Source organism: Eucyclogobius newberryi, unplaced genomic scaffold, assembly GCF_026437365.1.
Source record: "Eucyclogobius newberryi isolate DKJ021-1_F unplaced genomic scaffold, fEucNew1.0.hap1 SCAF_2, whole genome shotgun sequence".
In the NCBI taxonomy this organism is placed as follows: domain Eukaryota; kingdom Metazoa; phylum Chordata; class Actinopteri; order Gobiiformes; family Gobiidae; genus Eucyclogobius; species Eucyclogobius newberryi.
In genome coordinates, this window is record NW_027315834.1 from 43,896,189 (window position 1) to 44,019,870 (window position 123,682).

Below are 123,682 nucleotides of genomic sequence, written 5' to 3' on the forward strand. Positions count from 1 at the left end.
CATACACCAAAGTAACCTTCAATAATGACAAACCCTGATTCATGAATTAATGAGGCAGTTAAGGCAGCAGAAGGAGGCAGTGCACAGAGGGCGCAACAAAGATGTAAAGTATGGATGTAGCAGGGAGGTGTCGAGAGCTAGATCACAGTACAATATCCGTCTGAAGCAGCAGTTCTCTGTCAACAACCCCTGTGTGAAATGTGCTCCGGGTTCTCACCAATTACAAGCCCAGAGCCCCCCACGCTGCAGACGATCACAAACTGGCTGAAGAACTCAACATAATATAACCATAATATTACTCAAGGTTTGAGTGAGCTTAGAGCTTTTAATGCACAGAAAGTTGATGATAAACTGCACAGGAAGGGAGTTTACTGTGTAATCTGCTGCTGCTTCAGCGACTCTTCCAGCGTAGATTATAAACAAACTCAAGTGAAGATTACATTTGCTTAATGGCAGATGCAGCGCAGCAGCCAATCAGAGATTATGCTACAGTGACGTGCTACGTACTACCCGGAAGAAGACCCAAAACAAACCCTGCAACAATAAAAAAAAAAAAACTCAAGACACAGTCAATAATGATATTGACTAAACTCTGCTCACCTCTGAAGTATCTGCAGGTCCCACACAAGCCCCGGAGCCCACCAGTACCATCGCACAACTACACAGGGAAACACAACAACCCCTCCTCTGCACATGTGCACTGGACGCCCGGGGCGTCTGGGGCGTCCGGGGCGTCCGGGGCGTCCGGGGCGTCCGGGGCGTCCGGGACGCGCATCATAGGTGTCTGCCTTCAAATTTACTGGCGTCCAACTCCTGCGTCAGGCGCGAACTGGATGCTGCGGTGTATGCGGCATAAGTCTCCAGGGCTCCGGGACCAACATGTCAGACCACAGCCGACCCTTCTCACCCTGGACATGGACTGAGCCAATTCAAACCAATAACCATTCTTTGCACTGCAGATTTTTTTGCACTATTTTGTGCATATATTCAGACCCCATCTATTTCATTTTACTTGTAAATTCTACATATTATTTGTAAATTCAAAATGTTTTGTATTTTATGCATCTTGCACCTTCATGCCAAAGCAAGTTCCTAGTTTGCAAATTCTGTTCACTGACAATACATCTTTTTCTGATTCGTTCTGATTCCTAATTTAATTATGTTCAATCAATTAATCAATCAATCAATCAATCAATCAACCAATCAATCAATCAATCAACCTGTATTTATAGAGCCCTTTACAGCACTCAAAATGCTTCACAATAAAAATCAAGGCAATACAAAACATAAAAAGAAATAAAAACAGATTCTACAAAATAAAGTGTCACTACATTACAGAGTGTTAAAAGCCAGTCTGAATAAGTTATTTTTAAGCCTAGATTTAAAAATGCTAAAGTCTGTGATGCTGTGCATGTCGGGGGCAGTTTGTTCCAGAGTTTGGAACCAGCGACAGAGAAGGCTCGATCACCCCAGTGTTTAAGTCTGGCTCTGGGGACGTACAGCAGAAGCTGATTTATCGACCTCAAAGCTCTGCTTGGGTTTCGGGCAGACACAAGCTCGGGCAGGTAAGGAGGTGCCAGGCCATTTAGAGCTTTAAAAACAAAAAGTAATTTTTTTAAATGAATTCTAAAAGAAAGGGGAAGCCAATGGAGAGCAAAAGAACTGGGGTGATATGATGACGTCTGGGTGTGTTGGTTAGAAAATGCGCCGCAGCGTTCTTTTCTGCTAAGGGCAGACTGGGAGATACCGACATAAAGTGCATTGCAAAAGGCTTTACTTTAGCTAAAAGATATAATTGATAAAAACTTGCTTTAATCACATTGTCAATTTGTTTGTTGAATTTAAAATTGTTGTCAATAACAACCCCAAGATTCTTTACGGTCAGTTTTCAGTGATCAAAATTAGAAAGCACAGTATCACCAAATAAAATGTGTCATCTTATAATTCAAATAAAGGAAATTCTGCCCTAACCACGTCTTATACAATACAATTCAGCAAACACAGGTAAGTAAATCTGCAGATCGTCTGCATAGCAGTGAAAAGCTAAACTGTGCCTGGCTATAATTGACCCCAGTGGCAACATATACAGAGAAAAGAACATGGGGCCCAAAATAGAGCCCTGGGGAACTCCACAGACCAGTGAGGCGGCAGAGCAGGACAGGTCCCCAATCATGACAGAAAAGCTTCTGTTGATCAAATAAGACTCAAACCATGCAAGTGCAATGCCACAGATGCCAACTTCATTTTACAGGCGAGACGACAAAATTGAATGGTCAACTGTATCAAAAGCCACCGTTTAGTCTAACAGAACTAGGACAACGGGGGCGCTTGGCCTCCACAGACCGGGCAATATCATTGTGCACTTTCAGCAGGGCAGATTCTGTGCTGTGTCGTGATCTGAACCCAGACTGGAATTTTTAATAAAGTTGTTTTCTAAAAACTAATGCAGTTGCATTAGTGAATGAAAACACTTTCTCAAGAACTTTAGAAATAAAAGACAAGTTAGAAACAGGTCTAACATTAGAATCCAGTGGAGAAGGGGTCTCACCACAGCAAGTTTAGGGGAATCAGAGACAAGTGTCAATAAAAACCATGTTTGATGGACCTACAGTGGTGAACACTCCCTTTGAACACTCACTTTGATGGGAAAGTGTCTAAAGGACAGTTTGTAACTCTCATTTGTGTAACTATTTCTCTGAGGGAGGAGAGTGAGACTGGTTCAAATTGCAGCAGTAGTAGGCAAGACTGGACACATGCTGAAACTGCTCAGTTGTCTCACAGAGAGCACTTTGTCACCAAAAAGTGCAAAAAGCCCTCACAGGTGGAAACAGAAGCATCAATCATTGATGTGTATGGATTCACAACTAAATCTATAGTATCGGTCAACACACGGGGGCAGTGACCATTACCACAAATAGTAGAGAGCAAAGCTGTCCCTCAGTATGTCCTTTTTCCACCGCCGCTCCGCTTGTCTGAGGGCCCGGGTAGAATCATTTATCCAGGGATCGGGCCTAGGCTTGGAGGACCTGGGCCTAAAAGGAGCAATGGTGTCAAGGATCCCAGAGCAGGTGAAAAAAAGGCAGACAGAAAAGTTGAATGTTTTACATAGATGTTTGTGGACTTTATGTTCAGTGCATTTTTTCGTTTTTTTTACATTTTGATAGATGACATTGTTTTTTCATAATATATTAAGAATGCCTTTGATAGCTTTATTCTAAAGGTATTAATCAATTAGGGGTGCACAGTGGTAGAGCAGTTAACGTTCTCTCTCCTTAAATTACCTTAAAGGAATAATAGAGGATTTTTCGCCGCTTTGAGAACTCAAGTGACTGACACGCAACAGCCTCGCTGCCACACGTGCTTTTGTTTATTAGCGCAACAGATCGCATTGCATCTCTCGTCTCTGCAAATTTCCATCTCTTTTGAGCCAGCTCGAACACAGTCTTTCTCTGCCGTCCTTCAGCCTGTACCCTGATGGATCTCGCTAAACACACACCGGCATATCAACCACGCATACGTAGCCAGGGAAACGTGCTGCAATACTGGGGACGAGCCAGAACGAGGCTGCAGTTAAGCAGTAGGATAAAAGGATGATTGATATGTGGGAGGACTAATCGGCTGTCCACGCCACGAGGAATGAGACTCAGATCCAAAAAATCCTTCATAATTCCTTTAAGGCCCAAATCAATTAAATGTATATTGTAATATTAGGAGATTTAATGGTTGAATAATCCTCCACTGCATTTGTACACAGTGTCATAGATCATCCTATCATTGATTGGCAGCATGATTGGTTGGTTCTGGCTGTTCATGCACAGGAAGAGGCACATATTAGAAGCTAAATTTGGTGGCAGATGGTGAAACTGTGCCGTCTCTTGAGAGGGGGCAGCCAGCTGGCCTCTCTGTGCCACCACAACGGGCTGTGGAAAAAAGTTGCTTCTCAATGAATGTAACATATTCTTTACACTGCAATGCATAGAAGTATGTATTTGTGTTCTTTTTGAATGTACGAGCAATATGAACACTGTTTGTAATAACTCACTGTAAAAATCCCTTTAAGCCATTAGGTGGGCAGCTCAGTTGAATTGAGAACACGGGAGTTCAAAGTGATAATACTGCAACAGTATTGTTCGGGGAGTTGGTAGACTAAACGTCTTGATTTAGCAACATATTTTTTATTTTTTTTGTGTTTCCTCCCCACAAAACCTTTCCTCAGGTCATTGTCCTCTAAAAAAGAAGAAGAAGAAAATACTGTGCTAAGCCAATAATCACACTATATGACTGCAAGGAACAATTGACCCCTGTACCCATCTCACTGCCCGTTAAGATACTTCTCCATAGCATGCACAATAAGTTTGAAATTCCATTGATTAGAGCCGCCTGAACTCAGCACATTTAAACAATGAGGTGGCCAAACAGTCCTATTAACTTAATGAATTACCTTTTCCCATTTGGGAATAATCCAAACTTGTGAAATGTGTCCTAAGCTAGTCAAGGTTAATTGGGCATTTGGCTCTCTGGGTGGCCCTTTGCACCCAGGAGGAGCGTGGCCCAAAACAGAAAGAGGTCCTGCTGTTAAAAGTAGCTCAGTGACCCCAGTATCACACACCGCTTGATACATGCCTTTCCCCTCACCCAAACTGCTAAACATAAATACCGGTATATCGAATTACATCTTTTTTGGACCAGTTCTACTTCCAATCTGTGATCCTTTGAAAGTGTAGGAGAAGTGTTTTCAAAGCCATTTTGTTGTGTGTGTGTCCCCTTCTTGACAGAGACAGATGGAGTGGGAGCCCCCAGATTTACCAGAGGAAGCAGTTTATAGAATATCGTCAAGGGAGAGAAAGCTGTTTCTGAAATACAACTTTCAACTCACAGCCATCAATCTCACCAGTGGCTGTCGAGATCAAGCAGCCAACACAGCTAGTTTGTTAGAGTTCACAGAAGAAATGTGTTATTGTCTGCTATTCTCAAAGCGCTGAGACAAACACCCACAAGAGGATCTCAGGGTACGAGAACTGAGGAGGAGGTAAAGGTAATGCTGTCGGTGATTACTATGCAAATAAACTGCCCCATTCTGTCAATCAGATGGGAAAAGTAGGCCAGGGTAACTGAAGGGTTCTGTGTTAATGAAGAAACTAGAGCTGCCGAATGCACTCCGATAAACAGGACCAAACATGCCAAAAGTGTCATAATATTTCCCAGGTGTAACATTAATGGCCTGCAGTATTTGTAACTATTTTGCTTTTTATTAGGTGGATAAAAAACAGATTTTAAGTAAATGTAATAGATAAAAAGTAGCACAAGAAACCGTGAGACAGTTTCAAAGTCACAAAAAAAGACCTTTAAAAGTCTGAATTAGCACAGTCTTAGAACAACACATAGTACAACAGACATTTATGATATGTTTATATAAGCAAGTGTTTGGGAGAGTCAGTAATTTGTAGATAGAACCTACCGTACTTTTCGGGCTATACAGCGCTCCTGAATAAAAGATGTGCACACAATAGTCACGAAGAAAATAGAACTTGTCCATATACAAGTTCTGACAATAAACCGCAGGTGCCCACGTTGTAACATGAGATATTTAAACATAAATAAACGCGGTAACGATGCGTCTTTTGAACCGGGGGTTTCACAGCGCACCTGAGGTCCGCTGCGTTTCTACGGTAATTAGACTAATTTCTCATTGAATATGAGCTGGATTGTATAAAACACACAGCATTTTGAAGTTGATCATACAAAGAACACATCACAGCTGTTCCTACTGTCCCCTCTGTCCTTGATTACTCTGTGTGAGCGTATTTGTGCCTTCACATCTGGTTCATCTGATCCTGAACTTGTTTTAGCATCAGACTACACTGTGTTAAAAAGATAAAAAACAACAATAAAAAATTGGACCGGGACCCAAACAGAAAGGTTCGATCCGGCCGTACTTCTTGCTGTGAGGCAGAAGTGCTAGCCACTCTGCCATTGTGCAAGCGTTGTTATGATATTAATTGGCCTTTTCAATGCTCTTCTACTGTATACCTGTTTTTTGATGTACTTGCAACATTTATGGGAAAAACTGGTTCGAAGAAATCTAATTCCTAATGTTAAATATTGGCCTCTATTTGCTCTTATTGGCTAATATTAATCTGTGGTGGCTTTATGGATACAAAATATGATATTTTTGTTTAAGGGTAAATGTTGATCAGGCTTTATTGCTTTGTTCTGTCAGTCCTCGTCATGCCCTGGCGTGAGTGCACACTGTGGATCAAAGTATAGGGGCATTTCAGTATCTGAGCCACTCTGAGAGAGTCTAAAGCTGGACTCTGCAGTGTAGCAAACTTGATCCGTCTATGTCTTATTCTGGTGACTTTCTGCTCACTCTATGCTGCAAATAAAGGACATTTATGTTGTTTTGGAGTAAACTCAGCATCTTGTACACAGGGCATATCCTCAGTGTAATTACGCATGGCGCACCACCGTGAAGTGTGATTATAAAAAATAAATGTGCTATTTGCTTTATACATTGTAACATGAAGACACTGGTCAAGCATCAGCACTAAACATTTGCCCATGTAGTACGTGACACTGCCACGCCATGGCCAGCCAGTGCAAACACTGTAAAAAAGCAATGACTCTTGCAATTTACGTGTCTGTAAACCAGGACTAAACCCGGATGCTTGACTTGCTATGTGTCTTTATGTGTTGCTCAATGTTGCTCAACAGACAAGGCTTCAGCCGTCAGCATGTTCTGCTTGAGATACAACAACAGCAGTGGCCCCTCTGTAGAGAAATGGACTCAACCAAAGCAGCTGAAGTCCCCCCTTCTGAGTTTAATGAGTGAGTCTGGCAGATTATTTTAAGGGTTGCACCAACACCGGCGAATCATGAATTGATTAAATAGATAATTTTCCTGTTAAGCTTTAAATATTTATTTCAATTTTCTTAAACTTTTAATTAATTGATACAAATTTAACTTAATACTGCCCTATCCATCCATCCATCCATCTTCTTCCACTTATCCGGGGCCGAGTCGCAAAGGCAACAGTCTAAACAGGGACTCCCAGACTTCCTCCTCCCCAGACACGTCCTTCGAACTCCTACGGGGGGATCTCCAGGCGTTCCCAGGCCAGCCGAGAGACATAGTCCATCCAGGTCATAGATAGTCCGGGTCTTCCGGTGGGACATGCCTGAAACACCTCCCCAGGGAGGCGCCCAGGAGGAATCCGGAACAGATGCTCAAGCCACCTCAGCTGGCTCCTCTCGACGTGGAGATCTACTCTCCACGTCGAGAGGAGCCAGCTGAGGTGGCTTGAGCATCATCTCTACTCCGAGCTCCTCCCGTGTGACTCAGCTCCCCAAAGCTCATGACCATAGGTGAGGGTAAGAACGTAGACCGACCGGTAAATCGAGAGCTTTGTCTTTCGGCTCAGCTCCTTCTTTACCACAACAGTCCGATGCAGCGACTGCATCACTGCAGCCGCTCCACCGATTCTCCCTCACTCGTGAACAAGACCCCGAGATACTTGAACTCCTCCACTTGGGGCAAGGACTCCCCACCCACCCGGAGAGGGCAAGCCACCTTTACTGGTCGAGAACCAAGGCCTCGGTTTTGGAGGTGCTGATTCTCATCCCAGCCGCTTCACACTCGGCTGCAAACCGTCCCAGTGCATGTTGCAGGTCCGGGTTTGATGGAGCCATCAGGACAACATCGTCTGCAAACAGCAGAGATGAGATCCTGTGGTCCCCAAACCGGACACCCTCCGACCCCTGACTGCGCCTAGAAATTCTGTCCATAAAAAATGACCAGAACCGGTGACAAAGGGCAGCCCTGGTGGAGTCCAACATGCACAAAGGGTTGATACAGCGGTATGTGGTGACGTGTTTTAAATGGCGGTGACAACAAATAAGTCACATGACCCATGGATACCAACAAAATTCTGTTTTCTGTAACAGAACAATGAAACAATTGGATGTGATTAGTCAATTTAAATTTATTCTAGATTGAACCTTATAACACTTGGCTTTTGACACTCATTTATTTTCAATCCATATCAGAACTCTTTTAAATGTTTTTCCCCTTCATAATTACTTTCTAAAGCTAAAACCGAGCCACAAGTTTCAGTGCTCTGTTCAAAAGTATTCAGTAGTTAGATAAACAATAAATGCAAAACATCAAAAATACTCAAGTTAATTCTTTTTGCAGATGGAACAAATATAATTGGAACAGTTCCAACAGAGCAACTCATACATAAGTTCAACACAGAGCTTAAGTTATCAATAAATCTAAATGAGACCAATTATGATAGTTGTAAATAAACAAATAAATCATCATAAAAGTCATCAAAGACTGCTGCTCTTTAAAACATGACTCGTAGCGCAACATATTTTGATATGCCTTTCATTAAAGTTTGGATTCTATGGGCTTTGTCTTTTTTAAACTTTATTTCATATTAGTAGGGTATAAGCTTTTTACTTCGCCGTCTATTGAATTTAACATGTGTTTATATTGTTTTCATCTTAACTCAACAGTCTTTCTGATGATCCTCTCACTGGATAAGCTTCACTCTTTTCTCAATTCACTTCATGCTAAATTCACTGTCTTCATTCTGAACAATAAGCTCTGTTTAGTCAGAGGGAATATACATTTACACACACGCACACACACACACACACACACACACACACACAGGTGGTGCTTTTTTTCTCAGAACTCAGAAGAGATGAGACACAAACTGCGATCACTGCACACCCACTCAAAAGGACAACTAATTATGTTTCTACCTTGTTGACCTGTTTCGGCTGCTTAACTGCATCTTCAGATCTGTCACTGGTGTTAGTGACATGTCACTTGCTGATGTTACTAGGCGTGGTCAGCCTGACGGACATGACAGGTCATCCAGGCTGGCCACGCCTCCTGTTGCCCGGTGGTCTCTGGAATACAATATCCCATGTGTGGAATAAAAGGAAGGCCCGTTGTCGTCTGATTTTAATGACCTCTTTGATCCACGTTTGAACTTTCCACGTTTTTTAGTCCGGTGACCCATCCCAGTCCAAACTGTAGTTATTTCTCTTGCAATGGCAAAAAACAATGGCAAAACATTGTTGGAGTAATAAGACTGTTTGCTGGACTCTTTGCTGGACTCTTCCCGAAAATATTGGCGAGGCAGAGAGCTGCAGCCGTTGTACTGTCCTGCATGTCTCCAAAATCTTCGGAATAACTCGCAACTTTACAGAATAAACTACATTAAGCCTCCTCCAAGATGCAATTTGTGGCTCTATTTAAGTGAATAAAAACTCGCAAAATCAGGGCTAGGCTTTAGTTGGTCCTTTTTTTGAAAATAGTCACGAGAGAAAGATGTGAAAAGAGGCTAAAGTTGTCTTCTCCGTGAGCATGGCTGAACACGCAATCGATTTCACGATTTAGACATTTTTTGCATCGTCAATTATCAAAGACAATTAATCCGATTAATTCTATCCATAGTCCCAGCCCTTGTAGAAACTGTAATACCTTGTATAAAAATACAATGTTAAACTTTCTCTTATCTATTATGGAGCCTCTGTTGACTCCCTGTCACCCCATAAAACACACCAATCTATTTTGTGCTATAGATGCAAGGCTATATATATATATATATATATATATATATAAAGATCAAGCTGTTAAAATGGGTGCCACGTGTCAGATATGTGCCTGCTTTATTCATCTTATTCCAGGAGCCCGTCTGGGCACCGCCATACGACGTAATCCTTCTTCTAGTTGTATTTGTTAACATAGGCTGCCGACCTTGAGAGAAAACAAGTTCAACACAGACTAAAAAGTCCTTTTCGGGCCTCCTAAGGGAATCGGTGCATTGTCGACTTGCTGATCACATGAACACTGGACATTTTACACAAATCAACCTACTTTATAGTAGATTTTAGCGGAGAGACTTTTCCCTCGTTTAAAGCAAGGGAATGGGTCTGTGCCCCCAACACATCTGCCCCGGGTTTAGAATGAGTCACGGCTTTGGCTTCTATATGAGCAATATGCACTCCGTCCCTCTGCACGCCTCTGTCCCTCCCATGTCCCTCTGCGGGCACCTATGTCCCTCCTCTGTCCCTCCTCTGTCCCTCCGCGCACACCTTTGTCCGTCCTCTGTCCCTCTGCGCACACCTCTGTCCCTCTGCACGCCTATGCCCCTCCTATGTCCCTCTAAGCGCACCTCTGTCCCTCCTCTGTCCCTCTGTGCACACCCCTGTCCCTCCTCTGTCCATCCTCTGTCCCTCTGTGCACACCTCTGTCCCTCTGCACGCCTATGTCCCTCCTATGTCCCTCTGCGCGCACCTCTGTCCCTACTCTTTCCGTCCTGTCCCTCCTCTGTCCCTCTGCGCACACCTCTGTCCCTCCTCTTTCCGTCCTGTCCCTCCTCTGTCCCTCTGCGAACACCTCTGTCTCTCCTCTGTCCCTCTACGCACACCTCTGTCCCTCCTCTGTCTGTCCTCTGTCCCTCCTCTGTCCCTCCTCTGTCCGTCCTCAGTCCCTCCACACTCGCTTCTGTCCCGGTTCCTTTCTAAGTCTAACTTTTAAACTTGCTCCGCTCCTGATTGCTCATTTGGCAATATAAACATGTATTATTATTATTCATTTATGATATTTATGCTGGCATCCATTTTCCATCACAATCTAAAAGAGAGTTATCTTTCCCTTTCTTATAAAACCGTAAAACCAAAATGTAAGATGGTTTTACATACATATTACATGCAATATTTCAATAGTTGAATCAGTTATTATTATTTTTTCATTATTCAATTCATGATTTGATTGTTCTTGTTGCTTTAAATAGTTTAAAAATATGTAAACATTAGTTGATGTTTTTGAATTATATCTGGAAAATATAAAAAGATGTGTGTGCATTTGCTTCCTCCAAAATATTTAAAATTATAACTGTAATTTCAGGCTAATAGGTGATTATATAGTTGCGATTTATATAGTTGTATTTTATCATGCGTGGATACATTTTTATCTCCCAAGAGGGGTGCGCCAGAAAAAGTTCGAGAAGCTCTGGCCTAGAGTGAAACCAACACTTGACACATGACTCCATTGCGTTGCGACAATGTGCCTATACTTGCCTTATTTTCAGTATATTTTGGATGATTTGTATTTAATCTTTTTTAACAAATTGAGACACAGAGAGCCCAACTGAAATGTTTGGGATTCGCTTTGATGGATGATGTTGGGTTGAGGACAGTAAGTTAAATTGAGCAGTTGGTAGAACAGTGCTGTTAAAAACAATGATTAATATGTAAAAACAACACTTGCTCCTTGTATTAAATATAGCTTTTTTAATGAGAAATAGAATATATGAAACATTCATTTGAAATAAGCTGATAATTATCTCAACAGAACAGCAAAAAGTACATAGGCAATGCATTATGTGTAAAAATCTTCAGTCAGACATATCCATGGACACATGTAAGCAACACTGTGATAAGCATAACACCATATGAAGAGATGTGCTTGTTTAATGGACATTGCAGTCAATCCAATTTAGAAAGTACCTTATGAAAAGAGGGAATAATTAATGGGATTAGTGCCCAGTATCTTGTGTCAATTCATTGCAAATGGGGTGTATTTTATGAAAACTTTGTAGTATTCCCTTTGATTTTATGTTTTATAATATCATAATGTATTAATGTATTGAATTGTTTCATATATACAGACATATTGTACAACAGCGGATTGAACAGTCACCACTGTTAAAGTCGCCCTTCATAATTTGAACGGTAGATCTCCCGACATGCACAAACCAAAATGAAAAGTGTGTTTTGGACAAACAATGATTGGATGCTAAAGGAATTTCAGCGTCACTTGGTGTAACAGCTAAAACGTTCCTCCAGTCTAAAACATGTTAAAGGGATAGATAACAGGCACTTAATAAGAACAAGAATAACAATGGAAATATATTGGTTGGTTGGTGGCCAAGTTATTTTAAAGAACAAACGCCTAGGTTAAACATACTTAATACTTGTGTTTTTTCATGTTTACACTTGGAAAGCTAAGCTATTGGCAGCAATTCATATGTCTGGGCTTCAGATGTAAGGCTTTCTTGTTTGAATAGTAACTTTACACTAATCCAACACCGTCTGGGTTTTTCTTCATGTACTCCATCAAGTGCAGTGTTACTATCACATGCAACTCATACAGTATATTGAAGCTTGGAGTAAACAATGCTTCATGGCAAAAGATACATTGCGGCTTACTAAATGTTTTTGCACAACATGGGAATTTATTTGTTGCATTTAATGTTTTAAAGTTTACCCAAATCAAATTGTTATGCTTTTGTTGTGCTCTTTTTATGTTTTTGTTGTGCTGAAATAAAAAAAGTAAATAATACCAAAAGAAAATACAGCTAATAGAACCCAACATGAAGCCAACATGATGGACATTTTAAGCATGTAGTGGAATACTGTGGTTTGCCTCTCTCAAAGGAGTGTATGGCTTTCAGTCTTCTTGTGATGTGCCTGAATGATGATGTTTACATTTTGCTCTTGGTGCGGGAAAGCTCCACAAATCAGCAGTCACAACATTACATTTTGCAAAGCTGTTCAAAATAGCATTGATTGTTAAATTCTTCAGACCACAATATTGCACTCGCGCACCAGGAGGTACTGTCTTGTGAAAAACACAGCTTGTATCTCAAACACGAGAAGAAGCGCTCCAAACTGAAAAAATGCAACTCAGACTGTGTCAATCCTGAAAGGACACATTCAATTAGGAACAGCAAGAAGCGTCAAGCCAAAAGAAACTGTCTGCACAAACACACCCACACTCGCACACATATATATGTGGATATAAACAGCTGGCTTTGATATTCAACATGACTATGCATTACTGCCTTTTTGTGTGCCTCGTGGTAACATACAAAGGGCAACGCAGACTCCCATTTCAACTGAAGTAGAGTTTCTATTGTGATTATTTGGGCTATGTGATCCTTACATTATATAAACATCTTTAATATTAAACAGTCCATCAGTTGGGAAACAGCTGAGTTGAAATAAAGGATATCTGCTCTGCCCCCGTTTTTTTTTTTTTTTTCTTTAAAAATGTTTGTATTTCATAAGAATGGCAGTTTCAGATAAAACCTTTGATCCCTCAGAGTAAAATCAAGGCCTCTTTTAACCATTAAATGGATTCATATTTTTTGTTCTCTTTTAGTTTCTTTAGGGGAATGACAGACATGCTTGGACAAATATGGTACAGTCTTTAAAGTGGATCCATGATCTTCTTTGTCAAACTCAACTGCTTTCATCACTGCATGTTCCTTTTTGTTTTAAGAATCATTCTTATAAAGTTAATATTACATCAAAAGGCAGAAAAAGTCCAAAATTGAAACAAAATTCTGATTATTATTCCCTTAGATTCATTTGTTCAGTCTAGTTTGCTGCTAAAGTTTAACAGAGTTTAGTTGTTAGGTGATCAGACTGTTTGAGTATCTCTGTACTGTACATGTCCAAGGCATGGTTCACACGGATCATCTCACTGTTGTTGAGCTTGAGCCGATGTTTGAGCATACAAGAGAAAAGGTCCAACTGGGGTTTCCCAGGCGCAGATGGCGGGGCAAGGCGGTTAATCCGATCTCTGATGTCCAGTAACAGGAGCATGACAGAGGAGGAGGAGTAGAACTGAGTTCCTTGTGTGTATGATTGGTTCACCTGCTGCACAGCACTACGAAGCAGATCTCCGTTAAAGCGCAGACTGTAGCCAAACACTTGGATATCGGATATTTTAATGTAAATCTGGCGTTTGTTTGGATCTGCAAGGTCCACCGGGCCCTGGCCTGTGTCATTGCGAAGACCAGTGGGGATCTTGGCTCGACTACGCAGGTAAATGTGAACTGTCTCAAAGAAAGTCTTCCAGCGGTTTCCCAACAGCAGAGTCCAGTTGAAACACTGTGAGTTCTGCAGACGCACTTTCTCCCATCTGGGATATCCATGCTCACCAAACGGCATGCTCCAGCCCTCGGAGTGGCTGCCGCTGAAGGGGTTGACATACACAAAGAACATTGGGTCAATGCTGCTGTTTCGCATCTGGCAGATCTTCATTGATAGGCCAATAATCATATGGAGGTAGTCCATGCGGTTCTTGTTACTTTTAAGAGTGAGGGACATGCGCTTACGCCACCGAGGGTCAAAGAAGGTCTCAAGGCGAATCTCATTGCTGATAAAGGTAGTGTGTATGTAGAGGCGGGAGTCCATCTTTTGTAGCAGGTACTTGAGCTCCAGGTCCTGGAAATCCAGGTCTGTCTCAAAGCTGATGAACTGCTCACTTCGTTCAGAGTCTACATTCTGAGGCTCACAGCGGCCGCGGTACAGCTTATAGCCCTTGTTACAGGAGCCGCACTGTGAGATGTTGGCCAGGCTACACATGGCACAGCTGTTGTTGCCTCCGATGACACAAGGAATGGGCCGCTGGCACAGAGTGACACCTGTATGGCACACACATGTCCTCTGACTCTCCAGGAAGGTCCCCCAAAAACCATTCTCATTACAGTAGAGAAACGACTGCACACGGTTGAGCCACTGCATCACAGACCTGGACAGAAAGAATAATATGGTTTATTCATAATACATTGTGTAAAGTACACAACAATCTACAAGGACAATAATCAATCATAATAAAGCAGGTGTAGCCAGATACTGAGAAAAGCCTGATCAAACATCTATATACACATTGGTGCTTCCTGTTACATATATGGAACAATTATTGCATTAATTAAAGATGCTTTTCGTGGAAGGGCTGTTTTATTTCTGTGAAGCTCAGGGAGAAGTTGGGCAGTTTCCCTGAAGCAGTAAAGTGTTCGTTATTATTCTGCTCTGGTCTCTTCTGTTACCCCCAGGCCTGCCTCTTCCTTGTCATCTTGACAGTATTGGAACTTCCTTTTGTGACTGTGAAGGGGAGTTTTGAATCAGTATTTCAGTGAGGTAGACTGGTCAAGGTTAGACTGACATGTTAATTGAACCTCAGAGTTAACTATGATGGATGGCATGGCAATGGCCAAGTACAGATCATCTTTAAAGGAACAACAGACCTTTGTTAAAAACATTACAATTCTTTATCAGTGGTTCTCAAAAACGTTATTCTAACCATAACTATACTATATTATAACTAAATACTATGTAAGTATCCATATTTCATGTGAGAAGTAAAATCATAATCAAGATCGTTGTGCTGAAAATGGATCATGGTCAATTGGAAGATTTTATGTAGTTCAAGTTTGACATGTTTAATTTATACAAAATAAACACATTACACCATATACAGTAAAAGGCATACATGTGGGATGAAATTATACAGTGCGTCTGAAAATGTGTGCCAACAGAAACAATGTGGTTTTTCATGTGTATTTTGGTTTAAATAATGTTGGAAATGTGAACAGATTTACATGTTATAAAAATAATAAGAAGAATAAGTATATATATATACATATATATATACATATATATAAAGTGCAGTGTTGCACTACATGTATTTAGAGTTGGTAGATGATGTGAAGTTTGCATACAAAGTCCAGAACTCCACTGTTCAGTCTCTGCTTTATTTAAGGTTGTCATATCTATAAATTTGCAGTGCAAAAATAGTTTGTCAAAATCAATACAAATTAGAGAGCTGTAATTAATCATACGGTGCCAACAGTCCTATTTGTAAATATGCCTGAGTGGGACATGAATAATTAAGGCAACGCATAGACACTATGGAAATGAACTGGCTGTGAGTGGTGTTGTTTCATATCTGTCGCTATTAATCATTTAAACTCAAGACAAAATGCTGTGTTCACTCCACTTAAAGCGAGCTGCTTGAGCCATTACAGAAAATGCAATAGCAAATCCAATACATTGGAGCCATAAAGTTTCCCAAGTCCTTAAAGCATGTGTCTACGGCATTAAATTACAGTGGTTGTAATAAACAAATGCCTCGAACTGAAGTGAATGATGAGGTGATGACAAGGTCCCGCAATCTCACCCCCCATAGCACTGCGGACAAACATTATGCTTCACATGGAAACGGCCTATGAAGCCTTTCTAGAGACATTTTGTGGTCTGCTTGACATTTGAGCTTTACATATATTAAAAAAAAAAAAAAAAACAGACAGAAGGCTTCACATTAGATATTGTTAATTCTATGACAGAAATGACAGTGTTGATATAAATGGCTATCATAGTTGTGCAGTCTGTTTGACAAAAACCCTACTTCGTTCACCAGGCTTTGACCAATCAACAGTTGTTTACTTTCAATTTTTGTTGTTGTCAGAATGTTGTGCTTGTTATGAACTACAGAAGAGATGACTAAATGTGTAAGTAGTATACCTGCAGGTTGCAAATGAGAGTAGATTTACTGTGGGTGTTTGACACATTCTTGGAAAACAAATATAAAGAGTTGCTAACACTATGCACCGATATAGCTAAGACATACACACTTCCAGTATGGGATCACCCCTACAGAATGCAAATATTAAGTTCCTTAAAGTATAACAATTGTCTTAGTTTATTAAACACAAATGCATAACTTTAGTCATTAGTCCGTATTTTACAGCAACCCCGGGCAATAATTTAGCCCCTTTTAATCTATATTGATATGAAATGTTGGAATGTTTCCTGGGCAGCCTTTTAATATGTAGATAAATTCCCTAACAAAATGTTAGGGACTGGCTGGCTAAAGATTTGAGTCCATAAAAAGTATCATGTCTGAAAATGAACGGTCCTCTAATTATCATGAGGAGCATTTTGTCCAGGTCTGTTAAGACAGATCTACTCCTTCAGGGAACTTTTCCAGAAAGCCAGATCGCAATATTTGTTCAACTGTGAGCAAAAGGTTAATGAGAAAGTGAGACAGTGCAGTCCCCAAAGGATTGTGGTAGTTCCCTTGTTCTTCAGAAGTAGAAGGCTATAATGTCAAAACATTTTGTGGATAAAACCTGCTATATTCCCCAGATTTCAAAGTAAAATGTAAGCCTGTTCTTTGTCTTTTGCTCCTCTGTTTGTATTCATCTTCTTCAGTGTATGTCAATTATCTGCTGCCACATAATAAAACAAGCCCAGCCATTTGAGGCACATGTCAAAAATAAACACATGGAAGTAGAATTGTGTCGTACAATAAACTTTGTTCACGCTGCAACCCACTTGAGACATTGTATTCCACGGTCTATGGAAACCTTAGAAATGAATCCAAAAATCCCTCCTCCTGAGATTGGCTCAGGTGCCATGCTGAACCTGTGTGCCTCCTGGCCGTGGGGACTCTTCTCATCATTAGCCTTGTGCAGTCTCAGTACCAGGCTGGAGATGTGCTGCCAGGCCTCCCCCAGGGACCTCACAACAGGAATATGGCCAAAGACATTGATAGTGAATGGCCTCCTCCAACCAGCAGGCTTGGATGTCAAAAGAACTGAAGGATTGGATTGGAGTGCTACAGCCAACGTCTGGGCAGATCATTTGTTGTTTCTATAATCTTTACTAAATAGAGAAATAAAAAGGCCCTATGTAACAATAACACCTGTTGTGCCTGTTTAAATGAGGGATGTGTCGGAAAATACTACATAAACTGTTCTACTATCAAGTTCTTTACCTGTTTTTACATTGCTATTGGTAGGGCTGGGTGATATGAACAAAAAGTATGAAGAAAATATATGGATATATATTGATCAATCTTGAGTTTCAATTTGATTTTATTTGGTCTTTCCAAAAATAAAGTAAAAATTGCTTTTAGTAATGATTTCATTAAAACAAATGTATAGAAACATTTAATGACTCCAAAGTCTGACCTCTGCTCCAAACCACATGTTTTTATTGACAGAGGATTGACTGTGGACTCTGGATTAAAAAAAAAAACACCCAAATAATTCTCGATCGGTCGATCTTTTGATTAATTGATTAATGTTACTCCATCTTCACTGAGGACCTGATTAGAATGCCCCGGGCATCTCCCAGACTGGATTCGCAGATTAAAAAATGACTCTTGGATTATAGTCAAAACGTTTAGTTGAGTCCAGATGATACAACTGAATTTTTCTACAACGCTACAATTAATACTCCTGGATGATTGAGAGATTACACAGAATTGGTAGTCCATAGTCTACACTTTCTGGTCTAATAAAGCCTTTAGGTGAAAAAAAAAAAACTAAAAAATTCCATTCATAGTGTTTTTTCCCGTTTTTAACATTGCTTGGTAACAAGGTTAGACAAAGTTTTTTATTTTTATCTTTATTACGTACCAACTTTTGGAGTCTTTTTCTGTATGTAAAAAAATGAATAACAAAAATTTGAATAGCTGAGTATAAGGTTGTTGCCTCAAGCTCCTTAACCATGAATGAAAACAAATAAGTCCTCCATTGAATGTGCTTCAGTGAGTCAAACAAACAGAGCACTATTATTTCCAGAGCCATCAGACGCCCTTGATGCATACTTGTTGGAAGAGCAGGCACATACTGCAGCTCTTTGATAACACTTCAGTATAAACCTTTGCCAGCTCACACACAAACACACCTCTCTTTTCTCACCTAGACAGATGACAACTTCTCATTTTTAGAGCTTTGAGATGAATACTACATGGATTTATGTCTCCATCTATACAGTGGCAGCTTCGAAAAAGATTTAAAACTCTGTCAAGTGGCAGGTGGGAACTTTGCATATTTTCTTTTCACTTTCCAGGTAAGGCCGACATCGCGACACACGTTGGCAGCGAGGCTCTTAAGCTGCCTTTCCAGTAGGTGGTGACAAGACATGTGCACTGACCTATCAAGAGGACTCCCGCCGCTTCACCCCCCTTTCAGACTTCAGAATGGAATATGGGAGTGAGCCAGAGTGCTTTGGGCATGTGCAACACTCAGCACTAAGTCGACATGATGGACACAAACAATGCACTCATAAGTAGAAACTATATAATGGATGAATTTGTTTTAGTTCATGCTCCAGGTGGTGATAAAGTGGTGAGCAATGGCACATTGCTTAGCACACAAGGCAAGCAGATATAATATTGAGTATTAAAACACATTTTTATGACTTTATGGTCTACTCATGTTATTTCCTATGAGGTTTTGTGAAAGTTAAAGAAATTAGGAATTTTGTGGTAAACCCTATCCTAGAACTGTAATTGTAAACAATCTGTGTGTGCTTTAACAAGCTTTAACACCTAAATGATTGCAATCCAAAATCATGTGATTGTGTTGAGGCATTCAAACACAGCAAATCTGGCCCCTTGTCTAAATAAGGTTTAAGGCAACTAAGACTAGGGCTATGGTGTGATTCAGGACCATGGAGAGCTCCCCTGTGATCACACTTTGATGGTTACTTCGTGGCATATGGACATTGATATGAAACTAAAACTTGAAACTTCTATATATTGAATAATTGAGTTCTGTAAATTATTTTGTGTTATCCGAGCAGTGTTCAGATAATGCTTTAGCGATTGAGATGGATTTTTCAATACATTTTGACTGCACCAGTTTTATTTCAAAATAATTACTGACTTCACTTTTGTTTCCTTAACCATTTTCCATGTCAAGGGTGCAGTTAGATGTCCCACTCACCTCTCCCTAGGCATCTGGTGGTTGGGGTTGTGGTGACAGCGGATGCTCAGGCTAAACAGCTTGCGGGCAGTTCGGTGAAATTTGAGTCGCTGGATCTCGAGGGAGCTCTGAAGTAGCCTGTAGCGAGCCTGTAGGTCCCAGTCACTGCCCCAGAGCAGATGCACGCTGCTGATAGGCAAGAAGTGAGTGGAGGGCATCCTCTTCAGAAAGGACTTGAACTCATCTGTGTCACATGTGACAGGGAGAGGGAGTAAAAAAAGACCATAAAACACTTCCCATAACATGCAAAATCGACTTTTCAGAGCTTTTAACCTTCTTACATTGCTATTTGTGCTTCATATATGTACCCAGAGTGTTTTTTGATTGATTCCTGCAGTGATTAGCTATATTACAGACTATCTCCTTTCCTCGAATCTCCAAACTGACGGGGGGTGGCTACAAGACCGCGTCATAATCACAGGCACGCGTCACCATCCCCCCTCCCCCCTCTCCACCCCCCTCCCCCCTCCCGCCTGCCGCCTCCCGCCTCCTTCCCCCGGCTCCACGCTGCTGTCTCCATACAAGCCCCGAAGTTTTTCTGCTTCGATTTACGACGAAACACGGCTCAAAGAGGCCCAAAACGTCATTAATGATATCGCACTCTTTACTATTATCATAATGGTGAAGGTTTATGTGGCAGTTGATGCAGCAACCGGGAAAATAAACGGAGAGAAGTTCTATCTGATACCGAAAAAACAGGAAATAAGAGCGCGATGGACATAAGACTTTTATATATATGCAAACAGCTGTGGGGGACACACTACGTCACGGGTGGGCGGGGCACACACGCTCTCGCTGAGACTAGGTCACGGGTTGGGCGGGGGAGCCAGATCGCTCTTCGCAAGGGTGGGGGCGAATATCAAACCAAGCCGTCTGCATTTCCGGGTTGATGAGGGGGTCCAAGGTCTGGGTGATATTTCTTAACTATTATGTTAAGGGTGTTGCACAACACTTATTATTATCAATTATACACTTAGGATAGACTACGAAACGTGAAAAAAAGCATGTTATGGCACCTTTAACTTCCAAGGAGCTAAATAATTTCAATATATGGTAGTTAAATTCAATTTGTGCTTTACAAATTTTAGTTTGTATTTACTGTTATTCTTCAGCAGTTTATGTTCAAATACCAATTCATCAAAAAATCATATAGAAAATGAAAGTAGCCATTTGGATTCAACTAAGAAAATACAGTAGTTCCTGCTGCAGGTGATGATCTTTCTGCAACCCAGTATTTAAACCTGACTGATGTAGTGAGTGGCTTCTTATTTCTGAAACAACCATGTGGAAAGACAAATCCTGTGGTCATGGAAGATATGTCAGTGTATTTGAGAAAACATCTAAGGAGAAACTAACGTACTACAGATCTGAACCTCAGTGAGAGTGTTTGAGCTGGAGAAGGCTTTGTGCTGTGGTCACTCTCTCACATCATCAAGACAAGATCAACTGGTGAAAAACTATGCAACACTGGATGAAAATAAATATTTTAATATTTCAGAAGCTTCTTGAAATTATGCCACAGCAAATGGGTGCTCTAATCAAATCTTAAAGCGGACCTATGAAATATTAGAGCCTTTTTTGGGGGACAGGAGTGTATGTATACATCCCCATTTTGCATGCCTTAAACACAAAGACTCTGAGGTCAAAACAGATATTGGCTGTAAAATATTCTGTGCCCAACCACTTACAGGGACCATGATGAAGTGATTATGTGTACCGGTATTCACTGTATTCATTTTCAGTGGTCAAATAATGAACTGTTATCACATGAACAATATTAAGATACTGTTCATGCTCCAGGTATGCAGTTTTATTCATAATGGGTCAAGGTAATTATTGTTCCATAAACTTTTATTTTCAATCATTTTTGATGGAATAAAGCTGTGTTATGAAGGCTTGAGTGACCTTGTACAAAACAAGAGTATGAGCCACAGCAAAGAGTTCTTTTCCAGCCATAGCAAAGAAATGTCAGAAATGTTTCCATCTCCACCACAACATGTCAGACCCTTCCCCCTTTTATTCTGCTTCAAAGGAGCCAGTTTCTATATCCTCGTGATCAGAATTTAAGAGATTCTCCCACCCCAGTTTTCACAGATGGCAGTTTAAACCATCCTGCTGTTTATTCACAGCACCCTTTTCTAAAATTTGTTCCTCATTGATCATTGTGGTGCATTTAAAAGTTATTTTTCTTATGTGGCTTAAAGTCCAACTAGTCCTTTAAATAAGCCTTAGCTATTTTTACCTGAACACTTTATGTGACTTTATGTGTCTTTTTACTATGGACTTGTGCAATAGAGAGAAACTTTATTTTCTTTATAAGCCACTTGTATACGTCAGCATTTTAACATCTTATGCCAACAAAAATAAGTAATGTAGAGGCAGCAGTCTCGTTTTTGTAGTTAATGTCCGAAGACACGAGACCAATGTGATATTTGAGTTTGTGTAGCTGCGCGTCACGAATGGACCCAGTGAGTACATCTGAACAGCACCACAAAGAGGAACAGAATCCAACACATCCAACAGTCTAAAAAGGCATTTGTTGTATTTACATTGTGCACTATTAGACTGTACATGCTCCTGAATGAGGCTAAAATTCTCAAATGACCCTTTAATGTGTTAATTCATTGTCATGCTGTATTATTCAAATCATGTATTAAACATGTATGATCAAAACTCACCAGAGTTTTCAAAGTCTTTGTATGAGGAGGCCCAGGTCTCAGACATGGTTACCAGGGTGTTCTCCATGATCTTGATGTCGGTTATGGGACAGTTGCATTGTGGGTACTCATCGGTACACTGGCAGATGCACTGGCTGCTCTGGCACAGGTACTCGCCCTCACCATTGCACATGATGTAGCTCAGAGCGGACTGGACAAACTTCTCTTGTAGGTAGTCTGGGAATATCACCTGGAGCCCTGAAAAAAATATTCAAAGATAAGTAATAAACTCCACACACACATAACTGTCCAAATGCAATCTACTAACTTCAAGGCCTATGTCATCGAACAATGAATTCTTGTGGCTTTATTACTTTATGACTTGTTCAATAGAAACCTTATTAAGATGCAATAACATACAGGCTGTCAGTTTATTTAATTTTTTTAAACATTAGTTTTAAAACATATTTTCTTTGTATTAGAATAAAAGCCCATCCATCCATCTTCTTCCGCTCATCCAGGGGCCGGGTCCTGGGGGCAGCAGTCGAAGCAGGGACTCACAGACGGCCCTTTCATTTCAACCTCACAGCAACATTTGCGCAGTTTGCCATTCACCAAAGAATGTTTGTGATCCAATGGCGCTCTTGATTGTGGCACAGCAATTAGTTTAAGTTTCTTATAAAGAATAAATATTCTACTCTATCTATAGTAGCTGTATTGTTAATTTACTTGTTAAAGTCACAGACAAAAAATGTATTATAGACTGCACTATAAGTAGCTGGTTGGTAGAAAAAAATATACTTTGGAGAAGAATTTATTACTTTTGGCTTATCAGCCAATCCATATCACACATGGGGGGGATTGCATGGAATTGAAAATTGGATGGCTAACATTAAGGCCCTTTTTTCAGTTCAGGCCCGCAGCATAAACCAGAGCACCACGAGCCAGTGGATTGGAAAAGAACTAAATAGATTTTTCCTTTTTGTATGAAACAGTGTCTTGGTGAGGTAATATTTTTTAATAGCTTTTACTGGAGTGCAAATGGTGCTTTAGCAGAAAATATGCAGCCACAAACCAGAACAGAACATGTTATTGAATGATGAACGATAGCATAATTTTTCTACTTATTCTTTTCAACCAAAGGTGAAAACAGGAATCCATTTAGTCAAAATCAGCATAATATGGCCAAAGCAAAAAACTTAACAAGGCATATCATTTTGCATATAAATTAGCAGTAGAGCAAATTTTGAAGCACTACGCACATTAATTTTGAGGGGCTGTACTGTTGCATGTTATACAGTTAAATTTGTTGAGCCCCAGTACAGATTTATTGTAAAAGCATCTTTTGGGGTGAAAATGAGACCACGGCTCTTTCTCTGTGTATATTTATCCTCCGAGAGGCAGGGGAAGTGCGCATTAAGCATGCTAATGTTTGTTAGCTTTACCCGGGACCACAAAACTTGCTCTGGGCTAAAAGACTCGTGAAACGGGCTTATAAATTGATTGTGGTGACATGATGACTGCTGTAAAGAGTTTAATAGTTCTAGTTCTGATTTTCATATTTCAAAACTTTAAAAACAGGTAGAGCCCCTTTTAAGCAAGCTTACATTTTTAGACAATATTGCAGCAGTGTTTAATGGACATTAGGATTGTCTTTATGGCATTAAGCATAAACTCAAACCACATACTCATCATAGTTTGCAAATGTTAACATTGATTATAAAATAAATCATGCAAAGTGTAATAAATTAGTAATATTCCCTGCTGTTATTGACATCAAAATGTAAAGGTTTGTGCTCCCCAAATCATTCTCTTGGACATTGACATTTTAAAAGACCAACTGTCCGTCACATTAATGAGTGGTTTCAGATCGATGGCTCTCACACTACTTGTCAGTAGAATTTGAAAACATATTTTTGCCTAACAGTCCAAAAAGGAGTGGAAGGTCCTAAATGTTTTTCTTAATTGGTCTATAAGTACCTTGAAACTTGACTTTTGTCTGCAGACTTTTCCTCTGCTTTTAATCAAATTCAGCCCCACATTTTCCAGACAAACTTCTATTATTGATTTTTTAAAAAGCTCACACCATCTCAAAACTCTACTTCCCCAATGCTTTGTTCTTTGTCTCTGGTCCTAATACAATGCAGCATATTTGGAGTGATGCAAGTGTCAGTTAGATGGGCACCATACCACAGTTGCACTCTTGCAGTCCAATACCCTAGAACCAAAGTCTAAATAATGATGCCATTCTGTGCATTGACATTCACACCCATAGCTCATCGATGGCACGGCCAGTGTGACAGTGTAGCAGAGTCCAGGCCGAAGGAGGCTGTGGAGGGTTTCTATGGATCATATCTGCACACAGACACGGGGGCTCTTTCTCCATCAGGCCTGTCTGCGACCCCAGGATACAATATTCATTTAGCCTGATGTATTTCTGGGACTGAAACTTTAATGTGATTTGTGGGAGAATCCAGATGGCAAGTTCACGGATCAACGCTGCTTACAGAGTCTGTGCCAGTGGCCGCGTGCACAATAACAGCTCTCCCTCCTGCACTGGATAACTCATATATAATAACACAGCATTTTGACATAACACGCACAAAACAAAAAAACAAGAAATAATTAAAGCCGCAAGCGGCATCCAACGGCCCTCGCGGGCCGCCGGCCTTCCGACTCTGCTCTCTGCATTTTACAGAGATGGCGCTAACGTAATTGTCTAAGAACTAAGACAGCGACACATTTTACATGTTCAATGCTGTGCTTAACCAGTGCAAATGAACACAAATGTGGGTCGAATGTGCGGCTCCAGCGCACAGAGACCGTGACACTTGGAATAAAAATATGGATAACTTTTGATGCTCCGCTTGTGTAGATGATTTTCCCAAAATATGAGCTTGATTGAGCTATTGCCCACAGAGGAGTTCATTAAAGTGTGAAGCATAAATGTGAACATTTCAAGGATTTGGCGTTTTTCCCATTTGTGACATATATTTGCGGCTCTACCGCACAGAGACCCTAGTACTTAAAATCAAAATATGGATAACTTTTGATGCCCCGCTTGTGTAGATGATTCTCCCCAAATATGAACTTGATCGGGTATTCGCCCTAGGAGGAGTTTGTTAAAGTGTGAAGCGTAAAAATGTGGTCATTTTAGAGATTTTGCGGTTTTCCCATAGGGATAACATGGGATGTTTCTGTCATCGCTACGGCTACGCTTTACCAAATATGACTTTGGCTCCCATACTTTTAATTTGGGGATGGCAAATGAGAATTGTGTGCAAAATATCATGTCATTTGGAAAAACTCTTGTTTATAGGCCACTCTGAAGGCCAAATAGTCCAAATTCTGCGAAAAGTTTGCGGCTCAGCTGCACAGAGACCGTAAATGTTATCCATAAAATTTGAATAACTTTAGATGCCCCACTTGTCTAGAGGACGTACACCGATTTTGAGATTGGTGGGCCAAACGCACTAGGAGGAGTTTGTTAAAGTGTGAAGCGTAAATGTGAACATTTCAAGGATTTGGCGTTTTTCCCATTTGTGACAGTATATTTGCAGCTCCACGGCACAGAGACCGTACCACTTAAAATCAAAATATGGATAACTTTTGATGCCCCGTTTGTGTAGATGATTTTCCCCAAATATGAGTTTGATCGGACAATCGCCCTAGGAGGAGTTTGTCAAAGTGTGAAGCGTAAAAATGTGGTGATTTGAGCGATTTTGCGATTTTCCCATAAGGATAACATGGGATGTTTCTGTCATCGCTACGGTTACGCCGTACAAAATATGACTTTGGCTCTCATACTTGTATGATCAGGATGGCAAATTAGAATTTAGTGCAAAATGTCATGTCATTTGGAAAAACTCTATTGTTTATAGGCCACTCTGAAGGCCAAATAGTCAGAATTCTGGGAAAAGTTTGCGGCTCCGTCGCACAGAGACCGTAAAAGTTATCCTTAAAATTTGGATAACTTTAGATGCACCACTTGTCTAGAGGACGTACACCGATTTTGAGGTTGGTGGGCAAAACGCACTAGGAGGGGTTCGTTAAAGTGTAAAACATAAAAATGTGGTAATTTGAGAGATTTTGTGGTTTTCCCATAGGGATAACATAGGAGGTTTCTGTCATCGCTACGACTACGCCGTAAAAATTTAGGCATTTTTGTGATTGGCTTTTGTGATCGGGACGGCAAAATAGAATTTTGGGTAAAGTTTAGACAATTTTGGTAAAACTAATTTTTGACCTTCAATGTTAATTTAAAGGTCACTCTGTAGGGGGCGCTATCGCGGCCATTTCAATTTTGTCAGCCTAAACTGGTCCAAACTAGAAAGTTTAACAACTGATTCAAATTTGGTTCTCATCGGACTGGTTTTGATCAAATGGGAGCATTTTTTAGATCTGCAATATTCCAAAATAAGTTGTCCAACTTTGCGGCTGCGCCGCACACAGACCGTAAAAGGTATCTCAAAAAATTGGATAACTGTAGATGCCCCACTTGTCCAGAGGACGTACGCCGATTTTGAAGTCGGTGGGCAAAACGCCCTAGGAGGAGTTCGTCAAAGTTTGACGTAAACAAAATGGCTAACTCAGCTTGTTTTCATTTTCAAAGGAAGATGGCGGCCATAGGGTAAGTCTGGGGGCGTGACCACAATAATATTTTTTTTTTGTCCTCACGAGAGGAATGCGTGTCCCGAATTTCGTAGCTTTACGCCAAAGTTGACCTCGGGGCGTCTCCCATAGGCGCAATGTATTTTGACTTTTGTCGGTGGCGCTGTTGCGCCATTTTTTTACAAAAAAAAAATGGCCAAGAAAAATCAAATTTTTCGCCGATTCTGAATTTTGGGCAAAGTTTGGTGAGTTTTTGAGCATGTTCAGGGGGTCAAATTAGAGTTCAAAGCGCTGAAGAAGAACAAGAAAAATAAAAAAAATTAAAGCCGCAAGCGGCATCCAACGGCCCTCGCGGGCCGCCGGCCTTCCGACTCTGCGCTTTCGACTTGATAAAGATGGCGCCCTTATTGTGTTGAATTAAAAAAGAACTTGACAGACGGAGACACATTGGACATGGCCAATCCAGTGCAAATCAGCACAAGTGTCAGTCAAATTTGCTGCTCCGCTGCACAGAGACCGTAGCACTTAGAATATAAATATGGATAACTTTTGATGCCCCGCTTGTGTAGATGATATTTCCCAAAGTAAAGCTTGATCGAGCTATTGCCCACGGAGGAGTTTGTTAAAGTGTGAAGCATAAATTTGAACATTTCATAGATTTAGCGTTTTTCCCATTTGTGACAGTATATTTGCAGCTCCACGGCACAGAGACCGTAGCACTTAGAATCCAAATATGACTAACTTTTGATGCTTCCCTTGTGTAGATGACTTCCCCCAAATATGAGTTTGATCGGGCAATCGCACTAGGAGGAGTTTGTTAAAGTGTGAAGCGTAAAAATGTGGTCATTTTAGAGATTTCGCTGTTTTCCCATTTCTGACATATATTTGCGGGTCCGCCACACAGAGACCGTAGCACTTAGAATAAAAATATGGATAGCTTTTGATGCCCCGCTTGTGTAGATGATTTTCCCTAAATATGAGTTTGATCGGACAATCGCCCTAGGAGGAGTTTGTTAAAGTGTGAAGCGTAAAAATGTGGTGATTTGAGGGATTTCGTGATTTTCCCATAAGGATAACATGGGATATTTCTGTCATGGCTACGGTTACGCTGTACAAAATATGACTTTGTCTCTCATACTTTTATGATCAGGATGGCAAATTAGAATTTTGTGCAAAATATCATGTCATTTGGAAAAACTCTATTGTTTATAGGCCACTCTGAAGGCCAAATAGTCAGAATTCTGGGAAACGTTTGAGGCTCCGTCGCACAGAGACCTTAAAAGCTATCCTTAAAATTTGGATAACTTTAGATGCCCCACTTGTCTAGAGGACGTACACCGATTTTGAGGTCGGTGGGCAAAACGCACTAGGAGGAGTTCGTCAAAGTTTGAAACAGAAAAATGTGGATATTCGAGAGATTTAGCGGTTTTCCCATAGGGATAACATGGGAGATTTATGTCATCGCTACGACTACGCCGTAAAAATTAAGGCATTTGTCTGATTGGCTTTTTTGATCGGGACGCCAAAATAGAATTTTGGGTAAAGTTTAGAAAATTTTGGTAAAACTAATTTTTGACCTTCAATGTTAATTTAAAGGTCACTCTGTAGGGGGCGCTATCGCGCCCATTTCAATTTCGTCAGCCTAAACTGGTCCAAACTAGAAAGTTTAACAACTGATTCAAATTTGGTCCTAATTGGACTGGTTTTGATCAAATGGGAGCAATTTTTAGATCTGCAATATTCCAAAATAAGTTGTCCAACTTTGCGGCTGCGCCGCACACAGACCGTAAAAGGTATCTCAAAAAATTGGATAACTTTAGATGACCCACTTGTCCAGAGAACGTACGCCGATTTTGAAGTTGGTGGGCAAAACGCCCTAGGAGGAGTTCGTCAAAGTTTGACGTGAACAAAATGGCTAACACAGCGTGTTTTCATTTTCAAAGGAAGATGGCGGCCATAGGGTAAGTCTGGGGGCGTGGCCACAATGATTTTTTTTGTTTGTCCTCACGAGAGGAATGCGTGTCCCGAATTTCGTAGCTTTACGTCAAAGTTGACCTCGGGGCGTCTCCCATAGGCGCAATGTATTTTGACTTTTGTCGGTGGCGCTGTCGCGGCATTTTTTAACGAAAAAAAAAATGGCCCAGAAAAAATTAAATTTTTCGCCGATTCTGAATTTTGGGCAAAGTTTGGTGAGTTTTTGAGCATGTTCAGGGGGTCAAATTAGAGTTCAAAGCGATGAAGAACAAGAAAAATTAAAGCCGCAAGCGGCATCCAACGGCCCTCGCGGGCCGCCGGCCTTCCGACTCTGCGCTTTCGACTTGATAAAGATGGCGCCCTTATTGTGTGTTGAATAAAAAAAGAACTTGATAGACGGCGACACATTGGACATGGCCAATCCAGTGCAAATGAACACAAGTGTCAGTCAAATTTGCTGCGCCGCCGCACAGAGACCGTAGCACTTGGAATAAAAATATGGATAACTTTTGATGCCGCGCTTGTGTAGATAATTTTTCCCAAAGTAAAGCTTGATCGAGCTATTGCCCACGGAGGAGTTTGTTAAAGTGTGAAGCGTAAATGTGAACATTTCAAGGATTTGGCGTTTTTCCCATTTGTGACAGTATATTTGCAGCTCCACGGCACAGAGACCGTACCACTTAAAATCAAAATATGGATAACTTTTGATGCCCCGTTTGTGTAGATGATTTTCCCCAAATATGAGCTTGATCGGGCAATCGGCCTAGGAGGAGTTCGTTAAAGTGTGAAGCGTAAAAATGTGGTGATTTTAGAGATTTCGCTGTTTTCCCATTTCTGACATATATTTGCGGGTCCGCCACACAGAGACCGTAGCACTTAGAATCAAAATATGGGTAAGTTTTGATGCCCCGCTTGTGTAGATGATATTCTCCAAATATGAACTTGATCGGACAATCGCCCTAGGAGGAGTTTGTTAAAGTGTGAAGCGTAAAAATGTGGTGATTTGAGCGATTCTACGATTTTCCCATAAGGATAACATGGGATGTTTCTGTCAACGCTACGGTTACGCCGTACAAAATATGACTTTGGCTCTCATACTTGTATGATCAGGATGGCAAATTAGAATTTCGTTCAAAATATCATGTCATTTGGAAAAACTCTATTGTTTATAGGCCACTCTGAAGGCCAAATAGTCAGAATTCTGGGAAACGTTTGCGGCTCCGTCGCACAAAGACCGTAAAAGTTATCCTTAAAATTTGGATAACTTTAGATACACCACTTGTCTAGAGGACGTACACCGATTTTGAGGTTGGTGGGCAAAACGCACTAGGAGGACTTCGTTAAAGTGTAAAACATAAAAATGTGGTAATTTGAGAGATTTTGTGGTTTTCCCATAGGGATAACATGGGAGGTTTCTGTCATCGCTACGACTACGGCGTAAAAATTTAGGCATTTTTGTGATTGGCTTTTGTGATCGGGACGGCAAAATAGAATTTTGGGTAAAGTTTAGACAATTTTGGTAAAACTAATTTTTGACCTTCAATGTTAATTTAAAGGTCACTCTGTAGGGGGCGCTATCACTGCCATTTCAATTTTGTCAGCCTAAACTGGTCCAAACTAGAAAGTTTAACAACTGATTCAAATTTGGTCCTAATCGGACTGGTTTTGATCAAATGGGAGCAATTTTTAGACCTGCAATATTCCAAAATAAGTTGTCCAACTTTGCGGCTGCGCCGCACACAGACCGTAAAAGGTATCTCAAAAAATTGGATAACTTTAGATGCCCCACTTGTCCAGAGGACGTACGCCGATTTTGAAGTCGGTGGGCAAAACGCCCTAGGAGGAGTTCGTCAAAGTTTGACGTAAACAAAATGGCTAACTCAGCTTGTTTTCATTTTCAAAGGAAGATGGCGGCCATAGGGTAAGTTTGGGGGCGCGGCCACAATGATTTTTTTTGTTTATCCTCACGAGAGGAATGCGTGTCCCGAATTTCGTAGCTTTACGCCAAAGTTGACCTCGGGGCGTCTCCCATAGGCGCAATGTATTTTGACTTTTGTCGGTGGCGCTGTCGCGCCATGTTTTAACGAAAAAAAAAATGGCCCAGAAAAAATAAAATTTTTCGCCGATTCTGAATTTTGGGCAAAGTTTGGTGAGTTTTTGAGCATGTTCAGGGGGTCAAATTAGAGATCAAAGCGCTGAAGAAGAACAAGAAAAATAATAATAATAATAATAATAATAATATTTTTAGCAAAAACAATATAGCCGTTTTTACTATAACAACAAATGATACATCGTTTGAAAGCTCTAAGCCTTCCCGATGCCGCCATGGGGTGGAATCATCATTACGAGCGCTTACGCGCTCGTCACTCCCTATTCCGTCGGGATGCCCCGCCCACTCCCCATAGACTTCCATTGATTTGAGCAGATACAAGCATGGCCCATGCCTGCGGCATGGATTCTCGCGTACGGGACGATGCCAGGAGGGTTTTTGGAGGAATGCAGCGCTTCGCGCTGCTGTTGTCAACAATTAGTGAATGGGCTACGCCCATTCACTAATTGTTGACTATTTCTGTCATAGCAGGAGTAAGTATGCATGATCCATGCCTTCGGCATGGGCTAGTTCACTGTACTTGCTAGGGGCGACGGGGTACCAAACATGCGGGCTGCGCCCGCATGTTTGGTCAGACAGTTGCAACGCTGCCTTCGGCAGCGTTGCGGGAGCAATAGGCCCTCCCCCTGCTGGGGCTCGGGCCTAATAATAATAATATTTTTAGCAAAAACAATATAGCCGTTTCCACTATAACAACAAATTATACATCGTTTGAAAGCTCTAAGCCTTCCCGATGCCGCCATGGGGTGGAATCATCATTACGAGCGCTTACGCGCTCGTCACTCCCTATTCCGTCGGGATGCCCCGCCCACTCCCCATAGACTTCCATTGATTTGAGCAGATACAAGCATGGCCCATGCCTGCGGCTACGCCCTTCACTAATTGTTGACTATTTCTGTCATAGCAGGAGTAAGTATGCATGATCCATGCCTTCGGCATGGGCTAGTTCACTGTACTTGCCAGGGGCGACGGGGCACCAAACATGCGGGCTGCGCCCGCATGTTTGGTCAGACAGTTGCAACGCTGCCGAAGGCAGCGTTGCGGGAGCAATAGGCCCTCCGCCCTGCTGGGGCTCGGGCCTAATAATAATATTTTTAGCAAAAACAATATAGCCGTTTCCACTATAACAACAAATTATACATCGTTTGAAAGCTCTAAGCCTTCCCGATGCCGCCATGGGGTGGAATCATCATTACGAGCGCTTACGCGCTCGTCACTCCCTATTCCGTCGGGATGCCCCGCCCACTCCCCATAGACTTCCATTGATTTGAGCAGATACAAGCATGGCCCATGCCTGCGGCATGGATTCTCGCGTACGGGACGATGCCAGGAGTGATTTTGGAGGAATGCAGCGCTTCGCGCTGCTGTTGTCAACAATGAGTGAATGGGCTACGCCCATTCACTCATTGTTGACTATTTCTGTCATAGCAGGAGTAAGTATGCATGATCCATGCCTTCGGCATGGGCTAGTTCACTGTACTTGCCAGGGGCGACGGGGTACCAAACATGCGGGCTGTGCCCGCATGTTTGGTCAGACAGTTGCAACGCTGCCTTCGGCAGCGTTGCGGGAGCAATAGGCCCTCCGCCCTGCTGGAGCTCGGGCCTAATGAAACAAACACACTACTTGGCATATCGAGTTTTAGAAAACAAAGGACATTTGAATTGCCAGATTTGGCTATGTTTGTATCCTTTGTTACACAATCCTACACTTCCACCTCGCTCAAATTTAAGCAACCCTATCATAGCTCTTATTCACTCTATCAATCACACTCTTTATTTTGTTTATGGAAGTGGTTCGGATCGGTTGAGAGAGGAAACTATGATGACAATAATTAGTACAGAAGCACTAGTCTATTTTGTGGGGAGGGCGGCAGATGTTGGGAACAGGACTGGAATTGGAAAGGGGAGGTAACATGTGATCATTAAGGAGTTCTGATGAAAATAGAGCATATTGGAATTCCTGTGCAGCTGTTTAGATACCCTCCAACTTCATGCTCTGTCAGTGCGCATAATTCCTTGCAACCCCATATTCTGGGCCTGCTCTAAATAAATAACTCAAAAAGGCACTTAATCTCATTGCACACATCAGTTGCAAATATATTTCATACACTTGCGCTAAGGAACACAGGCATTTAAACATAGAGTGAATACTAAAAGATGGAAACTGTTGCTGTTACTTTGGCCTTTTTATGAGGTCCTTTCCAGAAGTGCTGTTTTTACGTTGTGATAGATGGTGGGTAGAGACCACCACTGAGGCTTGTAAATACTTTGGCAAGTGCTTGCCTGCTTATTGCAATGTGATGCTCCGCCTCATAAGTTGCACTTTCATTAAAGATTAATTGACCATTGTGTGGCCACAATTTCGCAAAATAATCATTACTTAAGCCATTGGTGCAATAAAGTGTGATACTTGAATGGGGGCATTAAATTACCAATGAAGACCTTTGAACTGGAAGATTACTTCATTCTCTTTAGACCAAACCTGCCTGACCTAATCGCAGTATATGTTTAAACCTGATGAGGCAGACAATGTCAGCATCTACTGCAGCTGGCGTAAGGGCTCTTTGTCCACAACACAGTGGAAACACTGTAGCTAAATTACCTATTCAATCGTTATTCCCTTATTTTATTTTGTATACGTATCAATCAAGATGTATTTGTATAGAACTACTCATACAAAATGTAACTCAGAGTGCTTTACAACTATAAAAACAGATAATGTAGAGTACATAGTTTTGTTTCTATAACAATAGAGTGGGTTGATTCTTGAGGGGAAATGTGTGAACAAAATAGTAATGATACGCATCAAGGTGTGTATTACACATTTCTAATACTGTGTTAATGCATCATTGACACTGTGTTGGTGCACTCTATTGCGCCATCTGGTGATCTTAAAAAGGTAGGCCTACTGCTTCTCCTACTGCTTCTCATGGACTCACTTTAACACAACACTGGGCTTGTTCATTCTAATACAAACAATGAATCAGAATGCGTTCTGATGATCAACAATAAGAGATAACTTAGTCAGAAGGTAACTCAATCTCAGCAATTAAAGCAAATAATAGCCTATTGTACAATAAAGTAGGCTGTAATGTAAGAAATACAGTGATTCAAATTGAATTATAGTCAAATAGCGCTTGCAGAGGTTATTCTTGTGAAAGACCTCAATTATCCATCAGAGGAACTGGCAAACCTTTATCACCAATAAACCACAAAACAGAGACACAGCGACAGACTTGAGCCTCAGTGGCACTTCTGACACGAGGAACACCCATGGATGTATTATATTATCGGGAACACCACAGACACAGCAGTGTTAGTCATGTGACTTTTCTTAAAGTGACACAGCTCGACACACTTTCGTTTAGCCCATCACTACAAAATAGTTTAAAATTGTTATCCAACAGACCAGTGCATTGCATTATAAATTACATGTTATAACACAATCTAATTACTATCAAATAATTAGTGATGCATCTGTAATGTTGTTGCGAGATGATGCATCTGTAAAAGTGATTTCACCTGAACAAAGGCAATAACATAACATATCATAACATGCATCAGCGATAGTGCAAAAGAACACAGATTTGGCAAAAACCTTTTACCGTGTAATGGAGGTGTTTGCATAAGCAGATCACACCTTCTGAAGAGAAAAGTTTGTACTTCACACATTTGATTACTTCAGAGGAGATTTTTTTATGTGAAAGTATCTAAAAAGCTTGTTCCGTGCAGGTGCTGTAAGGTTCCATATAAAGTATAAATTACATATGAAAATTATCCTGGCATGTGATGCTGGTGCTACAAATTTCTGAGAAAAGGAAGTGCTGAAATTGCATGTTGAGCAATTGTTGGATTGAGCGGGCCAGGCAGATTGGAGCAGAACAAGTAGATGCAGTTGAGTTATTGCCAGTCGTGCTCCGTGAATAGGACATAGACAGAAGTTGAGTCAGGCTAAAAGAAAGTTTGTGATTACTTCTTTCTTTTTCCCTGGTACACGCTGACAGTAGGATTAATGCACTTTTCAGTCTGAAGCAGAGTCTCGACAGTACAAGCTGCATTCTTCCTTGGAAAATACAAACAAAAAGGCTGCTTCAGCATGTAATTAGAGGCATGGTAACCATTGGCTACAGCAGTACTTGAGTTGCACTCTTCAAGCTGTTCTGTCATGTGCTGCCATGTGTCCCTGCACCGCAGTGGCACGGAGCCTCAGCTGGTGATATACATGCACACACACACACACACACACACACACACTGACACACACACACACACACACACACACACACTGTTTACAGAAATCACATGTTTTACAAGAACCCTGGAGAGGGGGAGGAGACATATATGACAAGCCCTGACATTTCCATTTGAGCTTTAAGAGATGCAGCTACCCTCAAAGTGTCACGATGAACTACAAACTGGCATCAGATCAAAAGACTGGAATTATCTCTGAAACTACATCAAACATTCCTAAATGCAAAAGTCGGTAGCACACATTTGATTATTTCTACATATGAAAGTCACAACTGGAAACCAAGAGATATTTTTGGATTGTCGTTGTCCAGTCTTTCCACAAGAAGCGGATGATTTTTAAATCATATGTAATCTGTATGCACACGCCAGTGCACTTGGGGGTAATCATGCTGTGTCTTGGCCCACCTCTTTCATCTGCACCAAAGCCCATCTACAGTACAGCACTTGCACTAAGCAAATGTAACAGGCTTTAGATGTGAAATGCAGTTGGTCACAGATATCTATGGAGAAATAGCATGGTTTCATAATGATAATTTTAAATGGATATAGCACAATGAAGACATATTATGGTTTATTTATGGTAATTAGTTTTAAAAAAGAAAGAAAAAAAATATGTAGATCATGATTTTACCTTTTGTTCATTGCAAATAAAAATGAAATGAATAAAATGTATCTAAAATGGACTGACATTTCACCACAACAAGCAAAGTATTTTCATGAAAACTTATCTGAGTACTTCAAATGTAATAAAATACAGAATCACTCAAACATACATGAATCAATCTGAATATCTTAGCAGGCTAATTGTGAGGGAAATCATTATAAAATGATTAAAAGCTCATAAAAGTTTGCACATGTCTATTTTAAAATAGATCAAAGTGTAATATGACATTCCATTTATTGGTACAGCTGAAAACTGCTTTTTTGCAGTAGATTGTTGCTCATCACATGTGCAGCTACGGCAAGTGCACTATATTCTGTTTCCATGGTTTCAAATCTGTGCTCTATCAACGTATTCTTCATTCTTTTCCGTTCCCAAATACAAATTGATTAATACTGCAGAACCTTAATTTGTTAAGATCCCACAACACCAACATCATCAATAAGACAAATGTGTGTGAATACATGGCAGGTGCAGAAATGATGAGTGCATGGGATGGCCAGCTTTATGGTCACACCCGCACAAAATAGAAACCGCCTTTGATTAAGGATTTCCCATTCCAAAATGATCTACGAGTCAACATGAAAAATAAAAACATCAGGTTGCACGATGTCAGTGTGGTTGAGAGGGTGGGGGATAAAAGATCATGCACTCTATCTTTAAAATAATCTAGCTTCAGGACGGTTCTGAACCAAGTGTAAAATGTAAAATCTTGTTCTTTTTATGTTTAAACTTTTTTTTAAATTAAAGATTGCACAGTCCGTATTGTTTGTCGCAGAGCTTTTTATTAAACAGCAGTCGTTTCATGTGAAAATGTGTCATTTGTGCAGAGCTGAGACTGACCCTCTCCTCTATGCCTGCTCTGAGCACTGATTGGCTGCCCGTCTGAAATGCTCTTCTCCTTCTCTGATTGAATAATGGATATCTTCACCTGCTGTCTCATTGGTTAGTTTTGTTGAACTGGTGTATGATTGGCCGCATGTAGAAAGTGGGCCGGAGTGTAGCAAGTGTGCAATGTTTACAGCAAACGGAGCACATCTGACCATGGATCTAACAAAAAGGCCTTTTCTACATCATTAAGCCGACAACGTTTAGTAAAAAGGATAGGGCATAAATAAAGGGAAGATGGGCTGGAAAAAAGAGGCATTTAGAACATGTGCTGAGAAACAAATGAAGTAAAGTTTCTCTCTCACAGTGTAACGGTGACAGAGGAGAGGTTTTATTCATCTACGAGGCTAAAGCGGAGCAACTACAGGACAAGCCGGAGCTCATTGAGGCAAGAGTCTGCTAAAAGTAAGACTTCTACTTTGTGCAAAAATATATACAAAGTTACTCCAAGAAGTGCAATTTCTTGAAAAAGTATCTCTAGTAAATGTAAGTAAATATTACCACCTCTGATGTTCTGGTCAAAGTGTTCAATGTCTAACTCCGCCTCAGGTTCTAACCTTAGCAAAAATACTTCAAAGTGAAAGGGATATGCAGAGGAAAAACAAGCATATGCCTTTATAATCACACAGTCACTAAAGATATTTCCAGGCAATGCACAGTGCCCGAGGACACAACTGCAGATTTGCATTATCAGTTGCATGGGCATAATGGCATAATACTCTTGAGTGAATTTATAATGTAATCTCTACATACAATTGAGTTGTAATTCCATGTATTTCAAGTGCAAGACTAAGATATTTTTTAAACAAAAAATGTTTTTTCCTCATGTTTAGCAATGGAAAATAAAAGATGATCTTCTTCTAAATGATCTAGTATAGTGCAATAAATAGCTAAAAGGTGCTTGAATATTGCAGTCCACTGCCGCTGCTATGTGGGCACCTCGTGATAAAAACATGAACATCCAAGCATGTCACTTCATAAGATTGAGACATATTTAGTGCTGCCTTTTTGGGGCTAGGAGGATGCATTAAGTGCAATTTATTTTTTCCAGGAGGGAAACAAAAAATAATAGGAGTGAATGTTTTTGGAAAACTGTTCATGCTAAAATAATTCAACCCAGGCTATGACCCGTCCTCGATATAGAAGAAAACAACAAAGGAGTCAGTGTATAGTAGGGAATGAGGAAGATATATTTTACAGATAGTTTATGCTTATTTGAGTTAGTTTCTATATAGTTAATAAATAATTCAGTTCAGGTTTGTATCAAATAGATCCAGTATATCCCAATAGAGAGAGGAGAGTAATTTTAAAAGGTTATGAAATAATGAAACCAGGCAGGTCCTATAGAATTAATTAACAATCTATTGGGGCTACCACATACAATTATAAAAAATGACCTTATCTGAAATTCCATAATGCAGCCTGCATACTTGCACATAATAACTAGGCTTTTTTCCATTGCTGTACCTCTTTTGTGCTTGTGCTGAATGATTTAAATTATTCCTATCCACTTTATCATGTGTTTCCAGGTAAGAAGCTTTTTGGCACTTCACAACGATTTACAATGCAAACTCAAACTTTGTTTCTGATTTAAAAAATACAGCAATATTATAAAGAATAACTTTGTGGATGAAACACAATCATTTTAGCGTAGCATTCAGTAAACAATCCATAAAAAGATATATGCGCATAAACAAGAACAAATAAATATTATTCAAGCAGTACATTTTAATATCACTTGTTCCTGTTATGGGCCGCGGGTGACTGGCGCCTATCCCAGTGGGGATAGAATTTGGGCCTTAGGCGGGGTACACCCTGGACAGGGGCCAGCTCGTCCCAGGGTTAACCTAGAGGCAACCATTAACTTTTGCATTAATTTATTAGGGCCAATTTAGAGTTGCCATATGCACGTGTTTGGACGGTGAGAAGAAGCCGGAGAATGCCGAGAGAACCCACGGTTACACAGGGAGGACATGCAGACCCAGAGAGATCATGTGATGTTGGTCTAACTCTGGAATCAAACCCATGATTTCCTTATTGGGAGATGAGAGCTCTCGCCGCTCTGCAACTGTGCACCCCAAATATCACTCTGCAATTTTCCTTAAAGGTTGAATGGATGATTTTTTGGGCCCGAATCTGAGTCTTATTTCCTCGTGGTGTGGACTGCTGATTAGTCCTGCCACGTATCAATCATAAAACGCAGCTACCGCTCACCTGCAGCCGCGTGCAGCTCGTCCCCACGTTTCCGCGTGCCTAAGCGCATTGATCTATCATAATATAGTTCCCTCAGTGTACGGGACAAAATGAAGACGGAGAAAGACAGTTCGAGCTGACTCATAAGAGACGAAAATCTACGGGAGACGAGAGATGCGATGCGATCCGTCGCGCTAATAAACAAACGCACGTGTGTGTTGTATCAGTCCGCACGGGGGAGTGCGCATGCGCACTTCAGCCTGCATTCTCAAATCGCCGAAAAATTGTCCATTGCGCCTTTAACTTATAAAGAATTTCCCCTAATCCTAACCAGTTACCAGTGCTATGACTAATTCATAGTAGTGCACATGCACTTGGCTTCACCTTGAAAGTAGTGATGGCATGTTAACAACTGGTGTCTTTATATTTGTTTAAATTTGTGTTTTGTAGACGCAAGAATAATGGGTGAGCAAAAAGATCTGATCAAGTTTTATATGTGACATAAAAATACAAGATGCCACAGCCTTTTTAAATTGTGGTCAGTGAGTAAACATGGTAAACAGGTAATCCAAACATAAGAAGCTACCAATGTAAGTAAGTAACACTCTGGACAAGAACAAGTCTTTTCTTACCTTCTCTTAAATGTGCACTATGTAAGTTTAGCACTTGAGGGTCCACCACCTGTTTGACTAAAGGAGATGTTTTATTCTTAAAAAACAAGGTGTTTGAGTTCTTGAAGGGCTGGTTGTGACCTACCTTGCTCATTCAGACTGTCTACTGTGGAGAAAGGACAAGTGCCTTATTTGAGCAGGCCTATGTTCAGAGTAATAAGTATACTAGACTGGTGAGACGTGACTTATTCTGAACATGTGGAGGGAGCCCATTATGCCCGAATATTGCATGTGAGAGGATGTTGGGGCAGGTAAAGGCAAAGCAGTCAGTTTTTGTTTGTACTTGTGTAAATGCAATGTTCATCTGTTTTAATATATTTGTCTTGGATGTTCCACCTCACAGTTTTTTTTTGTCATTGTTCTTTTTACTATCACTAATTAAAAATAAATAAAAACTGAAGTTATAGCTATAAAAGCCTATTTGTGTCATCTGCTTGTCTCCATGGCGATATATACATTTTACACCATTACAGGCAGGCATTACAGTAGAACATTATTTGCAAAACATTAAAGGCAAAACAATGATTAAAACTAACCTTTAAGGAATCTCAACCACATTTAGAAACCAAATGTATCATCCGGAACAAAAGAAACTCCTTATGCGGCCTGTGTCCTCACCTGGCTGTAGATTTGGCTGTTGTTTTGTGGAATAAATATGGTCCAATTTGAACACAATCAGAAAGAGAGAGGAAGAACATAAAGACATAAGAACATTCACTGCTTGTTCCAACGTGGCCTCTCCGTCCTTCTGCTTATAGACTATTAGCTATGCACCAGGTAAAAACACTCAGCAAACCCATCTATAATTTAGGTGTGGCTTAGAGGTCATGTGTGAATAACAAGTGAAAAATCCCCTGTGTTCTTAGTGCACCTGAAGAGGCAGAAATACATGCAACTATTCAGCATCTGCAGCTGTTAGGCAACAAAACAATTCAGACTCCCACAGATATAACTACTGTAATGTGTGTGCTGTGTGTGTGTGTGCGCGTGTAGGTGTGTGTGTGTGCGCGTTTGTGTGTGTGTGTGTGTGTGTGCGTGTGTGTGTAGGTGTGTGTATGCGTGTGTGTGTGTGTGTGTGTGTGTGTAGGTGTGTGCGTGTGTGTGTGCGCGTGTGTGTGTGTGTGTGCGTGTGTGTAGGTGCGTGTGTGTAGGTGTGTGTGTGTGTGTGTGTGTAGGTGTGTGTATGCGTGTGTGTGTGTAGGTGTGTGCGTGTGTGTGAGTGTGTGAGTGTGTGTGTGTGTGTGCGTGTAGGTGTGTGCGTGTGTGTAGGTGTGTGTATGTGTGTGTGTTTGTGTGTGTGTGTGCGTGTAGGTGTGTGTGTGTGTGAGTGTGCGTGTGTGTGTGTGTGTGTGTGTGTGTAGGTGCGTGTATGTGTGTGTGTGTGTGTGTGTGTGTGTGTGCGTGCGTGTGTGCGTGCGTGCGCGTGCGTGTGCGCGTGCGTGCGTGTGTGTGTGTGTGTGCGTGCATGCATGTGTGCGTGTGTGTGTGTGTGCGTGTGCGTGTAGGTGTGTGTGTGTGTGAGTGTGTGTGTGCGTGTGCGTGTAGGTGTGTGTGTGTGTGCGTGCGTGTGTGCGTGCGTGCGTGCGCGTGCGTGTGCGTGCGCGTGCGCGCGTGTGTGTGTGTGTGTGCGTGCATGCATGTGTGCGTGTGTGTGTGTGCGTGTGTGTGTGACAATGCAGTCATAGTTAATGCGATACATACAATGTTTATAGCAAGTGCAAATTTTCAGCTCCTGTCTCTTGTTGGGCGTTTCCCTCACTTACACACGTTTATAACACTTACAGGTGGGTCTAGTTTAGATTTTCTTTCAGCCTTTTCTTTTTTTTACAACAGAAATGCGTTTGATTTGAATGGCTAGTGAGTTCCACAGTTTATAGCTCTTATAGGGACATCTTGATTGTCCAGGAGACGTCCTGCACTGCTAGATTTGGTCTGAGGTTCCTTTGTCCCTCTCCTGCTGTTTAATCTGTGTTTAAATGTATCAAGTGGTTCAGGGTTATTAGTTATTAAGTTATTAACACATTTGAGAAAACGAGAAACATAATTCTTAAAGATGTGGCAGTGATGAAAGTGGATTGGTTTTCTATCCATAATTTTGATTGCTTGATGAACCAATTTACTTTGTGGCTGAGGGAGCTGCCGGGGCCCATGCTGCCACGCAGTATGAAATATGAGAGATGATCATAGCGTGCATGCACCGCAGGGCCGCCTGGTTCACAATATACTATGGGATTAGTTTAAAGCAATTTAGATGTATTTGTATTGTTTTGGATAGTGTTTATCAAACTTTAGTTGGGAGTCTAGGACCAACCCAAGATATTAGACAAGACAGAATTTTTTTTTTAAAAAAGTAGAACATTTTTGGTGGAAGTTTGACATCTTCTTGTCTTTGTGGATGTTTTTGTTTCATCTATCTTCCGTTTATGTCATTTTTGGTTTTAATTTCTCAAAAATACCTTTAAAAACATGGATTCTTACACTGAGCGGTCTCATCTCTCAACAGATCCAACCTGGCGTCACCATGGAGATATATAACTATAATGCCATACTGCGAAAGTATGGCAAAGCAAGGACATCTCCATGGAGACAAGCAGAAAAGTTACATAGTGCACCTTTAGGAATAATAAAAAAATACTTCTCACTTAAGAGATTCTCTGTTCAGCTCTTGAGAATTAGTTCTTCAGACTGAGATGTGAAGAGTTTAATAATCAAAGGTCAGTAGAATCTATGAAGATCATATGATGCTCTTCATCTAGTTTGATCCAGTAACATTTCAACATGCATGTCAAATGAATGCATGTAGTTTTGGGTGAACATAAACAAAGTCTGCAAATGGGACCATTGCAACCTCCAAAGTCGCAAACTATACCTTAAAATGTGTACATTGACTCATGCACTGATAGAAGCTCATTTGTTTGCTCAGCGCTTTCACATAAATCTTCTAAGGTTCAGCAGTGATGCACATCCTCCACCAATGAGAATCATTTATTCTGACGCAGATCAATACACTCATATCATATGTCCACAAATAGTAGCTTATATTAATGGTGCCAGTAAAGCACCACTTATCGTATGTACTCACTAACATCCCGCAAATGTAAGAAAATAAAAACACTTTTCTGTTATATTAAGTTTAAGCAATGGAAGGTTTTTTGTTGCCAGATCAAAGGCTGTGCAAAGCCATGCGTGAAATCTAATGCGAAAAAACGTTCCAGTGTCATCTCTCATTTTAGTGACTGTTGGGAGGGAAAAGGGGAGGAAAATGCTCAAGGTTTGCCAAACATTAACCAAGCCCTGCAGAGAGAAAGGCAGAAGGGTTTGATAGCTTGTGCGGTGTCAGATTGTGCTTCACTTTTTGAATCTAATTCTAAGTGAAAGCAGAGGGAATATCCAGACACTGTCATAGTGGCATTGTGTTATCTGTCACTCAGAGACACAAACTTCAAACAGTGCCACCACACCTCAAATATTTTAGGATGAAGATGTGAAATGTGTCAGCAAATTTGGTAACGCTTTAAAATTAGGTTTCTTAGTAAACTAAGTAGTAAGTTATAGTTATTTGTTTAAAAGCAATTACACAATTAAGGCATTTGGCTTATACCATATACATGTTTTCAATAACCAAGAGATTAATGTATATGTTTTAGTTTGAGTTAAATAACTAGATAAATAGTTTACTAAGAAATAAAACGTTTCCCATATTTTAATCCAACATAATAAGAAAATGAGAGAGGCAAATTGGGGAATACATCACGCCAGGAACAAATCAGCAAAGCTTCATGAAATGAAATTCACCCCACACACCTAAGCACGAGTAAATAATTATGAAGGAAAATACAGCAGAAAGATAAGCCTAATTAAAGCAAGTAAACTGAATTGCTTTTCAAATTGTTGTCACTCACTTGCATACCAATATTCTAAGCAACAAAATAACTTTTTAGGTAAACTTGTGAGCGCTCAAATTAGAATTTTATGAAGGTTCAAACTGGACGACTCACTGCTGTTTCCCCTGTGCAACGTTCTCCTCGGCCCTGCTCAGCTCGGCCCTGCTCTGCTCTGCCCTGCTCAGCTCTGCCCTGCTCAGCTCGGCCCTGCTCAGCTCTGCCCTGCTCAGCTCGGCCCTGCTCTGCTCTGCCCTGCTCTGCTCTGCCCTGCTCAGCTCGGCCCTGCTCAGCTCTGCCCTGCTCAGCTCGGCCCTGCTCTGCTCTGCCCTGCTCTGCTCTGCCCTGCTCAGCTCGGCCCTGCTCAGCTCTGCCCTGCTCAGCTCTGCCCTGCTCAGCTCGGCCCTGCTCTGCTCTGCCCTGCTCAGCTCTGCCCTGCTCAGCTCGGCCCTGCTCTGCTCTGCCCTGCTCAGCTCGGCCCTGCTCAGCTCTGCCCTGCTCAGCTCGGCCCTGCTCAGCTCTGCCCTGCTCAGCTCTGCCCTGCTCAGCTCTGCCCTGCTCAGCTCGGCCCTGCTCAGCTCGGCCCTGCTCCATCTCATATGCAGCTCTGCACCTCCTGCGCATCGCTTATTATTATTTCCTGCTCGGGTCTAAGCGCCAAACGTATTATATTATATATGATTATATTTATATATGATTGCATACCATCTACACTATTCCGTTATATATATACCTTGCCTTTTTCATGTCCTTCCAGTTGTTCATGAGCTCCCTTCGGTCTGTAAAGGTTTGTATTTAAGCTAATTGTCCCGTAAAAGGTCACTTGGCATTTGAAAATGAGACACATGCAGAGGAGCTGCTCATGCCCATTACTGTCACCTATAGCAACGGAACAGGCTTGATTTGCACACTTTAAACTGTTGCTGTGCATTTGCAACTGTATAGAGTGAAAAAAGTGTTTTATTTTGTTACCATCTTCTACAGCTCGTCGATTTTATCAAGGTGGGATTGGATCATATTTTGGTTGCAGTGAAATACATTGGCTTTTGAAAACCGTGCTATGCAAAGAACAAACTGCAAGCCACTTAAAATGGCACTTTATTGTTTTTGCAAATGAACCCTTCACCTACCATTTTTTATATGATGGCAAGTACAGAATATCAGCCAAACCTCAACATATTGTTCTACCAGTATTTAAACGTGTTTTCCACAATTACTCTTCATCACCATAGCAACTGGCAAGCACACAGGCATTCACATGTGATCAAGAAGGACAGAGATTTTTTTTCTTAGAAAAATCACTAACGACGAATCCATTCACCCTATAATACGTTTAGGATAAAAGACTGCTACATGTCTCTTACTTGGGCGACTCATTTTTGCACTATTTTCTGACCAACTGTACATGTCGCGTATATACTATTATACTATTTTGCAATTATTATTATTATTATTATTATTATTATTATTATTATTATTATTCATTGTTGCCAAAGAAAAGTTTCTTAAATTAGAGTAAATTCTAGAAGTGTAAAGGCATAGGGCATTTCAATAATCAAGGCCATGCTTTTCACAACATTCTATCAAACCACATTTTACAGTATAGACCAATGTTAATCCTGGGAACAAGAGCGCTACGGGAGGTTAAGCTGGTCATTAAATAGCTGGGGGATGTTTCTGCTCTAACATTTTGCATTGCGTCATTGAATGATATTTCACCCACAATATCAGTGATTCGCTCAGTATGTCTGCTCTGATGAGACTATAGACCTCATTGTATATATCCAAGCATGCATAATGTTCTAATTCATACACTTCCACCGATGCTCATGGTGGATCAAAACAGTGATTGATTCAAGTGATTGGCCCGCACCGCTCTCCAAAGCTCCAAGTTTCTCCTTGGGCTGTGTGAAGTATCATCACTTTGAAGAGCACTATAATTGTTCCGAATTTCACCATCAGCTGTCTTTCTAATTAAAGGGGGAGATGATAATTGCTCTTATGTCTATAAACCCACCCTCATCCCACATAATGCACCAGACACATGACAACACACACACGCACACACACGCACACACACACACACACACACGCACACACACACACACACACACACTCACACGCACGCACTTTGACACATTTACATAAAAGGCACAATTTTTAAACCAGAAACCACTCAGAAGAGATTTTCTGTTCTCCGGGGGTTATTATAACTCAGGGAGAAAGAGTCTTTTCCAAGCCTGTCATTTATCAATTGGGTGACAAAACAGTCTGAAAAGCTCAGCGCTAATACATTTTGTGCATGACAATAAAGAGTTCCCCCTAAAACCTAAAAAGCTGTCCAGATAAGTGGACTTAAAAAGTTTTCCTTTGGCAAAGCTCCTTGTTCTCTCAATACAGACGGCACACGTGTTCTGCTCAGAGGAAAGGTGCGCCGCAGGGTTTTGTTTAGGAAATGAGTCTCCAACTCATTTTGATAACTGAGGTGAAACAAAAATCAAGAAAGCAATCATTTTATTTGGACACTACAATTACACAGGCTTTTATCTTTGTGATTGTGAAAGTAACTGCAACTAAATGCAATTTCTTCACACTGGGTACATATTGCTTATGTCACTCTTTGTGTTGAATCTAATTTTGTTGAACAATTAGTTATACTCTCTTCATGTGGTATGCCCCAATCGCATTAGATATTTCATTTACTTATTTTTACCACTAAACCTTTGTCTATTTTTAATTAAGCACAGTGTTGTTGTGATACCAAGATTTCTAACTTATTTTTGATATTAAGGAAAAGGCCTGACATTCAATACCAATTTTGATAACTTAATGAAAAAAAAAGAAGAAGCTGATTTTAAACACAAAATAATAGCTCTTTCTTCAGGAAAGGTCAAGTTTTATATTGTTAATGTGATTTTATTTGTATTATTACTTCATCAAATAAGAATCCCATTTCAATACAGTTTTAGTATCAATTAGTATTTGATTTTGTGTTAACTCTGTGACAAGCTGGCCCCGCCTAAGGCCCAAAGTCACTGGGATTAGCTCCAGTCACCCGCGACTCCGAATGAGTGTTTTGAAAAGTATGAATACATTGTATTTGATATTAAATGCACATGTTACTTAAAGGTATGCCACAATATAAAAAATAGTGTTAGAAAGGTCAAGACAAGTAAGTATTCATTGAGTGATTAGGAAAGTTAATAGGAAAAATGACATAACAGCCAGATAAAAAGCCCTTTACATTTGTGTCCATTTAGCCTCCAAAGTTGTTACAAATATTATCACTTATTTAGTTCTTAAATTTCTATATTTTGACCTGATAAATCACAATAATTGAATAATCTTGACATCCTTTTTAACTCATTCAGAGACGCCATGTGTGCTAACTACAACATTGTTTGTGCCCATCCTACAGAAAGTGCTGGAAACTTCCATGCCTTTTTGTGTTAGAACGCAGAGGCAAACAGCTCTAACCATGGAGAATCCTATCACAATCCCCTGGAGCTTTGAGGAGCAAATCTATCCCTGCCTCAGACCCAATTAAAAAACACATTGACACTCACTTCCACGGAGGCACAAATCATTTTAGCTGGTGCACCGTGCTACTTGAGGATATTCATGTTGTGATACCGCGGGGCTAAAATATAGTTTGACCCCTTTACCCGCTGATGTTGGCCTTGGCGGGGGCGGCGTTGGTAGAAAAATGGATTGGCAGCCGTTGTTTACCTTGCAGATGAAGCTTGCTCTCAGGGCTCTGCAGGAGGATGGAGCTGACGGAGTCCAGATTATCATAGCTGCTGCAGCCCAGTGGTCCAGTCCGTGTTTCTGTCACCTGCAGGAGAATTAGACAGGCAAGAAGGGAAATGGTTTAAGGAGTTGTACTAGGTGTTTGAACAAGGGCATTTGCATATTAATATCCACATTTGCATATGCTGTGCAATGTAAATGTTCACAATTACATTTGTTTTAAGTGTATCTTCAGGGGACAAAAAAAATAATTTTGATTCATCTTGTGCCCCAACATTTTTTATTAAACTAATAAATACAAACAGTGCGTATCTAGTGATCATATTAACACATTATTGAGACCCAGTTTTTCACTAACATGTCCACAGTATAGGAACTGTATTTTTAGCTTTACAACTATAGTTTTTAAACCTAATGATTCCGGGGGCAAGCCAGACTTTCCAAATACACTTGTTGCTTGTTGCAAGGAGTTGACTTGAATCTGTGGTCTTTGTGGTACTGGTATGAAAGATATGCTAGTGGAGGCACCTCTAGCCTTTTCCTTTTGAACCTAAAATGCTTTAACAAGTAGAAAAAAATGTGTTATGGTGTCCTTGGTATTGGTATTTATCATAAAATAAAGGTTGTGGACCACAGTGCTCCTCTATAACCACTGAAGAAAAGATAAAAACACACACATTTAAAGTAATTATAGCCGCCTCATCTAAGACCTTTAAAGGCAAAACATTTTCGCATTTGCTTAAACACACTTCACCAGTTCCATCATTCACAAAATACTTGAGGCAAATGTGCACTTTTGGTTAAATTAGACGTGGCAAAGCTCTGACTTTTGATGTGGTTTAGAAACAAATAAATAAGTGAGACTGGCTGTAATTCTGAAAAACTCTGGTGCAATTTTATCAAGTGCAATTAACTACAAAAGCCTCGTACTGCATATTTCACAGTTGATAGTTCCTTTATGGACATTATGACAACTGATTTGCCACTATGACCACTTGAGTGCCTCTGATTAGGGATTAAACCATATTGTAAGAGTAAACCTTGGGCAGATATAATTAATAGCCAGATAATATTAGATGTCCCCTACTTATTGTATGACAGAAGCACTTTGAGACCAAGTTAGTGATGTGTGCGTGAGTGACTGACAGACAGAGTGATGACTTTGTGTATTGTGTGAAGTGAGACTCCAGCAGATGGGAAGATGACAAGCACGAAATTAGGCAGATGTTACTCTTTACTTCTGGCATCAGTCTGTTGGGGGAAATTTTAAATACAGTGGAAGAAGACAGGGATGAATGCCTGCAGAAAAGTCTTAAAGTCTCAGGAATGATAAAGCATATATCCATAATAAGAGGTTTTACTCAGTTTAGTCATCTATTGTACAAAAAAAAAAGGATTTTATTTGGAAGACAAAGCAGAGTATTTTTGACTACCTTCAAAATATCCTGTTGCAATTTGGTGTTTGACAAAAAAGACTATTTTGGGCAATTAAACATAATGAACAATGGACTAATAAAATGTTTTATTACCCATAAGATTAAAGAGTTTATCGTCACTGACATTTTTATATTCTACAGCTTTTTAAAGGATATAGAACACTAAGAGAGCTCTACAACATATAGCAATGATGAAATAAAATGACTAACTTTATACCATATTTACAGCAGTATAGAATGTATCATTATGTATTATTCTTAATTATAATTGAATTGAATAACTGATGTTAATCATTTGTTAATTGAGAACCAATCATGTTATTTTTGTTCCAAATCATAGTTTTTGTAAGCATGCAATTACAGACTTATCTCTAAATGCCCTTGAAAGGTGTCAAGCAGCTCAGGGTCAGAGCATAAAGTGCGAGTGCAGGATGATTACAAAGCCAGACCTCACTATCACGCTCTGCCATCTTGATGGCTGCTGACAGCGCTCTTTCTCCCTGTCGTTTTGTTGTGCTTATCACCCAAAGATTTACTTCCCCCAAAGGTTGTCTTGCATGATCCATGGTGACTGGGCAAAATGAATATCTGTCCTCTGTCACTCTCGGACATCCTCCCTCAGTGGCCCTATACAAACGCTTGGAGTCAAATGCATTGGCTTTGCTCGCATACAGTACTTTGTGCTCCTTTTTGCATTAAGTTGTTACAGGTGTCCAGTAATGCATTGCTCTCAAAGTGACCCACAATTCATCATGAAAAGGTGTCTATATGAGAGTGGGGTAATGCCATTCACACTTTCATTGGTGAGCATCAGAGTATATGTTCCTCTTGTTAAGCCACCAATCTTGAAAACACAGTTAGAACAGTTAAGATGAAAAGCCGCTAGGGTCGAGGGGAACTTAAAAGATTTGGATTATTAAGCAGAACACAACAGTGCAGTCCCCAGGGACCACTGGCATCATTATGGTCCACTAGAACTACATTCTGGAACATTGCCACTAATTGTCAGCTGTCACGGCATTGCAATCTGAGCACGTAAACATAATGCTCTAGAGATTAGACGTGGTGCAGTTCACATGGCTGTGAAACAAATCTGTCTTCATTTACTGCTAAAATATATATACATCAGAATGCAAAGGTTCTTTAACTCTAAAGTGAATGTTGTCATTTTTTGGCAATAAACTGAAACCCACTGAGAGCAGCAAATGTGCATTTTGCTTCTATTAATGGTAAAATGTATGCCCTCAAGTTTGACCTAAACACGGCAATGGAAAGAAAGACGCATTAAAAATTTAAGTGCAAGAGCCTAGCATTTTTTTTTATCATGCAATCTAAAACATTTTACAGTCAGTGAATATGCCCCCCTTTGTTATGAGAGAAAAATACCAAATAGGGCTAAAACCCAATGCCGCAGCTGCCCTGAGGCACATTGATGAACACCATTTTGTGCTTGTGGCCTTTTACACCGGCACAGTTACACATACAGGCAACCAACTGAGCACTAAGAAGTCAAACACTTAAATTACGGGCTTGTGAACTTGGTCATTTAAAGCCAATGTGACACGTATGCCTGTTTGAATCAAAAACATAAGATAAATGTTCTGTGATATATCTCCTTCTTTCGGTTGGGCTTTTCATCTTATCAGGCTGGACCAGTATTTCTGAAGTTAATTAGAAATAAAATATTTACGACATTTGGTTTGAGAGAAAAAATTATCTCAATCAAAATAGGAAAAGTGTATTTCAATCAAACATTGCACTGGCTCTCACTTTCATTGCACCCAGACGGTATTTGAAGCTTGAACTGGACAGTGAAGAATATGGAGAAGTTGCACTGTCTTCATTACACTTGTCTCTACAGAGCCCTTCTAATCTGCCCATCACCTGCTATTCTCTTAATGACTTGCTATTTCTGTCCACATAGAAATGAAGAGACATGTAATTCTCTAAACCCAGATCCCCGTCAGATCTCAGAGGGCTCTTTCTCCTTCTTGCTCATATTATTGCCGCATATGCCTCGTGTATTACAGTAAGGCCTTGTTAAAGAGCAGCCATTTGTATTTCAACAAGCTTATAATAGATGCCAGAATATATATTAGTACATTTTATGTCAAATTGGGTTATTAAATTCAACTGATTAGTTCATTTGAAGCAGTTGTACCTGTTTCTAAGCGTGTTGCTGCAATGCTCCACAGATATTTGTCTTGCTTATAGGGAGTGGAAAGTTACCTCGTACCAGATTGTTGCATGTTTTGAATTGAGTTCTACACAAGGGATCAATCTGGACAGAATCTCACCGAAAGCAGTTGGGAAAAGGCGTAACATTATGACAGATATTTGAATCTGACTGGTCAAAGCGACTCAACAGCGGAACAAGCTGAGAAATCCAGTCAGAGAAAAGCCCAGACTTTTTCCTCAAATAATAAAAAAAACAAAATAGTCTGTAAATCTGGCCAAAGAATGTCTGTCGGCATCGCCATGTTTGTTTCGGTTTGTCCTTTTGACTTCCGCCCGTACTACAATCCTGCGCTGTGATTGGTCCACCACACAGCGTGAACCAGATTAAGTGGAAAGTGGGGGAAAAAATGTATTAGTGAATGTTCAAATTCAGAAATGATCTTTAAAAGTACAATTGCTTAGTATTCTTAATACTGAAATATCTGCTCCACCCATTAAACTTAATATAATAAGAGAGAAATAATCTAGTGAGCATTTTATTAAGTGAAGGCCTTCTTCTGAAAGGTCAAAGAATCATGGTCAGATACAGTAGGTTTAGATGAAATACAGTAACTAACCACTTATTTCAGACAAATTATGAAACAGTTTGCTATTTTGAGTTAGGTTTGGCATCAGGGAGGTGACCTTGCAGACTAGAGGATATAGGAAGCTGTCTCCCCTGCACACTTTATGGTTGAATAAACACACAAATTGTTTATACATTCTTCTGTAGCAGTAACGCCCTACATATCCACACCTAAGGGTTTTACAGGAAAAACACACTCATAAAAGTGACATTTCCTTTCCATTAAGACACTCCACTGGGTAACTTATTTTCATCTCTAAATGACTTTCTCTGCGCAATTGCATAGCCATCACGTTCAACAATTTATTTTAAAAAAGGTCCTCAACTGCTCTCAGTGAGAAGCTAGCGCTGTGATCCAGCCGTAGGCCTACTGTGGTATGTGGCTCAGGCTGTTTTTATATCTATGTGATGTCCCTAACCCTTTGAGAGTTACGATTATTGTGAGAAAAACATCATGATTTAATCATTCAGGGTTAATGAGGACGTGAACAAACAACAGCGAAATCTTGAATCTTCTTTCATTCCCGTTACTATTCCTCAGTTTGGAACCAGCTTTAGGAAATCAACTTTCTGAATAACAAAATACAGTCAACATTGACCTTATTCTATTTTATATTAAGATGTATTTTTGGACTATGGATTAAATTGAAATACTTAATCTTGCTTCTAAAATGGTCGCAATTATTATTTTTCAGTTGTTACAATTATATTGTGATCAGACAAAAAAAAAATCACAATTGTTGATTGACCAAATAATCTTGACATCCCCAATCTACATATATTAAGAATGCTCCATTAGCAAGGACCATGCAACCACAAGGTATGAGAATATATTTATCAATGTGAGATGGACGTGACGATCCATGGCAGCTCGAACTGCTGGGACGAGAGACTCAGGGGGCAATCTGCCCAGCCGCTTACAGATCCCCCTCTTAGAAGACTGGACGCTAAAGAAAGCATATTACAAAGAGAGGGAGGGCGGGCTGAGAGAACAGAGTCAAGCGGTGACTGAGGCATTAGATTGGTATAAGCAGGGAAATAGAGGCGTGGTCTTCAAGACCCTCAGTTGACATATTAACGCCATATGTTAATTGATTAGTCTAGGAATTATTCTTTTGATTAACTGAATAAGTTGTTCTTTAGAACGCAAAAGTCATGTGATGAAAAGATTTTTACTAAATTTGACTCAGATGAAGTTGAAGTGATGCTATTTGTGGATTTATTTGAGTATTTTCACCAAATACACTAAATGTACACATTTTCCTCATCATTTTCATGGAATTACGGCTCAATTTCAGTCATAAAACATATTTTCTCAGCATGTTTTGGAATCTATGTATATACAAGTTAATGCTTATTTGATTACTAAATTAGTTACTAATAATCAATTAGTTGCAATTAAATGATTAACTTCTTGCGTGTTACTTCAGCAAAAGTATTGAAGAGCAAACATTTTTTTAATAAAAGTAAAAACATTACATAAAAATAAAAAAAGAAGTTGCCTAGATTTTGATAACTATTAAAGAGAGAAATGTGGTGATTTAATAAAGATTGTCTTGTCAATACGGATTTAAATGCTTGTAGAGTGTTTTCTCAAAGTCAGGACTTAAAATCAAAACCTTTAGGTAGAATGTACAAAAATATCACTAAAAACATGGAGAAAGAAAAGATTCCTGGTTTCATCCACTTTCAAATTTACTTCAAGCATAGATACCTAAAAAATAAAGTACTTTCACTTTGTATTTCCTTACTTTCCACCACTTTATACTAAACACAGGACAGAAAAACTACTGCAGTGTCTGGAAAATAGTGAGACAGCATGAATTCATTTGAATGCCTTTTGGATTTTTTATGGGACACATCCTTATTGTTGATATGTCATTTAAGAATAATACACAAAGTCAGTTTATAATACCACAAAAATTGCATCCAACTAAATCCAACTTTACATTATAGATTTATCATTTCAGACCTGTTAAATTTCCGTCTGAACACTACATCCCTCTTTATGCACCTTTAAGCAGTACAAAGTCCATGGAGACAGCTAGCTTAAGGATGCTCAAACGAATATCCTGTGCATACACCTGAACACACTATTCTACATCAGCCCTGTCAATACGCAATTCATTTCTCATTATAATAAATGTAGTGCTCCTCAGGGACACACTTTACATAACTTCAAAGGGCACTCTGTAATGGCCTTTCAATATTCTGATGATTCCAACTTGCACAGCGTGTACAACCTGTGGGAGGCCAATAACAATCAAATAATTGTTTGCATTTCTCACTGACAGAAATAAAAGTGTTTTAATGAGAGCAAGTTGCATTAGAGCCTGCGCAGATGTCTGGAGTCGGCAGAGATTGATTGTTCTGTGTCCTGCTGACTGTCCCGGCGTGCACACACCATTCTTCTGCCTCATTAGTAGTCGGATAACAACATATTTGACAACTAATGAGTCAAATATGTTGTTATCAGACTACTGTAGTCTGATAACAACATACTTGACCCTGCACCGAGCTGGCCCCTGTCCATGGTGTACCCCGCTTAAGGCCCAAAGTCACTGGGATAGGCTGCAGTCCCCCGCGACCTCTAACGGGAACAAGCAGTGGAAAATGCATGAATGAATAGCAACATATTTCATCTCATAGTTGGAAATTCGGTTATAAAAAGGCCTTTGCCCATGTTATATTTGATATGTAGATGCTATTTTACATTTGGTTTGTTACATGGTGTTTATAGTGCTAAATAGCCTGAAAGAACAAACTACAATATGTCTGGACTGGCAGGCGGTTCGCCATACAGTGTGTCATTTACATACATACATAATTCACTGGATGTTCAAGGCAGCAGCTTGATGAAACACATGGTGGTTGTCAGACAGAAAAAATGGCACATTTGTTTTATTCTGTTGCAGTTGTGCGATCACTGCGATCCATCACTGTAAACACTTCCATGATCTGAGGCGACGGGCCAAATGGAAGCAGGCTGTGAACAACTGGAGATGATGTAAGGATGCACATGACACTTTTCACACTTTTGGAAAGAATTTTCAACATTTTAAATTGATTCTTGAGAGTAAATGACTATTATTTCAAGCTGTGACATGATTAGTGTATTCCTTTGAGAAAAAACTACTATTGCTTAGAAATATTACAAGGAATTCAACATTATACTCACTTTTTAACAATACAAAACACCACTAGTTACACTCAAATTCCCACTATGTATGCTATTGTTATCTCAATTCTTCAACAGTGCCTCTCAGTATATTTACCCTTTCTTTTCTTGCTACATCTATAACCACAACTACTACTGCTGTTACTAATAGCAACATTGTGTTGAATAGTACCTCTTTCTGCATTTTTTTATATGAAGGAAAGGTACAAACGGTGAAAGTGTGAAACCATTTATCTGTGCTCCCATGCAATTTCCATTCCAGAGTTTGCTCTACAGAACAGGTCAAGCAGCCACAGCGAATCAATATGAAACGCAGCACTCTTGTTTTGCGAATTTATAGAGCAGGTCTTTGTTGTGGACTTTGGCTTCTTTCACATTCTGGTCGCCGTCTGCTCTGGACGTGACTGTAATTTCACCTGCGGTTGTCCTTTAATTTATACTTACTAATTGGGCTACCCCTGACTGAAAAGGCTTATTTTCAACTCATACATCTGAATACTCAAACATAATTATGTACTCAAACAAACAAACAAACAAACAAACAAACAAAAGAACAACCAAAAAAACAACCAAAAAAGCAAGGATTGTCACAACACACTAGGCTAGGATCCACCATGGTTCTTTCTGAATATTCTAATATATTCAGTGGTCTCCGTCTGGTTACAACTCCCTCTACTCAATAGTAAATCCAACAACAAAACCCAACATTGCCACTAAAGGGCCAAAAATGCACAAATCTGAAGATATTTACATGCAACAAAAGCATATTTTCTGACCCATCTCCAGACACCCTGTAGTCCTTGTTTTAAATATTCAACACATATTTTCTAGCATGTGTCTCATTCTGTGAAAACACATTTCTGATGCCAGACATTAAGCTGCCTTGTCCTTCTAAACTTAATCAAGCTATACAAACCGAGCTTCACCTTAACATATGTGTGAGCTCCATGCATCTGCAGTGTGTGCGTGTGAGTGTATGTGAGTGTGTGTGAGTGTGCGTGTGTGTGTGTGTGTGTGTGTGTGCGCGTGTGTGTGTGTGTGTCTTTGCCTCTCCATGCAAACCCTTCACCCCCACCTCCACCATCTTGTCTTGGAAAGAACTGACTCAGCAGCCTCTGTCAGCTCTGCTTAATTTTGTCATGCTTGACTTCCTGCTACCTAGAGTCTCATCTGCCAGGAGCCCTTAATCCACTTGTCAGTCAGGACAACAAAACGCTGGGGAAGGGGCGGGTGAATGGAGACAGGGCAGTGCAGTATTGTGGGAGCAGCGGAGAGTGGTGCTGATTGTGGGCGCATGCGGAGGTAACAGTGCATGTCAGCACCTCGGAACTTTGGAGAGGATGTAGGAGTGATCAAACTGAGAAAAAAGTCAAGGAAAAGTCCAAGTCCAGTTACTTATTTGTCAGCCAGAAAACATTGAAATAGAACCATAGGAAATACTGGCAAAGTTGTGTTGGCATTGGCAGGTTAAGAAGTTAACAATGAAAAGTATGTTCTTGTGTCAAGGTAAGATAGGAGAAGCTTTAATTGTCCCATCGTCTTTGGCCCACAGAAACAAAGAGAAAGTGTTAGCGGTCACCTCCAGAGTCTCGCTCTAAAACCTACAAATCAAGTTAGAGATCTGAGGGTAATAATGGACTCAGACTTGAACTTTAACAGACAAGTCAAATCAATAACATCAGCAGCTTTTTACCGTCTAAAAAACATTGCTAAAATCAAAAATATAGTGTCTAACTCAGATTTGGAGAGACTTATCCATGCGTTTGTCTCCAGTAGATTAGACTATTGTAACGGCCTCTCCAAACGAGCTGTAAAACAGCTGCAGTACATCCAGAACGCTGCTGCTCGGGTCCTGACTAGAACCAGGAAGTACCATCACATTAGTCCTGACTAGAACCAGGAAGTACCATCACATTAGTCCTGACTAGAACCAGGAAGTACCATCACATTAGTCCTGACTAGAACCAGGAAGTACCATCACATTAGTCCTGACTAGAACCAGGAAGTACCATGTCCTGTTCTCAGGTCTCTTCACTGGCTCCTGTGGCTCAGAGAATAGACTTTAAAGCAGCTCTGCTTGTGTACAAGTCTCTCCATGGCCTAGCACCAAAGTACATCTCGGACATGTTAGTGCCATATGAACCATCTCAGACTCTGAGGACCTCAGGGACCGGCCTCCTGCTGGTGCCAGAGTCAGGACTAAACATGGACCGGCCTCCTGCTGGTGCCAGAGTCAGGACTAAACATGGACCGGCCTCCTGCTGGTGCCAGAGTCAGGACTAAACATGCACCGGCCTCCTGCTGGTGCCAGAGTCAGGACTAAACATGGACCGGCCTCCTGCTGGTGCCAGAGTCAGGACTAAACATGGACCGGCCTCCTGCTGGTGCCAGAGTCAGGACTAAACAAGGACCGGCCTCCTGCTGGTGCCAGAGTCAGGACTAAACATGGACCGGCCTCCTGCTGGTGCCAGAGTCAGGACTAAACATGGACCGGCCTCCTGCTGGTGCCAGAGTCAGGACTAAACATGGACCGGCCTCGTGCTGGTGCCAGAGTCAGGACTAAACATGGACCGGCCTCCTGCTGGTGCCAGAGTCAGGACTAAACATGGGCCGGCCTCCTGCTGGTGCCAGAGTCAGGACTAAACATGGACCGGCCTTCTGCTGGTGCCAGAGTCAGGACTAAACATGGACCGGCCTCCTGCTGGTGCCAGAGTCAGGACTAAACATGGACCTGCCTCCTGCTGGTGCCAGAGTCAGGACTAAACATGGACCGGCCTCCTGCTGGTGCCAGAGTCAGGACTAAACATGGACCGGCCTCCTGCTGGTGCCAGAGTCAGGACTAAACATGGACCGGCCTCCTGCTGGTGCCAGAGTCAGGACTAAACATGGACCTGCCTCCTGCTGGTGCCAGAGTCAGGACTAAACATGGACCGGCCTCCTGCTGGTGCCAGAGTCAGGACTAAACATGGACCGGCCTCCTGCTGGTGCCAGAGTCAGGACTAAACATGGACCGGCCTCGTGCTGGTGCCAGAGTCAGGACTAAACATGGAGAATCTGTGTTTCAATTTTATGCAGCTAAATTCTGGAACAGTCTTCCTGAAGATGTGAGACAGGATTCTACTCTGACAATGTTCAAGCAAACACATTTCTTGTTTGGCTGTGCATATGACTGAAATGTTTTTCTCTGCACTCTTCTCTTTTATGTCTTAGATTTGTGATTTCTGTCATGTCTTTGAGATTTTAATGCATTTTTTCCTGTTGTGTGAAGCACTTTGAATTGCCTTGTGTACAAATTGTGCTCTACAAATAAACCTGCCTTGCTTAAATAGTTTGTTCTTTATCAGTTTGATACCAAAGTAATGCAGCTTTAGTGGGAACAAAGAAAACTTTGTATACTACATGAATACCCCCATGTGAAACATATTTAAGGTATATAAAAAGTGCTAATCTTAAATCTGTTTTGGGAGATAAAAACCAGCTTTGAGAGATGGCTCGTCTGCTCCTTTGTTCTGCAAAAAGGAGACACATTTGCCCGAGAGAGACATTCAAAATCGATTCAAGATTCAGTTTTGAGAAGTATTTAAATTTAATTTTATAGAATTTTCTTTATAGAATTCTATCATTTGACATTTACAGTCTCCATGGAAAACTGTTTTTATATCTGCAATCTGCTCTCTGCTTAGAACTGAAGACTTGCAGGACATGCCTAATCAAATAATCTAATTATTTAGACTACTGGGCCTTGAAATTAACAGCAGCCATCTCTTGAGTGAAAAGGTTAAAGTGCCACAGGTAAAATTGCTGCTTCACAGCATTTCCTTCCAGAACAAATACATCCATAAATGTTCACTTTTTAACACAGACAAATTAGAAACAGCTTGGACATAACGTGGCATCATCCCCAATGTTTGTTTGCCTTAGAGTTTACAAGATTTATTTGTCCTTCCTGCTTTTTTACCACTTGTTCCACAACAAGGCTCAACACATTTAACACATGCTAAAACTACAGCTGAACTTAGCTGTGTCACAGCCTCTTGAGGAGTGTCCTGATTCCCAGGCTGTGCATCTGGAGAGCCAGTTTGGGCAAGACATGTTTATTCATAGACCACAATTTGTACAGATAGTAAGTCCTATTTATTTTAGTTCATGTTGTTTGCATGCTCTCCCTTGTTACACCACATGATGGGGAAAGCACACTCACTCAAAAGTGAATCTCTGCCACAGACAGAGCTTTTTTCACAGACGGCTGCAAATTGAAACATATCTAAAGTGGATGACCACAAATGATCAACACAATGAGTCATTAAAATGGAAGCATTTTACAGCTTTGATAGAGCCAGAGCACTTTAATAAGGTTTAAACATGAATTTGACCACAATGGCAATGTGGTGTTGTTGAGGTTTTAGCAGAAATACTTAAATCTACAGAGAAATGCTTCCTAGGATTTTAACTAGTTCAACAGGAGGACCAACAAAATGTCTTAGGGCCTAGTTTGAACACTCCTTATAATAACAGTGAATAATCTTGATTTTATTTTTATTTTGAGGAGTTGTATTGTTATTCTGTGCTTTTCTGTTAAACTGTTCTGTTAAACCTGGGGCATTTATATGTCATTTTGTAAGCATGCTACACCATCAAAATGTGAATATTGTCACTTTGAGTAATCAGTCATTTTGAGCACATATTTATCTAATAGAAATGTATTTGTTTATTCCTTTTCTACCAAACCACACATACACACACATATAAGATATGAAAGGAAAAGTAACCATTATTATATTACAGTCCTCATTACAAGCAGGGTTATCATTTACTTACTTATACCCTTCTAAAGTGAGATTTGTTTTATTTATTCTTTATGGAAGATATGGACTGCATATGACCATATTGTTTCCTTTGCATCTTATTACTGTCCTGTAAAGTGAGACCTACTACCTTCTTTCTGTAGATGCATGTAGTATAGCTGAATATTCTTGTCATCTATCGCTTACCTTGATGGCATCTGTTGAAATCTGTATCTCGTGCAGCTTCCTCATGGTGCCGTCCCGGTCGATGAAATACGATGAGGCCAGCTGATGGAGGGCCTCCACGTTCTGCGAGGCGTTGACAAGCTTCCGATCCAGCTTGTTCTTAGCCAGGTACATAGTGAGAGCCTCCTCACCTACAGAAACAGAGAAACACAAATAAGAATATTTCTAAAAATTAATTGTAGAAAAAACTAATCTTAATAGTGACCAGATGTTTTGCTACAATTTCAAGTCCTACTGCATAACAAGAGTGTAATGTGTTACGGTAACACATTTTGGAGTGCAAAGATAGACAGTTAAGCATAATATAAAAAACAAATATTATAACTCTAACACAAAAACACACAGCCAGATTATCCCAAAAAATTAAACTATAAAAAACATATGAAAAATGTACTATATTTTTAATGGAAAAAAATTAATACAACTTGAGCTGCTATAAATAAATAACAGAATACAATACTTGTGTTTAGTTTGCCATCTTTCATTGAAGTTATTTATTCAACCGTCTACAGCTCAAATCTAATTATAACAAAAAGTACCCAAAATAAATAATGATCGCCAAAAAATGTGTATCCTCTCAATTATTGAACAATGCGTCAGTATGATGGCAGACCTATATTACTGTACATGTTTTTAATGCTGAAGGACTTTGAAAAGCATACTGTGAGCAGGCTTTTTGAGCAATAAAACAACAGTTACCGGTATGCAAGATTTAAGAGCATTTATTACATATCAAATTAGCTTTAAATTAAAAAAAGGTTTATAGACATAGGTGAGGGACAGTGATATTGAGAGATTTTAGCTGTATAAGTATCTGCAATTGCAATAGTTGTAAAAGTTAAATGTGCATTGTGTTTCCTAAATTATGTATCTATTTATTTGCATTCATCCTGTCTTGCCTCAATATAGACTGCACATTCTCTCTTTGTGAATGGATTATTCGGCCTACACATCATTGTCACTTTGCTCACTGCACCACAGAATAAATTAAGAAATCCATTGATGGCAAATGAAGTATCCTGTATTGCTGTAATTTAATCATACAGAAGATTGGAACAGACTGCCTGGATGCTCTTAACACATGTGAGACAGGCAGTTTTTAGCTGGAGAAACCGGATGCCCCAGTTTTCCAGGAACACACTCTATACTTGCAGCTTTATTCTGCACCAGCTTTGTCCCTAGAAATGTCCCTTGATTTACCCTCAACATAATGACATACCAACCGCTGTATCATAAGAATGTGTCACACAGAACCATTCTGTATTTGCTGCAAATGCCACATCAAGAGACAAAGATGAAATGGGGCAAGAAACGACTTTTAGGAATGATCTGCATCTGTATGGCACGCTGAATGGTCCATTGAATACCATAATAGTAGAGATCTATAGATGGCCACTTTCAAAAACGTACTTTGTTGTCATACGACTGATTCCAGGAGTGAGATTTGAATCGTCTCTTTGTCACTGTCTGCGGTGATTTACATATAAATTGCAGCATTTTGTAGCTGCTTCCAGTTCAGTGTAAAAATCCTCACCACTCGTAAGCTGCTTAAGTCTGTGAACCAACTTAATTTGCAAACTTTAAAAGCACAGTGAATCCTGCATTTTGAGAATATAAATCCACTTAGCAAAGACCGCAGAGTTTGACTTTATGAAAATAAATAGACCACTGGAAATCATTTTAACTCTATTGGTATAGATCAGTGGTTCCCAAAGTGGGGGGGTCGCAAAGCGTGTACTGGGGGTCGCGAGATGATTTCAAGATGTAATGTTAAAATGATGACACTGTATTTATCTATATATTCTATTGAAAACTGTCAGTGTTAGTGAAATTGGATTAGACAACTCAATAAACTACTGAAATAAAATTGAATTCATCCTAATTTTAAACGGTTTGGAAGTTGAAATTATAGACTGTATTGCTGTAGGGGTCCTGACTCAGTTTCACAGTTATTTTGGGGGTCCAGGCCTTAAAAGTTTGAGAACCCCTGATGTACAGTAGATCACAGTGAATGATCATACGTGGTTGTAACATTTAAATCATAAAGTTCAATTCAAATCACATGCACATCTGTCCACTTTATGTCCATTTTGGTCACACAAAGAAGTCGCCTCAATGAAAACTCTCACATATACATGATTTGTTTCTCCTTATGCCAATGGAGTGGCACAGGACACAGTTCCTCTGAAACAAGACACAAGATTGAGTCCTCAAAACAAGACGAGACAAGAAGATTTTGACTCATGATTTTATTTGCCCCTGAACTCCTCCCCCCTCTGTCGCTTTCACGTCCATCGCAGTTACACTTTTCCCCACCCACTCCTCCTATATTGGTCAGCCAATCTTTGAATGAGATACAGCAAAATTCAACCAATCACACTGTGAACGCTCTGAAACACAAGATGCTTTAGATATTAACCTCATCCCCCCAAATATGGTGATAATATTTACTTTTTTTATGGTCCTTGTCAACATTGGTCTATATATATATGACAAATATCTTGAAATTGTAAATCCCAATAAAGAACATATCTTTCATTGGCCTTTCTCCAATTTGACTGTCTTCATTTCCCTGCATATGTACCTCAACTAACCTCCATGCGATTAGATGTGGGAAAGTTGCAAACAATGAGATACTCCTGAATGTCCAATCCTTCTCCTGATTCAAGCAATAAGATTAGTTTACACCAGTTTTCACCAATTTGAATTTGAATTGAACCCAGAAGCCATTGAGTATCTTTACCCTGATGCTATAGTTTGATGACATTTAAACTGGTACATATTAGCTCCAGAAAAGATGACATCCTTTCTTTGAAAATATGATGGTGACAAAAAAAAAGTAAAAAACAGTCAAGAACAAAACGACTAAAGCAGAAATCTAAGTCTTGTCTCTCAAATGGTTTCACAATGCAAAATATGTTGTGAAAATCCAAATAACACTCAAATTGAACCAGTAACCTTTCCCTTGCTCTGCTTAACACAGTCGGGAGGAATGCAGGCGCTCAGAGCACAAACAGTCAAATATTTACACAGAGCCAAGCTGTCATTATGATTTGAATGTCTTGTGTTTGCTTTTGACACACAATAAAAGCTTTGGCTGCTCGCTGCTGTACATGGAAAACATGGAACGTCATTTTCTTTCTCAGAAACAGATGTCCCCAGATCAAACACTAGTGATTCATTTTTGTAACTTCACACCAAAATATCTGTAGAGATTATAGAGAAGTGAACTCATGCTTTTCCTGGAATATTTCAAAGTTTGACATTTGTTATTTATCTCCATGGAGACAAGCATGTGACATCACCAGGTCAGGTCTGTGCTCTCCCCTGTGCGGCCCTGACCACAGTGAAAATGCATGTTTTGCTGGCTTTTTCTGACCAGTAAAGTAAACACAGTTAAATAAAAGCAAGATAAGTATCAGTACATTTACATAATGCACCTTTGAGTTTAACTGTTAAACAAAAGAGAAAGAAAATATGCAATATTAATGATGGCTGTGGACAAAAAATATATGTTTATATAAATGCAAAATGTAAACTCTGGGTCGATTCTAGTGAACCATCTAATGCATGCAGGTGATCTTATTGTATTCAGTTCAAGAAGAGCAGGTCTCCAGGAACGTCTCAACATTTTCTCTAACTACGGTGTGGATTTTGATATAAAATATAATGCCAGTGAAAGTGTCTGTTGAACTAAAGATTATAAATGTGTCAAGTTTGCTCCATTTGTCTTATGCAGGAATAATCAGACTGTATGTAACAAATACTTGGAATATTGTATTATTAATGATCTGTCAGATGATGAACGATGTTGCACAGGCGAACATGCTCATGCACATGTTTGGTGTCTGTACAGTTGAAGCCAAATGCAAAACACTTTTTAACCCTACTGTACTGCGTTATATGCAGCACACCTCTGCTCAGACTACAAAATAGCTAGCATACAGAAACTCAATGTGGCTCACAGTAACTGCTCAAGGATTTTATTGAAAAGGCCAAGATGGGAAAGAACAAGTCACCTGGGATCAAGACTTCCAGGCAGCTTTGTGCAGTTTGATGTACAGATTCATCTGTCGACTTAGTGACTGTGCCAAACATTGTTATCATGAGTGTGCCACACGGTACCAGTCTGAACTGTGGAGTGGTGTTAGTTAGTTGTGGTGCATGGTGTCGGAGGAGTGAGTTTTCTTGTGTTGTGTGTCTTACAATATTGTAATACAGGTTTGATGATGATAAACTTGTATTATTGTCTGCTATGCCACTCAAATAATCATAAACTTTTTCATGATACAACTTTACACAATCATGTCTCTAAAATTTCCATTGAAAATAATATCTTTGGACAAAGTGGAATAAATTCCATGGACAGGACATGCCGTAATTGTTATAGACTGTTTACTCTCTGTGTCCAGTTTCATATTTGTGTTTTATATGTTCTTATTTTTAAACATTTAAGATGGGGAAAAAAGACAGCGTTTGCTGTTCCACATGCAAGGGATCCATGTGCTCTGAGTGGACATTCCCCCCTATGGTGGTGCATTTGAATTGGTCAGTTAACTTGTGGTGACTGTGACCAGAGGTTGTATAGCAGCCAGGGCTGATGTTTCATGGCCGATTAGAGCACAGGCAGTGAAAGGCCGGGCTTCTTCTCTGTGACGCTCCCCTGTCTGTCCCTGAGGCCGGGGGGAACTCACTGACACACAGTTGACTTTCACTGCAGCTCACGGATAATGGGTCTGTGCTAAATCCTTCATCTGCCCTTTTATCTCCAGCAGAGTGTGATACAATAAAGTGCTCTGTTGGATAAATATTTTCAGGGGGTTACTCCTGGTGTGGCAATCTGTAATGCTTACGGAATACAGTGGTGCAATAGTTGCCATAGTTGATGGTGCAAATATAATTGTAATTCTTTATAATTATTCTCTAGTAATAATTAAATCACTTAATGAGAACAAACCAAATCTGATCAAAAGGCCTTGTCATCCATCAGTCCATAGAAGTGTGCAATTGATGAATGGTCATCTGTATTAAAATATTTATACAGAGTTCGTTCAATTAAAACTATTAAAACTCGCTGTAATCGATTCACAGATTGAGAATGACTCTCGGATAAGTGTCGAGTTCCGATGACTACAACTGAAATACTATTTTATTCCGACTACTGTCAACAGAAAATGTGCATGAACTGTAATCAAAGAAACAAATCTGAGGTAAGTATTTTTTGTATGGAGTCAAGATATGATGGCAGTTTTCAATGGTTAGCCCGAATGGCCAGAGACAGACAGACTGTGTTGTGCCCTCGGGCCTCAGTGACTTGAAGTCATTTCAATAAAGCTCTTCTCCTCTTCACTGTGAGCTCAGGCGACTGTTGCTCTGAAAGGGCCTGATCCAGTCAGAGGTTATACAGCACTGAGCCGTCAGACTTGAGAGTGGTCCCTCCCTTAGATCATTATTTTGCAGCACAGAGGAAGTCCTTTTGACAACTATATAGCCAATTCAGAGTCCCTTTTCCTGAAGACAACACCATTGTTACTGGCTTTAACTATTGCATCAATGTAAGCCAGTAACTGCAGCATTTCTGGCAAATAAAAAAACAGGGCGTTTCTGAATGTGAGTGACATTAACTTAAATGTGATGAAACTGATTGATAATTATGTTTATTTCCAGGTCTTTGTGGATATTTATGTTTTTCTAGGTCAAGTCAATTTCAGCATTTTAAAAACAATATTAACACATCAGTGGCTTGTGCTTATTTTGTTTCATTGGCACAGGTATTTATGTATAATGACCAATAGCACAATTAACCTTAATTTTTGAATAACTCAATTATAATTATAATTATCAATTAAATTAAGGAATATTTTTTTCAATTGCATTCGTGTTATTACTGTGAAGAATGGGCTCGCGCTCATGTTGTATCACCTCAGTGCTTCACACATCTAAGTGTTTTCTGTAATGGCCTATTCCAGGATTCTCATAAAAGCTCACTGACCCATAACTGGAAACAAAAATGGCTTAGAGCTTAAGGTTAATGCAGTAAGGAGAGATAGAAGTAGAACGGATGACGGCAAGTGCAGAGAAACACAATCAGATGAGGACGGATGCTGTGGTTGAAAATGATACAATGATTATTTCAGGGGTAGTATTTTCTTCTTCTCCTTTTTGTCACTTGAAGCTACAATGCAATGTATATTTTAGACTTCTCTGATCATCTATAATTTCCATTTGACTTCCAAAATAAAAATCGTTGATGACACATCCAGACTTATGGACTTATTACTATCTAGTATAGAATATCTAGTTGCTGTTTTATTTTTATTTTTTTAAATCACCATTGCGATGCTGATTTGGAACAGAGCACACATTCTAAACACATCTTGTAGTATCAACATGTGGAAGAAGACTATGTATGTGCTAAACATTTTGTATTTCTGTAGTTTTTTTTCATCAAGTAACCAGACCCGTTTTAAGTAGCTTGTTGGTGCTTGCCCTTATTCTTTGAATTAACAAATGTCAAAGGCTTGTGATTAAAAGTGGTTGCATAAATATAATTGCAAATACATTTTATAAAACATACCATAGCCAACATTCACTCTTCTCACCCAACTGTTGCGCCTCAGTTCTTGGCAGCATTGGACACCAGTAATTAGACATGTCCGTTGAATAAAACACACACATTATCAAACTAATTATATCTTTAAAATGCAATTGGCAAAGTGATCACAGTTAGTCATGTTCATGTGTCCCTCAGAACTGAGAGATGAGATAAAAGCATTTATATTTAGCCTGGGACAGCAGGGGTGTCGCTTATTTTAGGAAGTCGAATGACTGATGAATTCCTTCTTCTTCACTGTCATGCTCCATTAAACATGATACGCATTTGGTGAAACTGTTACAACCATTTTAATAGATGTCTAATATTCTCAATCAACAAGCAATTTAACAGATAACAGTAACAATTATTTTTGTCAGATAGTTTCAGCTACTTTCAGCAGCTTCCTTCGGACGCATCACATGAGAGTTGGGCTGCACAATTGACTGCAATTGAATTAAAACCGCAATCTGAATAGATGCCATTACCAAATCACAAAGATTGCACTTTTTGAAGAACCATCATTTCAGAATCAGAATCAGAAAAGGTTTATTGCCCTTGTCAATGAACTTGCTTTGGTGATTGGGTGCAACATACAACAATGAACAATAATAAAAAACACGATATCGTGAATAAAAAAGGGCATGCATTGAAGAAAAACAATTTAAATATAATATAAGATAGAAATAAACATAGGCTTACTATTTACACAAAATGTACAGTTAAATGTACAGATGTAGTGCAGAAGCTGAACAGGGCAGTGAGTGATTGATTCAATTGTAGTTAAAGTGGCAGGTGTTTAGAAGTGTTCATGAGCCCAACAGCAGAGGGAAAGAAACGGTAGGTTGTGGTCCGGATGGACCGTGGCCTCCTGCCTGAGGGGCGTGGCAGCCAATCACCTTCTGCTTCTTTGTATGCGTTCTGTGAGCCACTTGACTTATGATAAAGTTACTGTTGCGAGGCCAAAATGAACAGAACACTCTTCATGTCTTTCTTAAATGACCCAATATGTAGCTGTGGCACAGTTTAATTGTCCTTGTAACATGGTAATGTTTTAAGCCGATATCAACCATGTGAAGCTAAACCAAATTAATAAACAAAGGCACTGGAAAAACAAACAGTAGTTTAAACTGCCTCAAAAAAGTGCAAAAAGAGTACTTGTGGGTTGTAGCTGCAATAAATCGGCTAATTAAACAATTGCACCCCAAAATATCTAAAACATCAAGACGGGAAGGTAAAGAATTGAATCAAGGGGAAAGTTAAAGAAACCCTAAGTCTCTGTGCAATTTAAATCCTGTAGCCATGGAATATGATAAAGACTATCATTTTAAAGACATTATAAACTAGTGTAGCAAAAGCTAAGCTAAAAAACTCAGCTATTCAAGGTCCCTGCATACATCCTGCTTCTATGAACAGAACTCTAAATTAAAGTATTTACGCTAAGGAAACTTTGGCAGCATGACGAAACCTGTTGGTTCATTACAAGCTGCCATAACAAGCTCATTTCACAACATTACGTAGTGATGGAAGCAGCATTCTGCATATCATCCTTCATTTTGACAAATAGATGCTATATAATCTTGTGGACATAGCTGAATATATTGCATTTCTAATAACAATTACCTGGACTTGCTCATTAGTCTGGCTAGGTGCTGCTTGTAATAAATGGAACAGAAGGTGTAGTTAAAAAGCACCTGTTAGAGATTGAGTGCTGACATTTGATTCACGAGATGAAATGGCTGTTTCATTATGAGTTTATATTTGGAGTATTTAACTTCAGAGTGGAAATGGAAATGATCTAAAATCACATCTTCATTACCACAGGTGCAACTAGACACTATAGGAATAAAGACAAGCTGTTTGTGAGTGAGTCAGCGAACGGAATGTGTATATTATACGCATGCACGCACACACAAACACACACACACACACACACGCACACACGCACACACGCACACACAAACACACACACACACACACACACACGCACACACGCACGCACACACGCACGCACGCACGCACACACAAACACACACGCACACACGCACACACGCACACACAAACACACACGCACACACGCACACACGCACACACAAACACACACACACACACACGCACACACACACACGCACACACAAACACACACACGCACGCACACACGCACGCACGCACACACACACACACGCACGCACACACGCACGCACACACACACGCACACACACACACACACACACGCACACACGCACACACGCACGCACACACACACGCACACACGCACGCACGCACGCACACACACTCACACACACACACACGCACGCACACACACATACACACACACGCACACACACGCACACACACATACACACACATACACACACACGCACGCACACACACATACACACACGCACACACACGCACACACACACATACACACACTCACACACACACACACACACATACACACATACGCACACACACATACACACACACACGCACACACACACACACACACACACGCACACACACACACACACCTACACACACACACACCACACACACACATACACACACACACACACACACACACATACACACACACACACACACACCTACACACACACACACACACACACACCTACACACACACACGCACACGCACACGCACACACACACACACACACACACCTACACACACACACACACACACACACCTACACACGCACACGCACACGCACACGCACACGCACACACACACACACACACACACACACACACTGTATATAACACTACTTGAATATTAGATAATAATCCATGTCTTTTACGCTGACTTTGTTTTGAGAGTATTTACAGCGTTGTGTAGTGGTGGACCTAATACTTTAATTATTCTTTCTAAATAAGAGATTTTTTTTCAATAATTTCTAACCAGTTTGCAGTGTGCAGTGTCACTTGTAAGATAAGCGTGTTGCTATTGATCTCACTGGCCACGGAAAAGTGCTGAAAATACAATTTTTTATGTAGTAAAACTGAATCTAAACTATCTAAAATGGTTAATCAGGTGTGAACGAGTGGCAAAATGGAAGCAGTGGGGCTCTCTTACCTCCCAATGTGGCCGAGATGAGAATGTGGGTCCCATATTTTTTAATGATAGTGTCAATGAACTGCTGAGTGGTGGGTCTGCGGCCCAGCAAACGCACACTGCGCTGGAACTCCGGCATCAACGGCACAGGGTTCTGGATCAGATCCCTCCTCTCGATGGCCGTGTTCCTCACCTTCCAACGTGCAAATTCCCTGATAAGAGAGACAGAAAACACAGTTTGTCATGTCACCTTCTATTTGACTGCATTTACCAAATGCAAATGTGCTGAGAACAAGTGAAGATATTTTAATTAAAAATTCACAATACAGCTCCATTTTTATCTCTTGAAGTACATGCTTTGTTTCAGTTGAAAGAAGAGCTTGTGATATTCATCTGAAGGTACACAGTGCATTATTTAAAGCACTATTCTTCTGCCTGTGTGAACCACAAAACTAAAATGGGAAGTAAAAGACAAAACGATTTTACATAAAATAGAAGTCATCACAAGTAGAGAAGAAAGAGTTATTGTTCATATGTGTCAGAGATCTGGGACCACAAACAGATTCAGTACAGTGAAAATATAGGTTTTGAGAGTATTTAAGAGTAAATAAAGATACAAACTTCCCTCAATCCCTTTACTGCAATGCAAACAGTGCATTGATTTGAAAATGTATATTTCTTTGAACAAACTCCTCAAAGTCAAAGGAACAACAAACCTCTCTGCCACAAATGGGTGGATATTTGAAAATTGATTGGTTCTCGGTTTGACACAGAGTCAGCAATATGTCAGTCTGCCGGGGCACTGGTTGACTACAGCACTTTTTAATGCCCCATTCAGCACAATATATTAGCTTTTCAATTCCACTCTTACGCAGCAACAAGACTAAACGTACAATTCCAATAATTTTATTTTTAAAAAACATACTTCTCTATTCCCTCTCCTGATGGAGACCTTTCCATACACACCTAGCACCTTACGTGCAGACTCAGCTCTTCCAAAAAACTACAGTTATTTCTTTAAGTGGAGAAAATGTCAGAAAAAAAGCCAACTTTCAATTCCTTCTACACCCCGTACTCTCTTGTTGATATCAGATCACTTTTACTCAGCCCTCTCTCGTCGCTAGTACTGCCAATTATGATATAAACTTATATGGGAGTGCAGTGCTGTTGGAGAGCCCTCTGCCCCAGATTACGGGTGCCAGCAGATGGAAGTTGCACCTTGATTCAGTGCTTTACTTTGCAGCTCCAAGACCGGTTTAATGACCTATCAGTGAAGTTAAGAGGAGATAGATGGCACTGCAGCAGCCTAGCAGGGAAATTGGGAGCCGGGATGATTGCTGCTTTATGGTGTCCGAGTCAGGCAGGCGTGGGAGAATACAGGTGCAATATTTGTAAGGGTGCCCTGTATTTGACCTCTGCAAAACTCAACAGGATTGACGTTATTACTGCGGGCTGTACACCTTTGAGAACATTAGAGGCAACGTGAAGACATCGTTCTGAAATGTTAAACACTGCATGTCACTGTCAACCAATCGCAGCATGTAAACCTTATAGCTGGTCGACCAATCCTCTCCTAAGCTCAGTGGTTGCTGCTCTTTGGACACTTTATGCGAGTGATGGTGGTGGTTGGAGAGGTTTATTGCATAAGATTGGCAGCCGTGTGTATGTCAGTCTACCCCAGGGCAGCAGTGGCTACGATAGCAGTACCTTGCCATCACCAACTGTGGAGTGAATTAAATATACATATAATATACAGTTTTACATCAATAAAAGAGCTGTTTGTGAAAACGGTAACAATGAAGTAGAGCAATGTTCTACAACATAGAATGTTCTACAACTTAAGCCCATTATGTTTTAGCCTCGAGCCATTATATATATATATATATATATATATATATATATATATATATATAATATATTAATATAATATAATATAATATAATGGCTCGTTTATGTATTGCCTAAATTATCCTCAGGATAAATATTGAATGTATGAGTGACTGTCGCATCACAAAGGTAGGTCAAGGTAAAGCATGAACGTCACAAAAACACTGAAGTTTTATTTAAAAAATACTGACACTGCAAAATTAACTCAAATAAACCTTCTGGATCATAACAAAATGTTGCGTAAGATGGGATAATAAATGCATTATTTAACATGCATAGTTAAGATGTTTCTGTCAGTGCCCTGCCTTTATTATTGTGGATTGTGTACTGGAAGTATGACAATTAATTCATCAAAATCAATTCTTAATTATGCTATATCAGTCGAGAAGTAATCGACTCCCCCAAATCAAATCACAATTACTATGATCAATTACTTTGATTATGTTCACATTTTATAAGCTCAAGCGGAGCCTTTTATTGACACACACACACACACACACACCTGTTTTGTCAGGCATGTAAACATGTCATGTTTGTATGAATATGATTTAATGTAGGAGGGGGCACCAGAGGGTTATGGGTGAATGAGGACTGACAAAAAGAGGTTCTGCCTCTTGGAATACTGCACTCTCCTCCGGCGGTCGACCGCGTGGCTCGAAATGTTTTCTCTTAAGTGAGCATGACAAACTTTCTCTGTGGGGGAGCAACTAAATTATGAATGATTTTAAATAAATGTGAGATTTGATTGAATTTTAGGAGATTATCTCTTTAGGTACAACCCACTGTATGTCAACTTATATTTCATGATACAATAGCTTACATCGCTACCATCCGCATTATATTTGAGTCCTGCATCCATTATCAGCCTCCGCGTCAGTCACTGAAGCTTCCCACACAATAACCCTGACCACCATAACTCCTGCTTTATGAATTCAAGCACATCAATAAACAAATGTAGACCCACAGTCCATAACACCCAGTGCAATGCATAGGCTTTTTATTCTCTTATCTCGATCACTTATCTATGCAGCATCAGCAATAGTGCAGATATGGTTCAGGAGTCACTTTATTGTTTTCCCCATGTATGGTTTTTCATTTAAAATTAGGTATACTATGAATACATAATACACACTGAATGCTGTATATGATTTTCTTATTTTAGGACATACATACAATAAATACAATGTATCAAGCTTTTATGTTTTATGTGTTGAAAGCATCTGTGTACTAATTTATATTTTATCATTCAAGTTCATGTTAGGCTATCCCAAATAAATTGTCTGTTTGCTGTAACCCGAGCCAACATATTTCAAGTGAGTCGGTCGGTAGGTAAATTCTTATTTCTTTTACTTTGAAGGCAAAAAAAAATAAATCAAAATTTTGCCATTTTTTGACTCGGAGTGACCGCCAGGGGTCAGGCTTCAACAGTCAATGACAGAAAACGTCTCGATCAACCCGATCGGGAGACTAAATTTCCAGATTTTAAGATATATTCGAGCTTTTGTACGCCGTTATCCTTTATTTTGGTAGCTAAGGCGAGCGGGGGGAACATGCGGGGGACACGGGCGCCGCCATGTTTGTTGTGATGACGCTGCTGGCCGTGTTTCAATCCCAGAATGCATTGCGTAAGTCAATCAAGCCACACAATGATAGAGAGTGACATGAACTATGGCCAGCTCAGTGGGCCCAACGGAGGCAAACCAACTTTTTAAAGACAATATAGGTTCCCTCCTACATGATCTGTTTTGTTACAGGACATGGAGAGCCGAAAATGAAGACACACATACGTTGCGCAACGTGTTATTTGACCCTTGGGATGAAAGATAGGTTTCACCAGCGCTACAAAAATATTTGACACAGTGCTTTAGGAATGATTGGTCGGTGGGTCGGCGAAATATTTGAAAAATAAAAGAATTTGGCGTTTTCTTGACAAAATGCTGTTACATTCGGCTAGTTATACCGGGTCGGTCGGGTTACGGCAAACAGACATATTATTTTGCTCAGCCTTATACAATACTTGCTAAGTGCTTTACAATATAGCTAAATGCTGATGGTTGTAAATTTAAAATCCTTTCTCTTGAAAATAAGCTGTACCTTACCTTACCTTAGGTGGGTAAGGCTTTTGACCTTGACATCAATATACACAGACTGCAACTCATATTTAATATAAAGTTAATCATTTATCAAATGATGCCTAACATAGATTTTCCTGCCAATAAGGTGCTTTCAGCCTCGGTGCCCTCTGTGACCATAATGGATGTGTGAGTGTGGCTGTGCATGTTTTCACACATTGGCAGGCAGCCTGATGTCTGCTTCAATTAGAGCTGTGGTGTATTGACATCTAGTGTATATTCCCTAATGCCATGACAGGACCAAAAATTAAGCATCCCGCCAGTGTAACCACTGATCCCAAACCTTTGCGCAACACACAGAAAACATATGCGCAGAACAAAGAAAGTCTTCTGTTCTTAAATTGTTGCTAAATGTAATAACCTTTCGAGAAAAACAATGCCAGTGTCAGATTAAAAGATATTTGTCATATTGCTCCGATATCAAACTATTCAAGGTTTCAAAATCCATACAAAGGATGTTATTCTGTAACAAATCTTACCTCTGACCTCTGTCATTTTGCAAAATATGACCATGTGGAAAAGAATCTTTGATACAAACAACAAACAAGCATTTGGGATGAAACAGCATGCTACTTCTCGACAGATAAAACTGTCATTGAAGAAAGAATGTAAAGGGCAACAGTACGGCATTTAACAAACAAACATTTCCAGTTATAATCTGCTAAAGGAAAATAAAACTTCAAAACACAATTTCTTTAAGAAGGATCGTCTCTAACCAATATTAAGGCAGCTGTGTATGTGCTTTATGATTGACCACTTTTTACATATACTCATTTAGTTACTGAAAGGCATAACTCTAAATCAGGAAAAAAAATACAAAAACATAATTAAACCAGTTAAATCAGTTTGAAATGGTAAAACATTACTTTACCTCCCATTCCTCCCAGACACTACTTACATTGTTAGATGATATAGATATAAATATTCAATATATCAGAAAGGGTCTACAGGGAAAAAGGTATCTGGTTCTGGTTCAGTATCTGGTTCCTGTTGATTCCATGACTACAGACATTAGAATGTTTGTGAATGGAAATATAAGAAACTTTTCATATTGCAGTAAACGCTTGTGTGTGTTGTGGGCATACACAACCAAAGTTTGACAGATGGTAAAATCAAGAAGGACTGTACAAGATGTTATACTCAAGGCAATGTATTGTTTTGTGAAAATAACAGTCAACAATCAACAATCGAAAAAGTTGAACAGAAGTGTATTGTTTAAGGTGTTTTGCCTCTAGTGGTTTTGTTATCAACACTTTGGCAAGGGATCGTAATCCACTGACGAACTGCTCTGCTCTCAAACACTTTGACTCAGCGTGGCAATATACATGCAATATATTCAATCACTGCATAAAACTAGTGCATAATAGTAATGCTACAAGAAATGCTATGAAAGTTTGCCATTTTAAAAAGCATCGTTATCTCCATACCATAGAGAGGTATTTTTTTACTTTATCTCCCAAAAACTTTAAAAAAACAACAACAACAAAATATTTTCTGAAGGGCACAAAAATAGTGAATGTTTTTATTTAATTTTTTATTTTATGAAAGAGGGCTGTATTTCACAGGTCTCTTCCAGGTTTGCAGGTTCTTTCACGTTGGTTAAATTCAAAGTGTCTTGTGAAGTGTCTGATGTGCTAGGGCTCCTCTTGCCAGCACTGATGTGAGAATAAACAGACAGCATCGGCGGCTCATGCTTTGATGATCGATGGACCTTTCATTTTGGCGCCATTAGTTACCGCGGTGAAGTTAGTTTCACGTTGGACGTTGGACATTCGCCTCCGCAACTAGAGCGGGAGCTTCCTCTGAGTGTGCCCCGCCTGCAGTAGCTCGACACAGGGAGCTGCGCGCTGAAGTGCCGCTTGGTACGCCAGTTAGGGACCGTCTCTAAAGTACCGTTTGTTATCTTAAAAAATATAAACATATTTATAAAAAAAACAAAAAAAACAACAACATTGAGCATGAATCCAAGTTGCTAATCCTAGATGTCATAGTCCTTTTGGGCTAAAAAATTAACCCTTTGTAGATTTTTAAAGAATATTTTTAGTCAAAAAACAAGGATTCTTTTCAATAGCTCCTAAGTTAGCAAACCTAGATCGTAAATGCTAAGTGATTATAGTAGTTGTGCTCTCCAGGTATCACGCACACCTTTTACTTTTTCAAATTAACCCTTTGTAGATTTTAAAGGAATATTTTTCGTCAAAAATCAAGGATTCTTTTCAATAGCTCCTAAATCGGGTAACCTAGAAAGTCAACCCCAAGTTATTATAGTAAATTGAGTGTCCAGGTATCACGCACACCTTTTACTTTTTCAAATTGATCCTTTGTTGATTTTTAAGGAATATTTTTTGTCAAAAATCAAGGATTCTCTTCAATAGCTCCTAAGTCAGCTGACCTAGAAAGTCAAACCCAAGTGATTATAGTAGTTGTGGTCTCCAGGTATCACACACACCTTTTACTTTTTCAATTTAACCCTTTATAGATTTTTAAGGAATATTTTTCGTCAAAAAACAAGGATTCTTTTCAATAGCTCCTAAGTTAGCAAACCTAGATAGTAAAAGCTAAGTGATTATAGTAGTTGTGGTCTCCAGGTATCACGCACACCTTTTACTTTTTCAAATTAACCCTTTGTAGATTTTTAAGGAATATTTTTCGTCAAAAAACAAGGATTCTTTTCAATAGCTCCTAAGTTAGCAAACCTAGATAGTAAAAGTTAAGTGATTAAAGTAGTTGTGGTCTCCAGGTATCACACACACCTTTTACTTTTTCAAATTAACCCTTTGTAGATTTTTAAGGAATATTTTTCGTCAAAAAACAAGGATTCTTTTCAATAGCTCCTAAGTCAGCTGACCTAGAAAGTCAAACCCAAGTGATTATAGTAGTTGTGGTCTCCAGGTATCACGCACACCTTTTACTTTTTCAAATTGATCCTTTGTTGATTTTTAAGGAATATTTTTTGTCAAAAATCAAGGATTCTCTTCAATAGCTCCTAAGTCAGCTGACCTAGAAAATCAAACCCAAGTGATTATAGTAGTTGTGGTCTCCAGGTATAACGCACACCTTTTACTTTTTCAATTTAACCCTTTATAGATTTTTAAGGAATATTTTTCGTCAAAAAACAAGGATTCTTTTCAATAGCTCCTAAGTTAGCAAACCTAGATAGTAAAAGCTAAGTGATTATAGTAGTTGTGGTCTCCAGGTATCACGCACACCTTTTACTTTTTCAAATTAACCCTTTGTAGATTTTTAAGGAATATTTTTCGTCAAAAAACAAGGATTCTTTTCAATAGCTCCTAAGTTAGCAAACCTAGATAGTAAAAGTTAAGTGATTATAGTAGTTGTGGTCTCCAGGTATCACACACACCTTTTACTTTTTCAAATTAACCCTTTGTAGATTTTTAAGGAATATTTTTCGTCAAAAAACAAGGATTCTTTTCAATAGCTCCTAAGTCAGCTGACCTAGAAAGTCAAACCCAAGTGATTATAGTAGTTGTGGTCTCCAGGTATCACGCACACCTTTTACTTTTTCAAATTGATCCTTTGTTGATTTTTAAGGAATATTTTTTGTCAAAAATCAAGGATTCTCTTCAATAGCTCCAAAGTCAGCTGACCTAGAAAATCAAACCCAAGTGATTATAGTAGTTGTGGTCTCCAGGTATAACGCACACCTTTTACTTTTTCAATTTAACCCTTTATAGATTTTTAAGGAATATTTTTCGTCAAAAAACAAGGATTCTTTTCAATAGCTCCTAAGTTAGCAAACCTAGATAGTAAAAGCTAAATGATTATAGTAGTTGTGGTCTCCAGGTATCACGCACACCTTTTACTTTTTCAAATTAACCCTTTGTAGATTTTTAAGGAATATTTTTTGTCAAAAGAAAAGGATTCTTTTCAATAGCTCCTAAGTCAGCTGACCTAGAAAGTCAAACCCAAGTTATTATAGTAGATTGAGTCCCCAGGTAACACCTTTTACTTTTTCAATTGAACCCTTTTTGAATTTTAAGGAATGTTTTCCGCCAAAAATCAAGGATTATTTTAGCAGTTAGCAAACACCGTAGAGTTGCTGAACTGACTGGTAAACGGTCAAGGAAACGGCCTGTGCTACTGGACCCTGGACCACAGAATGTCAGCAGAGCTTTGAGGCCTTAAAAGCCAAGCTCACCACGGCCCCGGTACTTTGCCTACGCTGACTTCTCCCTCCCATTCATTCTGGAGGTTGGTGCAAGTCATGCTGGATTGGGGGCAGTGCTCTCCCAGGACCAGGAAGGGAAGGTGCGACCTCTTGCGTACGCCAGTCGAGGCCTGCGCCCGACTGAGCGCAACATGTCCAACTACAGCTCCATGAAGCTAGAGTTGTTGGCCCTTAAGTGGGCCCTGACTGAGAAATTCAGGGAGTAACTGCTAGGACACAAATGCGTGATCTATATGGACAACAATCCCCTGAGTCATCCCTCCTCAGACACACTGGGAGCTGTTGAGCAGCGCTGGGCCGCCCAGTTGGCCTCTTTTGATTTTGAATTAAAATATCGTTCAGGTAAGTGTAACCAAAATGCTGACACTTTGTCTCGCCAGCCTGGCACTTCCTTACAGGAAGTGGCACCGGGAACTTGGGGCACATGTCTGCCTGGGCAGTTAAAACAAGCCCTACAAGGAATGGTTACACAGGCAACACAGTCCCTTGTGACTTTTCTACCGCAAGTTGCCCCTGCTGACCTCCGCGAGCTTCAGCAGTCTGACCCCGCCATACAGGAGATCCTGACCTTTTGGCAACAAAATCGACAGCCCACTCGTGAAGAGCGACGAGCCCTCTCTTCGACTGCCCTCTTAGTGCTGGCCCAGTGGGACCGCCTGGTAGAGTTAGAGGGGCTGCTGTATCGGAAGGTGTTTCGTCCTGACGGTGGTGGGGCTGTGTATCAACTCCTTCTGCCTAAAGCCTTGGTCCAGAATGTCCTCACCCAGGTCCATCAGGGGCATGGACACCAAGGAATAGAGAGGACTCTGGCCTTGCTGTGTTCCCGGTGCTATTGGCCAGGTATGTCACGGGAGGTAGCCCAATGGTGCCAGGCTTGCGAGAGATGTCAGCATGCAAAGGACAACCAATCGGTTCCTCACGCCTTTATGGGCCACTTACTGGCTTCACAGCCAAACGAGATCCTTGCTATCGACTTTACCCTGTTAGAGCAGACCTCCACTGGTCTGGAAAACGTGCTGGTCATGACTGACGTTTTTAGCAAATACACACTTGTAGTTCCAACCCGCAACAAGCACGCTTCCACTGTGGCGCAAGTCCTGGTCACAGAGTGGTTTGCAAAGTTTGGTGTTCCGGCACGCATACACTCGGACCAGGGACGAAACTTTGAGAGCCCTCTCATCCAGCAGTTGTGTAAGCTGTATGAGATTACAAAGTCTCGGATATTGAACTATTGGCTATTGGCATGAGGCCATATTATCTGCCCCGGGAGTTCTCGCATGTGATTTTGATTGTAGTCTATGTGGCCCCGTCTGCCAATGCTGAATATGCTTGTGAAGCACTGCTCTCCTGCACTTGTAGGCTGCAATCACAGCATCCACAGGCTCTCTTCCTCATCTCTGGTGACTTTAACCACGCTTCTCCCTCTTCTGTTCTACCAACATACACCCAGTATGTCACCTGCCCCACCAGAAACAATAGAACATTGGACTTGTTTTTTGCCAACACCAAAGAGGCTTATTCTTCTTCCCCCCTCCCTCCCCTGGGCAGCTCGGACCACAACCTTGTACATCTGAGGCCTGTGTATGAACCCATCATGCGCAGGCAGCCTGTGGTGTCCGGTGTGGTGAGGATGTGGTCTGCTGAGAGCGAGGAGGCTCTGAGGGACTGTCTGGACTGAGCTTTACGGCCATGGGGAGGACATCAACACCATCAGAGAGTGCATCACGGACTACATCAACTTCTGTTTTGAGAACATTGTTCCCTCCCTGACGGTGCGGTGTTTTCCAAACAACAAGCCATGGATTACCCGTGAACTGAAGGCTCTGCTGAAGGAGAAGAAGAGAGCCTTCAGGTCAGGGAACAAGGAGGAGCTGAGGACTGTGCAGAAAAAGCTGAGGAGGAAGAGCAGGCAGGCTGAGGCCGGCTACAAGAGGAGGATGGAGGAGCAGCTGCAGCAGAAGAACATTCAGGGAGTGTGGAGAAGCCTGAAAACCATCTTGGGCTTCAAAATCTCCCCTGCCCAGACAGAGGGGGATCTATAGTGGGTGAATGATTTAAATGCTCACTTCTTGAGATTTGATTGGTCACCCGCCCCTCCCCCTGCACAGCTGCATGCTCCCTCTTCCACAGCTGGACAATGTCCTGCATCCGTTCCTCTTCATTTCTCCGCCCCGGACCATCAGCTCCGGGGCGGAGCTGTTACGACCACCCGGCTCAACGGCAGCCAAACAAAGAGGGGAGTCCACACAGCACTCACAATAATTAATAGTATATTTTTATTATAAATAATCAGGCCCTGCAAAAGAAACTAATGTATCTGTGTAGATGGCAACTAAATAAGTGTAGTGTGATATGTATCGTTGCCATGAAAATGTGCAAAAATAAACAGAATTAAACTGTGCTGCCACACAGTACAGCAACCAGTCTTGGGGCGTGGCGAGAGAGAGAGAGACTGCTCCCACCAGCCTCCCTTATATCCAGGCTGGCTCCACTCAAGCCAAATGATCCTAAGGTGTGTTAGGAGGGACCTGCAGTGGAGAGAATCACCTGGCAACGAGGAGAGGGTGCTGACTCCCACTGCCCAGGGAGCTGACACCCCTACAGAATCCCTAGGTTCGTAACAGTGGGTGAAAAGAGCACCAGACGCGTCTTCACGTGCCGAGTGCTCAAGAACCATTAGTTGCTCTCCCCACCGTGGTCACTGACCAGGCTCCGCCAGTAATTGACGCTGTGGCCAATCCTGGCTTCAGCGAGGCATCTGTACGCCGGTCCACTCGCACGACCGCTGGCCAATACATAAATCCCCACCGTATTCCAAGGTCCCTAGTTGAACAACCATCCGGCCAAGGTGCTCCTGTGTCATCCTCCAGGCTGACACAAGTAGTTTTTAGGCCTTGGTGTTAAGTTGTGTTTCATCGTCGGGGCGACGATGCATTTCGGGGGGGGTGGAATGTGGCAATATGGGCTGTAGAGGCCTGTGCTGAGGGTACACTTACCTGCCGCTCCGTGGCGCTCAGCTGGCAGACACTTTAAGCGCGCCCTCCTCATCCGCCTCTCGTTTCACCCACACGCTCTTCCGGGCCTTGGTTGTTGGCCACTCCGTCCTCCATTCCAGGTAATGACAATCCCACGGCTTCGATTCATTTCACAAATTCATGAATTAAATTCTTCCGGTAGTGCCGCTGCAGTGCCACAGGCACCCATAATGCGGTCCGGGGCTCTGGCAAATCACCTAGCAGGTAATGAACTCCCAATTCTCCTCAGTCATTCAGTTTCAACGCTCCTAAATCCCGGTTTGCCCCAGATACACCGGTCAAGTACACCCGTTTGGCTTTTAACGCCTTGTCCATGACCACGTGCCGCAGATTGCGGCGAAGGCGCTGTTGTGCGGCAACAGCTGGCCAACGTTGCATGCGCTGGTCCACTCAGTTTGGATGCAGCCTGTGGTGTGGAGCGATCCCATTGAGCAGCTAAGGAAGTATCGTGTGCTACTCTGTCAACCATGCCCGGTATGTGCCGAGAATTTATTTTGATCAGTTTCGATTGAACGTAGTAATTCCACTGGTAATATTGCAAGTCTCCTGTGGTGGTCCGCAGCGGCTTGGGCACGCCCCCCTCTGCTGTTTAGTTCCTTCTTGGCTTCTTTTTGTTTTGTTCCTGCTCTGTTCTGATCCTGTATTGTGCCTATTTTGCCGTCCCGTTTTGTTCCTGTTTTGTCCCTATCTTGTTCTTATTTCGCCTACTATTATAATAACTTGGGTTTGACTTTCTAGGTCAGCTGATTTAGAAGCTATTGAAAAGAATCCTTGTTTTTTGACGAAAAATATTCCTTAAAAATCTACAAAGGGTTAATTTGAAAAAGTAAAAGGTGTGCGTGATACCTGGATACCACAACTACTATAATCACTTGGGTTTGACTTTCTAGGTCAGCTGACTTAGGAGCTATTGAAAAGAATCCTTGTTTTTTGACGAAAAATATTCCTTAAAAATCAACAAAGGGTTAAATTGAAAAAGTAAAAGGTGTGCGTGATACCTGGAGACCAAAACTACTATAATCACTTGGGTTTGACTTTCTAGGTCAGCTGACTTAGGAGCTATTGAAAAGAATCCTTGTTTTTTGACGAAAAATATTCCTTAAAAATCTATAAAGGGTTAATTTGAAAAAGTAAAAGGTGTGCGTGATACCTGGAGACAGACTACTATAATCACTTAGCGTTTAGTATCTAGGTTTGCTAACTTAGGAGCTATTGAAAAGAATTCTTGTTTTTTGACGAAAAATATTCCTTAAAAATCTACAAAGGGTTAATTTGAAAAAGTAAAAGGTGTGCGTGATACCTGGAGACCACAACAACTATAATCACTTAGCGTTTACTATCTAGGTTTGCCAACTTAGGAGCTATTGAAAAGAATCCTTGTTTTTTGACGAAAAATATTCCTTAAAAATTAACAAAGGGTTAAATTGAAAAAGTAAAAGGTGTGCGTGATACCTGGAGACCACAACTACTATAATCACTTAGTGTTTAGTATCTAGGTTTGCTAACTTAGGAGCTATTGAAAAGAATCCTTGATTTTTGACGAAAAATATTCCTTAAAAATCTATAAAGGGTTAATTTGAAAAAGTAAAAGGTGTGCGTGATACCTGGAGACTCAAACTATTATAATCACTTAGCGTTTACTATCTAGGCTAGCTGACTTAGGAGCTATTGATAAGAATCCTTGATTTTTTGACTAAAAATATTCTTTAAAAATCTACAAAGGGTTAATTTTTCAGCCCAAAAGGACTATTGCATCTAATATTAGCAACTTGGATTCATGCCCAATATTGTTGTTTTTTTAAAATATAAATACGTTTGATATTTTTTAAGACAACACATTTTTAAACAAACGGTACTTTAGAGTTGGTCCCTAACTGGCGTACCAAGCGGCACTTCAGCGCGCAGCTCCCCGCGTCGAGCTACTGCAGGCGGCGCACACTCAGAGGAAGCTCCCGCTCTACTTGCGGAGGCGAATGTCCAACGTCCAACGTGAAACTAACTTCACCGCGGTCCATTAGTTCCACTACTTGTTTGAAAGCATGACTTGGCTTATACTTCAATTGCTGGTTGATTCATTTTATGAAATTAGGATTTTTCAACAACTATAATTTTCGGACAAATGCCGAGTAGCGTTTTCTTAAGTGTCAAGATGGAATAGTGGCTTGCATCAGGGTTTGTAGAAGTCAAGATTACTTTTAATGTTTAAATATTGCGTCTAGATTGTTAATGTAAACCGGAGCTCCTCACCTTGGAGTGTTCAGTACGCGGTCCAATTCTGTTTACTCTTTATATGCTGCCGTTAGGTAACATTATCAGAAAGCATGGGATTAACTTCCATTGCTATGCAGTTGACACACAGCTGTATTTATCAATGAAACCTGATCTGTCCGATCAAGTAGACAGACTTAGTGCTTGTGTGAAATATATAAAAAACCCAGATGACTCTTAACTATTTGCTCCTTAACCCTGAAAAAACGAGTATTGTACTGGGCCCTAAACGTCTACGAGACTCTTCAACCAAGCTGATTTGTGTAGCCTCCAGTTCTAATGTGAGACCCTTGGTGTCTTATTTGAACAGGAGCTCTCGTTCAAAGCGTATATAAATTAAGTCTTTAAAACAGCCTATTTCCATTCTATTCTATTCTCTATTCTCTCGCGGCACCACCACGAGCCGCACGCACCACGAGCGAGCGGCGCCGCTTCTCCTCCGCTGCACCGGCGTTTCCACGCCCGAACACCGGCTCCGCGCTCCCGCACCCGCCGCCCCGGAGGTCTGTACCTGGGCGAAGGTGTGGCCCCAGCCCGCCACAGGAGCAGACACGGAGAGCGGGGCACCGGCTCCACCCGGAGAAAAGCAGCCCCATACAACCAAGGTACAGCCCCGTTTCTCTGCTTTCCCCGCTCCACAGACGGGGGCGATCTGGTCACAAAACTGGACTCAAATGCGTCTTGATTGGGCTAGAGCAACGCCGGCGTCTGGTATGTGGACTGCCGCTTCTGTCCCAACGTCTTTGTTTTGTTAGTCGTTTCCATTGTTTTGTTTTGTTCCCGCGTCTCTGTGTTGTCTTCTGTCTACATCCCTGTTCCTTAACTTCATCGGACATTACTGCACCGTCCATCACTCATCTCCTCCCTCACTCCTGGACTATCTACTGCCCTAGCCGCCAGCTAACAGCTGGCTTAACACCTGCTGAGGTCCGTCATGGTATCGCGGGGCCTCCCTGCCGTGCAGACAAGGTCTGGGGCAACCAACGCCACTCACTCCACCAGCTTCAACACCCGGTCCACTGCTGCTTTTTCACAACTCTCTGCCCACCAGCTTCTAGTTAACCAGCTTCTAGCCACCGCCAACATTCTAACTGGATTACTCTCATCTGCTGCTACGTTCCATCTCCTCCTCGGACTATCACTCCCACGCCTCCAGGCCACCGCTCCACCAACTTCTCGCCTACTCACCTACACCGCTGCTGACCTTCACCTCCTCAACCATAACCACCGTCTCCCAGCTGCTGCTGCCTCTGCAGCTAGCTCAGCTGGGATCCTTCGCCGGCCCCGCTACATCCACAGGGGCTCTGGTCTCTCCCATAACCAACACTCCAACGACGGCTCACCTATCCCCTCACTCTGGACTAGTTTTCGCCCCCCTGTCACCCCCACCTGCCGCACTGCCAACCTCAGCAACCTCCGCCCCCCCACCCCTGCGCCCCCATCCATCTCCGCGCCCCCATCCATCTCCCTTGCACTGCTGAACTGCCGCTCCCTCGCCAACAAATCACCTGTTATATCTGAACTGCTACTGGACAATAACATTGATCTGCTTCTCCTCTGTGAAACATGGCAACAGCCCCTGGACTTCTATGCTCTCAACCAAGCCACTCCCTCCAACTACACTTACACTGCCAAACCCCGCCTCTCCGGGCGTGGGGGAGGTCTTGCTGTTATTCATAAAAAATCTACATCCATCACTGAACTGAACCTCAACCTTCCATCCATCTCATCATTTGAATACCTCGCCTTCTCCCTCCCCAACTCTATCACCGCTATCCTGATCTATCTTCCCCCAAAGCCCCACCCCTCTTTCCTCACTGAATTGTCTGAACTCCTCACCATCGCATCCTCTCTCTCTGCCCGCCTCCTACTCACTGGTGACTTCAATATCCACATTGACTGCCCCAACGCCCCACTGACATCCGACTTCCTCTCTCTCCTGGACTGCTTCCATCTCACCCAACATATTGACTTCCCCACCCATACCAAAGGCCACACTCTGGACTTAGTCTGTTCCTCTCTCCTACCCATATCTAAGCCCCACCCTCTCCCCTTCCCACTCTCTGATCATCTCTGCATCCTTTTCTCCGCCCCCCTACCCTCGCCCCACAACCCCAAAAAACGCACCATCACCTACCGCAATATCAAGTCAGTCAACCCCCTCACGCTCTCCCAGCTCATATCCTCTGCTTTCCCCCCTGACTCCCCCCCCTCTTCCCCCGACGACTATGCTGTCATGCTCAACACCACCCTCTCCGACTCCCTTGACTCCCTAGCCCCCTGGAAAACCTCCTCCGTCTCATACATCAACCCCGCCCCCTGGTACACCCCTGAACTCCGCACCATGAAGCAGACTGGCCGCCAACTCGAACGACTCCTCAAAAGAACCCGCCTCACCGTCCACGCCGAAGCTTTCAAATTACACATCTCCTCCTACCGTGACGCTCTCCAAGCCGCCAAATCTGCCCACCTCTCCACCCTCATCAACAGCTCCCACCGGAGCCCTCGCACCCTGTTCTCCCCCGTCAACAAGCTGCTCCAGCCACCGGACATCACTCCACCCTCCTCCCCTGACCTCTGCAACTCTTTCCTCCTTGCCTTCAATGACAAAATTTCCAAAATCAACAGCTCCATGACTGCCGTCTCCATTAACTCCATCACCACCCCCACCCCTGCCCCCCCTCCTCTCCCTGACCACCCACCCTTCCCTGCCCTCACCACCTTCTCCTCTGTTAACTCCTCTCATATCATAGACCTCATCACCGCTTCCAAAACCACCACCTGCTCTCTCGACCCCCTCCCAACGACTCTAACCAAGGCCTGCCTCCCTGCTCTCATCCCCCATCTCACCACCCTCTTCAACCAGTCTTTATCCCTCGGCCATGTTCCTTCCATCTACAAACTGGCCTCCATCACCCCCATCCTCAAAAAACCCACCCTAGACTCCGCCAACCTCTCCAACTACCGCCCCATCTCCAACCTGCCGTTCCTCTCAAAAACGCTGGAACGCATCGTCGCCGCCCAACTTCACACCCACCTCCAGTCAAACAACCTCTATGAACCCCTCCAATCTGGCTTCCGCCCACTTCACAGCACTGAATCAGCCCTGGTCAAAGTACTCAACGATCTCCTCACCTCTGCAGACTCCGGGGCCCTCAACATCCTGTTACTACTAGACCTCAGCGCAGCCTTTGACACTATAAACCATTCCATCCTCCTACAAAGGCTGCGCCAACCGGGTGTTGAGGGCTCTGCACTTGACTGGCTCACATCCTACCTCACCAACAGGCAAGAGTTCATTTCCCTCTCCGGTCACTCATCCACCCTCTCCCCAGTAACGCAGGGGGTCCCCCAGGGCTCAGTCCTCGGCCCCCTCCTCTTCATCTGCTACATCTTCCCCCTTGGTCACATCCTCCGCCAACTCAACCTGGACTTTCACTGCTACGCTGACGACACCCAGATATACCTCACCACCAAATCCACCCAAAACCCTCCCCTCAGCCACATCGAAACCTGCATCTCTACAATAAAATCATGGCTCACTCTCAACTTCCTCAAACTGAACAGTGACAAAACAGAGCTCCTCCTCATTGGCACCAAATCCACTCTCAATAAAACTGGTCCCTTTTCACTCAGCATCGACACCTCGACCATCACCCCCTCTACCCTGGTACGCAATCTCGGTGTCATCATGGACCCCACCCTCTCCTTCACTCCCCATGTCAGCCACATTGTCAAGACCTCATACTTCCACCTCCGCCGCATCGCCAAAATCCGACACTGCCTCACCCTCCCCGCTGCTGAATCCCTCATCCATGCCTTCATCTCCTCCCGCCTTGACTACTGCAACTCCCTCCTCACTGGCATCTCCTCCCATTCCCTCCATAGACTCCAAATGGTCCAAAACTCCGCTGCCCGCCTCCTCACCCACACCCGGTCCCGTGATCACATCACTCCCGTTCTCCGCTCTCTCCACTGGCTCCCCATCAAGCAGCGCATAAACTTTAAAATACTCCTCCTCACCTTCAAAGCTCTTCACCACCTTGCCCCCCCCTACCTGTCTGACCTCCTCATCCCCCACCGCCCCACCCGAGCTCTCCGATCCTCCTCCTCTCTCACCCTGACTGCACCAACATCCCGACTCAAAACTTTTGGCGACAGAGCGTTCTCCCGAACAGCACCCCGACTCTGGAACTCCCTCCCCCAACCTGTCCGCCACTCTCCCTCACTCACAACATTCAAATCCCGCCTAAAAACATACCTCTTCACCCAAGCCTATGACCTCCCCTACCCCTAGCCTCCTCTACCCCATTGCCTACACTTCTACCCCCTGTTACATCCCCATCTTTTTCTCTCTACTTCTTCTGTCTTGTTCATTTTATCTGTATATTAATGTGTTCTGTACGTGTTGTCCCCCCTGTCTGTAAATACCCCCCCCTTTTTTATTATGTTCAGCGTCTTTGGGTCACTGAAAAGCGCTATATAAATAAAAGTTATTATTATTATTATTATTATTTGCGCAATATAGCTAAAATTGGAAACATCTTGCTGAAATGCTGAAAAACGTATCCATGCGTTTGTAACGTCTAGATTGGACTAATGTAACCTACTAAAAGCGCCATAAAAAGCTTTCAACTGGTTCAAAATGCAGCATCAAGATTACTAACAGGAACTAAAAGAAGAGAGCACATTACGCTGGTGCTCAAGTCTCTTCATTGGCACTTTGCTCTCTAAATGCTGGACTTCTGATGGTCCCAAGAGTCTCTAAAAGCACAGTAGGAGGTAGAGCGTTTAGCTACCAAGCTCCTGTATAATGGAATCAGCTCCTGTCCATGTTAAAGAGGCCGACACAGTCTCTTCATTTAAGAACAGGCTTAAAACGTTCCTCTTTGAAATCGCTTATGGTCAGGCCAGTTAGGAGCACAAATAAAAAACAACAGATTCCCAGCTACGCTGCCATAGGAGCAACTATGCTGGGGAGGTATGGTTATTCCAGTAAAACCGTTTGTTTAAAGTATAAAATCATTCAAAAAACATGAGCTGCAATAAATAAATAAAAACACTAGAACTTACTTAGTATCTGTAATTAGTCTTCTGTTAATTATTCGACTATTGGCTCAATAAAACCCCAAAAAAATTTACTCACGATAAGTATTAAACCAAGTTCCAGCTTTCCTTCTTTGAATAACATATATTGTATATATAGTAATTATTCTGACAAAAGTGTTCAAGTAACTTCAGAATTGTTCAGTAGAAAAAAGCTGTAAGATGCAGACATTGCATGCTTATACATTCTGGAAACATGATTAACCTCTCCATCTTTCTGCAATGAGATCAAAGTATAGTGGACTCTGAGTGATTGTTTTTGCAATGGAGATATGCTGCTTCAGTATAAATATTAATATGAACATCCGCACGGGTATTGTCTATTATACCGTTCTACATTATTTTAAAAAGCCCATTAAACCTTTGTGAGACTTAGCTGATTGAATCATTGCCTAGTTGTTCTCTTTAGACGTGTGCTGTTCAGTTGACGGATGGTGGTGGACCAGAGGAGCAGAAAACACAAAACACTGGCGAGCTGCAGGGACCTAGCGCTACTTTGATCCAATAATTGTAATTCCCTCAAGAGCCAATAAATGTGAGGCCATTTAGTTCTCCCACTCACTATTGACTTATCCCTTTAGTATTTTGCACACCGCATCCCCCACACGAAACCAGTGTCAGCATTTCTCACACTTGGGCACAAAGCGAGAGTTTCTTGATATTGCATTGCATTGTGTAAATATTTCTCTGAGGTCCAAAAAGTAAATAATTGAAAGAAGTTGACAATATGATGATATAAGTTTGGGTAAAACTGAGACATTCTATAAATGACAACGTCTGTCCCTCAGCAATCCCAGTGTGTTCAATAGTAATAGAAAGTTTTAAAATAGTATGAATGAAAATCTTGCACAATGACAATATTACTGTTCATTTAAAGTGATTGTGTTGCAGCCCCATGTTATCGCAGAGTGGCTCTATTATTGTTTTGTGCACGTGTGGAGTTTGGCGAAGTCCTACAACATTCTGCGCCTTTAAGTTGTGCGCGCAACTCGCTCAAGCTCGCTCATCCTGTTCCAAGCCAATCACCTGCGCGCCCCACACCTCCTTTCTTATTTTCATTAAGCTACAGCGCATCATACCACACACATACATAGACATCAGGCACACATATAAACTGGTTCGTTTATTTAACTTTTGCATTTGTTGTTTGGCATAATTTCTGTTGTTGCCTGGAGCCGGATTGTGACAGATTGGGAGCTTGTCAAATCTATTGGCATTATGAGACAAAATGTGTGTGCAATCTTTGGGTTTTGGTAACGCAGTTGATTTGTTAGCCTAGTTACATTGTGGACACATCACATCATTACACCATCGGCTAAGTAAAGGTTTTGTGTTGGCAAGAATCAGGTACTCACTGTTATAGAGCCATTTATTTTCTCACAAGAAAAGGTTTATCATCTTAATTTTGTGAGAAAGGAAACAACTATAATCTAAGAGCCTACACCCATGTTCTTGGGCTAACACAATATGAGGCAGCAGCTTGGGGGAATAAAAGGAGAAATGCAGGCCTTTCATGGTAATAAGGAGACACAGTCTGGTAATAAATCAAACAGACACAGATACAATTGAAAGTCTGTATGAATTTGAGCCGTGAGGACCATCCAGATATTAAAGTCTGAACTGTAATCTCACGCGAGAGTGCACAGTAGACCGCACACAACAGTGGGTGTTATGTAAGGCAATGTATTTATGTTAGTTTTTTCGATTCAACTCTATGAATAGTTAATGCATATTTACCTGTATTGTTGAAGGAAAATGATTCATTCATTATAATTAATTATTAAAATGTGAATATTCAAGTATTGTTCAGCAAACTATAGTGGGAAATTCCCCAGAAGCCATGACACACAGAAGTCTACTTCCATGTTGTTGAATCTGCACTCACAAAGATTGTCTCCAGAAGCACCATTTATTTTTCCATTAAACTATTGATGTGCAGTGTTGCGAGCCTTGTTCTTCCATACGCTCGTAAGGGTTCCAGGAAGTGACATCATTCAGCTTTGGAGTCCATCTGTGAGAAAACACTTTCCCTACTGCAGTAATGAGCGTATTGTTGTGGAGCAGAGTGGAACGAGGGCACAGGGAGGATAGATGGAGTGACAGAGGAAACGATTGGCTGAGCACAAAGGATTATGTCAAGGTTACAATGGAGTACAAGATCAAAACTCACAAAGAGAAATGCTGCCTTTAATCTTCCAGTGGGGCAGTTTTACTGGATATGTCTTTGTAAAAAGAAACAATGTTGTGTTCAAAAGAACCTGTAAACGTCGATGCATTACAATTTATACATAAAAGAAAATATGTTCAGAAATACACATATGGTCCTCATTGTATGTGTGCCAATGGTGAACATGGTCTTCAACTTCACTAATGCTGTAGTTTCCATAGGTTTCTGTTTGAGCTATTTTAGTCATGGTTCGATCCTTCACATTAGTAATTGAAAGTAATGACAATTTAAAGACATTAGAGTAGTATTCCTGAATATCTCTGAAAAGTAGAAATGGCAAATAAACACATAATAATAATAATTGTTTCACTGCCAGGATAAGCATATGTTCATAAATTTAATAGCAAAAACAGTTGTGAGTAAAGGCGTAGCCAAGATGAAAGTTGTGCCATTCTCATTATTAGCCAGTAATGGCAGTGTATCAGCAAATGGAGCATGATTGTTCTAATAGAATATGATTGCCAGCATAACAGCTTTGTTAGTGCACTCTGTAATTGTGATGAGGCAGTCAAGTGAAAATGGATCTAATCAAAAACAATCTCTTAATTCACTCAGATCAGGAGATTTAATGGGACAGAGGGCCGGAAGCGAATGCATGGCTGAATGTCTTGAGTATGTGCTTGAATCTAATTAACGGTGTAATGTGAGAGGTGCGGCGAGGGTAACTGGGACTGACTGCCTGCTTTAGAAAACATATAGCGACGGGAGAAAGAAACACTTGGCTTTACATAGCTCCAAAGTCATAAAATAGTGTATATCCTTATATTGCAGGTTGCAGGCATGAGTTTAATGCTGTTGTTGTTTGGATATGTTTGCTGCTATGTTTTTTTTTTTCTTCTCTCATTCACAGGGGTGATCTGGCCAAGAGGAAGCATAAGATATTAACATTTCATTCATTTTCCAATTGAACTCAACTGTCTTCCATCAGAATGTACAAATATCACACAAAGACCAAGGGATTTACAGTGAAAAAGAATAACTGCTAATGCATTTTTTTTCCTGTTGTGTGAAGCAAGATGGCGCCACTGTAGGCTGCCTCGGCATTTCGGTGCTTTATTTCTATTTTTTATCTTATAGCCTATTTTAATTGTTTGTCTTTTTGACTTATATAGGTTGTTTTATCATTATCAGAAAAATAATATGTTTTTGCTCTTCTGAGGCCCCGCAAAGTTGAAATGATATTGTGACCTATGTATCTACAGACAAGAATCATATTGGGACGAAACGGTATCATCCCAACCCAATGACCAGTAGGAGTTTAGTAGTTATTTCTGGACTGTGCAGACTCAAAAACATACTATCTATTAGTTTGGCACGTTTTTGAGTATATGTTTTGAGTTCACTGGACACAAACACATACAGACAAAATACAAAGGTCATGGATATTTATCGTCAGTTAGAAATAGAAATAGCTTTTAGTTGACAAGACATTTATAGTTGCATGTTTGCTCTCAAAGGATTATATGCTATTACCTTATTATAATATAAGGTGCAGCTGAATAAACACATTCAGAACCATGGACAGCTCGCTCATAAAACAAAAGCACATTGTAAAGATTCAAGCTCAAGCCAATACTAAACAAAAAAGTTGTTTATTTTCCATGTTTAAGCGGCCTGTACCCATAAAACTTGTGAGCACAAATAAAAGATGATAATGAAGTAGCTATCAGAAGGCTGCTTTACTTTTTGTTTCTTTGTATGAGTCAAGTATTTTGTTTTTATAGTTTGGAAAATGTCTGTTATATATACAGTTTTCCACGATTTTGGTTAAATTTAGTACCAAAAGTGAAAACTCACAGCTCGTGAGATTTCCAATCTATTATGTAACCTAGATCAGAACTGGAGCTGTCACAGTATCTTCTCATCACCACCGTCGTTACTAGTCTCGTGGGAGAGTGGCACAGACAGCCCACACAGTGAATTAGTCCGTACTTAACCCTGACAGTTTCTGTGAGCCGACTGTTTCTCTACTAATTGCCATCCCTTCCTTCCCAGTAATTAAGTCATCCCACAGCGGGGGCTTTGTACCACAGGGCTGAGCGAAAACTGATGGAGTCCCCAGTTTTATCAGCGCCCATGCAGAGCCTCCCAAACCTGTATCTGAGAATAACTTCTCAAAAATGTGTGGTCAATTACATCAGGATGCATCATATTTCATTGAGATATTTATGTTTTTTTTTCCACTATTCAAATATATTTTAAATGGTCTGGCTAGGGAAGCTTTTGAACAAGGAGAGATAGAGTTACAGCAGATAGACTTTTGCTAGATCAGACATTAATAGGTTACACCAACAACCAAAGTATGGCATTGGCTGTACTTTGGGAACGTTTTCTAAGCTAGTAGCAAAGAAATGTATAATGTGTAATGCATATGTGTAATGTCTGGTTTGCCATAATGATTCTTTGTTAATGAGATTTAATTTGGTTTTGATGTGCGTCACTTCCAAAGCTGCCTCTCCGGTGTCGCTCCCAGGGCTGGTTTCTCACTCAAAAATGTGCTCCTAATGGGAAATAATCACTCAGTCGGAACACAACAGCAGCTCAGGGGATCTGCACCCATTCGAATTCCAGACTTCGGATTGTGCATGACTTTCAAGTGTTGGAAATTGTTAGTGTGTCAGTCAGCAAATGAGAATTCATGTCTGCTGCCAGAAATGGAGCTAATGGCCACTGTTTAGTAATAACAGACACAAACACGTTCTTTTTGCGTTGTACCAGAACGTCTTTAAAAATATACTTAAAGGTTGAATGGACGATTTTTTTGGCCCAAATCTGAGTCTTATTTCCTCAATCATAAAACGCACCTACCGCTCACCTGCAGCCGCGTCAGGCACGTCCCCACGTTTTCGCGTGTCCAAGCGGATTGATCCATCACAATATAGTTCTCTCAGTGTATGGGACAAAATTAAGACGGAGAAAGACTGTTCGAGCTGTCTCAAAAGAAGACGGAAATCTACGGGAGACGAGAGATGCGATGCGATCCGTCGCGCTAATAAACAAACGCACGTGTGTGTTGTATCAGTCCGCACGGGGGAGTACTCATGCGCACTTCTGCCTGAGTTCTCAAATCGCCGAAAAATCGTCCATTGCGCCTTTAAGTATGTTGGCAATAAATAAGTAGTTACTTCTGGCTTAGAGTTTTGTATTGAACTTGAGCCTCAAAAACACTCTTCTGAATTTCCTTGATAACTGACGTTTTCTTGATCCATGATGTGGCTGTGAGAATCTTCTCTCCTGTTTTTTTAAGTCCAAAAATCAGTACAACTGCGTTCCGAGACCAGGAAGTAATCAAGCCAGCGTGAGATGCGCTGACATGTTTATATTATTCCCTCTGCAGCCAGTAGATGGTGCCAAAATACAGGTAGTCCTTGGTTAAACAGCAGAGATTCAAATGTAATTTTGTTTTTTATAATTAAAAAAAGAAAGAAGTATTAGGCTGAGCAAAAAAATATGTCTGTTTGCCGTAACCCGACCGATCCGGTAAAAATCTAGCCGACTGCAATAAAAATATCAGCATTTTGTCAACTCATTGACCGTTTTTCCCAAAAAGCGCTGTGTTGAATGATTTTTATAGCGCTGGACAACTTATCCATTATCCCAGTGTTGAGATGACGCATTGCACGATGCATATCCGTCTATATTTTCGGTCCTCAGTATACTTCGGTATAGAGCAGACCATGCAGGTTCGGACCTGTATTTCTTTTATTTTGTTGGTTTGTCATTGACGGCGCCATTGCTTTTACCACCGCTCACGTCGTTCACCATCATGGTGTCAATTTCATATCAAATTTGACCTGCGCTTTGCATGCTGGGACGGAAACACGCCCAGCAGCGTAATCACAACAAACATGGCAGCACCCACGTCCCCCGCATGTTCCCCCTGTTCGCCTTCGCTACCAAAATAAAGGATAACGGCATACAAAAAGTTGATTTTTGATTTTTCGATTGAAATATCCTGAAATCGGGAGATTTAGTCTCCCGATCGGGTCGATAGGGATGTTCTCCGTCATTGCCTGACCCCTGGCACTCATTGCGGGTCAAGAAATGGCGACGATATGGATTTTTTTTTTTTTACCTACCGACCGACCCACATGAAAAATGTTGGGTCGGGTTACAGCAAACATTTTTATTTATTTATTTAAGGACATAGCATTCACATTGGATGAACCAGACGCAATGTTTTAAGTGTTATAGCAGAATATGCTAATTTTCAACACCTGTCCACAGGGCCAATTTAGAGTTGCCAATTTTACCTAACACAAACACAATTTATTTGGGGCAACCTTACATAAATAAAGGTTTTCCGTTTTTTTTTGGTTATTAAGTTAATTCTATTTATAAAAGCTTTTGTAATTTTTCATTTCCCAATTACTTCTGAACAGACATCAATGATCGCTCATGCTTTTTCATGAACATGAGTCATCCATGCGTCTGTTTGGCTCCTCCCTCACCTTGACTTTAACCTCAGAAAAAACGCTTGTCTGTTCTATCTGGGTGTTTTCCAAAGCCTAGGCACATTGCATTCCCTTGGTCTGATCTAGGCATCCAGGCCATGCAAGTTGTGTTCCAATGTTCATGTCCTCCAGAGGTATGTGTCCTCTGTTTTGTTAGTATGTGCCTAATTTACCAAGGATACATTATTGTAGCCTTTACTGGCTTGAACTGGTGAATTTATCCATAAATCGAAACACCCTTTGTCTTGTCTGGAGCACTTACAAACACGTTATTTATACCACACAGGAAGCAGCAGTAGCCTCCTGTCTGGTGCTTAATGCAGAGCCCTCACGCCTGTGTCCTCTGGCTTTACTTCTAGCTGACTGCGTGTCTGTGCTCTTCTTTTGGCTACAGGCTGCTGAATTAAACATCAGCGTGTGCTTGTGCAGTGAATGTGCCGACTGCATCAGATCTGCCTATTGTTCTCTCCAATTACAAACAGCTCATCTAAACTTATCCAGGAACAGGGTCAGACAAATGTAACACCTTGTTTCGGTTTAAAACTAATAGCACCAATATTTATGCTGACAAGCATAGTTTTTCATTTGAGTTCAAAGGGGTATTGCATCATGGCATTCACAAATGCTGAACAAATTAGCATTGAAATTTATGTACATTTAAGTTTATGTATGTAAAACTGGGAGACTAGAGGTGAAGACATTAAGCTTTCTGTTTGATGAATTGGTGAAATTAAAAGCGGAATAGAATAGGGTTTCTCATGCTAATCGTAACTGCATATTCATTTAGGTTCATTGCTGATCAAGTGGTTGCCTGTGGGATGATTATACTTAAAGGCGTTATTGAGAATTCAGGCGGAAGTGCGCATGCGCACTCCCCCGTGCGGACTGATACAACACACACGTGCGTTTGTTTATTAGCGCAACGGATCGCATCTCTCGTCTCCCGTAGATTTCCGTCTCTTCTGAGTCAGCTTGAATAGTCTTTCTCCATCCTAATTTTGTCCCGCACACTGAGGGAACGATATTATGATAGATCAATGCGCTTAGACACGCGGAAACGTGCTGCTCTTGGGGGACGAGCCGACCGGCTGCAGGTGAGCTGTAGGTGAGGTCTATGATTGATACGTGGCAGGACTAATCGGCAGTCCACACCACGAGGAAATAAGACTCATATTTATATATATCACTAGGAAATAAGACTCATATTTATATATATAACTATATATATATATATATATATATATATATATATATATATATATATATATATATATATATACAAACAGTAGATATGGGTCAATTCATATATATATATATATATATATATGAATTGACCCATATCTACTGTTTGTCCTTACCAGGTGCACAGCTCCAACAACAAAATAAGAGCCATTTGCATCATATTTTGTTCAATAATCTTTCATAAAATATAAACAGAGCTTGTTAGATGGTAAAAGATTCAATTCCCAGGTTTAAATTCACAACTGGTGGTCACAGAGCTTCAGGATGTATTCTGCTTCATTTTGAGACCTCTGCCAAAGTCAAGTCTTGCTATATGTTATATATTTTAATTAATTTACTTCAATGTGGCCTTTCAGTGTGCGATCAATCAAAGCTATGCATTTTCATAAATGTATTTTATTCCAAGTAACAACCTCATTGCTTTGCCACTTTGATTACAGTGCAATGCTGATTTGAGGCCTTTAAAATGCATTAATGGCAAGGGGGATTTGCATTTATATTGGATTTTCTTTTCAGGCCACATGAAAACCTGAGATAGAGCTGTGCAAACAAAGACCAAACAGCGAACACGAATCATCTGAAACACATTCGACCCCATAATAGAGTACAGGAAACCCAGTGACAGATGCTAGTGTGGGCAAAAGCAGGGCCATTGCGTTTCACAGTGGAACGAAGAGCCACATTATTCAGATGTGGCTGCGTTACAAAAGTGCTGCGAAGCGACCAGAGTGTCTTTCTTCTCTGAGATGATTGCCATACAAGTGATATACACTTATACTTACACAATAGTAGCATGAAAAATAAATTTAATTCAAGGCAAGACCAGTGGATAACGTAAAATATTTGACAGATCCTGTTTTATGAAATGTATGGCTAAAGGGGAACTCCCCCTAAAATTTCATAAAAAACAATGTTAGCTAATGTAAGCATGGATTGGAGCATTGGGCATACATTACATTTTATGGTTTAAGCATAGTGACTTTAAAGTGAACATTTCTCTCCTCTTGAACTCAGTTGAATTAACTGCTGAACCTTGAGGAGTAGGATGATTGCTGTTCCTCACTGTGTCTTTCCCCCCAAGCCTCACTGACCTTTTTCCAAGTAGTAGACATATACTGGCACACTTGTGAATGTGTGTTTATTTGTCAGAATTAGGCACTACGCCTCTGCTGGGTTTTGCAGGTTGTATTGTTTAATCCTATGTTCTGCCTCTGGGGTAATCGGTCCTGAAAGCCAAGTCAAAAAGAAATGAACGCTTTGTCTTTTTCTGCAAATCTGATTCAAATACTCTTCTAGCACTAAATCATAGAGGCACACAGGGTCCCCAGGGAAATTTACTAAGCGATTGGGTCCTCGGTGCTGGTTAGAGAGCAGGGCAGGGCAATCATGTCCCAAACAGGATGTATAATCTCATTCAGAAAAAAAACAAAAAAAAACACTGCAACAGCTGATCACACTGGTTTGTGCTCTTTCTGTTTCTATTAGCTACTAATGACTTTTACGGATGGTCTAAATCACAAGAAAAACTTCAAATAGTGTGGGTGTGCACTGATTTAAGTATACGCCCTTATGTACAAATTACTTGTAATTTTGTCTGGGAGATGTTTATAAGTTGTCACTGCCATCTATAAATGATATATTGAGCGTCCTTTTTTGACAATAGCATAACAAACCATTTCCATTGACATCCTCCTCAGGAATTGCATGAATACATTTTGACTGCAAAGATGATTAATTGTTTTATGTATTTGATGAACACATTATATGGTGATCAAAGAATATAAATTAAATAGCAATAACAAGTAGTAATAGTACACTACACACTAAACTATATGTTTTTGATTCATACTTTTTAGTACTTGTTCTGCTGGACTGCAAGCACTATGTAAAAGACTGCTAAAACTAAAAATAAAACACATTCATGATCAGTGGGAAAATACTTTTAGAGAATAATTCTAGAAAAAAAGTCTAAATGTCTCGTATGACAGTTTTGTAGATGTTTCCCCAGATTCAAGCACAAGAAGATGATTGTTTTCACATTTAAATGAAAAAAATAAATAAAAAATTATCTGTCAAAGGGAAACGAATATTGTGCTAAATTTGATGCTACTTACGGTTTTGAAACGTCTTTCTGCCTGTCGGCTCTGAAGCAGCTCATCCAAACCCACACATTTGCCTTATTTTAATAGATGACTGGAGCATCACAGAAAGGTCTCTGAGGATGCCCTGTGTCTGCTCAAAGCAGCGTCAGAACTTCTACCTCTGAGATCCACAGTGTCTCTGTGCTACATCCTGCTCTGTCAATGCACACAGTATGCAAATCCATTGTTTACTGTTCATGTGACATTATGAAGGCATGAAAGCCAATGGGGACCCGGTGCTGTGACAAGTAACTGAGAGAGAGGGAGGAAAAGGAACTAACTCATGTGTAAAAAAGCAATGGGGGAAATGACAAATCATCCTCAGTATTATAAAAAAAAAAAAAAAGCATGTGGTTCTAAGGAAAACTGTATAATTAGCTGCTTATGTTAATGATCTATTTTTAATAAGACTGTTTGATCACAAGAAGCAAAACAGTCACAATGACAATACTGAGTGAGGTTCAAAGGCGACTGGTTGGCAGGCCCATTATGCCACATTTTAAATGTATACATACATTATAATTGCCATTTGTCGATGAACAAATGTAACTATTATTTATCCTAACACCAGGACGGCTTTATATAAATAGAAGTTCAATTATTATGAGACGTTTTGATGTTCATTCAAAGGCCTAACCCACCAGCTCAACCAGTATCCTGTTATCGATGGCCAGTACAGCTCATTTTCTTCTGGATCGGAGTTGACACATAACAGTATACATATCGTCATAACTAATAAACAATTACGCACTGTTTATTAGTGATAGGTTAATTAAATAAATCAATGCTTAGGAGCTGAGCTATGTATTCTGTGTAAAAGATACCCGAGAGAATGTTCTGTTGAGTTTCTTCAAGTGTCTATAACAAGTAAAATACTGCACTTACCTATAAATTTTATATCTGGTCGTAAATCCCTGGTGGAATTTCTCCACAAAGGACAGGTAACTCCTGGAGTGGTGGAAAGGTCCCCGGTCTGAGATGAGCCAGTCATACTGTTTAGTGACATGTTGCTCAGTGGCCAATGGCTCCTGGCGCTCCTGGCGGGAAGACTGAACTGTTATATGGTCCCATATAAACAGGAAGCAGATGACCTCAATAGACCTCCAGTTCATGCTTTTTCTTAAACCGCTCTCTGTTCATTCTCGCTCCATTCTGTGGAGACCTGATGGACACAAAAGGGAGGGGAGACAGAAAAGAGCCATTACATGACAAAATCCATTTTCAAAGGCAATGTCTTGAAGTGAGGTTAATTATATTCTAAGTGTACAAATAAGAGAGTGCCCTTGTCACTGTCACTTTATTTTGATGCTTCACACTCTTCGTGCCTTTGTGGAGTTTGGTAAAATCTACATACCCGACTGCTCTGTGTGATGAGAAGACCATTACCCTTTTGCAGATGAGCATGAAGAACGTTCTCAGCGAAACACTGTCTTTTGGTCTAATTGGTGTCATGAGCAGATCTGACAGGGTGAGAGGGGTGCGTCATGATGTGTTATGACATCCTGCCATTACTGTGGGAGAGCTCTGTTTCCCTTTACCCACTGGTGTCAATTAGAGGCGCAACAAATGATCAGTGAAAATTTTGACCTTAATGTATTCTCAAAAATCATCTGTTACAAAATTGGGCTTTGGTCAAGGCAAAAGGTGCTGTGTGTGATAAAGTGGCTATATATTTTTAAAATGTCAGAATAATCAAGAAAGTAAGAACGTCATTTACTTTGGACATTTTGATTCAGAGTTTTGAATGCATTTTGACCCTTCTTTGAACTGCAAGATAACACTCATTTCACCGCATTTCAGAGGCTCCTTCATTAAAATCAGTGTCTGTATGTTCTGTGAATATGCTTGTTGAAATGAATTAATCAAATGAATCAAACCATAATCCTGGTGAGCAGTATTTCATGAGCAGTTGTAGTCTGTGTAGTCCCAGGGAACATCAGATACACTTGACATTGAAATAATGTCTCCACTTACTATTAATGTGTAGCTACTGATAAGAAAGGGATTTCCGTCAGTAATTGTGTTAAAAAGAACTTTGGCTTGTGGCAAAAGTGCTATCAACTGCCCCAATATAGAAGAAAAAACTATCACCATTTTCATACTTTATTAGAAAATATCTTAAAAGACCAGGGAAAATTTAATAGGCTTAATCTTTCTTGTTAAAGATGATAAATGACTTGATTGAGAAAATGAAAGTTATTAAGTCAATTCATACTTTACAATCCCAGTGTCTCTCTTTAACATACTCAATATCAGCATGACTAATATATCAAATTGCAATTTTTGTAATAAGTAATTTGAAAGCATGAATATTACCGATCAGATAAAGCTGCTGTGCTGTATTTTAATTATTATTTTGACAGAAACAAAGCATGTCTCCCAGTCCCTCGTTAATTAGACACAGATGCATGAGAAGCGTTAGCATGGCAGTTTTGGGCTAATTATGTCAGATCTGATCGGAATTGTCATAATGAAACAATACACATAGACATATGTAGGAAACGGCTAATGTATGCAAATTATGTGCCCTGCAGATTTAAAACTTGCATTTTCATAATCAAATAAATCAATCAAATAAAACAAGGATGAGCTGACATATTCGTTTCTAAAAATGGAAATGAACACTGGTTAATGACGATGGCAATAATTCATGTGTGTAGTAAGAAATCAGAAATTGGCAATTTTAATTTATTACATGATTTACATTTTGACCTTGATCTTTGTATCACCAATCCATAGTCTCCATCCGTGGATGATTTTATGAATTGAAACTCTATAAGATCACATGGAGAGAACAATACAATAAAACATTTTTAAAAAGAAGTAGACAGATCACCTTGGGCCACGCTCAGTTTAAATTTGGAATATGCATCAAGGAGGGACTGAAAGAAGAAAAAAAACTCTTTCCCAGGAATAAACTACTGTTCATGTGTAGAACTGCTGACTCAAGAGAAAGCGTGCAGCCGGGTAAATAAACCACTGAGGATGTGAAGGGAAATTAGCTTTGGAGGAGATAACACTTTCGGATTTTAATTGTGGCTAAGGTCCGTGAGGACTGCTGCCCACCGAACAAAAAGAGTTCAATGGCATCGCAGGGAGGGCCAAGGCATTTGGCAGGTTGGTCCAGGGACAGTTTAACCACAAGATGAGGCTTGTTTTCCCAACAAGCACTTGGCTGGCCCCATAGCTCCATCAGATCTGTATAGCAAGGCAGTTTGTTCTTAGCAATCCTTGTAAACAATGTAGGTTGATATTCTTTTTCAATAACTAAAGAAATTATGCTCGATCAAACCATTTATCCAAACTTAGAACCATCAAGAAAGAACACTGAGTAGCACAATATACTGTACAAAGCAGCATCATGTTACTGTGGTAAAAGTACCCCTTTCCATCGCATTGGGGCCCTGCTGTGAAATAGAGGAGCACAAATTGTCTATTTCAATGCACCATTTCACCTTACAGTTTATGACAAAGCTTGTAATTTTAATATTGCCATGGTGTTATTGCAGAGTAGATTAGCCACAGTGATGGGGGAGAGACGCGGTGGATGACATTTATCCTTGAATGCACATGGTCAAAAGAGGAGGATGTCTGCCTCAGGAAATCACAGAAAGACAAGGGAGGATTGTATCCCGCGGCCTGCTTTAAACAGCCTTATTCATGCTACAACTCCTCCTCCATTCTGGTTCATTCAAGGAAATTCAATCTCCATTCTGGTCCCGTCACTTACTCGGCCAATCAATTCTTCTGCCCCGTGTGGGGTTCTAAGTGTCCCGCTTCATTCTATAAAGTTCATACGAATGGGGAGTCTTGTTCGCCTTATTTGTATTCCAAAACCCAAGGAGGAAAGCGATCAGAGTGGAATAAAGGCGTTCATTTTCAGACAGGTACTCACTCCCCAGAGAGCAAGAGCTCATATATTCCATTTCCATAACTACAGCTGTATAGATTGAGTCTAACATGGAATCCACTGGGCCAGTAATGTGTTTTTGTTTATACATTCAGACAATTACATTACAGGCAGAAATAAAGAGCATTTAGTTTTACAAAATCCCACTATCACAGGATTTATGCCCTATTTTGCAATGGTAAATTCAGCATCCCAAACACCGGGAGCTCTATAGACTTACACTGGAGAACACAGTTAACTTTATATTCAAATGTATTGTCCACCGTAGTGGACATTTGTCTTCGGTTCACCATCACCTGGTTCACCATCACCTGGTTCACCATCACCTGGTTCACCATCACCTGGTTCGCCATCACCTGGTTCGCCATCACCTGGTTCGCCATCACCTGGTTCACCATCACCTGGTTCGCCATCACCTGGTTCGCCATCACCTGGTTCGCCATCACCTGGTTCGCCATCACCTGGTTCGCCATCACCTGGTTCGCCTCGAAGGGTGGCTATAAGGGTCAGAATCTCAGCTGTCTAATTTCAGAGGGTTTTTGTGTCGCAAACCCTGAAAAGAGAACATTGTTCCTGAAACTCTTTTGAACAATGCCATGATGTAACTCGATGTCTAGTCTAGGTAAGATGCAAGCTTTGGTCTCAGAGGGATTCTGCTACTCATATTCACATCCAAGTTATAAACTACACTGAAAAAAATATTCAAAATCAAACTTCATTCTGTGACCCAAGAATTAGAACTGTCTGGAAAAGACGTATGGATCTGTCCAAATCAGTCTTTGTATAATACATCATCCATGGAGGGCACAGTTGATACAAAAATAGTCATATTTGTTGATGATATCTTCTTTTTTGGTTAGTTGCTTGTGTGTAATGAAGATGATTTCCCCCCAGGGATGAATACAAGTATTTCTGATTCTGATAAACATGTATGCTTTACTCAAACATTTATGACCTCTCTGCTATGTTAAGGCTGATGCAAGAAAACTCCAGTGAGGCAGTACTACTACAGTACATGATGCACCCTTGGGCGTAAGAAAAATGAAAAAAATAATGTTGTCCAGCTTTGTGCCCATTGAAATAGCAGAATTTAATTTGGATTATTTTTCTTCACGCTCGCCTATGCCTTGTCTTTTAGTTTTAAAAGGGCTCGGCACGGCACCCTGACCTTCAAGATAACATGGCTGAGCAAGCAACACTCACCCTGATAATTAAATTCTCTGGTTGGTCAGCAACCAATCAGCTTCAGCCTGAGGATCAATGGCTTATTTTAAAGAGCAAACTAATTCACTAATGGTCAGAGTTATTCCAATTTACCTGGCGGCTGAATTATTGTGTCTAAACCTATTGTGGGCGAAGGGAGATCAATGCAGGAGGTTAGTGAGGTGGTTTTGTCATGTGGAGAGGTGCAGGCAGGAGGAGTGATCGCTGCCCGTTTGCACAGCAGAGGCAGCACACGGGCACTTTATGAGAGCTTTCTTCAAGATGACCGTCTCTGCCATAAAGCAAAGTAATTAATACGCTTTTGGAGCAGGCAGCGTGGCACGTGAAACAGACTGCAGGTACGTAGTAGTATCCAAGCATGTGACTCTGATAGATGATGCTCACCCAGGAGTAATTAGATTTAGAGTGGATTTTCATAACACATTTTGCAACAGGGATAATAAAAAGGCATCGCAACTAAATTACAATTTTAATGCTAGTTTGTACTTGGAAGGTTATTTCATTTTTATTTCTTCCTTCCTTTTCTGTATTATAAAATACATTTTATGACATTAAAATATGTAGTTTACGTGCCATATTACTGCCATAGCGGTCATTTACAGCGTCCTGTATTCTCAACATGTCTTCTTATTTTTCTATTCAGCTTTTAGCACTTTTTTGCCTCTGTAATATTATTCTGAAATACAGTGCAGACATTTTCCACCTCAGTGCTTAAGTGAGTTTATTACCTGCCTGTTTTCGTAGTACTGCCACACACACAAAAAATGTTCCTCCTTCACCTGCAGCAACTAGGCATTTTGCTTAAGGAAAAAAAAGGAATATTAGCTAGCACAGGAGAGCCATTTGTCACCACATCCACCACTGCTGCTGTATGCTACCGTGGCTGCATTACAGATGAAGATTGATCATTTGTCAGCTCGCAAATTGGCTTTCAAGTGCTTTCTCTAATTACTCTCTGGTTTTATTGATGAGAAACCACCGACTGCTTCCCTTCGATTTACCTCGCTGGGTGCAACCTTTGTTTTGAAATATGTTGTATCCCACCAATTTCCCCCGAAAGCACTGGACTGACAAGAGATGGGTAAATTAAATAAATACATTGCCCAAAATGCTTCATGCACAACATCTTCTGCATGATATACTCCTTGTTAAGACTGTGCAGAGAGACAAATGTAAGATTATAGAGAGCAAGTTGTCACTCCCTGAGGTGGTCACACTGTAAAAGCATCCACATGAGCCCACACATGAATCAGGTCCTGGGAGCATAAATGACACTTTTCACCACACTCTCTCTCATTGCTCATGCATGTAAATGTCAAGTGATGTTATCCGGTGGCTGCCCTTAAAGGCTGCCGGTCAGAGGAAGGTGTGTAGAGGAGATTTCTCCGATGGGTTTTAAATGCATTGAGAATCATCTGTTCAACCATATCGTGTGTAGTTGTCTGACATTTAAAACATAATCTGAACTATTGTGTTGGGTATTCAAAGGCTGTCTACTGTGTGACAATCAGTGCTGGAAAGCAACTGACTAAATGTACCAGAAATACATAATTCAGAATACAAATCTTGAGAAACATCATTCTGATATTTAACTCTTTCTTTTTGGTAGTTTTCAGAATCCAGTTACTCTTGTAAAATCAGAGCAAAACACTGTGGTATTTGATCATGAAATGTAGGCTTCAAACTGCACAGTATTTGAGAGAAAAAATTAAAAAATTAAAAATACAGCTCTTGCAGTGAGTGCATGTGCAATTTATCCTTCTAAAAGTGTTATAAATCTTTGCTTATCTCATACATAAATGCAGAACAAACAGTGAAACAAAAAAAGAAAAGCAGTTTGAATGTTGTGTTTCCACACAACAATATTATTCAACTCAATGCAAAAGTATTCTAAGTATTCAGAATAGATCTCTGATGAGAACAAGTGATGGACTACGGTTTTCTTCCCAATACTGGTGACAAAGGCATTTGGACTTTTCTGTTGACTTCATGTATGTGTTACATTGATGCAAAGCATCTCAAATTACTTAACAAAGCCTTGGTTAACTTTTACTTCATAAATGTTATTATTTGATCTTACCAACATATAGATAATCCATAGTAAAGCCAGAATTATGTCTTTCAGCTGTAAGTAAAAGGTTGCAAATGCACATTTTGTTGTTGTTTTTACCTATTTTTATAGTAGTTAACTGCATACAGACTTTTTCATTATACTCTTGACAAACAATCATAGAAGGCACATTGCTATAATCGCTGGTAGAATTACACAAGCTCCATTCTCTGCCCCTCAATGTGTTATAATTGCTTGTGTCTATAATATGTTATTGAAATTGCAGATCAGTGAGCAGGGCTGAATGTGGTGTTGCACAGCAACCATGCGCAGCTGGAATTCAAAGGCACTGCTTTTTTACTTTTGCTAGCATATGTGGGGAATGCACCCTGACCAGAATGTTTCATTAGCACATTTTTTTCAGTCACATGACTTTGTAAGGACTACACAAATGCTAGTCATTTACTCATCCAGGTATTTTATCAAACGAGGTAGCGATGTAGTCTGGACAGAACAATGTGCTGTACCCATCTTCTTCCCACCGGCATACTAACGACTTGTTCAGTGAAAGGAAGCAGGACAGAGAGGAAAATATTTTGACAGTACATTTTTGTGTTTTCATGCTGCTTCTCTAACATTTTCCTGACAAACCATTCTCACATTTTTCTGTAGGGGGCAGAAACTAAACAACAACTGCTGTCCTCACTGGCATTATGTTCACTAAGCTTTTGTCCAGCTGCAGCATGTTATTTTTGCTCATCTTTGCCTCTCTCTTGGCTCTCTGTGCACTCTGATGCGACACCTTGCTCACATTTCCCAGGGAGGATTTTACTTTGATTTGAGCTCTTGCAATTTACACACTGCTAATGTACTGTGCTCTATATGTTGAATTATTTAAGATGTAAAGGCATTTATTTGTTTCCTATCAACTATCTGACTCTGTAGTCAATCATAATCCGACGACTTTCAACCATTAACTCCACCAAATCAGCCAAACCAGCTGGCTTCCCCACTTTTTCATCTTAAAGTTCTATGGAACCAGTAAAGTCTCTCCCTAAATCCATTGTCACACTGATCTAAACTCTTTAATTCCTTCAAAAAAATAGTCCATGCTGCAGCATTATTAATCTTATTTAGTTATTTCCCCCCTATTTTCTATGAGCACCTAAAGGCTTTACCAATCCTCGCATTTCTCACCTCATATCTCCCCAACATTATCCTGTTTATTCAGTAATCCAATTTTGCCCTTTGATGAATTGGTAACTGCAGGAACTTGGTGCAAGGGAGTCCTTATCAGACTGACCGCCTTGTTTTGGAAGCACAAAAGGAGAGAGGAGTTAAGAAGGTGCTCAGTGCCTCCTATTGTTTCTTATTCAGAGCTATAAATATGTAGAATGAAAGGGAAAGCAGCGGAACAGGCAAAGACAGTGGCTTCCATAAATCAGCAAAATCTGCAGAGACGTGGAGCAGATGGCGAAAATAGAAAAAGCTGCTCCCATCTCAATTCCTTGCAGATTAAGCAAAAGCAACACTAAACTGCACTGTACGCCCTGTGCCAGTACTTGCATGAATATCAAAAATTGTACTGGGGCTATCGCTTTCTCCACCAGACACGAGTGAAATGTTATTAGCCCAGTGTCATGCTCAGGGGTGTGATTAAGAGCAGGAGTGAGAAAGCAATGTACCAGTCGTATCAATGAATGAATACATCTATAACAACTGAGTTGCTACTGCACAGCACACAGTGTTTTATTTCAAAGATGTATTTACATGATTTATTTTTCTAGTTTTAAAATATTATTCAAATTAAAGTAATGGTGAAAATGTATTCCAGATCACTGCAGAGTAGAAAAAACAACAACAAAAACAAAAACACTACCTTATATATCCCACTTCTTTATACATTCTTAAAACATTATATATATGATAACTTTGGATGAATGTGACATTGCAACAAAGAATGGGTTTACATAAATCTAATTTGGGGAAGGTTTCATCGAACTGTTTCATGCATCCCTGGTCTCTGTGTCCTACATATTATAGATAAATCATATCATACAGGAATAGCCTACAGAAAGAACCAGCCAAACTGGGATAGGCAATGAGACCTGCAGAAAAGCCCCAGAGCAGGTGTCCTTTATCTGCTCACTCATACACCGACATCCACACAGCACATGTGTGAGCAAAGGCGCCCCAGCACACACTTTAGGCCTGATATGACTAAAAGGATTTGGGATTTCTGCTGAGGGAAGGAATCTTTCTTTTGGGGCCATATTTCATCTCCTCTTCCAGGAAGGTTATTGTTGGCAAGAAATGTACCCTTGATACGGGTTCTGCCACACTCGTACCCATTGGCCATGTTAGGATTAGAAATACAGTGCTCTTGACCTTTTGACTGATTTTTTTTTTCCCACTGTCCTATTCTTCCTCTTCCACTGAGCTGACCTTTTTGAGAGCTGTAGTTCAGGGGCTTTTGCCACAAGGCTCCCACTCTTTATGCTACTCTGTATTGTGATGGTGCGGCTTTCAACAAAACAGAAGTAAAACATGTTCACCTAACTTTAAACTAGGGGTGGGCCATATTGACAAAAAAGTAGTCTATTGCATTTAATAGAATTGGATGGCATGGTGATAGTGATAGTGGTTACGTGTACTGTGTGTCCTGTATTTGATATGTTTGGTTGAAGAAATGCTGCACTTTCCACATGCCATTTCTTCAGTGTAATGTGTCTCAAAAACAGGAATCCCGGTTTAAAATAATTTCTTCGACAGAAAAGTACCTGGCTTCATGTTGAATTATTTACAGCCCTGTTTCTTGATGGCTCGCTACTTAAACCAGAGCTGTTTTAGGCTACTTCCTCTGCATGTTGAAAAGTGCTATTTAGCTATGGCCCTGCACTATGGCACTTTTTCTGCTTGCTGGTGTTCATTGAATGTGCCACGTTGCCTCTTCAGTGCCCTACATTGGTGTCATGTAGGTGTGCTGAGCATGCACAACACCAGAGAGGATAGTGCTCAGGTATGTTCCAGCTGGATCACACCCTCCATCATTAAAACTAACAACAGTGGCTGTATCAGCAAGGTGCCATCCAGGTCTCAGGGGGCTGGCAGGAGCATGTGAGGGGCTCTTGATCGCAAGTGTGTACGCAGCGTGTAAATGTATCAGTGAACGTACTGTTGAACATAGTTAATCTGTGTCAATAGGACGTTGTATGTTTATTTTGTTGAGGAAGAAGAACTGCAATATGGATCAAAAAACCCAGACATGTAAAGGTTGAATTACTTGGTCTTTTGATTAATATAACTCAACTTTCTTTTTTAATGGATTGTTGCATGTATTAGAAATGTGGAAAATGTAATAATGATACTTAAAATCCAATAGAATAATAAGCTTAGGAATGGGATATATATACAAATTAAAATCATTGATAAAATATTGTGAAAGTTGTTTTGAAGATATGAAAATTTAGAATATAGTCTTAGTTGTAGAAAAATATTTAGTTGTAGCCATCTGGACGAATCCAATGCAAGAGTCATTCTCAACCTGGAAATTGAGTCTGGGATCTCAGATATTTATAATATCCAAATAACACCCAGACTCCCAGAGGTGATATTTTTGCACTTTTATGATTAATTTTACAGGCCTTTTGTACAAGTTTGATAATCAAACCAAAATACATGTTTAACACATTTCTGTTGGATTGACATAATTATTGAGGAATGCATTTTTGTCAATATCGCTCAGCCCCTTATATAGTTGTCAATATTCCTTTTTGCACCAGTAACTGACAAAACTGTCCATGAGATCATCACCAGTCTGAGTTCATCTACATGCTGCCTCGATGTGTTACCCACCAGATTTCTAAAGTCTGTGCTGAACAGTTTGTTAGCACCATTCGCTCACATAGTTAACATGTCGCTTCAATCTGGAACATTCCCAATGTCTTTGAAAACTGCGGTCATAAAGCCTCTCCTAAAGAAGAGCAGTCTTGATGCCGCAGTACTGAGTCATTACCGGCCCATCTCTAATCTGCCATTTTGGGGCAAAGTCCTTGAAAAGGTTGTTTACCAACAGCTCACAGATTTCCTCTTAATAAACAACTCATTTGATGTTTTTCAGTCAGGTTTTAGACCTCATCACAGCACTGAGACTGCTCTTGTCAAGGTGACAAATGACATGCACCTGAACACTGACACGGGCAAAGCCTCAGTCTTAATTCTGTTAGATCTGAGTGCTGCTTTTGACACTGTCGATCATGGGATCCTCTTACAGAGACTAGAGGACTGGGTGGGCATCACTGGCACTGCCCTAAACTGGTTAAGGTCCTATCTGGAAGACAGGAAGTACTTTGTTGAAATTGGTAGCTGTGTCTCAGACCACATGACCCTGACCTGTGGAGTGCCCCAAGGGTCAGTCCTGGGTCCCCTTCTGTTCAACCTCTACATGCTGCCGTTAGGTCAGTTGATACGCAGTGAAAATGTGTCCTATCACAATTATGCAGACGACACTCAGATCTATGTTTCACTATCGGCAGGTGACTATGGACCAGTAGATTCACTCTGTCACTGCATCCAACAGATCAGTTTGTGGATGCAAAACAACTTTCTCCAGCTGAACTCAGACAAGACTGAAATAATCGTTTTTGGCCCACAGAAACAAAGAGAAAGTGTTAGCGGTCACCTCCAGAGTCTCGCTCTAAAACCTACAAACCAAATTAGAAATCTGGGGGTAATAATGGACTCAGACTTGAACTTTAATAGCCACGTCAAATCAATAACATCAGCAGCTTTTTACCATCTAAAAAACATTGCCAAAATCAGAGAGACTTATCCACGCGTTTGTCTCCAGTAGATTAGACTACTGTAACGGCCTGCTCACTGGCCTCTCCAAACGAGCTGTAAAACAGCTGCAGTACATCCAGAACGCTGCTGCTCGGGTCCTGACTAGAACCAGGAAGTACGATCACATTAGTCCTGACTAGAACCAGGAAGTATGATCACATTAGTCCTGTTCTCAGGTCTCTGCACTGGCTCCCTGTGGCTCAGAGAATAGACTTTAAAGCAGCTCTGCTTGTGTACAAGTCTCTCCATGGCCTAGCACCAAAGTACATCTCAGACATGTTAGTGCCATATGAACCATCTCGGACTCTGAGGACCTCAGGGACCGGCCTCCTGCTGGTGCCAGAGTCAGGACAAAACATGGGGAATCTGCGTTTCAGTTTTATGCAGCTAAACTCTGGAACAGTCTTCCTGAAGATGTGAGACAGGTTCTACTCTGACAATGTTCAAACCTAAGCTAAAAACAGTTTTGTTTAGCTGCGTGTATGACTGAAACAATTTTTTCTTTGCACTCTTCTCTTTTGTTTGTGATTTTATTAGTTTAGACAATCAGTTGGATTGATAATTTTTAATTTAGTTCATTTATTTCTGTTTCTGTAATTTCTTTGTGATTTGAATGCATTTTGAAGCACTTTGAATTGCCTTGTGTATGAAATGTGCTCTACAAATAAACTTGCCTTGCCTTTTAATAATGTATCTGGTTTTGTGTTTTAAGGAGTTTTCACACTTGCACAAGCCACATCAAGGACTTAACTGGACACACACCAGCACTAAACAAGTCTGAACGCACTGTTTGGCTGTGACAACTTTTCAGTTTGAAAAATATATTCCATGATATACAAAAGACTAAATTCACAAAACATCTGAAATGCATCAAGTAAAATAAAATGCAGAATCCACAATGGCATTTAAATATTATCAAATATATAATATATAATGTTCCTTTTGACATATAATCGATCAATAGCAACAATTTACAAAACCTGTTAACCGGCCACAAATAAGCCCATAAGCTCATCACTAGCAGCCAGCACATTCAGGATACAGTACAGTGAGAGCATAATATATCTTAAATAGCATCACATGTATAATTGATTTACTGGGATTTGCTGGAATTAACCGTAACAGATGTGTTATGGGGCAGAGTTGGGAAAGCCACTATACGCAAGGGCTGATTAAATCATGTGAGATGCCTCTGTGTTTGTGAAGTGTGCTGTGCATCTTATTCCAGGCAACGCAGTGTCAGCATTTTGATTCAAGCGCAAATCTGACTGAAACACAAATCATCTCCCTGTCTGCTACCGGCAAAGCTTGTAAGCTTTTGCAGGCTTTTTGTGCTAAAATTGCATTTCAGCCTTTACAAATAGGTCTACTGTGGGCTGATCTGTCTAAACAATTAACCGCTTACTCAAACCCAGATTCAAATATAGCAGCAAGAGCAGTATAATGAAAAAAGAAAAAGACTTGATGCATGAAGAGTCCATTTTATTTCGCAATTTGGATCGAGCTTCGAACAGGGTCGGTTGCCAGGTTGGCACCGGGAGACTGCTGAGAAAACAAATTATTCACATCAAGTGACTCTATTAATGAATTTGTGCCAATATCTCTTTGGTGTTGATCGCAAGTAACAACCGTCAGTGACTGAATCATTTCAAAATGAAGCCAGTTTGGTACAATGTTAATATCACTTTCCCCTCAATCAGAAGATTCAGATGGGAACCCCATGACAAATCAATGCAACATGAATAAGACATCTAATTAACTACCATTTAGCCCCACCTACATCTTTGTTTGAGTGTTATATGTTAAGTCTAATATGCAATTACGCCAAAGCTTGATGCAATTATCTTCTGCCATTCACAGTGTGATGGGGAAAAACAACCCCACAGGGTGAAGCATAAAGACCTTTTTCTGTGTATGATAGTGTATTTCATATTATTGAAGCAACCAAAGTTCATCTTAGGAAAACATACAGGTAAATGCATGCAGCAATGTGAATAAGAAAGAAGAAGAATCAATACTATCATTAAATAGGGTTAGCTAAACGCTATACTGTATGTCATTATTACTTTACTTTTTAACATTTACTCCTATAACAAAATGCCATATGAATCCAACAAAACATTTGGTCATTCCCTTTGTAAAAGATCCCTGTAACCCCTCTTCTGTCTGAAACCTCTGTGGATTTTGCAGCGCCAGCTCCGTAATTGTCCTCACTTCCTCAACCCACATCTCTTGTCAACCCTTTTCGCCTTTCTCCCCTCCCTGGTGTATCACCCACTCGCAGCGTGCCTGTCACCCCGAATCCCTTAAAACAGGATCAGGACAGTGCCAATTGTTCCCCCACCTCTAATAAGGTGCTTTCTTATCGCATATGATAACCGGATGTCAAGATTAAAGAATGTCATTGGCGTTTCAAGGCATAGATGGGTTGAGGAAATAGTGCTGTGTAATTACTGATAAATTTGGCACATGGGTTGTCTTCCCTGTACACCTGGCCTGGATGTCAAACGTGCAAATACTGAAGCAATAGGGGGAAAAAGTTGACCACGGCAGCCAATTTTCCCACTGCTGATATTGCACTTAAGTTCAGCCAATTCAGAGCCAATTGACTGACTTGGGGTTTTACTCAACCTCCAGTGGCCTGCGTTTTTTAAAAGTGGTTCTCTCAGCTCTCTGAGGCAGCACAATAGTACAAGTTCACCCTGCACAAAATCAGGAAGATATTCTGTAAGCTCAGTTTCTAAATGTGGTACAAGCATTAGAAACTCGAATCATTTAGAATGAGCAGTGCACATGTAAGGACAGAGGCAGGAGCAGTTGTGGGGCCAGGCCAGCTGGCTGGTGCTGGTCCAACCACTCGACACTGGACTGCCAGGTGGTATCCTCTAGACATGGTAGAAGAGGAGCAGTGGACTGAGACCAAATCAAAATACAGCTTAAGGGGGTCAAGCATGTGTTGTTTTCATTCATAATCAAGCATGACACTGGTTAAATTACAAACAATACGAATATGTATATACTATTGTATTTAGAAATGTATGGTATTTTAATCATAGAGTGCTACAAATTAATTGAGAGTCAATTAACATTTACCTTATACCTTTTTTTCAAAGAACTTTTTGTGTCAGAAACATGCACACTTGTTTATTTAGGATTACGAGCTTAAAGCTGGGGTACGTGATTTTACAACCGTGAAAGGAGAAAGACATTGAAATCTGTCCAACAACTTCCAAGCTTTCACAAAAACCTTTGGCATAATGTTTTCACATGCATGCATTTTCTGTTAAGTTAAAGGTTGAATAGAGGATTTTTGGTGACCAATCCTGGTGTGGACAGTTGAGTAGTTCTCCCACTTGTCAATCATTCCCTGCATGCTAGTGCACACCTGCAGGATAGCTACAGGATAGCAGCACGTTCAAAATACAATGAAATACAATACACCAAAGCACACAGTTCTAACTTACAAGTTTGTATTGATAAAATGTTTCAGATGTGGACAGAACGCAGTGGTCTGATTTTGACACAACGTGCGTCTTAATTTTACCCATTTGCAAGAAAAAAAGGGTACTGCAGCTTTAACTGGACCGACTAGGGTTATTTTGGTACAGTAATAGCAGTTGAATAGCAAGCTTGTAGAGGTGGTTGTGCATATGTTTGCCCTGAGTAGCCGTCAAGAGGCCGATTCAGTCGGACTAGTGCATGTATCTACAGTCTGAAAGGTTCGTTTTCATGTGGGTGACCTAAAAAGTACGCACATTAGTGCGTTAACCTAGAATTTAATGTGAGTCTTCCTTATGATCCAATACTGACCCTCTGCAATTGTATTGATTTTATGCCATGTGCAAAAGCCTGCAGTGGATCTGCTGAATATACTGTACATGATCCTCAAGAGCCTCAGTAGGAGTAGTTCATGCTTATAAAATCATAGAAACAGAACTGTTTTATATGATGTATTTTCAGAATTGTAACCTTCAAGCTCTCTGTCCAAGTGTAATGTATTCATTTCTACGTCATTTTAGTAATTTCAGCTTGATAAGGTATAGGTCCTAAATGACCCATTATAATTTGAGTTTCTATTTTAGTTTGTCCAGCTGAAGTTTGCGGTCTCATTTTCAGGATCTTGGCCCCAAAGAGGACACTGTTGTAGAAAAATCAGATACTAATCAATACTACAACTAGTATCGAAACTATATACTCATTTGAAAAATAAAATTTATCTGACCTTAATAGAGTTTCAAAATTGTCTTGAGCTTTATCAAAACTAATATAAAAGTGAGTGAACACATGGCAACATAAAGTGCAATTATTATGTGTTGGAAAATTACAGTCTATTGTCTTTTATTATTATTATTATTATTTATTATTATCCTTGTGGTATAAGATAAGATAACCTTTATTTGTCCCACAACGGGGAAATTCCAGTATTGCAACACAGATTAGGCACAGAAATGTAATAATAAAAATGGATAACTTAGAAAGATTTCTACATTTTGTGTTTTTCCCCTAAGAGCATATTGTAAAAGCAGGACTTTGATACAAAAATTAGGGAGCTACATGTATTTCTTGTCAAGCCAGACGTAAGAGCTGTGCTTGAGCTTACTGCCTGAATTACACTTCAATCTCTAAAAAGTGCTTAAAATGAACGCATATGGATATTAACAAGTGAGAGCTAGATAGATATACATACCTACTTCCTACAGAAAATAAGGTACCCCAGCTTTAATATAATATAGAATAAATTAATTCATCTTTTTTCACACATATAGTGCAGAAACTATTCATATTCATGCCTATGTAGTCTGTATAGGTGCCATGAACTGGGATGGATTTAGGCTTGTGCAAATCACAGTAAATTGTCCAAAAAATAAGTTGTAAGGGAGGGTCATTTAAAGTAATAATAAATGTTTATTGTCTTTTAATCTCTTTAGAACCTGCAGCAAATGTTATAACCATTTTATATTCAGTAAGTGTTTTGAAGGATAATTTTGCCTTCCGGTGTGAATGAGACTTGGAATGTAGATAGTATAAAGGCTTTAAAAGCAAAGTTTTAACAGGATTATACCACCACTGTAAATACAACCCTTCAATGCCAAGCGCAGCTACATAACAAAGAGAAGCACTTGTTTCCATAGCAGCAAAATTATGGCAGATTTCATTGATTTCAAATGGATGGATAGTTTTTTTACAAGCAAAAGCAGAGCTGGAGACTTGAACCACCCAGCGACATACTGCTATAACAGTTTCATGGTTTGCCAACTGGGACACATACGATTGGCATCTGTAAACATGAATGCTTTGCGCAGTAAATTCGAATTAATATACATAAGTCCCAGCGTGGCATGTTTTATCAGTGTACTCACAGCCACACCTGGAGGATTTTATGCACCGGCAAGGTCAAGAACATAAGGAAACCTATAGGCAGAACTTGTGCTGTGTCAGGTCATTTCAGGGGCTCTGTAGAACAATGCCTTTTACTGCCCCAATGTCATACAATATTTTTAGTAGTGAACTATAACATGCACATTAATTAAGACATTATTTTACATTTTGTTCGTTGTAAAATGAAATATTGATAAGAACAGCTTAATAATAGAATCGGGTCCATTTCCTTCCTGTTCATAATGGCGCTTTACTGTAGCCAACAGATTTTCATTTACATGTTTTTAGTATGAGAAATGGCTGTGTGACATTTTTGAACGGTCCTTGTATGAACTGGAGTCTGAATTTTTTAAATAATTGAAAGAACGAAGCAATAGGCAGAAAGAAATGAGGTGAAAACAGACATTTTCTTTACATTTTTACTCTTAATATGAAAGCGGCATGTCATGCTACAGTCACATGATATGGTTTGAGTTGTAATGGTGTTCTTTTATCATGATTTTATCCAGAGTAGGCTCTTGGGACAACGGATGGATATTGGTTTTAATCCGGTGTGATGACATTCATGTTGTATCATGTCCATTAACATGTGCCGTTCTAAACAAACAAATAAACAAACAAATACAATTGAATAAATAATTGAGACTTGCATTCGATGCTTGAGTGCTCATAAAATCCCTGTTTCACCTACCCCCTATCGCCCACTGCTCTGTGCAAAAAACTGCTTTTGTGTTCAAAAAAAAAATCCAGACACCGGATCCCCCAAAAATACAACGTCTTCTTTAGCCACCGTGATTTCATGATTTAGTGTTTTAAAAGTAAATCATTTAATCAAAGTGCAGTGAAACCTAAAACAATTGCTCTAACCTGATCGAGACAACCATACACTTTCTTTTTAAACAAAGTATGAGTATGAAAATATGAAAAGGAAAATAATGCTCCTGACTTGCAGTTATGATACTATAAAACAACACTATATAGATTATACTTTAGCGCTTCGGATACAATACAAGGCCAGCAAACCTATGTATAATGCAGATGAAAATGAGACCTCAAGCCCTCACAGAAAATTGGCAATTGCAAAAAGAAAATTCACGAAGGTCTGGTCACAGCTGCTCTTCATCTCCATACAAATTGGGGCCCTGAGATATTTTAGCTCTGAGAGGGCACCATTTTGTTTAGAATGCCTCAGACACAACTCCGAGACTGGAGCGGATCAAATTACTGTATAGTGCTGCAGGGAGCATGGGGAGGCAGCAGTGAAGCAAATTAAGTTAAAGGTTCTATGTGTAATAGCCAGTGCAGTCTGCTATTGTTGAAGACCACGACAAATCAAAATATCTTTACCAAAACATGCCACAATACACCAGGCCAGTGCTTCCAACGATAAATGGCTATGCATTATCTTCTTTTTACCTTTTTTAAGAAACAACTTCCTGACAGAGCTTTACAACTCATGGTAGGATTTTGATATGAACCTCTCTCCAAGAGTATTGAGAGGTCAGAAATGACATATGACATATAACATGTAACATGTAACTATATCAATACGGGGGAAACATTGAGTGAGACAAAATTGGACCTTTCCTGAATTGTTTTAGAATGGTATTGATCAATAGCAGAACTAGTAAAACCATGTGGAAATTCTATAGAAATATTTTTTTGGGGTTGTAAATTACATTCTGTTGTCCCAAAAGAAATACAGTATCAAGTAGCAGTAGTACTTAAAAATAAATAAAATGTATATATAGGTTATTTAATTGTACATCTTGCTTAACTCTTAATCTTACGGGGGTTTGGGATCATAAAATGTCCTGTGAGATGGTGCATATTAGAGGCAATATTTATGTCAACTAAAGTAGATGAAGACAGCACACAGCAGTTTCATTTTGACTCTGGAGCTTGACCCTTTAAATCATTGCAGGGGCAACACAAATTAGATTTCTTCAGGTACAGCCCCTTTAATTATCTTTTTTTTAATTGTGCTGCAAATCATTTCCAACAATTGTCTGGTGATACGTTCACACACAGACCGAGAAAGCAAACTGAGGCTGTCACTGAAATCTGAGTTCTGAATGACTGGTTCATAACAATAAAATTGTCACTATTGTGGTGATTTGCAGAACCCACTTCTCCTCCACTGTGGTGTTCCAACATATTGGATTTCATTTGACTGGAGACACAATCTGAAAAAAAGTAAAATCCTTTTGAAAATATTTAACAATAATCCTTGTTGCCAATTCATCACGATGAGCAACATTTTAAAGTAAATTCTCTTGTCATTTCCTCCTGTAACATAGACAAATTTAGCTGTTAATCTCCTTCAGAAAGGTTTGTGGATTAGATGTTTGATATCTCTGCTTTTTATCAAGATGTGGGTGCTCAAAAAACGACAAAAGAACAAATTTGGTGGAGATCTCAAAGATATGTTCAGTTAAACATAAAGATTGTGCAAGCGCTGGATATTTGAGAATAACAAAGGCATAATAAATGCATGATGAATCTCTGTTCAGCTTATCCAGCCTTCCCAGCACTCACAGCATCAGTAAGCCTTTGTCACGTGTCAAGAAGGCACCCTCTGGTTTGGTTCAAATAAAAACTGATATTTTTTTGTTCTAACCTCATGGGACGCAGCCTTCTGGCCACTAGTTTCTGCGAGTACCCACATAAAAAAACATTGCTGAGAAGAAGCAAGCTTTTGATCCGGCGATCCAAAGTCCAACACAGTTCCATCGCTTGCAAAGGGAATTTATAATTAAGAAGTTGGACAGAAAGACACAAGGTGAACAATTGTAATATTCATTCCATTTCATTTTCTTGGAGCTGCGTTTGTTTACCCGCTCTGAAGACATTATTGTTACATGACGAGGACAATTTATGAGTAAGTTGCAAAGCCGTTGACTTCGGCAGTTATGTGTTCTCTTCCCTTGAGTCCTTGAAAGCATCATCTACATCGGGTCACGTAAGCCCTGACACAAATATGGCTTTAAGCTGCTGTTGTGTTTCAATTTTGGCAAATGCCTATGGAGTGCTCCTCTGCGGAATACGATTATATGTTTGCTGTTGAAAAGACCGGCAGATTGAACCGGGCAATCTGAATAAGTTGATTATGTACACTAAACAATGTACGTGACTAAGTCGAAGAAAAATATGCAATATCTAGATTTCAAACACTGAAAATGTTTAAATTTTGATGAAACAACAGACAGACTGTGATAGCATTTGTGCAACGTTAGATTTTTTTTTTTTTTTTTTTATCTAAGTGATTAACTTAAAATTATCAACTTACTTTTTGTTAACAACAGGGTTAGATGGTGGCATTATTTAGGAGGCAGTTATGTAAAACATAGCCTATATTTACAGTGAATAATAATATAATTCATATAATATAAACATATTAAACACTGAATACAATAACGCAATAATAAATAAACTACATTAATCTAATCTACATTAAAAAAACACATGTTACCACAGCTTTTGTCATCTTTGAGGCATTTCCGATGAGTGGTATATATTATTGTTCTTCTTGCTCTAAATACAGCTAATCAACCCCATTATCGAAAGACTACAGTGACAATCAAGACAACAATGTAGCAGCAAATGCAGATAATGCTTCAAACAGCAGCAGCTTGTCTAATTCCATTGAGCTGCTATCAGTATCAGGCACACTTATCTCGCCTTCAGGCCAAACAGTGACACCTGGTTAAGAAGAGCGTGAGCTCCCCCCGCAGGCGGCCGGGGGAACAGCAACCAGTGCAAGTTGAGGGAACACGCCACGGTAACTTTCAGCGTCGAGGTGTCGCGCGCGCACACGCCTCTACACAACTATATTCGACACAAGATTGAGTGCATACACAAGTGACGCCAGAGGACTTGCAGTTTGCTTGCAATTCATTACGTACAGCTTACTGAATCAAAGACATAAAAACATGTATCGTCAATTTTATATTACAGGAAGCCGGCCCTATCTGTAACAACGATCACTTTTAGTCAAAGGTAAAATGCGCTTTCCGGGGCATTAAAAAAAATGTATAAAACAAGAATAAAATGAGATCGAACTCCAAACATACATGGACGCGTCCGTTGACGTGGCCTATGCCTGATTACAACGCGCCTTGACTTTTGCCCGACGGCTATTTTGATGTTTTAATCATCTCATTTCGAGCCATTATGTGCGCGTTTCTTTTCTGCAGCATCGCGTCGTCCAAAGATGCTGGCTCACACGGCACGCGCGCACACGAGCCAAGTGCACATCATCAATAACACAACTCATTTGCATAATGTTCCGCTACTGTAGTCCTAGAAAGACCGGAGGACAGTCCGTAATCATTTAAAAGGGAGAGTGACGACATTGAGCCGAAGCGTGGCAGCGGCGTGAAAGGACGCGTTTCGAGACGGGGGTCAGCGTGAATTATGAAGGCGCACATTTAGCCATAAAGGGGACAAAAACATGCTGACCACGCATCATCGCCATAACTGTGCCACTGTGCTGCGTAAAGCGCGATCTTCCCGCTCTCTACCTCGTGGCCAGACCCCCCCAAAACAGTAATCTCGCAAAAAAAAAAAAAAAATAGATTATTAAAAAAAAAAAAAAAAAAAAAACGTGCTGTTCTCATTGTTATGTCTTACCTAAAACTGACTCTCCCCTCTTCGCGGTAGCTGCGGTCCAAGGTTTGTTAGTTGTCGAGCCAACAACTTCTGCTGTAGCATATGTATCCAGTGCTCATGCTGGTGGCTCAGTCGGTGATGTTGGATTGCGGATGGTTTGGCAATCCTTGTCATGCTCAGGGGGAAAAAATCCTCTTATTCGGCGCGGTCTCTGGCATTGGCGTGTTCTAGGACGAGAAGAAGGGGAAAGAAAGATGGGAAAATATAACAAGTAGCGAAGTCCGTCAGCGGGGAGAGAGGAAAACGGAACTCTCGGGATGATTAGGGAGATTTATGCCGACGTGTTTTCTTTGAACTCTTTTTTTTTTTTCTTCTTTTCTTTTCTTTTTTCTTTTTTTTTTTCCCGTCGGAGCAGGAGGACGAATCTCGCGGACGAGGAGGCTGGGATGCACAGACCGAGGGCGAGAAAGGGGAGGCGCAAAGAATACAGTCGCGTATTGTAGAGGACGGTCGGAGCAGACAGTAAAAGGGGTGGGTCCGCGCGCGCGAGGAGGCGGAGGAGGAGGAGAGGAGCGAGGGTACCAAGGGTGGGATGAGGATAGAACGCGGTGTCGTGACTTTTTGCTGCTTTCCGGTAAATGTTCAGCACCGGCAGCGCACGGATGTGGTCACCGGAGGGAATTAAGGTTCAGATGCGTTATTAAACACAAAGAGGAATTGTGCGGTTGAAATGAAGACTTTGTAGACTCGATAACACGTGGATGTGTGCTGTGGAAAAGGGGGAGAAAGAAGTAGTTGTGTGGTGATTGCACGCCTGGTTGCACCACAGAAAAATGCACTTAGTTCCATTTATTTATGGTGAAGTCCCAAGGGACGGACTTATTGGAACAACGCTGTCGCTGTCCATTGTGCTGAAGTAGAAATACGACCAAGTAGCCAAAAAAACTAACTTCTTAAATAATTTTACACAGGTTCAGCAAACTACAGCAGTTATAATTGAATAGTTTAACATGAAATTGGAATTTCTATTTTTGTTTTAGCGTCTTCAATTTAGTTTTCTCAAATAATTGTCTTTTTAAATTAGTTGTGGCAGCTTACAGCATATCAACTGATCAAAATAAATGTGCATGACGGAAAACTGAAAATGTGGCTATATGTGGCTTGAACTTTTGCAATTTTATCTCATCAATAAATCTTTCATCAAAAAAATCCTATAAATAATAAATCTGTACACATGCTTTAGGCCATGTGGAATTTGTCTTCTTCTTGTGGTCACGCTCCTGGATATGACTGGCTTATAAGTAATATATGTAATAGATTCAGACAACATTATAGCAGTAGTGGACAGCTCTCGCTATAGTCCCCCAATGGTCCACTCAGAGTCAAGTGTCTCGAGCATCCACCACGGGCCGCAGAAAACGTGCCACCGCTGCTGTTACTGCTGCATGGAAGTCAATGAGGCTCAATGGATTAATGCAGTCATTACCAAATCATTAGAGTGGAAGTGGTGCTGACACGTGACAGGTTTTCTTTGCCAGAGCAGACACGAAGCACTGCGGGTTGGGTCAAATGGTGCAGCATTAAAATCCAATTGGCCACAGCTTTTATTATGCAAAATAGCGGCATTTTATCGGTTACTACTTGGAAGGTTGGTTTCTGCCGATGTAAGTACTTTTCTTACCCCTTCTTTGGTATGTGTATTTTTTCTTGCAAGGAGACATATAAAAAGTGGGAAAGATAGAAAAGTGTATTTTTCATGACGTGTAGATTGTGAAGGAAATTGCGCTGATGAGGAGGAGAAGCCGGCAACTAAAACATTGTTACCACTGTTGACCAGTGACTCTCAAACTTTTCAGTGATATTTGACGATAAAGAAATAGATAGATAAATAAATAAATAAATAAAACAGCCTCAAAAAAGATGTTCAAACTAAGACTAACCCACTTTCAAACCAGAATTAATCCCGAACTAGCAAAGAAGAAGATCTATGCAAAAAGGTAGTGGGGGAATGCAGTTCAGTGCATGATAATATTAAACTGAAGTTTTACATGGATCCTAATAGGCATTATTCAGAGTAATTCCTTATGAATCACAAAAAAGAGATGAATTTAAGGGTTAGGATGATGTCTCTGTCCGTGGTGCTTAAATGTGAATAATTTGAAAGGATGTTAAATTAATAGCTAGAAGTTCAACTGAAATGATTTTTAAGATAAATGAATGAGACTCATTAGAAATGTTTTATTAAATCAATAATTAAGTAAATACAACTTTTTAATAAGTCTAAAACACATACAAGAAAATGCATTTACTTTGGAACAAACTATGGGACAGCGCACTTTGACAGGCATGATCTAATTATTGGTCTCTTATGCCACTATATGCCACTCTAACCTGCTCTTTATCTGCAGGCTGTCGAGCAAAAATACAATTTGGTACCGTACAGACTGGGCTCCATTATCCACATAACAGCAGTAATTGTGCCATATTTAACCCCAGCTGAGACACTAAAACCTTTGTATGAGCCAGATTTACTTGGACTTTAATGATCTCGAATCGGGCTCCTTGTTAGAAGCCTTGCAGTGAGTTTTCCCTCCTAGCTGCCCAGAAGAATGTTCACACCTGCTTAGATTGACAAGCTCGTAATGGCTGATCTCTGAGGTTTAGGCTACACAGGCGTTTCTATGGCGTTAGTGCAAGGCTGTCACAGAGTGAGCAGACCTCTCACAGCCACAGCCATGACAGCAAAGACACATGTCCAAGTAGCCAACAGATCCATCAATCTTCAATTTTTTTCTCCTTTTTGTCCCAGGGAAGTGGGAGGGTCAAAAGTATGAAGCGCGGATGAATGAAGATGACAACATCGTAGCATTTATGCCACTCTAATGAAAGTTATTCCTACAAAGTTTCCTGGGTAATAGGACCATCAGATCAGAGAAAAGAAATGAAATGTAACCTCGGAGACAAGGCCATCCATGAACTGACAATTTTGGCAAAATAACGACTTCTAGAAAATGGTTAATTGAGTTAACATTTGGAACATAGGTGCAGAACATATCAGGCAAATGATTGCAAATGACCGAAGTTCTAAATAAAGATCATCATTTCTCTTGAGTCGTAGTACTGTCAAGGAATCATATTAGTTTGCACCCAACTTTTCTCCAAGTACAAATGTAATCTTTTCAAAAACAAAGTTATGTGTGTCATTCATATTCATACAGGAGAAGCACTAAATATTTAACAAGTTTCTGTTCTTGCAATTATGTCTATAATTGGTTTATTCCTATATACAAAAGTTTGAATGAGAGCAAAGTGACACAGACCTTGAGGCAGGCAGTGTAAACAGTATACAATGGTGTTGCAGGTTTAATCTCTCCACATGTGGCATTGTTGCTGCAAGTGGGTGGGTGGCTGCTCAGCGTGCACTTATCATATTTCTAATTGCCCATCTGGTGCAAAGGAGTAAGCAGGATGAGGTGTGTGCCACTTCACAAAGATTAATAAAGCGTTTCAGAGGGCTTTTTGAGTGCACGCTCAATTTAGAGGAGCCGAACATACTTGACTACATGTCGGTGTAATCCCTCATTCGTCCAGGCATGTTCCATAGTAGAAAAAGCTTCAGTTGTAGTCATCTGGA

The 123,682-nt window shown here is 40.5% G+C and overlaps 1 protein-coding gene across 1 annotated transcript; it reads right to left on the minus strand.

The window, feature by feature from the left end:
- Positions 1–11,293: 11,293 nt before the first annotated feature.
- Positions 11,294–120,533, minus strand: brinp1 (bone morphogenetic protein/retinoic acid inducible neural-specific 1). The gene is made up of 8 exons (XM_072453166.1): positions 120,070–120,533; positions 98,918–99,194; positions 69,373–69,563; positions 59,645–59,814; positions 47,216–47,321; positions 22,268–22,504; positions 19,551–19,773; positions 11,294–14,563 (listed from the first exon to the last, which is right to left on the minus strand). The coding sequence occupies exons 2-8, from the start codon at positions 99,142–99,144 to the stop codon at positions 13,423–13,425; spliced, it is 2,295 nt and encodes a 764-aa protein (XP_072309267.1). The 5' UTR covers positions 99,145–99,194; positions 120,070–120,533; the 3' UTR covers positions 11,294–13,422.
- Between the last annotated feature and the right edge of the window lie 3,149 nt (positions 120,534–123,682).

What these genes read in the sequence shown, in the direction of transcription:
- brinp1 (XM_072453166.1), bottom strand. Translation starts at nt 99,144, where the DNA reads ATGAACTGGAGGTCTATTGAGGTCATCTGCTTCCTGTTTATATGGGAC. An exon ending in GAGCAAGCTTCATCTGCAAG is followed by an intron (nt 22,505 to 47,215) that starts GTAAACAACGGC and finishes TATTTTTTTCAG; the next exon opens with GGCTCCAGGTGATATTCCCA. An exon ending in CACCAGATGCCTAGGGAGAG is followed by an intron (nt 14,564 to 19,550) that starts GTGAGTGGGACA and finishes CTTTCTGTCCAG; the next exon opens with GTCTGTGATGCAGTGGCTCA.